We start from the raw sequence: 144,179 nt of genomic DNA, 5'->3' as shown, positions 1-144,179 counted from the left end.
GAATGTCCAGACAATTCAAACATCAATCAAGGTTTCTTTCATTTTTAAGATTATATTGATGTTGAAATGATGAGAACTAATGAATAATTATCATATAAAGTGAAATTTTTTGTAAAAATATGGACAGATTTTTGAATAGCTGAAAGTTCTATCAGTATGTTTATTGCCATCTCCAAAATACTGCTAGCTCATTCAAGTAGGACTATTGCTGTTTCACTATGGTGTTTTACCCAATGATTTTTTTAAGCTTTCTTAAGTTGGGAAGTGTAATATCTATATTTGTTTCACAGTTGAGTATGAATAAAACATCAGAAACTAAGTTATATGTTCAGGTAGTATAAATTTGGCTTGACCTCTTTGTAAATATCATCAAATATAGCAGAAAAACACATTTTCTTCATTTCCAAACTAGAGGGTACTTTCTTTTGGAAATAAATAAGTCAAGAAGCAAATTATATGCATTTTAAAATATGGATATAGGAAACTACAAAGAAGAGAGCATGTAGGTCAGGTTAATGATCCTTTGCTTATCACAACCTGACCAAAATTTATAAATGTTAAAATATTTTTACGTTATTTCCTGAAGTATTTCAATTATTCAAAAGCTTAGCACAGCAGTGCTATTTTATACACTGTTTTCTAAACACTCCACCCAATTTTCTTTTTGGTGTTAACACATCTAAGGAAATATGCAAACACTGGGTTTATAACTTCAGGGGCTTATAGGAAAAGAATTATGATGACTAAGTGCAGGGGAAAAAAGATTTTAGGGGTGAAAGATGGGATAAATTTTTTTTAAAGAGAAACAATAGGACTTCCCTGGCGGTCCAATTGTTAAGACTCTGCGCTCCCAATGCAGGCGGCAGGTGGTCTTCCACATTGGGGAAGAGCCCACATGCCTCATGGGCAAAAATAATAGCTACAAGCATCATGCTTTTTATCTTTCAATCCAACACATTTTGTCTTAGTAACATTTAGGACAAAATGAAATTAAAGACAAAATTCACCAGTAAATTAGGATTTTGAGCTTTCGTGTTCTGATTATTTCTAGTACCTGAAAAATACTTGAACCAATTCCATTCTTTCATCTTAAATTTGGATCTACTTCTGAAGACTCAACACTTTGAATTAATTTATCGGAAATTAAGAGGCATAGCAACAAACAGAGGAGACAATAACTGCATTCTGAGTCCTACTCTGACCTTTATCTTTCAAAACAGTAACTCTCCAAAATTTCAGAAAGGTTAACTAATCCCTTAAAAGGTCACCTGTCTTTAAACTAGCTACAGTATATAAATGCTTTTCTGCTATCCTGGAGCAATTCATCAATAACTCATTAAAATAGCACTGTTTCCTTCTTGAAGTTTTTACTTTTTTGCAAAGCTATTTCCTCTTGGTCAATATAACATTCAATGTATATCATAATTTATGAGAATATGATTATATAAAACTGTTACAGTGCTGTTCAATTAAGTAAAACTATTTATTGAGTACATAGTCTATGCCAGTTGTATATGCCAGATCTAGATCTATGCCAGGTCGACAGAGCTAGTTGCTAGGGAAAGAAGGAAAAATCATAGATCAAAAAAAATATGTGTTATGATGTGTGTTTATGTTTATTGAGTATGCTGTATATCAGCATGTGATATTTAAGTCCTTATGATGGCTCATAAACCCATTGGAAGATAATATACTTATGTTAATGCTGATAAAACTAATTCAAACATTTTCAAAACTATTTTTTCTAACTCATTTGGAAGCCTATGTTTAATGTTAAACATGCTGCTGTGTAATCGCTAAAGTCATGTCCAACTCTTTGCGACCCCATGGACTGTAACCCAGCAGGCTCCTCTGTCCATGAGATTCTTCAGGCAAGAATCCTGGAGTGGGTTTCCATTTTCTCCCCCAGGAAATCTTTCCCTATCCAGGGACCAAACATGCATCTCCTGCTTGGCAGGTGTATTCTTTACCACTGAGCCAAGTGGAAAGCACAATGTTAAACATAAATTGTGCACAATTTTTTCCTTGGAGTCTAGTTGGATATTTTAATATGATCAAAGGCATTAAAATTAGGTTAAATAAGTTACCTATGATAGATAAAAAGGGCTCCTATTTGCAGATAAAACTAATGATATATAAATTTGCTTCTATTTTCTGTAAATTGATGCAAAAGGTATGTTGCTGTTGTTATTCTGAAGGGAAAAAGAAATAACTTTGTAGAATCTTTGTTTATTGTTTAAAAATGAATTTCACTAAAGTCTACTAATATGTATTAGAGTTACCTATTACCCACTTATTAGTTGAGGCCCAAAATGCCATTCTACTGAAAAAGAACAATACGCTTAATGAAGAAGCATCTTTCTTCCAAAGAATTAGTAATCTGTCCACCCTTTGGATGAATAATTATAATAGTTGGTAAGAACAGTGTGAACAAAATTTACAAGCCCAAGTTGCTTAACCGTATTCTTGTTTTTGGCATTTATTAAATTCATGTTTCCAAACTGTGGATTTGACATACATTATCTCTTTTTTCCTCAGCATAAAAGGTTATAAAACAGAAAATGCACCAATAAATACTAGATGTATAAATACCATGTAGTGGAGCCAAGAAGTACTTTATGAAACTTATGTTTTGATTATGTTCATTTCTATGTCTCTACATATGTATTTAGGTACTAGACTGTGATGTAAATTATATTTCTAATAAAGCTGCTTTTGAAAGACACTAAATTAGAAAATTACCTGAAAATATCTGAAAGTAACAATAAGAAATAACATCGGTTTTCACAAATATTCTTTAATTTCATATCTCTTACTTTTGCTGAAAACTTTAGCGTTCACTAAATCAGATACATAAAAATTTATTGATTTGAAAAGAGAACTCATAGTTGTGACTGGAATTGTAAGAATAAGGAAAAAACAAATGAAAGTTATCTAGGCACTTACCTACAAAATGTAAAAGTTCATTCCTTCCAACACACAATTAGATACATGACTATGAAATAAACTTAAATATATATATATATATTCTGAGAATATCATTTACAATTATGTTAGCTATCTAACAAGATTTTTTAATGAAGTTTTACATATCGAATCTATGCTTTTAAAATAGTACATCCACTCAGACTTCCAATTCAATGGGGAAAATTGAGGCAATGGTTTTTTATGTTGATGTTTGCTATTACTGCCTTTTAACTATCTAAATGAAATCTTATAATGTTTACTCAGTTTCTTAATTTGAATTCTCATTCCTGCAGAGTATACCCTGCTTCTCTCTACTGGAAGTTAAATGGGTTCTACTCTTCTCATATCTTAGCACACAATTGTTAAAAAGTCAGAATCCATTTACTCCCTTAAAGTTGATTTTTCCCCCCAAATACATAGTCCATCAAAAAGTCACTTTTATCTGAATCCCTGTCTACATTTTACTTCATAGGAACCTAACCAAAAACAGTTAGAATCAGAATGATCCAGGAAACTTGGCCTCCAGTCAAGATGGAGTAACAGGCAATGGATTAACTCACCCAGTTGAAATGGCTAAAAACTTGACAAAATATGTGAGGCATGATTGTTCAAGACATTGGACAATGAATGACACTAATCCCTGAGAGTGGGAAACAAGATTAAACTCCACAATTGCCCTTGCAATTGCATTTTTAAGGCCATGGTAAGAGAGTATTCAGGTGAAATCTGATAGCTTCCGCAAGGGAAGGAGATGAAGTCGAGAATCCAGAAAGAACAAGGGAGCTGAAGTCCATTGAAGGAAGAATATCAGAGAAGAGATAATGAGGAGCCTTTAGATCTGCAGAGAGACGCTCTTGAGTCTACAGATGAATACTCTTTAGACATGCCTTTGAGGAAAATATCCAAGGTGGGATCAAAGATTAACGGAAACACTATCTGTGTATTGCATAGGGCTGATAATAATTCCTATTCTTACCAGCTCCTTGAAGAGCAACAGAAATAGAAATTACCAAAAATGAAAAACAAAGGAAATAAGAAAGAAATGAATGGATCATCAAAAAGCTGCCTAAATGCAATATAATTGCATTCTTCAATGGGGAGGAGAAAATATAATTGTATTCTCCAATGGGGAGGAGAAAAAGGTGGGAGAGCAAAATGTTTGAAGAACTAATGGCCAAGATTTTTCAAACTAAACTGAATCTATAAAGCCACATATCCAAAAAACCCAACACACTTTGAAATGAAACACAAAGAAACTTATGCCAGGGTACATCAATATCAAATGACTTAAAAATGGTTATAAAAAGCAAGTCTTCAAATCAATCAAATGGAAAAAAGCTTCATTTTTCCTAGAGAAAACTATAAGAATGATAGTATATTTTTTGTCAGATATAAGGGACATGCTAGAAGAGAGGGGAGTAGTAAGCTTTAAAAAAACAAAAAGGCAAAAAGTTCCAGACACAAAGAATATATCACAGAGACCATCATAACTTCTGGAAGTGTTAATGGAAGTTCTCTGGGTTGAAAATAAGTCGGACCACATGTTTCTCACATTTCTGCCCCTCTGATGGATGAGGCGTTGGCTCTGTCTGTCCATTGTTCTTCATCAGCTTTTCAAAGTATTATATAGTAAACAACCTTGGAAGGTAGAGTTGGTATTTTTGTCTTGAGTAAAGTCTTAGAAGATGGGATAATGTCTCCCTCGGGCAAATGACAGGTGGGTTTGCTGCTCAGTATAATTAAATCTGAGTACCTCAGGTGCAAAGAGAAGACATGCTTACTGCCCATTGTAAGTGATTCAGGTACCCTAAGCTCAGACTTCCTCTGATATCATGCAACTCACTTATTTGATGGCCCTGTTCATATTCAGTTCAGTTGCTCAGTCATGTCCAACTCTGCAACCCCATGGAGCACAGCACACCAGGCCTCCCTGTCTATCACCAACTCCAAGAGGTTACTCAAACTCATCTCCATTGAGTCAGTGATGCCATCCAACCATCTCATCCTCTGTTGCCCTCTTCTCCTCCTGTCTTCAATCTTTCCCAGCATCAGGGTCTTTTCAAATGAGTCAGCTCTTCGCATCAGGTGGCCATTGTATCGGAGTTTCAGCTTCAACATCAGTCCTTCCAATGAACACTCAGGACTGATCTCCTTTAGGATGGACTGGTTGGATCTCCTTGCAGTCCAAGAGACTCTTAAGAGTCTTCTCCAACGCCATAGTTCAAAAGCATCAATTCTTGAGCACTTATCTTTCTTTATACTCCAACTCTTGCATCCATACATGAGTACTGGAAAAACCATAGCCTTGACTAGACGGAGCTTTGTTGATACCCCTACAACCCTTTTTCTACACAGCCTCTTGAATACTATTCCACTATATAAAACCCTGGTCACTTTCTTCCCTCCTCTCCTACTTTCTCCCTTTTATACATTTTGCTTCATGCATACTGCTCTTCTTTCTCCTCTTTATGCTTCTATCTCCCTGGAATTTTCCACTCGATTGTTGTGTACTGAATGAATTGTTTCAGGTTTTAACTCCAATGACATTCTCATGAGAAGCTGTTCTTTTACACTCCAATCTAATGAAGTCACTTTGCCATGCCAGTCACTATTTAGAATGTCATTCTGGATTCTTTCTTTTTTTTTTTTTTTTTCCTCTTTTTTTTTTCTTTTTTTAATTTTATTTTATTTTTAAACATTACAATATCGTATTAGTTTTGCCAAACATCAAAATGAATCCGCCACAGGTATACTCGTGCTCCCCATCCTGAACCCTCCTCCCTCCTCCCTCCCCATACCCTGGATTATTTCTTGATAGCAATTTTGTCACAGGAATGACAACATTTGACTGTAGAAAACCAACAAAAACAATGAAAGATTAGAGGTTAAAGGTTAGACTTTAATATAAGGACTTTTAAAAACTTTCTCTACAAAAGAAGCTATACAGAGCAGAGCAGAGGACAGATCAATATGTTTCATTTACGTAACCTTCTCTAACCCTTAAACTCCATCACAGTCTATGAGTGTTTACCCTCACTCACTCGGAAGTGAAGGCAATTTAACTGGAAAAGAAATAAGCTTCAGGCATGCTTGAAGTTCTTACCTGCAATCCACATCACCATCACCTTTGATTCAATACTTTTACAGTACGACTTTGCCAGTTTTATCATTATTTATCTTTCTGGTGTTCCCTATATTTTGTACACCTGTCTCTTCTTCTGGGCTTCCCTGGTGGCTCAGATGGTAAAGAATCTGCCCGCGGTGCAGGAGACCTGGGTCTGATCCCTATCTCAGAAAGATCCCCTAGAAAAGGGAATGGCAACCCACTCCAGTATTCTTGCCTGAAGAATTCCATGGACAGAGGAACCTGGCAAGCTCTATATGGTCCATGAGGTCACACAAAGTTAGACACGACAGAGTGACTAACACACATACACACACACACACACACATCTTTTCTACTAGGATAAATTACATGTAGTAGCTAGGAAGAGGCAGGTACTATGTTTAATTAAACAAATCTATAAATAGTCCACATTTCTTTGTGAATTGAAGGATCTATCTCCCTCCTCTTTCTTGTAAGAAAGCACAGTCAATTGACTCACATGGATTGGTGTGTATTTGCTGTAACACTGTTCGTCATAGTACTTATACCACTTCAGTGTCATTATGGCCCTACATCCAACACAAACCCATCTCTGTCATTGTGTTGTTTTTCTGCTTCGAATTTCACTGCCAATATCACTTTCAGCTAGATCTGTTTCACCAACTTCTGATACACACACATAAGAAGTTTGTAATTTCTTGTGAGAATACAGCAATATCCTTGGTTCTTTTGGCCAAAAATCAGAGTTAGCTAATTACCAAGAACATATACATATAGACACATATATATATGTCCGTATATGTATACACACATATGTAATGTATTATTTACACACACATATACATGTGTATATATGCATATACACATGCATATATGTGCATACATATATATGCATATACATATAAATATAGTAAATATATTTTAAGGATTTAGGACTATAAGCAAAGACTTCTGTAGCTTAACACAGAAAGCACTAGCCATAAGAGCAAAAACTGCTAAATTTGAACTCAAAGAAACTAGAAAAGTTAATTGAGTTAAAGATTGGAAGAAAAAGTTTGTAAACCATGTATCTCACAAAACACTTATGTCTAGAACATACAAAGGGGTCTTGAAACTCAACAGAAAAAATATATTTTAAAAATCAGTTAGAAAACGGGCAGAAGACATGAGGAGAAATTTCACTGAAGAGGACATGGATGCCAAGTAAGTGCATGGAAAAATATTCAATATCATTAGGCATTAAGAAAATGGGAGTTAACCCCCACCCAAGGATGTATCTTGCCTGGAAAATCCCATGGACGGAGGAGCCTGGTAGGCTTCAGTCCATGGGGTCGCTAAGAGTCTGGCACGACTGAGAGACTTCACTTTCACTTTTCACTTTCATGCATTAGAGAAGGAAATGGCAACCCACTCCAGTGTTCTTGCCTGGAGAATCCCAGGGAAGGGGGAGCCTGGTGGGCTGCTGTCTATGGGGTCGCACAGAGTCGGACACGACTGAAGAGACTTAGCAGCAAGGATGTATCACTAGACATCTATCATAACAGCTAAAATTAAAACATTTGATAATAACAAATGCCAGCATGGATACAATGAAACTCTTGTCACATATTTTGGTGCCTAGAATATAAAATCATACAGACATTCTGAAAAAGAGTTTGGCAGTTTCTTAAAAAATTGAAAATGCAATTACCTTACAGCCAAAGAATTACACTCTTGGGGATTTTAGCTCAGAAAAAATAAAAATTTGGGTTCATATAAAAACCTGTGCACAAATGTTTATAGCAACTGTATTCATACTGCCAGAAAATAGAAACAACTCAGATGCTCTTCAATGAGTGAATGACTAAACAAACCATAGTACTCCCATACCATGGAATAGCACTCAGAAATAATCAAGAAATGAACTACTGATATATGTAACAGTATGGATGAATCTCCAGAGAATAATTCTGGGTGAAAAAAAAAATCCCCAAAGCTGCATGGGGATTTCCTGGTGGTTCAGACGGTAAAGAATCTAACTAAAATGTGGGAGACCCAGCTTCAAACTCTGGGTCAGCAAGATCCCCTGGAGAAGGGAACGGCAACCCACTCCAGTATTCATGCCTAGAGAATCCCATGGACAGAGGAGCCTGACTGACTACAGTCCATGGGGTCCCAAAGAGTCATACACAACTAAGTGATTAACACTTCTAACTTCCTCTAAGGCTACATACTATATGAAATGAATCTATTTGTAGAAAACTCTTGAAATGACAAAATTATAGAAATGGAGAACATTTCCTATACAATAAGTAAGAAAAGGTCAGTCAATCCTAAAAGGAGTTATAGACATGAAGAAAATTAAAATCAGATAGTTTGCAAATGAAAAGCCTTAAAAATCTCTACCTTCATGTAAGATAAAAATAAAGCATTTTGTTAGTATATGGCAATTATGAACAATTTGTGCCAGTCACAACAAATTGGATTGATAGTAGCAATAACCGAAGTATCAACAAATAAGTTTCCCCCCTTTGTATAAGATGTAAAAATGTTGATTACATAAAATGTTATATACAATAAAGGAAGTATATTTTTCCTTGCAGTATTAGTGAAGCACTATCTGAAAATTTAATTTCCCACTAAAGTAGTTTCTAAGTAAATAGAAGAGTCTCAAAATGAAATTATTTTAACATCATGTTATATTAGAAAACCTAAGATGTGTGTGTGTAAATTAGCTTCGTAAATTAGTCTGTTGATTCAGAAACTTAGATCATTGCCTAGTAAAAGCATAGACACTTTTGGAAGCCATCCTGGAATTTCCCTGGTTAAGACGGCACTCTCAATGTAAGGGGAACAGGATTGATCCCTAATCATCCCTAAAAAATCCTTAAGGGACTTTTTGTTAGAAGAGGACCCACTGTAGTTCCAAAGGCCACATTAGGAATATTAAGCCAAAGTAATAACTGGACAGAACTTGACTTCAGACAAAGATTTTTAAAAACATAACTAATGAAGAACAATTCAATGAGGGCTTCATAAACTATGTAGCACTCAGAATATTTAAAGCCATGATAACTGTCTTAAAAGCTATAAAGAGGAATTTTATGTACCAAAAGATTTTTATTAATGATTGCATGCTTAACAATTTTTTGAAAACAGATGTACTCTCTCCATTTTTATTTTAAGTCATTGAAACTAAGCTAAAATAAATGATCATCTTGATCAGTAATAGAATAAATGAATGTTTTAGAAAAATGTCAATTCTTGAATGAACTAGCTTTTGATTTAATTTACAAATTTTTGAGTCAATTTTATGTGAATAATATCCAAAATATAATAGCCTACTTGATGTATTGCTGACAACACATGATATTAATTGTAACTAAGTAAAACATTAATCAATGAGATTTTTTTCAGTACTATACAACAAATTATTAAAATATCATTAATATTGAGTAATATGTGACACTGGCCCTATAGCATAATATCATAGAAATACATGAAGACACCAGAAAGGGCCTAGAGGTCATCTCTAGGTAAAATATTATCTTACTAATGAGAAAACTGAGTTAGTCATAGATTAAATAATGTTTTCCAGGGTACAATTAACAATTTATTACAAATCAATGAGAAATTTAAATTTCTTCACACAATTTATGTATGTAAGATATACTCTGTACTAAAACACTTTTGGATTTTTTCTGAGTATCACATTTTAACAATGTTATCAAATTAGAGTTCCTCCAGAAAAGTGTGACCAGAATAGTTACAGATCTATGAAAAAAACAACATTTAAGAAGCAGTTTCAAAAACTAAGGATCTATTCACTGAAAGCTGCCACCATACCTCCAGTTTAAAAAAAAAAAAATCACTGTCTAAAATATTAGAATTTGAGACCTCAGAGATCTTTTCTTTCTTAAATCCAATACAATCTACACCCTGTGGAAACCAGCATTCTACAACCTGTAATGTTTCAGCTCCTGACCTAACTAACATTTTCACGGTTGTAGTGGTGTAACCTTGAAACTGACTAGCCATCCCTTTTGTTCTCTTCCGAGCACCTAATACCATGCTTGTACATGATAAAACCAACTCTCAAATATCATGATTCTATATGCCTGTGGTTCTGAAAATACAGTTCGTGAACTCTGGGGTTCCTGAGCCACTTCCATAGGGTCTACAATGTCAAAACTCTTTTATAATAATATGAGTTTAAAAATGCTTTTGACTCAGCTCCTACACTGCCACTAACATAGAAACAATTCACAAAGTTTTAGTGTAGTATCAAAGAAAAATATCCACAACATCTGAAAAGACTTTCAAAACACCCCTTTCCAGCTACACATCTGTGTGCCTTCTCCAGATAGTTACTTTATGTTCTTTAATCACAGAATTATAGAGCTAGAGATTGAATGTGGGAGCACTTATAAGAATCCATTTGGTAATATCTAGACATTAAAGCTTTACAAAGTTGTGAAATAAGATGACTCTTGTCAATATTCTTTTGTTTTGGAAATAAAGTTATTATTTATTAAAACATATCATTTATGGTAATATGTAATGATTTTTACTTTCATAGTAAATTATGACAGAAGTATTTAAAATTTTATCTTTTTCTCTCCCCTTTTTTTGGCCATGCCACATGTCTTATAGGATCTTAGTTCCCCGACCAAAGACAGAACCGAGCCCATGTCAGTGAAAGCATCAAATCTTAAAAACAACACTGCCAGGAACTCCCTTGCTTTTAATTAATACAGAAAATACCAAAGACAAAAGCTCAACAGTGTCCTTAGTCATTTTCAGGAGTATTTCAGAGTTGCTGACCAAATGCTTGAGAATCACTGCTATCTGCAAATAAACACACAGACAGTTCAGTTCAGTTCAGTTCAGTTGCTCAGTCATGTCTGACTCTTTGTGACCCCATGAACTGCAGCACTCCAGGCCTCCCTGTCTATTGCCAACTCCTGGAGTTTACTCAAACTCATGTCCATTGAGTCGGTGATACCGTCCAACCATCTCGTCCTCTGTCATCCCCGTCTCCTCCTGCCCTCAATCTTCCCCAGCATCAGAGTCTTTTCCAACGAATCAGTTCTTTGCATCAGGTGGCCAAATATTGGAGTTTCAGCTTTAGCATCAGTCCTTCCAATGAACACCCAGGACTGATTTCCTTTAGGATTGACTGGTTGGATCTCCTAGCAGCCCAAGGGACTCTCAAGAGTCCTCTCCAACACCACAGTTCGAAAGCACCAATTATTTCGTGCTCAGCTCTCTTTATAGTCCAACTCTCACATCCATGCATGACTACTGGAAAAACCATAGTTTTGACTAGATGGACCTTTGTTGGCAAAGTAATGTCTCTGCTTTTTAATATGCTTTCTAGCTTGCTCATAGCTTTTATTCCAAGGAGTAAGCGTCTTTTAATTTCATGACTGCAGTCACCATCTGCAGTGATTTTGGAGCCAAAAAAAACAAAGTCTGTCACTGTCACTATTTGCCATGAAGTAATGAGACCAGATGCCATAATCTTAGTTTTCTGAATGTTTAGTTTTAGGCCAACTTTTTCACTCTCCTCTTTCACTTTCATCAAGAAGCTCTTTAGTTCTTCACTTTCTGCCAAAAGGGTGGTATCATCTGCATATCTGAGCTTATTAATATTTATCCCCACAATCTTGATTCCATCTTGTGCTTCATCCAGCCCAGCATTTCGCATGATGTACTCTGCATATAAGTTAAATAAGCAGGGTGACAATATACAGACTCGATGTACTACTTTCCTTATTTGGAACCTGTCTGTTGTTCCATATCCAGTTCTAACTGTTGATTCCTGATCTGCATACAGATTTCTCAAGAGGCAGGTAATGTGGTCTGGTATTCATATCTCTTTCAGAATTTTCCAGAGTTTGTTGTGGTCCACACAATCAAAGGCTTTGACATAGTCAATAAAACAGAAATAGATGTTTTTTTGGAACTCTTCTTTCTTGATGATCCAATGGATGTTGACAATTTGATCTCTGATTCCACTGCTTTTTCTAAATCCAGCTTGAACATCTAGAAGTTCACAGTTCATGTATTGCTAAAGCCTGGCTTGGAGAATTTTGAGCATTACTTTTACTAGCATGTGAGATGAGTCCAATTGTCCAGCAATTTGAGCATTCTTTGGCATTGCCTTTCTTTGGGACTGGAATGAAAACTGACCTTTTCCAGTCCTGTCGCCACTGCTGAGTTTTCCAAGTTTGCTGGCTTATTGAGTGCAGCACTTTCACAGCATCATCTTTTAGGATTTGAAATAGCTCAACTGGAATTCCATCACCTCCACTAGCTTTGTTCGTAGTGATGCTTCCTAAGGCCCACTTGACTTTGCACTCCAGGATGCCTGGCTCTAGGTGAGTGATCACACCATCGTGGTAATCTGGCTCATGAAGATCTTTTTTTGTATAGTTCTTCTGTGTATTCTTGCCACCTCTTCTTAATATCTTCTGCTTCTGTTAGGTCCATACCATTTTTGTCCTTTATTGTGCCCATTTTGCATGAAATATTCCCTTGGTGTCTCTAATTTTCTTGAAGAGATCTCTAGTCATTCCCATTCTATTGTTTCCTCTATTTCTTTGCTTTTATCACTGAAGAAGGCTTTCTTATCTCTCCTTGCTATTCTTTGGAACTTTGCATTCAAATGGGTATATCTTTGCTTTTCTCCTTTGCCTTTCACTTCTCTTCTATTCACAGTTATTTGTAAGGCCTCATCAGGCAACCATTTTGCCTTTTTGCATTTCTTTTTCTTGGAGATGGTTTTGATCCCTGCCTCCTGTACAGTGTCATGAACCTCCATCCATAGTTTTTCAGATACTCTATCAGATCTAATCCCTTGAATCTATTTGTCACTTCCACTGTATAATCGTAAGAGATTTGATTTATGTCATACCAAAATGGCTAGTGGTTTTCCCTACTTTCTTCAATTTAAGACTGAATTTGGCAATAAGTATTTCATGGTCTGTGCCACAGTCAGCTCCCAGTCTTGTTTTTGATGACTGTATAGAACTTCTCCATCTTCGGCTGCAGAGAATATAGTGAAACTGATTTTTTCGTTGACCATCTGGTGATGTCCATGTGTAGAGTCTTCTCTTGTGTTGTTGGAAGAGGTGTTTGCTATGACCAGTGTGTTCTCTAGGCAAAACTCTATTAGCCTTTGCCCTGCTTCATTCTGTACTCCAAGGCCAAATGTGCCTGTTACTCCAGGTATTTCTTGACTTCCTACTGTTGCATACCAGTCCCCTATAATTAAAAGGACATCTTTTTTGGGTGTTAGTTCTATAAGTTCTTGTAGGTCTTCATAGAAGCAATCAACTTCACCTTCCTCAGCATTACTGGTCACAGCATAGACTTGGATTACTGTGATATTGAATGGTTTGCTTTGGAAACGAACAGAGATCATTCTGTCGTTTTTGAGATTGCATGCAAGTACTGCACTTCAGACTCTTTTGTTGACTATGATGGCTAATCCGTTTCTTCTAAGGAATTCTTGCTCACAGTAGTAGATATAATGGTCATCTGATTCACCCATTACAGTCCATTTTAGTTTGCTGATTCCTAAAATGTTGATGTTCCCTCCTGCCATCTCCTGTTTGACTACCTTCAATTTGCCTTGATTCATGGACCTAACATTCCAGGTTCCTATCCAATACTGCTCTTTACAGCATCAGACTTTACTTCCACAACTGGGTGTTGTTTTTGCTTTGGCTCCATCTCTTCATTCTTTCTGGAGTTATTTCTCCATTTATCTCCAGTAGCATACTGGGCACCTACTGACCTGGGGAGTTCATCTTTCAGTGTCCTATCATTTTGCCTTTTCATACTGTTTATTGACCACAGCCTTGTCTAACTCAATGAAACTGTGAGCCATGCCATGTACATCCACCCAAGATGGATGGCTCATGGTGGAGAGTTCTGACAAAACATAGTCCACTGGAGAAGGGAATTGCAAACCACTTCAGTATTCTTGCCTTGAGAACCCCATGAACACAGATACATATGATGTATCTAACCAAATGCAATTCTATATAGGCAACTAAGCTAATTTTATGGGCAGGCAAAATTGTTTTCAGCCTGAGCTGAATACTTTCAATAGGAGAGGCACTCCAGGTCTGGAAATCAAGAATATCAAAAGGGGGGCTTCTGTGGTGGTCCAATGGATAAGCTCTGTGGTCCCAAAGCAGAGGGCCTAAATTCAATCCTTGGTGGGGATCTAGGATCCCACACACCACAACTAAGCCAGTGCCCCACAATTAGTGGGCACCCATGGGTGCACTGGAGCCCACAGGCCACAATGAAGACCCAGTACAGTGAAAAAAAAAAAAAAGAATCTCAAAAGGAGATCAAATATTTTAGAGTATGAACATTAAAGTGTCTTCTCTAAGATTTAGGAGATCTTTTCCAAAATTTAAATTTCACAAGAATATTCTTCTGCACACTGAAAATATGAATGAAACAGAATTTCTGCTTGCATAGTGCTTATCCATACCACCGGTTGGATAGAGAGACCAAGCAGATAAATAAAATAAACAAGAATGAGTTCTGATTATGATGTATTATGATGTATTATGAAACAAAATTAAAGAAACGGTCCAGAAAGGAACTTGTGAATGTGTGTGTATGTGTGAGTGCATGCACGCTCAATCATATCTGACTCTTTTGAGACCCTATGGACTGTAGCTTGCCAGGCTCCTCTGTCCATGGAATTTTCCAGGAAAGAATATTGGAGTGGGTTGCCATTTCCTTCTCCAGGGGATCTTCACAACCCAGGGATGGAACTCACTTCTTTGGCTTGGCAGGCAGATTCTTGACCACTGAGCCAGCTGGGAAGTTCAACTCATGAAAAGTAAGTTAGGATTTTAGTGAATCAAAGAATGGCCTCCCAGAAGTGACTTTTTACCTAAGATTTGACTGACAAAAAGAAGCTAGTAAAGGAAAGACTCATGGAAACAGTGGAACAGGCAGCAAGGGCAAAGCTTAATATTCAAAGGTCACTGTTGTTCGTGCTCTGAGAATAAGAGGAGAGTGTTAGAAAATGCATTCAGAGGGAAAAGAGAGGTTATATTATGTAGACCCTTTTTACTATTTAACAAACTAATTTTAATTTGGATGCAAAGAGAAACCAATGGAAGTTGGGTGGGAAAAAAGAGGTTTGGAAGGTGGTAATATGTTCAACCCTTATGGCAGAAAGTGAAGAAGAACTAAAGAGCCTCTTAATGAAAGTGAAAGAGGAGAGTGAAAAAGTTAGCTTAAAGCTCAACATTCAGAAAACTAAGATCATGGCATCCGGTCCCATCACTTCATGGCATATAGATGGGGAAACAATGAAAACAGTGGCTGACTTTATTTTCTGGGCTCCAAAATCACTGCAGATGGTGACTGCAGTAATGAAATTAAAAGACGCTTACTCCTTTGGAAGAAAAGTTATGACCAACCTAGACAGCATATTAAAAAGCAGAGACATTACTTTGCCAACAAAGGTCCATCCAGTCAAGGCTATGGTTTTTCCAGTGGTCATGTATAGATGTGAGAGTTGGACTATAAAGAAAGCTAAGCACTCAAGAATTGATGCTTTTGAACTGTGGTGTTGGAGAAGACTCTTGAGAGTCCCTTGGACTACAAGGAGATCCAGCCAGTCCATCCTGAAGGAGATCAGTCCTGGGTGTTCATTGGAAGGACTGATGTTGAACCCAAAACTCCAATATTTTGACCACCTGATATGAAGAGCTGACTCATTGGAAAAGACCCCGATTGGGATTTTGGGAAAGATTGAGGGCAGGAGGAGAAGGGAACGACAGAGGATGAGATGGTTGGATGGCATCATCGATTCAATGGACATGGGTTTGGGTGGACTCCAGGAGTTGGTGATGGACAGGGAGGCCTGGCGTGATGCAGTTCATGGGGTCTCAAAGAGTCGGACACGACTGAGCAACTGAAATGAACTGAACTGAATATGTTCAAATTAAATTTCTAAGAACTTTCTAGTCTCTGTACAAGGGTGATACTTAGTGAACAAAAATGGAAGCATTAGTTAGTGGACTACTGTAGGAGTCTAGGCATGAATTAGAAGTTAACAGAAGAAAATACTTTGAATATAGAGTTGATACATTCACTGTTGCATTGGATTTAAGATGTGAAGAAAAATTAATAAAGAATGACTTACAGGTATTTAATATCTGCAAGGGAAACTATGTAGACAGTAGTTCCATTAACTGATATAAGAAAGACTTTGACAGCAATAGGAGTTTGGAAAATATTTTCAAGACCTTGGTTTTAGACATGTAAAGTTTTAGTTGCATATTGAACATCTGAGTGGGAATTCTGAGTATGAAGCTCGATAGACCATCTGTGCCTGCTCAGTCGTGTCTGACTCTTTGCAACCCCATGGACTGTAGCCCACCAGGTTCCTCTGGTCATGGGATTATCTGGCATGAATACTGGGCAGTTTGCCATTGCCTTCTCCAAGGGATCCTCCCGATCCAGAGATCAAACCCACATTTCCTGCGGCTCCAGTACAGGCAGGTGTATTCTTTGCCACTGAGACACCTGGCAAGCCCAGACACATCTGCAGCTGTAAGGAAACTTGGAGGGAGTATATTATCTCTCTTGTACATCTACAACCTAACAGTGCCTGACCCACTGTATACACTCAATGAATATTTGCTGAGTAAATAAATGAATGAAGAATCTACATCTCTTACTTTTTACTCTTCATGTAGTCTTCTAATTAGTTCATCATTTATTATCTTCCAAGTTATTCCACATGAGGAGAAATGATGTTATAAATAGGAAATCTGAGCACTTCACATACTGAAAAAAGAACTCCTTAAATAAATTCTTAAATTGAAATGTTTCATGTAAATTGAAATAGCATTCATTCTTATCTACAGTACAAAAATCTCTTGAATGACTAAGAAAATTTAAGTTCCCAATGCTACACCTGAAATGTCTTTGATAGCTATTTATCATGAGAGTCTCTGGCTGTGAAGAACATATGCATTCTTTTTTGTGTTCATGCATGCATTCATTGATTTCTAACTAATATTTATTTAGCCTTTACCTGCCACAAGCACTTTACTAGACATTCAAGGTGGGTGGCACTATTGGTAAAAAACTTGCCTGCCAATGTGGCAGTTTAGGGACACAGGTTCGATCCCTGGGTATGAAAGATCCTCTAGAGAAGGAAATGGCAACTCACTCTAGTATTCTTGCCTGGAGAATCCCATGGACTGAGTAGCTTGGCAAGTTACAGTCCGTAGGGTCACAAAGAGTTGGACACTACTGAAGCAACTTAGTAAGGCATGGCATCAGAGGATAATGCCTCACCTTGTTGTCCAGTGGTAGAGTCTAGTCATACTACAGGAATAACAACCAGAGCTTTACACTCAATAAAGTGGCAGTCATACAAAGTTTAGTGGAAACATGAAGTGGGATGGTCTAGAGACATCCTGGCTTGTTATATTTTACACAAAAATAATAACCAAAGACAGGATAGTCCAGGCAAGAGAAACAGTGTACTATCTAATTGGCATATTATAGAAAATACTGTGGCAATATTTAAAGATAAATTGAAAAGGTCAGTAGTAGGGACAAGAGAAGATCATAGGAGATTAGAGACAGAAATAAAAGAATAAGGGAGCCAGTTGAATAAGCTAAGTGAACTCCCTGAACTAAGACAGTGACTCTGGATAAAGTGGGGCTTCCAAGTTTCAGACTTCAACATTTGGAGACAGATAACACCATTCACTCACCTGGAAGTGCTGAGGGAAAGATGGAAGAAAGATTGGACCCTCCAAATGGGGATGTCTAGTAGGATGGAAGGATTTGCACAAAGGTTGAAATGCAACCCATAAAGTATAGTTATATTGATGGTAGTTTACGATATGACTATGACTATGAAAAGCCAGCCAGAGTAAAGAGAGACTAACACCAGAAGCAAAACCCCCAAAAAAGAAAGTACACAAACAGAGAAGAAGGAGTGATCACAGAGATAAATATGTGAAAGTAATGGGAGGCAGTGTCATGAAAGGAGAATATATACAAGAGAGGAGAGTATTTTGAGGAGGGGAGAATCAGTTATGCCAGATGACACAATTATAAATTTAAAAGCTAACATTTAAATTATGTCATGATATAATGTTTTGATATACTGAAGGAAAAGAATCCAACAGTTTTTCTGCCATCATGAGCAATGGTCAAGATTTTGCTAGGAGTGTGCGTACACTTTGGAGCAATGTAATTTAAGAGGCAGCTCTTTGGGGAACTTTTTAACGTTAGTTAGAATGATTGAAAACTTGACAGAGCAATAGAAGATTATGGAGAAAATAGAGATCTTCAGTCTGTAGAAAAGATAATTTAATGTACTTCCCCAAGCTGTCCTTACTTATGTGAAGGGCTCTTACACTGACCACCTCCTCTGGAACACACCAGGGGGTGTTAAGAAGGTAAGAATAGAATGATATTTCACTGGAACATGCTGTATTCTAATTTGGGAGGATAAAACAAGTCTGTGACTAACAAAAAGAAATACGTACTTTAATTTGTTTGAAAAGGGAAGGGGTAAGGAGACGTTATAAAGACATACATTATGGTACTGAAGGGAATGGCAATGTTTAATTGAGAAAAATAATGCCTTAATGAAGTACTTTGGAAGTTTTGTAGTCAGAAAAAATAAATATGCATGATTCTGTTTGCAGACTACCTGACTATAGCTTTTAACAGAGAATAAGCAGGCCTGGCTTCCAGTAATAAGAGAGTAATACTGTGTCACTTCTACATTTCCTCTGTACTTCAACTGTTGAAATAGTTTCATGTTTCTAGAATGAGTATGGTGAGCACAGTAAAATCTTGCTTTTTATCTTCAATTGATTCTGAATCTAGAACTATTATAAGCATTAGAATAATTATTTAATACTTACCAGGTACTGTGACATACACTCTGGAACCATATGAAGACTGAAACTATAATAGAGTAACAAAAGGCAGTACAGGCCTACTGAATTATTTTTTTGATCCAGGAAAATAATATAAATCTAAATTATCCTGAAAATTCCAAGTTTTATTATGCACATTTTGGTGATTCCATTAGAATGAAAATGCAAAAAGTTTGCTTTCTTGGCTATGTATAAAAACTATCTAGATCTTAAGTGGTAGAGTAGAATATTTTCAAAAGATATGATTGACCTTTCATAACTAATGGTTTGTGATTTATTATTTTACCTCCCTTTCATAAAAATGGACTCTAGGAGAATAAGATATTTAAAAAGAATCAAGGGTATTTTTCCTGGCCAAATTTATGATGGACTTAACTATGCTTCCAAGAAGGAAAAAGATATCTTCAAGGATGGTCATCTTGGGCATAAATTTAGTCATTATTGATTATATTGTCCTCTAGTTGAAGTATCTAATCTTTCAGCTGATGGCAAATGGAAGTAAAATGGTCTGATTATTTCACTTTGAATTTTAAAAGGCACACAGTCAAGTTTAAACTTAGCCAGCTAAAAATAAAATAATGGAAAAAGGTGTTGTCAGCTCACTCAACAAAAATAGAAATGTTTTCATTACTTCAAAAATAATGAAAATATATTTTAGTAAAGAAGAAATCAACACTCCATTTCCCAGCATTATTTTGGAAACAGATCATAGAATGATAATGTAAGAAGATCAGATGTGAGACACAAGAAACAAAAATTATACTTTCAAAATAATTCAGTATAAGGTACATGGGAGCCTTGAGAATAACTCCATGTTTTATAAAAATTTATTAATTACAGAAAATTTACCAGATATTTTCAATTAGCGCTGGATGGGAAAAAAATTAAACCAAAAATTGTGTGTGTGTGTGTGTGTGTGTGTGTGTGTGTGTGTATATATATATATAGACATATAGAGAGAGAGATATATATATATATATATATAAACGTATTTTGGTCCTAATGAAGTGAAACAGAAAATGGAAACTATTGAGTGGTTCCATAGATCTTGAAAAATAAATAAATCACAAAAACTTTCTGAATGTTATAACACATAGTATGTTACTGAATATAAATAAACTGCAGCATATTATCAACTTTTCCACAAATAGCTGTTTATTATGACTATAAGAAAAATTACTGCTAATATTTTCCTCATTGGACCTTGTACTTTGTATTTAAAAAGAACTGTAAAGAACAATTACAAAGAAAAATATGTCTTGCTTGATGTGGTGTGTAAAACTAGTTGCAATTTAGCATATTACTTTTGAAAATAATAGGGTCAATCATTTCTTTTCAGGTCATATGATTAAAAACTGCACACCACCTAAAATAGGGCTAATGCATCATACATTCAATGCAACATTTGGTTAAATAGACCATTTACTCAAAATTCAGTGCCCAATTTTAAAAATCAGAATCTATAATTTTTTAATCAAATATTATTGAACAAAGATATTTGTGAATCTCTCACAGTTGTGAAATATCAAATATGATCACAGCTCCACAGTTAAAATTAAACAGAATTTGTGAAATTCTTTTGATAGTTGAGACCAACATACTGATATATTTTTCATATGACTTCTTTTGCCAAACAAAACAAAATAACATATGTACGCAGAAATTATAACATTAGAACAATTGACAATGAAAGGTAGGCTTTTGTGTTTTCAAATATGATTAAGTTTAGAGAAATGTATGCTAGCGCAGGAACCAGAGATCAAATTGCCAACATCTGCTGGATCACAGAAAGCAGGAGACTTCCAGAAAAACACCTACTTCTGCTTTATTGACTACACCAATGCCTTTGACTGTGTAGATCACAAAAAAACTGGTAAATTCTTTAAGAAATGGGGATACCAGACCACCTGACCTGCCTCCTGAGAAACCTGTATGCAAGTCAGGAAGCAACAGTTAGAACTGGACATGGAGCAACGGACTGGTTCCAAATTGGGAAAGGAGTACGTCAACGCTGTACAGTGTCACCCTGCTTATTTAACTTATATGCAGAGTACATCGTGAGAAATGTCAGCCTGGGTGAAGCACAAGCTGGAATCAAGATTGCTGGTAGAAACATCAATAATCTCAGACATGCAGATGACATCACCCTTATGGCAGATAGTAAAGAACTAAAGAGCCTTTTGATGAAAGTGAAAGAGGAGAGTGAAAAACGTGGCTTAAAACTCAACATTCAAAAAACTAAGAACATGGCATCCAGTCCCATTACTTCATGGCAAATAGATGGGGAAAAAGTAGTAACAGTGGCAGACTTTACTCTTTTGGGCTCCAAAATCATTGTAGATGGTGACTGAAGACATGAAATTAAAAGACGCTTACTCCTTGGAAGAAAAGCTATGACCAACCTAGACAGCTTATTAAAAAGCAGAGACATTACTTTGCCAACAAAGGTCCATCTAGTCAAAACTATGGTTTTTCCAGTGGTCATGTATGGATGTGAGAGTTGGATTATAAAGAGAGCTGAGCACTGAAGAATAGATGCTTTTGAACTGTGGTATTGGAGAAGACTCTTGAGAGTCCCTTGGACTGCAAGGAGGTCAAACCAGTCAATCCTAAAGGAAATCAGTCCTGAATATTCATTGGATGGACTGATGCTGAAGCTGAAACTCTAATACTTTGGCCACCTGATGTGAAGAACTGACTCATTGGAAAAGACCCTGATGCTGGGAATGATTGAAGGTGGGAGATGAAGGGGACAACAGAGGATGAGATGGTTAGATGGCATTACCGACACAATGGGCATGAGTTTGAGCAGGTTCCTGGAGTTTGTGATGGACAGAGTGGCCTGGCATGCTGCAGTCCATGGGGTCGCAAGTCGGACATGACTGAGCAACTGAACTGAACTGAACTGATGCTAAAACAAAGACTACCCATTATAAGATTTTGACCAATTTACTTATGTTCCTGTGAATACAGTTTAAACTATTTATAAAAAAGTAAATCACAAAGTTCTTTGACATATTTATATAAAGTGTTACCCAAAATTCACTCATCAAAAAAAAAAAGGAAGCTTACTATTAGCCTAGAACTCTGCAAGGTACTTAGAACAAAGAAATGCATAAAAAGTAGATCTTCAACTTGACTAATTGAAGATCCAATGAAGGAAATAGATATTATCTAGACTTTGTATCTCTGAATCCATCACCTACCAAACCCCATCTTTCTCACTTCTATCAGGCCGCAGTAATCTTACTTTATTCCTCAGATACACAAAAGCTTTCCCCTGGAGTTTCTCTCCAACTGGGATGCTTGACATGACCAACTGTTTCTCAACCTTAAGGTCTACAGCATTCACTAATAGTTGCCTACTCAGTATGCTTCTTTCCTATCGTCTTGCTCAAAATTTTGTATAGAAGATCCTGCTGCTGCTGCTAAGTCGCTTCAGTCGTGTATGACTCAGTGCGGCCCCATAGACGGCAGCCCACCAGGCTCCCCCGTCCCTGGGATTCTCCAGGCAAGAACACTGGAGTGGGTTGCCATTTCCTTCTCCAATGCATGAAAGTGAAAAGTGAAAGTGAAGTCGCTCAGTCGTGTCTGACTCTTCGCGACCCCGTGGACTACAGCCCATCATGGGATTTTCCAGGCAAGAGTACTGGAGTGGGGTGCCATTGCCTGAGACCATACTTATTTCAAGCCAAATGTAACAATAAGTCTATCCCAATACTGAATAAGACAGCATTTTAAAAAATTAGATGGAGAAATTATAAAGACCTAAGAAAATCAGAAAAAAATTATTCTTCAGAATACAATTTAAAAAAACATGTAACCATCTGGTGAGAAAATATTTTAAATGCCATCAAAATATCAAGTTAAACAAAATCAAAGGGCATGCTGGATTTAGTTTTTATGATGTATGTACTTTTAGAGCAACAGAAAAATTTCTGTTAAGTATACATGTTTTTCTACTGATCTGAGTATACACACACAACTTACAGCTTTTGTCAAAAGAAGAGCAGCATCAAAAGAGGAAGAGTCTACATGAGTTGGACATCTAGTCACTCTGGTAAAAGTGATAGTAGAGTCAAGTGCAATTTAATTTAGGAAATCAGAAAATGTTCTGTTTCTGGCACACACAGGTACTGGAGTATATTATACCTACAACACAGAACTTCAATCAATAGCAGAACTGAATATGACTACCTAGCACAAAATAGAAGACAACTTATCAGTCATATAACTCCATCAGGAACAATCCCTCCATTCTTTACATTTTCAGTAATTAAAAAAAAATTAAAAATTACAACAAATAGTAAATGCTATTGAGTTGGGAGCCAACTGGGAGTGGCATGTATCAATTGTTTTAATATGAGAGAAAATTCCCCTCTACTTAATAAGAGGTATTTCTAATTTAGAGTAAATGTTTTATGCTATTTTGTACACAAATGATTCATCTCTATCACAGGTATTTTGCATTTTTTTTCTTGACTACTACCAGTTTGCACATCTGATGCATTTTATCCCTACAACAAAATTATCCAGCATTCTGAGAAAAGCCTTATTTGTGTGTGTCTAATGAGTAATTGTGTTCTTTCAGTTTCTTTAACTTTTGGCTATAATTTAAACTGCATATAGAAAAATGCATCTGTCATAATCACAGATTTACTCACAAATTCAGTTCAGTTCAGTCGCTCAGTCGTGTCTGACTCTTTGTGACCCCATGAACTGTAGCACATCAGGCTTCCCTGTCCATCACCAACTCCTGGAGTTCACTCAGTCTCATGTCCATTGAGTCAGTGATGCCATCCAGCCATCTCATCCTCTGTCATCCCCTTCTCCTCCTGCCCCCAATCCCTCCCAGCATCAGAGTCTTTTCCAATGAGTCAACTCTTCGCATGAGGTGGACAAAGTACTGGACTTTCAGATTTAGCATCGTTGCTTCCAAAGAAAACCCAGGGCTGATCTCCTTCAGAATGGACTGGTTGGATCTCCTTGCAGTCCAAGGGACTCTCAAGAGTCTTCTCCAACACCACAGTTCAAAAGCATCAATTCTTCAACACTCAGCTTTCTTCACAGTCCAACTCTCACATCCATACATGACCACAGGAAAAACCATAGTTTTGACTAGACGAACCTTTGTTGGCAAAGTAATGTCTCTGCTTTTTAATATGCTATGTAGGTTGGTCATAACTTTCCTTCCAAGGAGTAAGCGTCTTTTAACTTCATGGCTCACAAAAACACCTAAATAAACAGCTCACAGACTCAACAGACATGAGTTTGAGTAAACTCTGGGAGTTGGTGATAGACAGGGAGGCCTGGCATGCTGCAGTCGATGGGTCGCAAAGAGTCAGACACGACTGAGCGACTGAACTGAACTGAACTGAACTGAAATAACCAGCACCCAGATCAAGAAATGGAATTATCCTAGCACTCTAGAATTCCTCTTGATCCCCTTTCAGGTATTACAGAACAAATGATAACCATTAACCTGAACTATACACAATAGTTCAAATTTGCCTCTTTTCTTATGCTATTCAAAACAGAATTATACAATGTCTGATGACCAATTTACTTAGCACTTTTTCATAGGTTTACTGTTATTGGTCATTTGGATTTTTTTTCTTCTAACTGTCTGCTGAAACCTTCACCCACCAAATTTCTGTCTTTTTACTATTAGTTTTAAGGAGGTCTTTATTTATTTTGGATAAAAGTACTTTATTTGGATACATGTACTGTGAAATCATCTTCCTTCTGTAGGGTGCTTTGTAACCCTATGTTCAGTGTCTCATGAAGGCTGATATTACTATTTTTAATGCAGTTCAGTTCATTCAGTCATGTCCAACTTTTTGCAACCCCATGGACTGCAGCACACCAGGCCTCCCTGACCATCACCAACTCCCAGAACCTGCTCAAATTCATGTCCATTGAGTCAGTGATGCCATCCAACCATCTCATCCTCTCTTATCCCCTTCTCCTCCTGACTTCAATTTTTCCCAGCATCAGGGTCTTTTCCAATGAGTCAGTTCTTCACATCAGGTGGCCAAAGTATTGGAGTTTCAGCTTCAGCATCAGTCCATCCAATGAATATTCAGGACTGATTTCCTTTAGGATTCACTGGTTGGATCTCCTTGCAGTCCAAGAGACTCTCAAGCGTCTTCTTCAACACCACAGTTCAAAAGTATCAATTCTTCAGTGCTCAGCTTTGTTTATGGTCCAAATCTCACATCCATACATGACCACTGGAAAAACCATAGTTTTGACTAGATGGACCTTTGTTGGCAAATTAATGTCTCTGCTTTTTAATATGCTGTCTAGGTTGGTCATAACTTTTCTTCCAAGGAGTAAGTGTCTTTTAATGTCATGTCTGCGGTCACCATCTGCAGTGATTTTGGGGCCTCCAAAAATAAAGTCTGACACTGTTTCCCCATCTATTTCCCATGAAGTGATGGGACCGGATGCCATGATCTTCGTTTTCTGAATGTTGAGTTTTAAGCCAACTTTTCACTCTCCTCTTTCGCTTTCATCAAAAGGCTCTTTAGTTCTTCACTTTCTGCCATAAGGGTGATGTCATCTGCATGTCTGAGGTTATTGATATTTCTCCTGGCATTCTTGATTCCAGCTTGTGTTTCATCCAGCCTGGCATTTCTCATGATGTACTCTGCATATAATTTAAATAAGGAGGGTGACTCTGTACAGCCTTGACGTACTTCTTTCCCAATTTGGAACCAGTCCATTGTTTCATGTCCAGCTCTAACTGTTGCTTCCTGATCTGCATACAGATTTCTCAGGAGGCAGGTAACGTGGTCTGGTATTCCCACTTCTTGAAAAATTTCCCACAGTTTGTTGTGATCCACACAGTCAAAGGCTTTGGCATAGTCAGTAAGGCAGAAATAGACATTTTTCTGGAACTCTCTTGCTTTTTCGATGATCCAGCAGATGTTAGCAATTTGATCTCTGGTTCCTCTGCCTTTTCTAAATCCAGCTTGAACATCTGGAAGGTCAAATAATTTAATGCAGTACAAATTATTATTTCCATTTATCATTAGTATGTCTAAGAAATCCTATCTACTCCAAAGTCACAAAGACACTGCATGATATTTTCTTCTAAATTACGCATTCAGTCTATAATTGACTTGTGTAAGATGTGAAGCAAGAGTGTATCCAGCTGACTCTACTCATTTCGGTTTTTTCTTACACAATGTAAATGGACAGTTTTTACAGCTCAGTGTTATATAACTCATTATTTCTAAGTACCAAATCTTAAATCTTTGGATTTTTTTTTTTTTTTTTACTGTTTTAACAAGCAATATAATGTTACTATAAAAGAAGACCCTTGCCATCCTGAAACCTACTACAGAGAGTTAATTACAACTGAACACAGATCACAAACTAAATCTGCATCCTCATGGAAGTTATCCCAGAGAAGGATACTCACACAAAAAACACTGGGCTTTGAAGAAAAGGAGCAAACAAAGACACAGAGGCTGGAAGGCAAAGTAGAGAGATTTATAAAAGAGACATAGTTAGAGGAGGTTTTTCAAAAGAAAGCATGGACACTACATCCTATTAAACATTCTGCTCTGTTTTCTCCCACGAAAATCTTTAGTAAATTTCTAATGATGTCCACTAAAGAATATTAACTTGAGAATACATCATTATTAATCAATGTGGCAGCTCTGTTTCTCTCTCTGGTTCTTGTACATATTAGAAATGATGTCATCTATGTTGGCCTTGTAATATATATCCCATCATGTTACTTGCCAAGGACATGTAGTCTGATACAATGTTTGAAAATGTAAAGAAATTTAGTGAATGTGAAATGACAAACATAATATCAGAAGCAGATCTGCATGAGAGATTTTTAGCAGGCTCTCTTGTTGAACACATTATTAGGTCCTCAACTCATTAGATGACCCAAGATATTTTTAGAGTAAATAACAAAAGATATCAAGTTGTACTATTTCATGTGTACGAGTGAAATAACACTGATGATTTCAAATTATTTGTAATACACAAACATAAAGTCTCAAAAAAAAAAATCTGTCTCTGAAAAAGCCCAGTTAACTTTTAAAGGAATCAACAAATATGTCATTATTAGTGGTTTCTTTTAGATCTGAAGTATGTAGATCAATTACCACTGATGCTTAACTTTGGTGGGGGGAAAAAGTCAACATTTGTTACCTATATAAATTTCATCAGGCTACTCATAGTATGTTCCATTTTAGATTTGACTTCAAACTCAAAGGATGCTTTGTATACTGTGGAGCTCACTGCAAAACTCAAAGCAGAGAATTTGCTCAAGACACATATATTCCCAGTTTTTAGGAAATAATAGCACACAATCCCCCCTTATACACAGAAGTTCTTAGCAAGTTAGCATGTATCTCGTAAGCACAAAAGGGTGTGTTTGTTTTGTTTATGTAAAAGTGATTTGCTTACTAAAGTTTTTCATACACAAAGTTCCGATGGCTTCCTCATTGAGGCAGTTTCCTGATTATGGCAGTGTACTGTTGATGCATGTATTGAACATAGACAACAGTTCCCCTAGAAACTCATTCCTACTGTATAGCTTTGAAAAGGGTTATTTCAATCAGCAATCTCTCTTTCCTTAACCCTGCCCAGGATTGTGTGAGATATTTAATCTATATAATAAATTCCTTTCTGCTTAACATAGTTAGAGGGACTTTTTTCCTTCTCATGGTAATCTGACCAATAGTGTGTGTTGTAAGAATGAAACATAAACTGTTTAACTCAGTGATTGAGAGATAATCAATGTTCAACAAATGTTTGTATCACAATTATTGAGAATTCAAATACGTATTCAGGATGAGAACTAAATTATTGCCTACCGTATCAGTAAACAAAGGATGTCACAGCCATCAACTATCACATTACAGATGCTGAATGGCAACTCAGGAAGGAAACAAGGAATTCCCATCTTTCAGCAGGCTTCATCCTGAAGCCACTCCTTAAGGTGCAGCCTTGAGGAAACTCCAAATGAGAAAACACAGGATACTGGCCCCAGATAGCTGGGGTGCATATCAAAAGAATGATTTCAGTGAGCCCAGACTCCTCCAATTTCCCATACAAGGAAAAGTGCTAAATTGCTTTACTTGAGCTATCTGGTTTTCTTCTGTTTACAATAATCTTTTGATGTTCTGATGTTCCAACTACCTGGTTCTTTTGCAAAAATATCCTATACACCCTGCCCTCCTTCCTCTTTGGAGCAGTCTCTCAGAGCTGAGATGCCATCTCCAGAGCCTGAAGTCCTAAGAATGTCCAATGAATAAAACGTGTGTACGCTGTGTCTGACTCTTCGCGACCCCCATGGACTGTAGTCCATCAGGCTCCTCTGTCCCTGGGATTTCCAAGGTAAGAATACTGGAGTGAATTGCCATTTCCTCCTCCAGGGGCTCTGCCCAACCCAGGCATGGAACCTGCAATCCTGCATTGGCAGGCAGATTGTTTTACCAGGGAGCCACCTGGGAAGCATGAATAAAACATAATGCTCAACTTTCAGGCAGTGCTTTTTTTCCCCCCCCCAGTCAACAGATATAAAGCAATTGTAGATGAAACCTGGGTCTCCCACATTGCAGGCAGATTCTTTATCTTCTGAGCCACCACAGAAGCCAATAGAGGAAACACTTGTGACCAAAGTTAAATGGCAAGGAAATTCCTGAGAATTTGAGGAATTCCTGGCCAATTTTTGCAATTTCTCCTTATTATCTATTGCAATGTATTGTAATCTGGGGATGTTGACCTCATCCTTGCGGAAGATTCTGATGCTTTCCTCCTCAGTTACAGATCAGACACTCTTACCAGACTTCTCTGTGCGGTCTACCTTCCCTGCAGAGAACACGGTGGCAGCGCCTTCGCGGCCTGGCCGGGGCGGAACAGCTGCTGCGAGCAGGAGGTGGGGAGCGCCTCCTGCGGCTGCTTGAATCGGCCTGCCCCCGCCTATGTCTTCAGATTCCACTTCAGCCTCTCTCTTCATCGAGGAACTGGCATTGCTACTTGCACCTGTGGAAAGTGCCGCTTTCCCTAGAGAGAGCCAGTAGCCCTAGCCTATATCAGCAACATCGGTCCACAATCTGGTGGAGGATTGGGGAAACAGCAGCCCAGAGACAACCTGGAGCTCGTCTTCACGCAATTGGAGGAGGAACTTGGAATCCCAGGTTATCTGGGTTCAATGAAAATAATCTGTGAGCTCTGATGGACTATTCTTCAAGAACTGGCTATATACACAGTTCCTAAAAAGGAAAAAAAAAAAAAAAAAGAATCTGTTTGAAGAGGAGAAATTGCTCAGAAGGAGATTTAGAGAAAATCCAGACCAAGGCAGGGGAGAGTGAAAATGTTAGTGGCTCAGTCGTTTCTGATTGTTTGCGACCCTATGGACCGTAGCCTCTGTCCATGGAATTCTCCAGGCAAGAATACTGGAGTAGGTTTCCATTCCCTTCGCCAGGGGACCGTCCTGACCCAGGATTCGAACCCAGGTCTTGTGCCTTGCAGGCAGATTCTTTACTGGCTCAGCCTCCAGGGAAGCCGAAGCAGGTGAGATAACAGTGAAATTTCTAAAAAGAAGTCACCTGGAGATGGAGGTGAAGAACAATGTCGAATGAGAGATAAATTCTGAAATAGTTGTTACCACTTCCACAGAAATCCTGGTGTTGTGATCACCCCTACATGCACTGAAGTTACCAGAAGAGCCCATCACAGAGTGGGATGAATATTGGTGTGAGGTGGCGATTGCTCATGAAATTAATCAGTCAATCTAAGAAATAATTAGAAAATTTTATTCAAGGCAAATTTGAGGATTATAACCTGAGAAGAGCATATCAGAAAGTTCTGAGAACGGTTCTGCCAGTTAGAAATCAAGGCACAGTTATGTAAAAATTTTTGAGACAGTGGACTGAACATCAAATGATGTATTATTGACTGTTTATATAATTCAGCTCTAAGCAACATCCTGGTGGGTCATATGACCCCTTAAAAGATCAAGAAGTAATGTTATCTCTTAAGGAGTTGCCTTGTTGGTGCTAGGAGAATGTTGCCATTTATACCTGCTCATGGGGGAGGTTTGGTCAATACACAATGCAAATACACCATAGTGTGGGGAGAAGGGAAGCCAAAGGGCAGAGAAGAATTTTATGTTTATATTTTTCTTGTCTTGCCATAAAATATGAATTTTGTCTCACTTGCTAAATGACACTCTGAGGGTGCCTATGTCTGTCCTGAACTTTGGGAGGCCCAAGACCAAAAGATATAAGTACTGGTTAGCCCAGCAAGCTGCCAAAAGAATGGTTTCCACCAGCTCCTACAGGATCTGAATCTATTCTCCAAAAATAGCAAAGTAGATTCAGAAAAGCAATGGAGCTAAGATGGGCCAGCACCATGATATCACTCCCAGCTCTGACCGAATACAGAATTTTGGAGAGCATATGGAGATAGCAGACTAGACTGCATATACATGTTGAACTATCCATATCACCATCTTCTTCAACACTTGTCACATCTGGCCTTGTTGGGTCAGTCCTACTACAGAAATACCAGGCTGTAGATTTGATAAGCTAAATATTAATAGACCAGAAGAGTCTAGAGCCTATTTAGCCTCTGCCTCCATTGGAATTCATTGGAGTAAATGGTAGAGCTAGTTCATTCTAATCATCCAAACTGAACATTTGTATCTCAAGAAAAAATAGATTGTGTTCTTAATATATATATATATATATATATATATATGATCACTGGCTTTTGAACAGAGACTAGAACACATGATATACTTGATGATTGAATGGTGAACACAACTCCTCTTCAGATGTACTCCAAGCTTACTCATCTAAGTATTGATTCCAAGGCAAAGGATATTATTCTGCTCCATCTGATATAAGAAAGTGAAATATTTAGACCATATGAAAACAATTCAGTCTTAGTTTACATCACAGTATTTTTCAAAAGTATGGAAGAGTTGTATGTGTGTGTGTGTGTGTAATAGGAACATTAGAATGTGACGTTAACTTTCAGAACTGCCCTTTTAACCATTGCATCCAAAGTCTTAGCTCAGAACCTGGTATGGTGACTCACTTAAAAATCACCACTCTTGTCATCAACATCCTAGAAACAGTAAAAACTCTACTATAAAGTTTATTATTTTGCTGTTTTATTGTTCTCACTTTATAGTTTGTCCATATAACAAGGCTTGGAGAAGAGTACTACAAACCCAAATTTACCCATGGGGACTCAGAGGCTGAGACGTCATCCATGGTTACAAACTTTGAAAATGGCAAAACCAAACATTAAACACAGGTTTGTTTAAGAAAACTCAAGGAGTGAATAACAAAGCCCCTTTAGTGTAAAATATTGCTTTTACTATGGCATTCTAGAGGTGTTGCCACTATTTGCCTTTCCCAACTATCCTTTTAATAACTAAGCACAATGCGGATTTACTGATTCTTCTGCTTCTGCAACTAAAGCTTTTGTATCTGTTCAAGTATCTCCTCTGTTTTAAAGAAAAAAGACATCCCATAGGAATTTCCTACTTGAAGCCTATTTTCTCTCTGTGATTAAATTACATAATCATATTTAGAAAACAAAATAACATTGCTTATATGCAGAGTACACCATGAGAAATGCTGGGCTGGAAGAAGCACAGGCTGGAATCAAGATTGCCGGGAGAAATATCAATAACCTCAGATATGCAGATGACATCACCCTTATGGCAGAAAGTGAAGAGGAACTAAAAAGCCTCTTGATGAAAGTGAAAGTGGAGAGTGAAAAAGTTGGCTTAAAGCTCAACATTCAGAAAACGAAGATCATGGCATCCGGTCCCATCACTTTATGGGAAATAGATGGGGAAACAGTGGAAACAGTGTCAGACTTTATTTTTTCGGGCTCCAAAATCACTGCAGATGGTGATTGCAGCCATGAAATCAAAAGACACTTACTCCTTGGAAGGAAAGTTATGACCAACCTAGACAGCATATTAAAAAGTGGAGACATTACTTTGCCAACAAAGGCCTGTCTAGTCAAGGCTATGGTTTTTCCAGTGGTCATGTATGGATATGAGAGTTGGACTGTGAAGAAGGCTGAGCACTGAAGAATTGATGCTTTTGAACTGTGGTGTTGGAGAAGACTCTTGAGAGTCCCTTGGACTGCAAGGAGATCCAACCAGTTCATTCTGAAGGAGATCAGCCCTGGGTGTTCTTTGGAAGGAATGATGCTAAAGCTGAAACTCCAAAACTTTGACCACCTCATGCAAAGAGTTGACTCATTGGAAAAGACTCTGATGCTGGGAGGGATTGGGGGCAGGAGGAGAAGGGGACGACAGAGGATGAGATGGCTGGATGGCATCACTGACTCGATGGACGTGAGTCTGAGTGAACTCCGGGAGCTGGTGATGGACAGGGAGGCCTGGTGTCCTGGGATTCATGGGGTTGCAAAGAGTCGAACATGACTGAGTGACTGAACTGAACTGAACTGAAGAAATAGAGGAATATCAGAGAAAACAAGATGCATCTAAACTGAAAAATGCAGACTCCACAGAAAAACAAAAAACCCAACCACAAATATTTTGTATATTTTTATGTTAAATATACCATGAAAAATAAAAAATAGTGAACATTTTTTGATAGCTGTTTTCAAACATGTGCAATTTTCTCTATAAGATATGTAAATTATTTGAAGAATTTACATTTCATTAAAAGCAGTTAAGTCACACTATGAAGACTTAACTTGAAAAGTTTTCCAGATATCCCTTCTGTTCCCAAATCAATTGGTCTCTGCATTCCATGAAAAAAAAGTACAATACTTCTCTGATTAATGGAGAACATCAATCTGAATTGAGTAGTTTCATTAATAAAGCCTTTCAATCTATATTTATCTATACTAAGTATACTAAGTTATTAAACTAAGTACACTAAATGCTGGGCATGTTGCAAAACATTTGAGATGAAAAAACAGTGAATTCTTCATAGCTAATAATATTGATAACACAACCATCAAACTAAATCCTAAAAATAGAAAAATACTTCCCAAGTAATTTAGATGAACTTGAGGGAGAAACCCAACATACCTTCTATTTAAATATTCTGAAAAGTTTAGGCTTTGACTTGATGGCAGTATGTAGATAAGACTGTAACTGACATATTTAACAACAAATGACTATTTATAAAATAATTTAAAATTCCTCTATGGTTGTTATATTAAGTTGTTCATTTTTCAACATATTGCTTTAATATGTAGGCATTATTGAATCAACAAAATAAAGTGAGGTGGTCTCCACCACCACATTTATAAAGAACATACAGATTATTACTGACAAATTACAGTATAATAAAGATAATCAACTCATGCTTGATATAGTTTCATTTGTCTTCTCTGATCTCTACTTGAACTAATCTCTATGAAAAAAAGTCTCCAATAAACTTTACATAGACTTCACTCAGTAAGCTCTTACCTCACGAGCATATCTTAGACAATGCTTGTATATAGTCCTACTCATTCCTAAGCGGTTTTGTTTAAGATTATCAGATATCTCCAGATTATAGACACCATAAAGGCAAAAATCATGCTGGGATTCACTTTGATGTCACTTCCAGAAGAAGTAGAGGGGAATCAAGTAAAAGAAGTGTAGACACCTATCTATAGAAGGCAAAGATGTCAGAGAAATTAACACTTGCATCATAAAGGAGTAAAGGATGAAGAGGTGTTCGCCAAACAAAAATGTGACTGGGCATGTTCCACAGAAAACGAACATCAAGTGTAAGGGGCGAAGTGGTTGAGGGAGGGTTTTCCATGGGAAATATAGGGTTCCTAGACTGAAAAATACAAGGCAAAAATATAAAAAGGAAGGTTAAATTCATTGGACAGAGTATGCACTGATGTTTATATTTTACCCAGTAAAACACTGATATTCAGGGCTCCCCTGATGGTGCACAGTAGATAAGAATCTGCATGCCAATGTAGGGGACATGGGTTCCATTCCTCGTCCAGGAAGATTCCACATGCAGTGCAGCAACTGAGCCCACACCCTAGAGACCACAAGTCACAACGATGAGCCCACGTGCAGCAACTACTGAAGCCCACATGCCTAGAGCCCATGATCTGCAACAAGAGAAGCCACCGCAATGAGAAGGCTGTGCACCACAACTAGAGAGTCAGCCCCTGCTCGCTGCAACTAGAGGAAACCCAGAAGCAGTGAAAAACCAGCACAGTCACAAATAAACAAATAAAAAAACTTTTAAAAGCAATGGTGTTTAAATAGTCTTTCACAGTAAAAGTATTTAAAATATAGTTTAGTACCTTAGATATAAAACAGATACATGGGGAATACCAGTAGTTGAAATGGTGACCTAAATATCCAAAGATTTTGTTGTCTATCCTCCTATCACAGTAGCCTCTCTTAACACAAGCAGCTCTATCCTCTAAGTTTAAGGAAATGATATTATGTTGAGATAGTGGCTTCACGTTCTTGCAAATGGCCTTCAGTAAGAGGAGGAGAGGAGATAACTCTATCAAAACAAGACCTAATTAGCCCCTCAGTCAGTATCTCCCATCAGGAAGCTTCCATAAGCCTCTTAACCTTCTCCAACAGAGGGCAGTCAGAATGAAAACCACAATCACAGAAAACTAACCAATCTGATCACATGGACCACAGCTTTGTCTGACTCAATGAAACCATGAGCCATGCCCATGTAGGGCCACCCAAGATAGATGGGTCATGGTGGAGAGTTCTGACAAAATGCGGTCCACTGGAGAAAGGAATTGGAGAAGGCAATGGCACCCCACTCCAGTACTCTTGCCTGGAAAATCCCATGGATGGAGGAGCCTGGTAGGTTGCTGTCCATGGGGTCGCTAAGAGTCGGACACGACTGAAGCGACTTACCAGCAGGAGAAAGGAATGGCAGTCAACTTCAGTATTCTTGCCTTGAGAAACCCATGAAAGTATGAAAAGGCAAAAAGATAGGACATTGAAAGATGAAGTCCCCAGGTAAATAGGTGCCCAATATGCTACTTTAAATCAGTGGAGAAATAACTCCAGAAATAATGAAGAGACAGAGCCAAAGCAAAAACACCTAGTTGTGGATGTGACTGGTGATAGAAGCAAAGTCTGAGCTGTAAAGAGCAATATTGCATAGGAATGTTAGGTCTATGAATCAAGGCAAACCGGAAGTGATCAAACAGGAGATGGCAAGAAGGAACGTCAACATTTTAGGAATCAGCGAACTAAAATGGACTTGAATGGGTGAATTTAACTCAGATAACCATTATATCTACTACTATGGGCAAGAATCCCTTAGAAGAAAGAGATTAGCCATCATAGTCAACAAAAGAGTCTGAAGTGCAGTACTTGGATGAAATCTCAAAAATGACAGAATGATTTCTGTTCGTTTCCAAGGCAAACCATTCAATACCACAGTAATCCAAGTCTATGCCCTGACCAATAAGAAGATCAACAAGATATTCTAGAACTAACACCCAAAAAAGATGTCCTTTTCATTATAGGGAACTAGGAAGTCAAGAAATACCTGGAGTAACAGGCAAATTTGGACTTGGAGTACAGAACAAAGCAGTGCAAAAGCTAATACAGTTTCACCAAGAGAACACATTGTTAATAGCAAACACTCTCTTGAAACAACACAAGAGAAGACTCTACACATGGACATCACAAGATGGTCAACACTGATGTCAGATTCATTATATTCTTTTCAGCCAAAGGTGGAGAAGTTCTATACAGTCAGCAAAAACAAGACCAGGAGTTGACTGTGGCTCAGATCATGAACTCTTTATTGCCAAATTCAGACTTAAATTGAAGAAAGTAGGGAAAACCACTTGATCATTCAGGTATGACCTAAATCAAATTCCTTATAATTATACAGTGGAAGTGACAAATAGATTCAAGGAATTAGATCTGATAAACAGAGTACCTGAAGAACTATGGATGGAAGTTCTTTACATTATACAGGAAGCAGTGATCAAGACTAACCCCAAGGAAAATAAATGCCAAAAGCAAATTGGTTGTCTGAGTCCTTACAAATAACTGTGAATAGAAGAGAAGCTAAAGGCAAAGGAGAAAAGGAAAGATATACCCATTTGAATGCAGAGTTCCAAAGAATAGCACAGAGAGATAAGAAAGCCTTCCTCAGTGATCCATGCAAACAAAGAGAGGAAAACAATAGAATGGGAAAGTCTAGAGATTTCTTCAAGAAAATTAGAGATATCAAGGGTACATTTCATGCAAAGATGGGCACAATAAAGGACAGAAATATTATGGACCTAACAAATGCAGAAAATGTTAAGAAGAGGTAGCAAGAGTACACAGAAAAACTATACAAAAAAGATTTTCATGACCCAGATAATCAGGATGTTGTGATCACTCATCTAGAGCCAGACATCCTGGAATACGAAGTCAAGTGGGTCTTAGGAAGCATCACTACAAACAAAGCTAGTGGAGGAGATGGAATCCCATTTGAGCTATTTCAAATCCTTAAAGATGATGCTATGAAAGTGCTGCACTCAATATGCCAGCAAATTTGGAAAACTCAACAGTGGGCACAGGACTGGAAAAGGTCAGTTTGCATTCTAGTCCCAACAGAGGCAATGCCAAAGAATGCTTAAACTACTGCACAATTGCACTCATCTCACAAACTAGCAAAGTAATGCTCAAAACTCTCCAAGCCAGGCATCAGCAGTACGTGAACTGTGAAATTCCATATGTTCAAGCAGGATTTAGAAAAGGCAGATGAACCAGAGATCAAATGCCAATATCCACTGGATCATTGAAAAAGAGAGAGTTCCAGAAAAACATATATTTTTGCTTTGTTGACTATGCCAAAGCCTTTGACTGTGTGGATCACAACAAACTGTGGAAAATTCTTAAACAGATAGGAACACCAGACCACCTTACCTGCCTGCTGAGAAATCTGTATGCAGGTCAAGAAGCAACAGCTAGAACTGGACTGGTTTCAGATAGGGAAAGGAGTATGTCAAGTCTGTATATTGTCACCCTGCTTATTTAACTTATATGCAGAGTACATCATGAGAAATGCTGGACTGGATTAAGCACAAGCTGTACTCTAGATTTCTGGTAGAAATATCAATAACCTCAAATAGGCAGATGACACCACCCTTACAACAGAAAATGAAGAAGAACTAAAGAGCATCTTGATAAAAATGAAAGAGGAGAGTGAAAATGTTGGCTTAAACTCAACAGTCAGAAAACTAAGATAATGGCATCTGGGCCATCACTTCATGGCAAATAGATGTGGACACAGTGGAAACAGAGACAGAGTTTATTTTGGGGGGCTCCAAGATCACTGCAGATGGTGATGGCAGACATGAAATTAAAAGACACTGGTTCCTTGGAAGAAAAGTTTTGACCAACCTAGACAGCATATTAAAAAGCAGAGACATTACTTTGCCAACAAAGGTTCATCTAGTCAAAGCTTTGGTTTTTCCAGTAGTCATGGATGGATGTGAGAGCTGGACTTAAAGAAAGTTGAGCACTGAAGAATTGATGCTTTTGAACTGTTGGAGAAGACTCTTGAGAGTCCCTTGGACTGCAAGGAGGTCAAACCAGTCAATCCTAAAGGAAATCAGTCCTGAATATTCATTGGAAGGACTGATGGTGAAGCTGAAACTCCAATACTTTGGCCCCCTGATGCGAAGACCTGACTCATTTGAAAAGACCTTGATGCTGGGAATGATTGAAGGTGGGAGAAGGGGACAACAGAGGATGTGATGGTTGGATGGCATCACTGACTCAATGGACATAAGTTTTAGTAAGCTCAGGGAGTTGATGATAGACAGGGAAGTGCCGGAGTCCAGCCCCGGCTGATCCAGGGAATTCGAAGGGGAGATGGCTTCGGCGACTATTTAAATATTCGTCAAAGATATAAAGAGTAATAGAATGAGGATAGCTCAGCAGGAAAATTCAGTGGAGAAAAGAGGCTGAGTAGCTTAGTTTACGCGGGAGACCAATAAAACTTCAAGACAAGAAGTTTGCACCACTTACGTAGGCCGCAGGCGTCCTTCCGCTCTTCCAAAGGAGAGGAGACACTGAGGCCTCCCCAGTCGGATCTTAGAAGCCCAGGCAAAATTAGTAAGCTTGGTGGGTTCTGCGCTACAGATGGAGACTCAGCCAGAGTTTGAGAGGGAAAAAGACATGGGGAGACCAGTATTTCGAGGAACTGATCCCCATTCTTTATTTTCCAGAGTCTGTTTTTATACACTGAGATGTTATACAAAAGTCACGTGGGGACAGCAGTCCTGACTTTTATTAAAGTCACGTGCTTCACACAAATGTATACAGAGGTCTTAGGGGTGTTACATCATCTTCTGGCCAGGGGGGCCTGCTGACAATTTATGACCCTCTCCTTGTGACAGTGGTCAGTCAACCAGAACACTTTTTTCTCCAAGGGTGATTATTCTTAAAACAGACGCCACCCAAATAAAGTTACATTCCTATAGGGTGAGGGTGTAGTGGGTTTTAGTTAAGGAAAGGATTTACTTAGCCTAAGGTCTAATGTGATTTATATCAAAGGTTAATACTTATTTCTTCTATATATTCATTAATGTGTGTAAGGGCAGGGGATGTGGAGTCTTAGCAACAAACATTGGCTCAACAAATCAAAAACCCTTCACCAATACAATTTCTAATCAGCCCATTATACTTATACTAATAGTTTTCTAACTTTTCTAAGGAACCTGTTTTTAGAAGGTTTAAAGCATCTCGTGCCTCTCACGGTTGGGAGGCTGTGAGCAATCACACATGGCCAGACAAGCCTGTCAGGCAGGCTAGAGAACCTTCAGAGGAGTTTGTAGGTTGAAACACTCCTGTCACGCCCAGGAATTATTATTAACTGGAGCTCTAAGTTAACTCCTTCTCCAAAAGAGGTGGTGGGGGACAGCCCCCCGTAAAGTCAGAGGTGTAGGGGAGAGCACAAAGTAGTAAAGTAGGCAGGCTCTAGTTATGGGGGTAGATGTTCAAGAATTTCCAGGGGGACTCCTGAGGCTTGATCCCGCCTTTGCATATGTCGAGCCTCCTTCCTCATGACCTTTGTCATGGGCGGAGTGCCTCACACCGGCCCCCAACAGGGAAGCCTGGCGTGCTGTGGTCCATGGGGTCAAAAAGAGTCAAACGTGACTGAGTGCCTGAACTGAACTGAAGAGGAGGCCTTGGCTTGTATGAGTTAGAAGTGAAGTCTGAAAGATTCTTAAACAGTGAGCCCGAGGAGTTAGAAGCCAAGGGTACTCAGACATTAAATTATGAGTCGTGTTGGTTTTAAAAAATACCTTAATCACTTCTGTGGCAGAAGTAAGTTAGTAGCACCCAGGAAAAGTTCTGTAGGGTCCAAGGAGAGACATTAGTTTTCAGATATATTGAACTTGAGGGTTTGAGGTAAAGGTACACCTGGTACTTCAGCTGGGGTATATTGAAACAAAGTGAGTGTATTGATACACATGGAAATGAATCTAGATATGGAAGGATATAGTTTTAAGTTAGGAAAGTTTGAATACCCTATATGGAGGGTAGAAAACATTGGAGAGGAAGTTAAAGAGAGGATTGATGGAGAATGACTTCAAAGAAAGCAGACAGGAAGGAAGAAATGACCTTAAACACACTGGTGTTTGCATCAGCCTTGGAATTAGATAATTTGTTTTCTTATCTGAATCTTTGAACCCATGTATAGCTCTTTCAGTTACCTGAGCCAAAGTGGTCCTTTTCTGTTAAGGCAACATGGGTTGACACTCTGTGGCTTGTAATCCCAGCAGTCATGATGAATACAAATGGTGAAATAAATTTTCCTTTTAAGATGTAAGGATGAGGACTGATAGTGTTGAGATTATGAGACTCTTAGAAGAAGTTGCAAGGTTTTTTTTATGATGCCTAAACTATTTCTCTGAACTCAGAAGTAAGATCGTCCACTGAAAGGTGTGAGTGAGGCGGGCTTGGATTTCAGGTTTGAGAAAAGTAGTTATAACATTCGAAAAGGAAAGGAACTGAAAATAGACCACAATGAGGTTGCAGAGCAATATTTACACTATGTGTTAAATGATTTGATAAAATTTAACAAACTATGTAAGATAAACCAAATTTAGTGAAAAATATTTCTCAGAACAAATTTCTTAAATCTAGTTTTATGTTTGTTTTCATATTTCTTGTTTTTTGAATTGGGAATGTGTGCATTCTTCCTCTGCATGAACTATTCAAACTTGAAAAAAAATAGTTACATGATGTGCTATCACTGATAATTGTTCACATCAAATATTAATCAGGTAAATCATGTTAGAAAAGCTCCTTATTAGAAAGGGGAAAAATGATTCCTTCAAATGCTTATGTTAATTCCCCCCTCTCCCTCAAGGTGTGTTTTCAATCCTTTTTAAATTAAGAATAAATAATGAATACAATTTATCAGTGTCTTAAAGAGATCCTTATTGGCCTTGATTACATGCACATCGATTACTAATAATCTGTTTTTAAACAAAGAGCATTGTTTTTTCACATGGTTTCTGAAGGATGATAGATATACTTTTAGATCATTTGATGAAGCATCTATAAATTATATATGTGTGTAAAGATACATAAATATAACACAGGAGTCTCTATATTTATGTTTGTGTATGTATTTATACACACATACACGTAAAATATTTAGAGAAGGAAATGGCAACCCACTCCAGTGTTCTTGCCTGGAGAATCCCAGGGACAGTGGAGCCTGGTGGGCTGCCGTCTACGGGGTCACAGAGTCAGACATAATTGAAGCAACTTAGCAGCAGAAGCAGCAACACCTAAAATATGGAATATGGGTGTATATATTCTACACATAACTTTGTAAAAACGTTTTTTTTTTAAATTTTCTGATTTTAGAAATTATGAGAGTTCAAACATATCAGTAAGTGAAAATAAAAATAAATCCCATGCCTGTATTTGTTGTATTTCTATGTTAAAGAAATTACACCACTAAGCAATTTTCTAAAAATCATATCAATAAAAGTTTTTTATCTACATATGCAGAAAGGGAAATAAAAATCATTTAATTTTGCTTTCATTGGTACTATTCAAAATATTTTAAAAACTTTGCTGTTCAACAGTCCCCAACTTCCAAATAATTCCTTTACTTAAGATGAACTTTTAAAACATGGCACTTCTTTTATAGACATAATCTTATAGATGCATTGCCAGGTTCCCTGTACACCATATAAAAACAATGCATTCAAGTGGTTGAAATTGTGTATGTTAATAATACAAAATAATTTTATGAAAGTCAACATTGTTGCAAACCAAACACTCAGCTAAAGCTCTTCTATATGAATACTTAGGGTGTGCGTGCGTGCTAAGTCACTTCAGTTAACTTCAGTTCAGTCGCTCAGTTGTGTCCGACTCTTTGCGACCCCATGAATCGCAGCACGCCAGGCCTCCCTGTCCATCACCAACTCCCATGGACAATTCTTTGTGACCCTATGGACTGCAGCCCACCAGTCTCCACTGTCCATGGGATTCTCCAGGCAAGAATACTGGAGTGGGGTGCCATGCCCTCCTCAAGGGGATCGTCCTGACAAACGGATTGAACCCATGTCTCCTACATTTCCTACCTTGGCAGGTGGGTTCTTTACCACTAGTGCCACCTGGAAAACCCATTTAAGGTCTCTATCCAGAGATCGAAGCCAGGTCTCCCACACTGCAGGCAGATTCCTTATGGTCTGAGCCAGCAGGGAAGCCTATTTAAGGTCTAGTTAGATAAAATTCAAATATAACATTCACCTATTGACATCAGATCAGATCAGATCAGATCAGTCGCTCAGTCGTGTCCGACTCTGCGACCCCATGAATCGCAGCACGCCAGGCCTCCCTGTCCATCACCAACTCCCGGAGTTCACTGAGACTCACGTCCATCGAGTCAGTGATGCCATCCAGCCATCTCATCCTCTGTCGTCCCCTTCTCCTCCTGCCCCCAATCCCTCCCAGCATCAGAGTCTTACTCCTATCAAATCTGTACTATTGAGGAGGAAATAGGTAGTCAGTTGAAGATAAGCACTATTTTCCTGAAAAAGTAAAACTTGTGAAAAACAGATTCTAAAGTGTTTCACCATTGTCATAATTATAGTCATTTTGGATTCTCTTTTACTCTTAAATATTCTTAAACTGATAAACCGTTTCTATTATCTTCACGTAGACTTAACAATCCATCTCCTTCTTTTCAATATTCTTCTCCAATAAGACTTTCAGTAGAAATTCAAACACCACTGACATTATTAAGTCCATGATAAGTGGTCTGATTCATTTTGACTTCTAGAAGAAAAATCATTGCTACAAGTATGATAATCAGAACCAACGGATATGTTTTTCAAATATTGTTTAAAAATGCTATTTACAGAGGGACTTATTTAATCCTCCAACAGTCAGTGTTTGTCCATTACAATGAGTCATTTGGCCAAAATTAGAATCCACATACATGGATTTCAAAGTCCATGTCACCATTTTAATTACCGCCAGATTACTACTAGTGTGTCAGACATGAAATTCTTTTAAGGTAGTGCCCAAAGTTTTGCTTTTTTAAGGTAAAAATTCAATAGGACAGTCTCTATATTCTTCATAAAACAAAATTAAATCTTAGACCTCTGTCTGTAAGATTTAGGAAAAAGAGGTATATAGAATATGTAGCACAAAGTGCCTTGTAATGTTTCTTCTCACTTCTATAATATAAACACATATAGTGTACTACAATAAAAAAGTAATATGGATGTTACACTTATTATACATATGTTCAATAATATAAATTTCATAAGAATCAAAACATAGAATGTGTTAAAAGTTAAATCAAAAAGTTAAATCAACAGCTGCAAATTACAAAGAAAAAAAAAAAAAACATTGCCTAAGTGATTTTGCAAAAGCCACACAGATTTAAAGTATTATAAAATGGATTTTAACCCAGACCATCTAATTTTATAACCTGTTTGACATGTGTATAAAATGCACTGCCTGTGGATAGTTCATTTCTGCAACTAGGTTGCTACAAGACTTTAATTCACACTCCGCAGGGCTTGCTTTTCCTCTTCCACAAAATATGTGAAATGATAAATTAACATTTCCTGACGTTTGTACCTCAAAACTCTCCTTTTGATATGCTCATTTTGTAGGAAAAAAAACTATTTTTGTGGTCAATTGTAAGGAATATTAGGCTGAACATCCATTTGTTGAAAATGAACATTCTTATACTCCTTTTTCTCCCACCTTCAATCTAGGTAAGGGTTCATTGAATGTTGATTTAGGAATTTTAGACAAGGAGATCTCTAAATCCTATTTTACTCTGGTATACTCCATCATATGCTAGTCTATAATATTTTATTTTCAATATTGTGACCATCCAATCCCAATCTCATTTTACACAGGAGCGTGCATGCACACACACACACACACACACACACTCAGTGTAGTGTGAGACATACTATTATAGCTTGAAAATGTGATAAAAAGTAATACAACCTACCATTTATATCTTAAAGTCTTTTTATCATTTCTGATACTTGGAGCATAAGCTTTGTTTAAATCACAAGGCTTTGAGGTTTAAATGTGAGAGGAATTTATGTATCTAAAAATAGTTTCTCTTTAAAACTCAGTATATGATAAATCTATTTTGTACATTTCTAATGAAATATTATTTGCTTAATTGCTTCATTTTATTTTATCTTATTCCATACTATTTAAGGTAGCTAACAGCAGGGTTCCTTAAGGCAGAAGTTAGCTCCCAGCTCCAACACTCACTACCCTTATAATTAATAGACAAGTATATAAGCTTCTCAGAGTTTCATCATCTGTAAATGGGTTAAAACGATCATCTTTTTCACATAACTGTTGTAATAACAGGCACAATTCTTGTCACATGGAACACCAGTAAACATTAGCTTTCACCGCAACTTAGTTTTGATTTTAAGGCAAGTCCTCTATGCTTATCTTGGTTTGTGCTACAGTTTGGATTTGTATAAAAATTTGTGATAGAGATGCATTTTTATCATCTTTGTCAGGAAAAGTTTTCCTGTAACACCTGCCAGTGTAATGTAGAAGTTGCTATTCCCTATCACTAATAACTAGAAACATTTTAGTAGACTGTTCAGAATGTAGTTGGGGGGAGGCTGTTGTGTGTTTTTATTTCTACCCAAAACTTCCACTGAACAGAGAAATGCATGTGAATTTATTGGATGAGTATGTTCCCCCTTCCCAGAACATAGAAGATTCTTCCTACAAAATGGAGATTGTTTTGTCTAACATCATTTCCAACTAAATTCAATTCATGACCCTAATTTAGATATGAGAACTGATTTCAGTCTCCAAATTAACTGCAAAACTTTACCAAGATCACATCATTTTAAGCGGTAGAACTAGAATAAAACACCAGCTTTAAATAATTTCAGAGACAGCATACTGTCCTTTACACACTGTCTGTATATAATATTATCTACAGTATTGAAGTTAATGGAGAGTGATACTAACCTAATGTCTACATTGAGTTATATGTTTAAAGCCTTTAATTGTTTTCAAATTCATGCTGATTATTTCAGAAAAGAGGCATTTTAGATTATTTTAATTGCAGTGTCAGAGCTAATTAACAATTACGTTTTTCTCAACAACTACTTTGCAAATTAGTAACTGGTTTGCTTTGCAAAGTGCCAAACACAGTAAAATTTCCTGGACTAGGTTGAATACACAAGTATTACATGCATAACCTACTCAGTTCTGATGGAATCAGTATAATTTCAAAGCGTCTGAAAGTGGAAGTGTTAGTCGCTCATTTGTATCTGACTCTTTGCGACCTTATGGACTGTAGCCCACCAGGCTCCTCTATCTGTCCACGGAATTCTCCAAGCAAGAATACTGGAGTGGGTAGCCACTCTTTTCTCCAGGGGATCTTCCCGACCCAGGAGTCAGACCTGGCTCTCCTGCATTGAAGGAAGATTATTTATCGTCTGAACTATATATTTCGTGAAACAATGTTTTAACCCCTCTTGTTATAATTTCAATTGTACATAATATCTGTACATTCTAGAAACACCAGAATTTTAGAGCATTTTTATATTCAATTTTAAGACATATTCGTTTCTACTTTACAAACTGAGATGAGGTGGATATTCCATTCTTTTGTTTGCATTATAATTTCAGGAGAAGATATGCCCTTTAAGTAGGGAAAAAAATCTTTATTCATAGTTGATACAAAAGAAAATTCTAAGAGGTACTTTCACTTAACTTGTAGCAGTCAGGATATTAAATGTTCACAGGACATACTCTTTCAGTATAAACTCAGGTTTTTTTAAGAATCTGTTTTTAATAAACATGGTGTTGGTTTCAAGGTTTTAAACATACAAAAATTCACTGTGTTTCTTTTATCTTCCTGCTGGTGATAAGAAAGAATGCGGGTGCTTTAAATCCTCTGGATGCATCTGTCACTAGCACAATAAACTCTCCTCCTGTGCAGAGGAGGCCCTTGTCTGTCACTGGGATCTCTTCGAAGGTGAAGATTGCCATGTGGGTTTTCTATCGACTTCCTAAAATGTAACCTCCTCATCTAGGCTGCCATCTCTAGCGTGACAGATTGGGTAGATGATTCTATCATCGGATCACACTGTGTTTTACCATTTGGGGCCAGGTGTCATCTTCGGAGAAAAGAGCTAAAGCTTTTGTCACAGAGTATTTCTCTTGTTTCACTTAACATCTACTCACCTCTTGGTACTGAAAGAATAAAAAATACAAACCGATAAGCCTATCCCCAGGCGGAGTTTTCATCCTACCCAAGGAAGTCGTGGCAGTTATAAAGATCCTTCAATAATCTGTCAAAAACTGACATCACTGTGTAAAGAGCTGTTCATTTCTATATCTCATTTTGGACTGATGTACGTGTACTTTTATATCCTTCAGTTCGATATAACATTTGGCCTTTCATGTTCTCAGTTTCAGCTACAGGGAATTCAAAGCTATTTCAAAGCATAATTATACCAATCTGCATATAAAAGGCTATATGTCCTACAGAGGGTTGGATGGAAATGCAAACTCTTTCAAAGAAGAAAATTAGAAGTAATTCCCACAACCAAAATTCACTAACGTTAATACATTTTTTATCTGATAAGAAGTTTGTTTTTTTTCCTAAGCCTCTAGAAGATGAATACAGAAACTGATGGGGACTTTTTTGTGACGTAGGGAGGAGAAGAGGGATGGATACCTGAAAACTGAGGAGGAAACCAATGAGGTGGTATGAATGTATTATACAAATTACTTATTGAAAATGGCCACATCACAACAGAAAAATCAATACTTAGCACTGTGTAGCAGGCATTAGCATTCTCACTTAAATATTGTATTAGTTATCTATTGCTGCGTAAAAATATACCCCCAAGCATATTATTATCTCATAATCGTGTGTGTGTGTGTGTGTGTGTGTGTCTGTGTGTACCATGTATTCAGTTGTGTCCAGGGTCTTAGCCTGCAATTTTTGGGGTTTAAAAATTCTTGGTGCAGCTAAGTTGGATGCGCCTAACTATGGTTTCTCTTGAGATCCACAGTCAAGCTCTTGGCAGGAGCCATGGTGTCCTTTGAAGATGAACTCACCCGAGGGAGAGGGTTCACTGCCAGGCTCACTCACATGGTGGTTGTTAGGCCTCAATCTCTTGCCATCTGGGTCTCACAGAGCTGCCTCTATGACATCTCCACAAGCAATCCAACAGAGAGTGAGAGAGGATACAGGAAGGTCCGCAAGATGGAAACCATCACCTCTTATAACTAATGTCAGAAGTGACATCCCCTCACTCTACCGCATTCTATGTCTTCTATCTCCTGCACTGGCAGGTGAGTTCTTTACCACTAGCGCCACCTGGGAAGCCCTCTTCGAAGTGGATTGCTCCCTCCCATCTACCTTCAGGGAAGGGATAATCACACACTCGTGAACCTCTAAACACAAGTCTGTGATTACAGGGTGGTAGAAATCATTATGGGCCATCCTAGAGGATGCCTTCCCCACTTAGATATACTCATATTAAGTCACTTTTGGTATCTTTTTTTTAATATCACCAAAGAATTTCCAAAATACAAGTCCTGAAAATGTGGTTTTAAACTTTAATTGCTATTACACAAATTTTGCAAGTTTATTTTGTTTTGAATATTTGCTCTCCAATTATAATCCCGCTAGTTACAGGAAGTTTCACAACTTGGAAATGGTGAGTACAGTTCCTTAAATCTTTAAAATAACTGTCCTTTTTTACTATGAAAAAGTTGAGATAAAAAATAAATCCCTCACAAACATAATTGTGTAAATACTGGAGCTAACAAAATACTTAGCACTAAAGTTATGTAGCATATGTTTATCCTAGTCCCAAACAGTAAAATGTGTCTGTATGTGCCAGCTCTTAATTACCAGCTCATTAACACTCAGGTGTCAATTGCTGGTGGCAAAGGCAATACCCAAATGGCCTAGTTTCTGTCATGCACAGTGTAATTAAATTGACCTCAAGTACTGAAGCTTGCAAGTTGCCTGATACTATTTGGACACTAATTTCAGATGCTATTCAAACTAGAGTAATATGCTGAGTAAACCAAAGTAATGAGAGAAAAGCTCTATTGGGCTTTAAATTGAATTTTTGTGTGTAATTATAGCCTTAAAGACAATTGTATAAATAATCACCATTCTAATCTATATCAAATATAACAAATGCATATCACATTTGGTATTATCATTATTGAACTAAAATTCCATTCAATCTCAAGATAAGGATAAAATGGTTTTTAATCAAAGTGAAAAGTAATTTATTATAATAGCCGCTTTGGGGGGAAATTGGATCATATATTATATTTTGTGATCTCATTTATTGATTTGTAATGAAAGAAATAAATTATTTATATTTTGTTTTTAGATTATCAATTTCCAAATGTGACCAAATGTCAAATATATCAGTGCCCTCCATATAGACTTAGTAACAACAAAAAATATACCATCAAGAATCCCACAAACTCTCACTAATCTAGTGAATCTTCATGACATTCTCTGTCATACTCATAAGATTTCACTCATGAACCCAAAGTTCATTTCAAGGTTCCATTTAAAGAGAGAGAAACAATGAATTCATGCACTAACCTTCACTCTTCCTAAAACTCCACTAAAATAAAAAAATTAGAGGTAAAACCTAAAAGAACAAATAAAAGACAAATAAGGAAGAAAAACAACAGTGTCAACATTTTGTGTGTGTGTTAGTCGCTTAGTCATGTCCGATTCTTTGCAACCCCATGGACTGTAGCCCACCAGGCTCCTCTTTCCATGGAATTCTCCAGGGAAGCATACTGGAGTGAGTTACCATTCCCTTCTCCAGGGGATCTTCCTGACCCAGGGATGGAACCCAGGTATCCTGCATTGCAGACAGATTCCTTACCATCTGAGCTATAGGGAAATCCCAACAACATTTTGGAAGTTTAGAAGTAGATCAATAAACTATAATTGACTCAGTGGTTTTGAAAATATTTAATCTTTAACTGGAACTTTAGAGTGTGAAGAAGAAATCTGATTTATCCCATAGAAAATTCCAAAGGCTCAGGAATTGATAGAACAAATTAGTTCTGAAGTGGGAGTGAATATACAAATAAAAAGAAGGATCAAAAGTGTCATTAAGAAGCATTAGACTTCCAAGTTGCCCTCATCAACACCACACACGCAGGTGATCAGTTATCCCCTCTGGTTAGAAGATAGGAGATATATTCTTTAAGGAGGTAAAAATAGAGATTCTTACGTTGGAAGGCAGAAGGACCAGTTTAATGTGGGATCACCAAGAGAGCACATTGCCTGCATGAAAGAGTTCAAAATAGCTTTAAAAAGAAATAGTCAGAAAACAAAAAGATCTCTTAGATTTAAAATAATAATGAAGTAACTAAATAACAAGCTCAATAGAAACTTGGATGACAAATGTGAGAAAAATCTCCTAGAAAGTAGATTTTTAAAATATAGCAAATAGGGAAGAAAAAGTGAAGAAAATGTACAGGTCAGTGAAAGAGTTTCAACTTACAAATAAGGAATCAAAAAAAGATGAAGAAAATAGGGTAAAAAAATGATGAAACAAATAATGCAGAAAAATTCCCCTAAAACTGAAAGACTTGCATTTAAAGACTGAAAGAGTTACTAAGTACCCACTGAAAGAGTTACTAAGTACCTGCAATGTGGTTGGAAATGATTATACATCAAATCACATGAATTCATGAAAAGTGTATTTATGAAAATATTCTGCTTTGACAGACAATATGGAAAACTTTTCAAGGAATCTAAGCGTCACGTCTGACAAATTTGGCTTGAATCAAGCCTGACCAAAAGCTAAATTCTTTGAGGGTTCTTGAAGATTTTGGTCTTCTCCATCCCTCTGGCACTACGCTGGGACTCCTTCCCTCACCAACAGGATGAACAGGAGGCAGCTATGACAACCTTTGACAGAATGGTCCAACCATGACCAAGGACACACACTCAACTTGAACTAACTGCTGTTAGGTAGATGAGTGGTTTAATGGCACAGGGCAGTCTACCTGGGACCCAACAGCCAAATGCTGGCAGAGTGGACTTGTGTTTTGGCCTGTTGGGTGTCGTGTTGCCTTTTTCTTGTGTTACCCTCTCTTCCCACATTAAAATGATCTTATCCTCAAGAGCAGAATTGTTAATTGTAGCTTGGCATGGGGCTCTTTCAGATTCAGTCTGTTTTTGGCTCTCACATAGCTAAAAAGGCAATACAGCACCTTAACTGGTCAGGTGGTGCCTGAGTCCCCCTTACCAAGGATAAGCTAGAGCTTGCTGGTCGCTGCATCTAACTTAGTAACCATCACTAGCTGCTTGGGACAGCCACTATGGATATTATTTGTGATTGTACACCCTCAGGACAGACCTAGGTATGATTCATTGTGAATTTTGTGGAAAGGAAGGAGATCACCATCTATGGAGACTTAAGCTTGGCACTCAGATCATCTGCCAAGAATCATTGAGGTAAGGTAACCTGTGCTACTGTTTCCCTGATTGCTGTCCCATGTATTCTCCTGAGCCCAAAGTGTACATATCTGTGGTAACTCACAGCCCAGGGACTGATGAAAAAACAATAATAATAATGAGATTAAGTGGAAGACGCATTGGGTACCAGCTCTTCCCAAGAAAATGGAGGCAATGACACAACTGTTTACTGATAAACAGCCCCTAGGCAATGTGCCCGGGCTTTTCTTAGTGCTGCTCCTTACCAGTAGGCCAAAGGGGTGATATGATCACAGGGCTTGTTTGCCTAATCAACACTGTAGACAAAATGGCCTTACTGGAAGCGGTCCCTGACCCCGGGGACATTGCTTGATGCTCTCTGGAGGAGGAGATAGATACCTACAGGGGGGCAGATTGCAAGCTCTTTCCCCTCAACAGCCCAGAAGGTCTGCCCCAAGGGTGATCAGATAGAGGAAAACATTGAAAGTCATGACTATTTAACATGTCTATAAATCGAAAATACATTGTAAAAAATTATACAGAGGGAAAAGGAAAAACAAAACAGAAGGAAGCGCATAGGAATATAGCAAAGGCAGATTTTAAATAATTGACCTCTGGATTTTGGGCCTAGAACTCTTCTACTATGCCACTCTGTTTTCTCTTTCTCCATTGCAACAAAGATCCTGATTCTCGGGATGATAGGGGAAGAACATCCATGGCACCTCTGTGGCAAAGCTAAGAGGATCCTTGCATTCTGTAATGCCTTGGGGGAGGCTACAGTACTGATGATAGTAATTTGAGGCTTTCTGGAGTAAAAGAAAAAAACATAAATAAGAGCAGGATAGAAAGAACTCTCCACCTCCACCACCAACAAAATGAATCCAGTGGCAAAGAAAAATCAAACAGGAAAGGAAGCAAGGAAAAAAGAAGTAAGGAAGAAAAGAAGGAATAGGTAAGGGAAGAAACAAAAAAAAATTAAACAAATGTACACAATTTGGCCTTGGAAATTAAAATTTTATGAAAAGAATATATACAACAAAAAGATGAGGATTCCACTGATTGGCTTTGTGTGTCTATAATGTAAGTTCTGAATTAACTAACATCTGTTGAAATGTACCAAATGGCAAAACTTTATGACTTTAATTAAAACTGGGACTTAAATGGCAGTTATCCTGGAAATCCCACCAAATTTAAATATAATAGCATTTATAATTTTAGAGGAATGACTGCATAGAAAATAGAGGACAAATTGGTGAACTCCACTTTAATCATCCAACCATTAACTTTCCTAAATTTCCCATGGTTGTAGCACTTGCTGCCCTAATTTTAGCACAGTCCTAAAGTGGGCATGGATGGTATGACACAATGAGTAGTATACTGTAATTAAAATAAGTCTTTGGCATTAAAATTGGCCTAAAAACTGAAACCCCATGGACCCCATTCCCAAGTTGAATTTGGGCCTGTTCTTAAACCTGGCAAGAATTAATAGCATCCCATTGTGTACACCTACCACATCTTTATCCATTCATCTGCGGAATCTAGAAAAATGGTACAAATGAATCTATTGGCAGGGCAGGGATAGAGATGAAGCTATAGAGAATGGACAAGTGGAGGGAAAGGGAGGAGGGATGAATTGGAAGACTGAAACTGATATATACATATATATTCTACCACGTGTAAAAATAGATAGCCAGTGACAACCTGCTGTGCTCTGCAGGGAGCTCAGCTCAGTGCTCTGTGATGACCTAGGTGGATGGGACAGGGGAGTGGGTGGGAGGGAATTCCAAGAAGGAAGGGATATATGTGTACATACGGCTGATTTGCTTGATTGTGCTGTGGAAACTGACACAACATTGTAAAGCAACTGTACTCAATTTAAAATAAATAGCACCTCATGGCAGATTTGGAGAAGGAAATGGCAACCCGCTCCAGTAGTCTTGCCTGGAGAATCCCATGAACAAAAGAGTCTGGTGGGCTACAGTCCATGGGGTCGCAAAGAGTCGGACACAACTGAGTGACTAACACACGCACATGGTAGATTACAACAACCTTAATGCTGTGGTTCAATCCAATAAGACCCCCATGCTCAAAAGCTAATATGTGTGTGTGTGCGCTTAGGCACTCAGTTGTTTTCAACTCTCTGTGAACCCATGGACTGTAGCCTGCCATACTCCTCTGTTACTGGGATTCTCTAGGCAAAAATACTGGAGTGGGTTGCCATTCCCGTCTCCATGGAAACTTCCCGACCCAGGGATGGAACACGGGTCCCCTGCACTGCAGCTGGATCCTTTACCGTCTGAGCCACAGGGAAGTTCTCAGTACTTAGTTTTTTAAATTATTGATTTAATCCAATTGACAATCCGTACCTATTTAACTGCTACAGATTTTGCTATTCAGTTCAGTTCAGTTGTTCAATGGTGTCTGACTCTTTGCAACCCCATGGACAAAAATTAGGGATTTGGCTATTATGTTTTATTTAATGGCTATTTCAACAAACTCTAAGCCACATGCTGCCTTCACCTCCAAAGTAATATACCTTTATCAGGCTACCCATGGGACCCCAGCAGTCTTGCTATCACACACAGTCTTTGCTTCTGCATGCAGTCTTCTCCAGGAGCACAGGTATTGTATTACACTGTTGACATCTGAGGAGATTCATTTCACACATATGTTTAGGACATACAAATTCTGACAAAGGAGCTCACAAAAAGGGAATGTGCCATTGCTGGCTCCAGAGTGGTAGGCCCTGGAACTTCTGTTAAATTCCTGAAAATTCTTTGGCAAACTGAGGGCTGCCCCATCCCGACTGAAAAAAAAAAAAAAACAAACAAACAGAAATTGATCCTTCTCAGTACCTACAATGTTTATACAACCCAACATCTTTCAGGTCTTCAGGAGTTTGGGAGGCCATGTATTACTTATCTACAATTTTACTTAAGCCCATTTATGCAGTTGCTTACTAATCAGCCCAACTTAAATCAGATCAGATCAGTCGCTCAGTCATGTCTGACTCTTTGCGACCCCATGAATCGCAGCATGCCAGGCATCCCTGTCCATCAAGAACCTTAAAACAAAACGTCTAGAATCTGTTCAGATTGAAATCTGCAGGTACTCCCTTAAGTGTCCTCAGAGATTCCTTCACTATAGAGACTTTAGCAACCTCTGCTCACGACTCCTGGAGTCTCTGGGCCATGTACAGAGGCCACAAGTTGCCTATGATCTTCTCATACAGGAAACTGCCCCCTTGGCCTTGTGCTATTTGCCTTTGGAGTGATGACTGTTGGCCACATGCTAAGCTGTCCAGAAAACAGTCTCTCACAGACCCTGGACATCTATGCCCCTACTCCAAGCTGGCCCTTGTTCCTCACATTATGGAAGCAGCCAGCTCTGTACCAGCTCTGCACAGTGATCATGGCTCCTTTCTACAGCCTGGAACCAAACTTGGACCCTCTAACATATCACCCTGCAGGAGGAAGGGCTTCACTTCTCCTCAATCCCTTGTCAGATGTCACAGTGCTAGAGGAGGTCAGCGTACTCCCGGCCCCCTTGGCAACCCAGAGAGTCTCTTGGGAGCAACTGAGTGAACATTAATGGGACTTTATACAGTTTATGTACCATATTGTCACCATTATATGTGCTGGAGCTCAGTGGAATGTTGCTGCTTCCCATTCCTAATCCATTATGTTCTTAATAAGATGGGGACCTGAGGGTCAGCACAGTTGACTACACACCAGAAGTCACCTTAGGACCAGAGACCCGGGCCAGTAAATACCCATTTACTGTACATTTTAAAAATAAACTAATATGTGCCACAGGTTTCCCTGGTAGCTCAGATAGTAAATGATCTGCCTGCAATGCAGGAGACCAGGGTTTGATCCCTGGGTCGGGAAGTTCCCCTGGAGGAGTGCAAGGCAACCCACTCCAGTATTCTTGCCTGGAGAATCCCCATGGACAGAGGAGCCTGGAGGATTACAGTCCATAGGGTTGCACTGAGTCAGACGTGACTGAAGCAAATTAGCACACACACACATATGTGCTACATGAGAGTTGTTTCTTTTGGGACTTCGTAGGTGGTACACTGGATAGGAATCCACCTGCCAATGCAGGGAACACCCGTTTGATCCCTGGTCTGGGAAGGTCCCACATAACCACGGAACAACTAAGTCTGTGTGCCACAACTCTCGAGCCCGTCCTCTACTCTGCGTGCAGCAACAAAGATCTAGCACAACCAAAAATAAATTAATTAAAAAAAAAAAAAAGAGGTAAAGGACTCTGAAAATCTCTTGCCTCACAGAGACCTAAACTTCAAATAAAGGTAAAGATGTCACTATCTGCACTAAGCCCCCAATTCAAGGCCTCACCAGAACACTCTTTATTACCTTCAGAATTCCAATGATCATAGATAGTGGTCAAGGCATTCTTTTCACTTCTCAAAATAGATGATGTTGAGTTTTTGAAGAAGTCATTCAATGCACTTCCATGTCCCCTCTAAACCCCAGGCAGCCAGTTAAACTGAGAGATAAAATACCCGACCCCCGCACTACTTTCCCCCTCTCCCCCCCACCCCCCCCACCAAAGAGAGCACAAGGACCTCCTGCTATTGCCACAGGCATGGATCACGCTGAAGCCGTGTCCACTGGGGACAAGCACTCTCCATACAATGTCACAGAAGTTCCTCAGTTTCCCTTATTGTTCATAAAAGGAAGACCTCTAAAATTCATGTTTTTGAAAATCACCTCACTATGTGGTTTTCTTCCTCCTCAAGTGGCTACTTCACATCCTAAAGAGGCACTTTTACTCCCTGGAAGTCTCAGCTAATCACCAATATAAAAATTGATGGCAAAGCATCAAGTAGTTAATTATAGTATAAGAACTAAAATTAAGGCCCAGTGTTATGTGCTGCTTTGACAGCTGGCATAACCAGGAGTGCCATTAATGGCAGAAACTCACCTTCCTCATTTTCCACTCAAAGACAAGATCCCTTAGGCAAAGTGTTCTCCTTATCAGTAAGTTTCATTTCCTTGCCAGCCTCAGAGAATTCAAACAAGCCAATCACATTCTCCCATAGGAACAAAGGAGAAACCATTCCTTTTAATATAAAAAAAAAGTCAATTTCTCATAGCTTCTGGTGTTCCTTCTATCCCTGAGTGTAAAAACACTGAGGTCCTGTGTTTTGTGTGGTGTCCTTCTCTCCCAAACTGTGAGAATATATAAGTAATAGATTGTTGTCAATTTCCTCTGTCTGTCCAGCTTCAGGTGTCATGTGTTCTTCATTCTATAACCCTAGGGTGGAAGTCTCTCCCTCGTCAATAAGGTGGATTGTTGTTGTTCAGTTGCTAAGTCATGCCTATTTGTGACCCCGTAGACTACAACATGGTCCATGCTGCAGTCCCTGCAGTTAGGGAAGGATGACGTCCTTCACCATCTCCAGGAACTTGCTCAAACTCCTGTCCAGACAGTTGGTGATGCCATCCAACCATCTCATCCTCTGTTGACCCCTTCCCCACCTGCCTCAGTCTTTCCCAGCATGAGGATTCCTTTCCAGTGAGTCAGCTCTTTGCATCAGGTGGCCAAAGGATTGGTGCTTCAGCTTCAGCATCAGTCCTTCCAAGGAATATTCAGGGTTGATTTCCTTAATAGGGTGGATAGCTGATGATTAAACTACCCTTTTTCTACCTTATTTATATTTCAGTATTTAACTAAATTAGTTGAAGTAAGTTGAGCTCCCCTGGGTGAACTTGTTAGGTGGGATGATGATGATTTTACAAAACCAGGTTATTCAGACCTATTCTTGGTAAAGCAGCAGTTTGTTGAATATGATTTCTCTGGGAGATGTTTTCATATTTGTGTGACTCTAGTTTTGCTTATTCACTGCCAACTAGCATGCTAAGGCGAATAGAAATGCATATATTAAAGCAACATTCTAAATATAAATCCTAAAAGGACAGTCAGAACTGTCTTTAGTTTCTTAGTTCCAATTTCATGGTGTCTTATACATGAGAATCATACTTACAGATGAGCATGTGGCAGGGAAAGCACTGAAATTTTAAAATATAAAATGAAGTTCTAGATGCTTTAACTTATTTGTGTATTTTTAAGTATAGTTGTTCCTAGGATTTCAACTTAAAATAAGACACAGGGACTAGAAGCATATGTTAGCCCAGGCTGAGGACTCTGAGTCAAGAGAAAGGGTCCAGGTGAGAAGAGTTAGGATAGTGGTTATGTTCTCTCATCAATTGGTCTGCATTTGTCTCATCTTCATAGGTAGGATGTGTACATGCGTGCTCAGTTACTCAGTTGTGTCCAGCTCTTTGCTACCCCATGGACTCTAGCCCACCAATTTCCTCTGTCCATGGGATTTTCCAGGCAAGAATATTGGAGTGGTTTGCCATTCCCTTCTCCAGGGGATCTTACCAACCCAGGGATTGAACCAGCTTCTGCAGCTTCTGCATTGGTAGGCAGATTCTTTACCACTGAGCCACCTGGGAAGCCCGACTTTTTCAAAAATAGTGCTAAAAACATTATTTGAATGCAGGTGCAAAGGTAGGTTACAAAATAAGTTTTTTACATTTACTGTTTCCTTTATTTATTTTTATTTGCATTTCTTTCTCTTCATTGGGTAATGGCTTGTGTGTATGTCACACACAAAAAAAGGAAGAGCCAGAGGATTTGATTTAATCTGTATCCTTTTTAAATTGATCAAGTGCATTTTTGGCAATACACTAGCCAAAGTTCCATGTGAAAAGAAGAGTAGACTTTAAAAATATTTATAATTTACATATTACATATTTATAGAATGATTTCCAAATAAACATAATTACTGAAAACATTAACTGAGGAAATATCATTTAAAAAGTAATAATAATCATCAATTTTCACACAAAGAATAAAGTAGAATACAGTAGAGTGACTTTTATTTGACATAAGGGTAAAAGTCTAAAATTCTCTGGGAATTTTAATACATAAGACTGATTGGGTCCCATTTGGATAACAAGCTTAATAAAGCTTGAATGATAAAATTATCAGATTCTTCTACAAATAAGCTTATCTTCCCTGCAAACATTTTTCTTTCTTTGGTGTCAATTAATACCTCTACCCATCACACACACACACACACACACACACGCGCGCGCATATCAATTTTGAGAGAAATAATTGCCAGAAAACTTTGAAAATGGCCATTCAACCCATTGTTAATTAGGAAACACTCAGTGACAAAAGTCTCACACTTTCAGAATAAAATTCAAAATTTCAGGTTTATGCAATTCACCCTGTCAACAGTTGTATTCTTCCCTTTTGTCATGATTAAGAGGAGTCATTCGCGCTGATTAGGGGATGGGAGAGAATGGGAATTGTGCTCCAGACTACCTGAGGGCAGTGTTAATTAAATGTACCTTAGTCCTAAATGGATTCCTTGAGGAGTCGCCCAATGATTATCAACTGCTCTCAGAAGAGCATAAGTTAAGAGGAAATAAGACAAAAGTATCTTAATCTACACAATATTCTCAATAGAAATTTTTACATGGACTAATAAATTTTCTTTAAACTATAAATGCTCCCTTAGAAACATTAACTTAGTCAAAGATGAATAAGAATTGCCTTATTTTAGCTGATAAATTTGAATCCTATTTTTCACAAGAACATAAACCTTCCAACTGATTAAAGAGAGAAAAATGTTTAAACTTTTTGCAGAGCCGAAGGACAACTCTGGAGAACACAGTCTGCCTAGCTAAGAAAGGACAACTTCAAGAAGTCTACAATTAGAACGATTACAAAGAAATCCAATTTCCACTGAGCAGATAGTGAATACTGCCCACATTCACTTTTATAACATAAGTCAGATACAAAAAATGTGATTCTGTCAGGCAGTTAATTCCAACTCATTTATTTGTATGGAAATATAAAGATATTCAGAAAGCACATTGGGGTCAGGTTAAAAAATCAAGTATATATGGCCTAGTGCTGAGGCAGGAGATAAGGTGACTCCCCAGCCCCCAGAGAAAAGTAATTGGAGATTCATTTCCTGTAGATCAAAACTGCTGCTGCTGCTGTAAGTCGCTTCAGTTGTGTCCGACTCTGTGCGACCCCATAGAGGGCAGCCCACCAGGCTCCCCCGTCCCTGGGATTCATCAGGCAAGAACACTGGAGTGGGTTGCCACTTCCTTCTCCAATGCACGAAAGTGAAAAGTGAAAGAGAAGTCGCTCAGTCACTTCTGACTCTTAGTGACCCCATGGACTGCAGCCCACTAGGCTCCTCTGTCCATGGGATTTTCCAGGCAAGAGTACTGGAGTGGGGTGCCATTGGTCCTGCTTAGACCATACATTTCTCATTCTTGAAGTCAGGAGACCTCCCTGACCACACATCCACAGAAAGGTTTCTTTGAGGCCAAAGGGGAGTGATGCCAAGGGATGATCTACCCACAGGCCTTTTCAGTAAAATCCATCTTGGCTAAGACATATGCACATCTCTTGGGACTATCCTAAGATATACCAAATATGGTCTATGAACAAGGCGAATCAAAATGATTAACCAAAGGAAACCTGGAAGAAATGCCCCACAGAAATAATTCAAACTGTCAGGAGGGTATGGCTCAGGGATTCTCCCTCTGAGTCTCCCCCATGTCTATCCACATTTACTGTACTCTTTTCCTCTTAATAAATACTTTACTTTCTTCACTACTTTTTGTCTTTATGGAAATTCTTTTCTTCAAAGCCCAAGAGCCAGGGCCTTTACCACTGACCGCTGGTCTAGTGGCTAAACGTTGGTGCTTTTACCACTGCGACCCAATCTCAATCTCCAGCTGGGAACCCGGGCCCTGCTCTAAGCCACTGCAAGCTGCGGCCACCCAAGATCAGGGCAATCATACTTATACACTTTTCATTAGTATGGACAGACAGCAACTTGAGATTGTCAAAAAGGGGTCGAGAGAGACGACTCAAAGTCAGTGGCTGTGATTTTTGATTTCCTGGACACCATATCACCAAGAAATAAAGAGGCACCTATGGACTGAGCTGATGAGTGGGTACCAAACTTAGGTATATTTTCATCTTGAAGTTTTAAAATTAGTATTGCTTAAATAAAACTCTGAAGCAGTCTGGAATTTCAAGAAAGGAATTATTTCCATTCTCAGACTGTATTCCATACTTTAGGTAACCAAGAATAAAGTAATAGAAAAAATATTAATGATAAAATATGCCACTTATTGTGTGTTAGCATACATCAATTCACCCAATTCTCTTCTACAGCTTAGTTAGTGTACTTCCCCATATTTTAAAAGGTAAAAATTCAGATGTGAAGTAACTTTTCAAAAAGATCTTGCTTGTCTTTTCACAGCCATTAAATAAGTTTAAATTTGAAATATAGATCATATGGTGCAGTGCTTTTCTAACATTTAGGGCAATGTTCACAGTAAGAAATACATTTCACAGTGTGACCTAGTTCACACATGTATCTGAAAAAAATATTTCACAAAGAACTATTGGCTTTTATCACAAATGATGTTTTGATATTTTTCTATGCTACATTTTTCATTTTTGTCCTTTATTATGGTTGGAGAAGACTCTTGAGAGTCCCTTGGACTGCAAGGAGATCCAACCAGTCCATTCTGAAGGAGATCAGCCCTGGGATTTCTTTGGAAGGAATGATGCTAAAGCTGAAACTCCAGTACTTTGTCCACCTCATGCGAAGAGTTGACTCATTGGAAAAGACTCTGATGCTGGGAGGGATTGGGGGCAAGAGGAGAAGGGGACGACAGAGGATGAGATGGCTGGATGGCATCACTGACTCGATGGACGTGAGTCTGAGTGAACTCCAGGAATTGGTGATGCACAGGGAGGCCTGGCATGCTGTGATTCATGGGGTCTCAAAGAGTCGGACACGACTGAGCAACTGATCTGATCTGATGTCATCTTTGCATGAAATGTTCCTTTGGTATCTCTAATTCTTTTGAAGAGATCTCTAGTATACCAAGAGATACCAAGGGAACATTTCGTGCAAAGATGGGCACAGTGAAGGACGGAAATGTCATGGACCTAGCAGAAGCAGAAGATATTAAGACAAGGTGGCAAGAATACACGGAAGAACTATACAAAAAAGATCTTCATAACCTAGATAACCATGACAGTGTGATCAGTCCCCTAGAGCCAGGCATCCTGGAGTGCAAAGTCAAGTGGGCCTTAGGAAGCATCACAACCAATAAAGCTAGGGGAGGTGATAGAATGTCAGTTGAGCTATTTCAAATCCTAAAACGTGATGCTATGAAAGTGCTGCACTCAATATGCAAGCAAATTTGGAAAACTCAGCAGCGGCCCCAGGACTGGAAAAGGTCAGTTTTCATTCCAATCCCAAAGAAAGGCAATGCCAAGGAATGTTCAAACTACTGCATAATTTCACTCATCTCACATGCTAGCAACATAATGCTCAAAATTCTCCAAGTAAGGCTTCAATAGTATGTGAACTGAGAACTTCCAGATGTTGAAGTTGGATTTAGAAAAGGCTGAGAAACCAGAGATCAAATTGTCAACATCCATTGGATCATAGAAAAAGCAAGAGATTCCAGAAAGACATCTTCTGCTTTACTGACTACACGAAAGCCTTTGACTGTGTAGATCACAACAAACTATGGAAAATTCTTCAAGAGATAGGAATACCAAATCACTTTACTGTAAGGTGAATGCAAAAGAAAAAGCGAGTGAGCCAAGCAATCAGGTAAGAAAAGGGAAATTTATTAGAGGGAAAAGAGAGGGTGATTGGCTCTTAAGGAGAAGTAGCATCCTCCCTTTCTGATGGAGTCCTTCTTATACCCACCAATGAAAAATTCTCTGAAGGGATGTTCTCCACATAGCTGGAGATCTGGAATCTGGTGGCCTCACAGCTTTGAGAAGTTTTTGATAATCAGATTGAGTTCGAAGTAGCTTGTGGATAGTTTGGTTGGTGAAGGCTTGTAAGCGATCCTGAAGAAATTTTGAAAAAAGACACATTAAACATGAGCAGAAAGTTAGAATTAGGGTAAATAAAAGGAGAGGAACTAGAAAAGGTAGGACCCAGGACATCCAATTCCAATTGTTTACCCAGTTTTCCCATGTACTGCTGATGTGTTGGCGTATTCTCGAGGCCGTTTGTCAGATTTCTTGCTGCTTCCTTCACAATGCCTGATTTATTGGTGTAGAACCAACAGGCTTCCTCCAAAAATAGGCATAGGCCTCCTTTTTCTGCTGTGAGGTCTAATCCTCTTCTGTTTTGGAGGACCATGGTTGCCAGGGAATCTAGCTGGTTTTGGATAGTGATAAGGCTGTTAGCTATTTCTTCTAGGCTGTCAGTGAGGTCTTCAGAAAGGCTTTGATAGTAATTTAAAGAGGTTGTGAGTCCTGCGGTCCCTGTCCCAATCCTAGCAGACATTCCTAAACTAATTAATAGAGGATAGAATTGAATTGCCTGTCTGGGTCTGTTATGAGTTAGTGGGATAGGAAGGGTCTGATTGTTAGGAGCGATAGAAATTTCTGGGGCTAGATATACCAGGGTGCATGTTCCTCTCCAGTTAGTGGGAAGACATAAATAAGTAGTGGTTCCACATAAGAAAAATATTCCATGAGTAAGAAGACAACACCTGAAATTGATAGCAAATAGGTGTCTTTCCGGGAACTTGTTAGTAGTCTCTGAAACTGACAGTGAACTCTCTAGTGTAGCTTCTACAAGAGGAGTATTTACACCATATGCAGAAGGGAGTCTCCCCAAGAAAGTAAGAGAATGTCCTGCAGTTCCTGAGACATAATAGATCAGCCTGAAGGGAAGGAGAGATGTGAAGTGTGATTCCAGAGGTGTGGCGGTATAGTTCCTAGTTGGGGGTAAGAATTGCACATAGAGTTTTGTCTGGAAAAACAGAAAGGAACCTATTGTAGACACACGTCAGAAGTGGTGGGTGTTAAGGAGCAGTAACCAGGCTAGATCAGAGGGTGGGCTTGGGATAGTAATAGAGGCTTTGAATTTTGAGAGAAGGTCTCTCCCAAGAATAGGAGTGGGGCATTTTGGAGAGTATAAGAAAAGAATGGGAAAAGGGGGTATTTTAAAGTGTGCAAGATAGAGGCTCAGTTATTCATGGCATAGATATTAAACCCCCAAATAGAGACTTGAGAGACCTTAGTTTTTTCAGAGTAGGCAAGCATAGCAAAGTAAGTGGCCCCCATGTCAATGAGAAAGGAGACTGGCTTACCTGCCACTCTAAGAGTTACCCTGGGCTCCTTAGAGGTGATGAGAGTTGGGGCCTCGGGCCCTGGGCACCTTCAATCTTCAGTGGCAAGCCCAAGGAGGCTAGGCAGAGCTGGGCAGAGCTGCTCAAGACCAGGAGGGGATGTCTGGATCCCTGGAGGGGAATTTGGGTAGTGGACCCTCCAATGTCCCTTTATGCCACAGCTGGGACATGGACCTGGAGGGGGCCTTGGCTTTAGGCATAAGCGGGCCCAGTGGCCTTCTTTTCTGCATTTGAAGCAGGGCCCAGGGGCCTCCTTTCTTTGTTGGTTGATGGAGGCTTGGAGCCATTTAGGGCAGTGGCTAAAAGGTGGTATTTGGCCTGATCTCACTGGGCCTTCTCTAGATTTGCCTGTTCTTCCTGGTTATTGAAAATCTTAAAGGCTAAATTTAAAAGGTCTCATTGAGGGGTTTGAGGCCTTCTGCCTTTTTTAGTTTCTTTTGGATATCTGGGGATGACTGGGAGATAAAACGGGTGTTAAGGACAATGGTGCCCTCTGCTGAAGTGAGGTCTAATTTTGTATATTTTTGTAGCGCTTCGATTAACCTGGCTAGAAATTGTGCCACATTTTCATATAGTCTTTGAGTTATTTCTCTGAGCTTATCAAAGTTGATGTTTTATGGGCTTTATGCCCTGCCTTTTGAAGGCCCACAATTAGGCAAGCAATCATATGCTCATCCAGGTCTCCCTGCCTGATAATCCCAGTTGGTATCATCTCAGGGGACAGCCATTGCCCCTACAGGCTTAGTGTGTATCTCATCAGCATGCGCCTGAGAGGCTTGCCATACTCATTCCTTCTCTTCTGGGAGAAGAGTGGAGGAAAGTATGATGTAAATATCATGTTGGGTTAAGTCATAAGACTGGATAAGATACTTGAATTCTTTTAGATAATTATCTGGGTCTGAGAAGAAGGAGCCAAGATGCTTTTCAATCTGAGATAGGTTGATGAGGGAGAATGGGACATGAACCCAAACAATGCCTTTTGCTCCAGCTACTTCCTGTAAAGGGAGAACTGGGGCAGGGAAGGAGCGGAATCCTGCGGTGAAGTTTCCTGATTTAAAGTAGTTTAGACCAGTATGGGGAGGAGATCTAGGGAGGTCAGGGTAAAGCCTTGGGACCCTCAGGGTAGAGGGTGGGGCTGAGGTCTCTGCTTATCTCAGGCACAGGCTGGGGAGGGGTATTGGGAGCTGCAGCTTTGGAGGAGGCCTGCTGAGAAGGAGGGAGGGAGGAGGGGACTTAAGGTGGGGGTTGTGGAACTGGAGGATTCCAGAAAGGTGGAATCCAAAAGGTGGATCTGGAGCTGCTGCAAGGGGATTGGGAGCTATAGGGTGTGGGCTGTGGTCCAAAGGGTGGAAGGAAGAAGAAAATTCTAAACAGTGATCGGGAGACATTTTATTAGGAGGATGTGGCTCAGAGTGGGCCAAGAGTATTTGACAAGCAGAACAGGATTCACAGAGAGAGCAGAGAGCGACGAAAACCTGAACATAAGGGATTTCTAAGCACTTTCCCTTGCAGCAGTGGCTGAAGTTATCAAGGTTCCATAGAGTATTATAATCAAGAGTTCTGTTTTCTGGCCATTGGGACCTGTTATCAAGTCTCTATTTAGGCCAGAATAGTAAATAAGTCTTTTTGGTCTTATCTCCTCTTGGAAGCCCAAGGTTTTTAGGTTTTGGAGAAAGCATCTTAGAGGATTAGATTTTGAGGGCTGGGATTGAGAATTTCCCATTGTGGCCAAATAGGAAGGTTAGACAAGGGTGAGAGAAAGTGAGGAGAAAAGTCCTAGAAAAAAGGCGTCCCCATTCTCAGGACGTTTTCAGAGAGTAATAATACTCTGCTTTGAAATGGGTGCCCCCTATTCCAAAGTCAGATGGGGCACAAGGCAGAGGGCCTGAGGGCCATGGGGATCCTCCCGCCTAGCGCTAGGACTTGGAAAAGAGGTGACAGAGAGAGGATCCGAGGGAATGGGATTTCACTCACTCTTGCAACTGATGGATGAAATGTGGGCCGGTGAGTGGATGTCAGTCACAAGGCAAGTGGAGAGTCACGTCCCAGATCTCACTCAGTTTCTCAGCAAGGTCTGAGCTAGGGGACCACTGGAGCTGGGCTTGTGAGAGGAGCCCACACAGTTGCGGTGGATCTTCCCTCCCAGGTTTCAGCACAAGAATGTAAGGCTGCTGCTGCTAAGTCGCTTCAGTCATGTCCGACTCTGTGCGACCCTATAGACGGCAGCCTACCAGGCTCCCCCGTCCCTGGGATTCTCCAGGCAAGAACACTGGAGTGGGTTGCCATTTCCTTCTCCAATGCATGAAAGTGGAAAGTGAAAGTAGGAAGTCACTGGGTCGTGTCCGACTCTCAGTGACCCCTTGGACTGCAGCCCACCAGGCTCCTCCGTCCATGGGATTTTCCAGGCAAGAGTACTGGAGTGGGTTGCCATTGCCTTCTCCGAGAATGTAAGGCAAGTGCAGAGAAAAAGAAAGCAAGCCGGGCAGTCAGGCAAGAAAAGGGAAATTTATTAGAGGGAAAAGAGAGGGTGACTAGCTCTTAAGGAGAACAGGCATCCTCCCTTTCTGATGGAGTCCTTCTTATATCCCATCAATGAAAAATTCTCTGAAGGGATGGTCACATAGCCAGAGGTCTGGAATCTAGTGGTCTCACAGCTTTGAGAAGATAGGCTCCAGTGAGATAACAGCATGCCATTTGGACAATTTGGTCAGTCTCACAGATCACTGTGATTTTAATCTTTGTTTGCAAGGTCAATGTAAGGAGCCATCTTATCAATGAGACCCCATGTGGGCCCTATCACTTACCTGCCTCTTGAGAATTCGGTATCCAGGTCAAGAAGCAACAGTTAGAACCAGATATGGAACAATGGACTGGTTCCAAATAGGGAAAGGAGTATGTCAAGGCTGTATATTGTCACCCTACTGATTTAACTTATATACAAAGTACATCATGTGAAATGCCGGGCTGGATGAAGCACAAGCTGGAATCAAGATTGCTGGGAGAAATATTAGTAACCTCATATATGCAGATGACACCACCCTTATGACAGAAAGTGAAGAAGAACTAAAGAGCCTCTTGATGAAAGTGAAAGAGGAGAGTGAAAAAGCTAGCTTAAAATTCAGCATTCAAAAAACTAAGACCATAGTATCCGGTCCCATCACTTTATAGCAAATAGATGGGGATAACAATGGAAACAGTGGCAGATTTTATTGTTGGGGGCTCCAAGATCACTGCAGATGATGACTGTAGCCATGAAATTAAAAGATGCTTGCTCCTTGGAAGAAAAGCTATGACCAACATAAACAGCATATTAAAAAGCATAGACATTACTTTGCCAACAAAGGTCCACCTAGTCAAAGCTATGGTTTTTCCAGTAGTCATGTGTGGATGTGAGAGCTGGACTATAAAGAAAGCTGAGCGCCGAAGAATTGATGCTTTTGAATTGTTGGAGAAGACTCTTGAGAGTCCCTCGGACTGCAGGGAGATCAAACCAGTCAATCCTAAAGGAAGTCAGTCCTGAATATTAATTGGAAGGACTAATGGTAAAGCTGAAGCTCCAATACTTTGGCCACCTAATGTGTGGCCAACTGACTCATTGGGAAAGACCCTGATGCTGGGTTAGGGTTAGGTGAGAGGTGAGAGGAGAAGGCGCCAACAGAGGATGAGATGGTTGTTTGGCATCACTGACTCAATGGACATTAGTTTGAATAAACTCCGGGAGTTGGTGATGGACAGGGAGGCCTGGTGTGCTACAGTCCATGGGGTCGCAGAGTCAGACACTACTGAGCGACTGAACTGAACTGACGTTTTTCGTGTCCTAAGTACTTATTTTTGATCTTATGCTACCGCCTTAATATATTGAATTGCTCTCACAACTCAATGTTGGCTTTGACCACAAATGTGATCACTGACTTATTTGATCATTTTATTATTTAATAGTCTCCTCTTATATCTTTGGTTCCCAAAGCAAATTATTAATAGAATTTTCTTGAAGGCAGATATTACCATGTTACATCCCCTCATTGTCAAACCTTAATATATGTTGAGAATCTAATAAAATTTAACTTTACCTCTGAAAATTCATAATCTGGATTAAATAGACGAGTACATGATATGATTCACAGAGCAGATAATAGTAAGGGGTAGGAGATCCAGGTGCACAGGGGAACCAAAGCTACTTGTAGTTATAGCTGTTAACATTTAACTGAGAACCATCATTCCTGCATCTTTTATTAGTTCTTTTCCATTATCAGGTTGGCTTTACTACATGTTCATATACTTGGTCTTCTCTTTTTGTTTCATAACATGAACCTCTGTCCAGATGTGTGTAGTTTGAACTCAAGAAAATAACTTATGCAAACCACACATGGGATTAAGAAGCACACATTTTTTCTATTACTTCTTAGCTATTAAAAAACATAAATTTCTATAAGATTCATTCAGATTATTTTACATTATAAAAAATTCTATACCTTAATTCATGTTTTCAGCTTGGGCAATGATACCCAAATGATTTTTTTTTAATGTTTCCATTGACTTTAAATATGAAACAGTTTGCTTCTAAAATTTCAGATAAAATTTTTTTCTTTTATTGCTTGAAGGCACTCATATCCTAAATATAATGTTGTTTTAATCCTTGTGGACTTTTGTATTACTACAACTTAAAAAAATTAAAAAGAAAATATAACAGGTGGAAAAATACATGTATAAAATATTCATTGAGGCTATCATGAGACTCATATGGAACTAAATGCCTACTTTCAAAACTATAAATATAGTGAAATCCTTTAAACCTAGCATATGTTGCTTCAAATAAGACTTGGTTTTGAACAGATGTCCCCTTAGACCTGTTATATTAAGACTAAAATTACTAAATCAACATTAGTTGTTTTTAAACTTAGGGCCACATTTTGCCACTGATTTTTATTGAAAGCTCCCACAGGCGTAAGTGGAAGACCCATGCATGGAAAAATGGCATAATATGTATCCTAGTTTTATTTATTTCATATGTATACAGCAGTATAAAATAATATATTACATTTACACTCATTTTACTTATGTATTATTATAGCATTCACAGTAACAAACACTATAGTTAAGATTTAAACTCATCTTTTGTTATAATACCCTGTTTTCACTCACAGATAACTGTCTCAAAAATGTGTTTAGAGCTGAAATTCCCTGCTTACTTTCAGCTTAAGCATGTATGAATGTATTGGAAGTCTGAGTTCTGTCACTCAGAAATTTTTGAGTCTCATGTGAAAATTTAATTTTTTTTGCATTATTAATGCATTATTCTCATGCAACTCAAAAACATCTCGAGTGTAAAACTTCAAACTAAGCATGTGACAAGTTTTCAAGAAATAAAAGCCATTTTTCTAATTTTACAAATACTTAAAAATAGCAGTGGTTAGAAATACATGCATGCACACTAAAGGTATTAGAATTTTAGTCATATTATTGCCTGCAATACTCTGGCGGCACCCAGCAACCCACAGACTTCCCTGGTAGCTCAGTGGTAAAGAACCCGCCTGAAAATGCAGGAGACTTAGGTTCAGTCCCTGGGTCAGGAAGATCCCCTGGAGAAGGAAACGGCAACCCACCCCAGTATTCTTGCCTGGGAAATCCCACGGACAGAGGAGCCTAGCAGGCTACAGTCCCTGGGGTCGCAAAGAGTTGGATACAACTTAGTGACTAAACAACAAACAACAACCACCACCCATTCTCATAGAACGCTGTAATCTAAAACCTATGCCAAGTTTTAGAAGAAAATAAAAATACCTAATAGTAGTTTCACAAATTACTGTCTTAGGGTTTTGTTGTTTTGTTTGAGGGATATTCCTTGAAATGCTAACAATATATAAAGTAATTTTACTACTCCATGGCATAAAAAATATGGAATTTTGTAATTTTCTGTTTTTCCTTGTTAAAAAGGAACATAAAAAGGATGTTAAGTGCAAAGCCTTTACCACTACAAAATTTGAGTTGAAAAAGATAACCTAAGAAATTGCAATATGAAAAATATAAGATTTTCAGAAAAATTATTAAGTATATCAATGTTTTCAGTATTTTTGAATTCCTTGGATATTAAACACACACAGAAATGTAAAGGGGAGGAAAAAAACCACATGCAATGACAAATAACAGTACTAGTATCAGTGACATGAATTATTTTATCTTGCTGAACACTTGCAACATTTTGACTGAATAATTATATTAAAGATGAACTTTACTCCAGTAAATAACTTTTGGAAGTTAAATGGTACAATTAATGCACAGCTATTGAAGTTTATGTCAAAAACTGTAAGGATTTTCTTTCTTCCTCTTACTGGAGATGCAGGAGGGTTTCTACATTACAAAAGATCTGACAGCAAATTATAACACTATTAAGAAAAAATAATTAAAATATTTAAACCTTCTACTGTAGCACTTAATTTGCAATGTTTGATAAAGGCATTGCATTTAATATCTTCATAAAATAAATATTCATATCTCCTTAGTATTTACTAAGATAGATGATACGCTTGTAATGATACAGACGTCTTATATCTGTAAAGTAATTCTGATGCAATATTTAAATATCTTATTTAAAATGATTTCACAAAATTATGTTCACAAGTTAAAAATTAGAATTTTATATATGGATGAAATATTTCTAAAAATTGTCATTTGACATACCTTTGAAACATCAAGACACTGTTTCCACAGGAAAATATCGACTTTTTACTACTCTAAAACTAACCATGTTAACAAGGAGTAAATGTCATGATTATTCTTTTCTGAAATAATTCATTGATGGAATATTGTCTAATAGTTTGGCTATTGTTTTGCATTGATATGTATAAAATTATGGAAGATTGGATATAAGGATGGCTAGATTAAATAGAAAACTTATTCTAAATTTTCTTTTCATACAAACCTAGTAAATGTTCATTTGGAAAACTTCATTATTGGTTGGTTGAATCTTTCCATCTTAAAATCCCCCTCACTGGTAGCTAACATTTTGGCCAATTTAATAAAGTCATAAGCTTACTGTGTTGTAACTTCTGATTTATTCTGGTTGCAATGAACAGATTAATAACTAATCACTTAATATTTCATGTTTAAATCATTCTAGTTGTATCACAGATTAGGCAAAAAATTTGTTGTTTTAGAAGATCATAAAATTTAAGAACTAAAATGCAAATTAGTATGTGTTTACTACAATATATTAAAAAAACAGACAAACATATGATATGAGAAGTTGATTCAAGGGGGATTATATTCAATGATATGAAAGACTAAATGATTAAATACAGTTTTGGTCAGACGAATTAGTGTAACTCTTAGAGTATAACATATTTTCAATGCATGTAATAAGTCTGATGGATGTGGGCTTCCCCCCATATTTGTAAAATTGTGAGTGAAATGTTTTAATTAAAGCAGAGTGATTCAACAAGAAAATAATTTTCTTGTTTAAAACGCAATTACAATGAACAGACTTTTTGTCCAGTTAAATTATTTAAAAACATATAGTTTCCTACTAAAATAGTCTATCACCCAAAATATTAACGTAGTAATGCAAAAGTTTTGAGAAAATTTCACTGCTGCCTCTAGTGAATGTGTGTGCTTTTTGTGTCATATGTGATGGATTAGCTTCAAATATTTTTAAAAGGTCCCCCAAAGCCTGGAACATTACACAGATTATTTTGTTACGTAAATTGATTGGGATTGTGAATACTAATATCTATTTTGATAAGACAAATAAGTGATACCAAGATATCACTCAAATATGCACAGCAATGACCTAGGAATATATATGCATATTTATATGCATTTTATTGTTAAATCTAGGAAAATATCCCCATTCAAATGACATAAAATTAAGTGGAAGACATTTGTTATGTGTCAAGTTTTGTCTGTTCTTTAATAACAGTCTGGCTCAAACTATCATTGAACATGTGATCAGTTAAAATTAAGGAAAATATTTCAGAATCAGTCTGCAATTTGGGTTGGGAAAGTATTTAGATATAATGTTGAAGGAGTTTTTTAGAGAGGAACTGTGAAAAAGCTGGTTTTTGCTTAGAAGGTTATCACATCTTCTGATTTTCCCTTTCTTATTCATACTTTAACAAGCAATAAACAGCAGTATAATAAAAGGAATATATGTAAAAGAGGAAAATGCAGATTACTAAATTTAATAATCAACTTGTTGACATAAACATAAAAGGAAAACTTCACTTTTCAAGGCTGACTCATGAAGAATTTTCTCTTTAATAAAATAATGACTACATTTAAACTATAATTCTCCCACATAAGATAATGCTGAAACAGTAATGTACCATGTTTCTATCCCAAATTTATCTGTTTTAAATTTAGAGATCCTTTATATCTTATAGTTATTCTTTACCAGTTTAGATATTTATGTATCTCTATATATTCATATAGAGTTATAGATTTTATATGTGTAGCGTGTATTAGAAGTCATGAAGCTATGCAAAACTATGTAAAATAAAATTCTATGTGAGTTGTATGATTGAAGACTTCATTTAAAATAGTAATTTTCAGCTACATATTTTACACCACAAAATGTACAGACACCAGTGCTTTTTTTTTTTTGCTAACAACAAATACAGGTAAATGTATAGATTCTTTATAAAAGCTTTAAATGATTCTAAATTCAAAGCCATAGAAGTAGAATTGAAATTATCTAGATTGTTAGATATTTTGAGAGTACATGTTCAGTGCTCTTTTGATAACATCCACAGCTATATCTTTGGCATTGAAAATTCAGTACGAGTTCTTGACAAAATTTTGTAGCTTGGAGCTTCATTTTTTTTTAAACAAGGAAAAACAGGGTTGAAAAAGATACGAAAACTGGGAGGAAACTATTAATGATTTTCTTTTCCTTCGTATGTTTATCTTTGGGACCCTGAATTACCTTTTATTATATGATGCGGATTGTATGAATCCATTTAAAAACCAACTGAGTTGTACCACATTTTAGGAAAATTATATAATATAATATATATATTTTATATTTATTTAGAAGCTTTGAAATAGTACAGTAAACACTTTGCAACACGGTGTATAAACTACAGAATGTCTTTGATATTTTGTGGGTCTTCAGAATACAACATTTTTTATAACCCACAAGTGAAAAGAACATAATCACAATCTCTCTTGTAAAGTTGGAATAGTTTGGGGAACACTTGATCACACAAAAATAATATAAAACAGTCAAGTTTAAAACAGTGATATTGCATTTATAATGCACAAATTTCCTTTATCTTTATGACTGGCTTCTCGTGGTGAATATAAACATCTAAAGGGCTCAGTGACATTTGGAGAGAGAAAGATATATAGTGCTGTAAACAGGCACACACTGATCGGAGAGGCAAAATCAGTTGCCTAAAGTTTCTACAGTTCTGCACATTTCAACTCATTTCTCAGGCCTGCTGAGAGCAATTAGGTCCTATAATTGGCCATGATACTCTGCCGGCAATCTAATACTCAGTTACACACAACTAACTGGATGGCCAAGATAAATGAAGTTGAAAAGTTGATGCTTTTGTTGGTCGACTTTGTGCAAATCATGCTGCTTCAGGTAAGTCCTGTAGAATTGACTAGCATATCCTTTTCCGTGCTGTGAAAAAGAAAAGAAAAATACTCTAAGAAAAACAGCCTGACTTTTGATGGTTAGAATTGTACATTATTGTAAAAGAAGCAAATACAGTAAGAAATAAGTTGTATCCCCGTAAAAGACCCCTGTGATGGCAAAATATTTCCGTGTCCCTTTGGCTTCTAATAGTCATAGTCATTCTGCTGTTTGACTTTCTGAAAATGACAATTTTGACATTTATACAAATCGGTTTTGCAAGTGAAATGTGAGCTTTAAATACCAATCTCCAATTATGTTATTAACTTTTTAAGGTTATGTACAAAACAATCCCCACTTCACTGTCTATACACAGAATAGAGGAAAAATTTGTAGTCCTTACATTTGCAGAATAAGTCTTCAGTATATCTATGAATACTAGATATATATTTAATTTAATAAGCTCTATATTTCATACTCTTAATCTACATATAATAAGAGAAAACTATATCAGGAAGTGTTTATGTAGTTAAAAATTAAAGGATGATTCACATTTTTAAGTTTTGTTTTATTTAATTTTTTAGAATCATATGAAGATCAAATCTTTTTATGGCCTATAATTTTTTAAGGTAAATGTTATCTCCTCAAAGGAATCAGTTTTCTCCTAAAGTGGGAAGAGGCGGAGGGGAGTAAAAGATATTATTGAATGTGCTATTGAGTTTTGAAGCATAATATCCAGATTCAATCATGTAGATTTATGATCTTGTTTTTATTTATTTATAAAAAATAAAGGCTATTTCTTCCCAGTTATTCATTATCTTTGTAATATTTGACCTCGAGCACAATGAGAAGAGAAACTGTCTTTTAGCTCAGTATCTGGCACATAAGATATATAATAAAAATGTGCTAAAAATCAAGATAGTTCAATCGTAATTAAAAAATACATATGTCTATCTCATTAGAAATTAAGAGCTATGCTAAATAGCATAACTGAACTGTTTCAATCCGGTGAATAGTTATATTTTTACTGTTTCTTACGAGGGTAAGAACATGCTGATGAGTTCAATTTCTCTTGTACAGTATTTCTACTCATTTCAAGTAGATTGTCAAATTATATGTTATTCTTAATTTATTTTTGCTGACTATCTTACTTATTTCTCCTCAGAAACTCAGTTCCTGACCAGATCATCAAGCATTTCATTTGTTCACCTATTAGAAAAGACATCAAATAAAATTATAAAAATCAGGTACTACCACTGACAGAAATGAAAGTAAAAACAAGCATATACTTATTCTGTGTACTAACTGGTATTGAAAATAATCAAAATGTATTTTATAATATATAACATTATGAATTATAAAATGAGTTAGCTGTAACAGGAGTCCACATGGTAGCTATTATAACTTACCTGGTCATAATGCTACACATAGTACTCTAGAGCAAATAGAAACTTTGCTTTTTTCAAAAAATCAAATCCTACTTTTCCATATGCCTTTGCGTTCAAATTCTCTGCTTCATGATAAACTTGATAAATATGAATGAATGCTTTATTTTGTATATATCAATCAAGATTTAAAATTCTCCAGGAAATTAAAATATTTAGCCATCATAGAAACTTGGGCTTATAAAATGAATTAGAACATATAGTTCCTGTGATCAAATAACTTATTGTCTAAACTGAACAACTGTGTGGCTGAAAGAGAACACTATTAATAACTACAGAAGACATACTCTTGCACTTTTCCGAGAACCCAGAATATACCATCATCTTACAAATGATATAATTTTTGTTTTCAAAATAAGTTGGAGATATTACTTACAGGTTGAAGTTTTTTTTTAAACAGTATAAATCAGAAACTATTGATTTATAAGAACCATCATTCTACAAAGTTCAAAACCAGAAGAAAGTCAGGAATAACCTATTTCAACCTATGCTGCTGCCAAATCACTTCAGTCATGTCCAACTCTGTGCGACCCCATAGATGGCAGCCCACCAGGCTCCCCTGTCCCTGGGATTCTCCAGGCAAGAACACTGGAGTGGGTTGCCATTTCCTTCTCCAATTTCAACCTATAAGCCAACACTATGTGAAAAAAATGAATTATACTGAAAATCTGCATTTTAGTATAAATACAGAAATTAGTGAACCTAACACAGGTTTAAATCAGTAAAGTATTTCTAATTAGGTTAAAAGATCACTTATGAAAAAAGCTATTAGCATAGATATTATATGTTTATTTGATTTAGAGTACCAAAAGAAATAGTATTATGAAAATAGTTCACAGTTATAATTAATATCTGAAATATAAACAAAAGCTTAAAAGGTTTACCTTATTGTTGCTTAGGGTTACATGTGTGCTGCTTTTATTTAAAGTGCACCTATTCCACTAGTACTCTGAAGAATATAAACCACCTTTCATTAAATCTACCTTTTCCCACCTATGTGTTAATTCAGGAATGCAAATGTGAATAAGACAAGTGTAAGGACTGAGGTGGATGGTCAGAAGAAATTAGAATGGAGAGGGAAGATTTCTTTTACTTCAAAAGTTAATTTCCTAAATGTTAAGGATTGCTAGACAAGCTAGAGAAAATAAAAAGTTTTATTTACTAAAGTTACAGTTATATACATCTTGTTTCAAAACTTTTAAGAAGTTTGAATACTGAACAATGATTATTCTTTAGGTGTTGTATGGATTAAGGTTGAACAAGCAGCACACAATAAAAAAAAAAAATCAATCTTTTTACGTTTTAGGCTCTGTACCAAGGACAGTTGTTCCACAGTATTAACTATTATGTCAATGCATCTGTTACTTTTCAGGCTAGAGACTATGGGTCAAATACATTGAATCTCTATGCTTTCTGATGTATTCTATATATATTTTGGAATTATCAAAGCATAGTTGAAGAATTTCTGCTTTTTCTTTTCATTTCACAAATGTATTTTTCCTTAGCTGTTCATTAGCATATGTGGGGATTTAATTACTTGATATGAATGAAATATTTTACTTTCAGTCAAATCAAAAGTAATAGGAAAAGGATGATTGCCATTCCTTTTCACCTTGATTCATTCACTGCATTTATTCTTCCTAATGAGTCATAAGAATGTTACATTTAAGACAGCTATTTTACAGTCTTAACTACATATGAAAAATTATTATTAATGTAGAAGAGATTCAAATACCCATCTTCTCATAATTTAGCATATATGTATGTGTATATTTACCATATATATATGTATATTTTCAGCATATATGTACAATTTCAATGAAAGTTCCATGATGCAAATTTTTTCTTATATTGGAGAATCATGTTGTTGCCTTTAGTAATTTGTAAAGTATGATATTAAACTGTTGGACAGTTAAAAATTCTAATGACTTAAGAAGAATGACTGTAAATATGTATATTTCAAAAATAATTGAAAAAATCACTAGTGGTATTCTGTTTACTCAGCATAATATCGTTTAATAATAGTCTGGTGAAAAATAATTTTTTATGATATACTAAAATGATAATTTAATCATTTGGATAGTCACATTCCTCTGCTTTCATAACAAGAAGCATAATACCCTTTATACTTTATGACAGTGTAGATCACAGAAGCTAAAGCAATAAATAAAGCTTCCGAAGTGATCTAATCTATTTCTGCCACTGAAAGAAAGAACAGCCTTCAAATATCCCACATGATTGAGACTCTCCACTACAGTGAAAAACCTCTAGAAGCTGAGATCAGTAAGCGACTTGGGAGGTCATTCAAATGTTTCATGAGTCTCACGGTCAGGACACTTCTTTATGTATAAAGTCAACCTAGCACACAAGAGTTTAAGCCCGTTCCCCCTTGTAGGAGTCTGAAACACCTGCTCTCTGTTCCCTGTGTGAACGCCTATGATAAACTTAAAGAGCATTTAAAAGCAAGCCCCCATTAGAGATCTTTCCAGCTGAATAATCAGTTCTTTTAACTTTCCTCTGTCTCATTCTCAAACCATTTTTGAAGATTCTCTTCAAAAATGTCTCTAAAGAATTTTTTTTTCTCTTTAACCCTGAAGTTTTGAAATGAGCATAGTTGCATTAACTATTAAAAGTTGCTGTTTTGTTTTTTTTATCTTCCCACTTCCCCATATTTGCTTTTCTTTTTCAATATAGTTGCATATTGTTCATATTATGTTTCCCCCTCTCAAAAATTACAAAAATATTTAAAATTAGATATGTATATAATTAAAACCATTACATGCTATGCTTTATTATGAATTATAAAGACCAAAAGCCTTCTGTTAGTATAATATAGATTGTCTTTCTAACTACATTAGCTCAGAGCAATGTAATCTTGAGTTCTTATATTTATTGCATATTCTTCACACCACCCTCATGTTAAATTTATTTTTTTTTCCTTTCATCAAACAATATACCTTTTTATTCTACTTTGACAGAGTTAAGAGATTATAGAATATATCTAGAAAGAGTTAATTTGGAGAAGGAGATTTCCACCTGTAAACTTGATTAATCTTTTAGAAAGGAAACTGAAATAAATGACTCAAAAAAGCCTTCAGAACATTCATATAAGAAATATGTCATACAACCAAGTGTTTTATTTTTAGTTTAATCTATATAGGCATGCAATGCTTACAATATGCTTTGTAGTTATTAAATATCTATTAAATTAAAAGATAAACCCAAGGGTATTTTAAGAGAGAAGAAATCGGCAAGTGTAGTTTTGTGGATTACAAATGTACATCAATAAATGAGTAAAATGAACCATTTCTAAAATAAGAGATAAACATTGACACTTTAGGTCTAGCAACTCTGACACCCCTAAATAGTCACCATCTTACCTAAGAATCTAGCTACCAATACATTTATTTTTTAGTTATGATGTAAACTGTATATCAATTTTGGACATCATTTGCTTATTAAGAATGGTTTGTGCAAAGATGAAATTAATTTCATAAGCTGGAAGTTACCCTTGAGGTGAAGCAGAGTTCATGCACTATGCAAAGTCCTGAATTTATTACCTGTGAAAATTTCAGAATTTAGTATTGCTTGGAACTTATTTTTAAAGCCTGTTTTGTTGTTAGATTTAATAGCCTTGAAAATACGGGCTTCTATTTGTCACAAGCACAGTCCAAAAGTATGACAGAATATCATTACCTTCACATAGCTTTGAGGAAGAGAGTCTCCAGAAACACCATGAAATTCTTCTCAATAGAGGATCCATAGGCTTCTAGAAGGAGAAGGTAATGGCACCCCACTCCAGTACTGTTGCCTGGAAAATCCCATGGATGGAGGAGCCTGGTGGGCTACAGTCCATGGGGTCGCTAAGAGTCGGACACGACTGAGCGACTTCACTTTCACTTTTCACTTTCATGCATTGGAGAAGGAAATGGCAACCCACTCCAGTGTTCTTGCCTGGAGAATCCCAGGGATGGGGGAGCCCGGTGGGCTGCCGTCTATGGGGTCGCACAGAGTCAGATATGATTGAAGCGACTTAGCAGCAGCAGCAGGCTTCTAGAAGTTTCTACATACTTGTGTGTATTTGTGTGTATGTGATATATATGTGATGTGTATGTGTATATATACTTTAAAACTATATTCTTATTAAAGGCGATGCAGATGCTGTTGCTAAGTCGTATCCTACTCTTTGAGACCGCATGGGCTGTAGCCTGCCAGACGGCTCTGTCCACGGTATTTCCCAGGCAAGAATATAGGAGTGAGTTGCCATTTCCTTCTCCAAGGGATCTTCCCGACCCAGAGATCAAACCTGAGTCTTCTGTTTGGCAGGTGGATTTTTCTACCACTGAATCACCTGGGAAGCCTACTAAGGCAATAAGATATTTCATCAAGAAATATCTCTTCTATGGGTTACTGCAACTTAGTCAACTATCATTAATACTTTTAACAGGGTAGGGGTAATTATAGTAACTCAATTTTGTTTTGTTTAAAAATCTTTGTCTCTAATTATATTAAATAAGAATGCTTTTAAATCTACAAGAAACAATATTGATAGTAATTAACTCCTTTAATTAGACAATATACTTTATCATTATTTGAATTGATTTAAGCAAGATATTTAAAAACACATGGTAGTCATCTAGACACAAAAATTATCAATATTTTAAATATCATTTTTAAACACTAAAGAATTAAACTTTGACATTAAAATATATGCTTAAAATTTTTATCATAATGATGTACTTGCATAAAATATTATAGATTCAATGGATGTGTTACAAACTTATCTAGAAATGTCAGAAATTTTGCCTTGTAAGCTTAACAAATATTCCCTGAGGAGGAAAAAGTAATAGGACATGACCCTACCCAGAAATCTTTGGCCATCATCTCTTTGACAAACAAAACCCCCTTGCCTCAATGGTATCTCACAATCAAGTCTGAAGACAGAATTATTTTTTAAATCTCTGAAGCTATATAGGCACATATTTAGGAAATGAAACTCTAATGTTTCCATGTTCATAATGTCATTGAAAAAATTTCTGGAAAACTTTACCACAATGTACTAAGATATAGAAACTATGATTTGTTCTACGACTATTTGAAAATTATATTCTTTACATGGCAATAAAGAAATATCTGTGAAATTTTTTGTGAAGGCAATCCACTCAATTATCTTTTTAAAAATGACAAAGGATCTTTCATTTAACTTAGACAAATACCATTATCCTGTGAATCTAATTTCTAGCAAGATATCCATATGCTTCTTTAAAGAATAAATGGTTCAGGTTTTTTTTTTTTTTCTTTGAAAATTATGGAGTTGATAATATTTACTGACATTTTAAGTAGTTCACTTTAAAACAACATTATAGGGAGATAAAATTAGTTACTTCCCTGTGAGGCTGAAATAACATTAATTTTCCAAGCAAAACTTTGGAAAATTCATGCATAGCATTAGTCACTCCTCTAAGAATAGGGATGTTATACCTGTATAGGCTTATTTACAACAACCAGCATCACTGTACCACAATATTAAACCAACCATTAGTGACACGCACAACTTCATCTTTTATGTGAAAACCAAGCAAAAATTCCAGCAATGAAAGATGGGAAAAATTTAAGAATAAATGCATAAGATCTTCATTTTAGAAATATATAGCCATGTATCTAATTTATTAACCACTAATAGCCTACTTAAACAAGGATAAGATTTCTAAATAATTTAACATTTTAGATAGCTAAGCTATGAAAATAAGTGGAAAATCTTTGGGCTGGTAAATAAAATATTATACTAATAGCATGATTTTTACAGGGTTATTATCAAAAAGATAGAGACAGCACACATGACTTAGAAACTGTGTGTAAAAGTATGACTATTTATTTAATATACTTGAATTCCCCTAACATCATTCAGTTGCTTCTATGTAAAAACAAACAACAAATTAATAACAGGAATTACATGGTCAGAAGAGGATTGAAATGCTAACACACTGGAAAGCTAACCAGTAGTGTTCTGTATCTAGGGAAAAAAAAAACAACAAAACACTAAACAGGTTAGGAATCTAAGAATATAGACATCAGCATCAATAACTTCTTGAGTGGGGTTGCCAAATAAATACAGACGGTCTAGTTATATTTAAATTTCAGAAAAAAAACAATGAATAATTGTTTATATACCCCATGCAATATTTGGGTATCATGTATTTTTACTTGCTAAATCTGGCAACCCTAGTCTCAAAACATCAGTTACAAGATCCCACATATGATACTAGTTATCACTTAGGAAAATGGTATGCTGTGTTTCCTAGAAAAATATTACACTATAGTCTCTAATTATTCCATAGCACTCTGTCATATAATAAATTTTGTACATATTTCCATCTAAAATGATTTTAAAGTTAAAATGGCAGAATTCAAAAGGAGATTAAAAATAAAATATAAAAACAAGTTATCTATGATCATACATGAATACAATCTTGTCATTTAAATTTTTTTGTTTTATAATTAAATTTTAACTCTGATTTTGAGTCAGATACTTGTTCTGTGAGGTAGCTATAGCATATTTGATTAAATGTTCTTTCTTCTTTCCATAAGAAGTATAATTTTTAATTATTTATTCTAAAAAATTAAACCTAAATATACATTCTCATTTCAGTTCTATTCTGGAAACTCATTAACCTCCCTCCCTCTTGGCCTTTCAAATTAATCTAGAATAGGATAATTAGAGATTTGAAAACTGATAAGCAGTGAATCAAACTCAGCTTTAAAACATCACAAAAATGCTAAATTGCTAAAATAAGATTATTGTCATGCTTGTTAAACATTAAAAATCATTTTAGTTATATTCTAATTAAATGACAAGGTTTAAATCCTTAAACAGTTATATTACATTCCGTAACTGTAAACTTTGTGTTTGATTAAGGTTTATCCTAATTACTGCAAATATTTAACCACCCAATAAAAGTAAAAAATAAAAGGAAAAGTCAGGTATTACATTTACTATCTATGGAAAGTATCACAGTAAATCTAGGAACAAGTTCAAATTTTAAATAACTAACCTTTGTTAAGGCAGTAAGAGATTCTGGTTAAATAGTATTAATAATGTATATTTATATATAACATATCTATATCATTAATAAAATATGACTAGAGTATGAATGTACCTACATGTCTGATACTAAAGTTCTCATAGAGCAAAATAAAAATTTTGCATCTTTGTTTAAAAAAAAGCATCTGAGATATTCTTTAGTTGCCACAATGCCATAAATAAAAAATTTGAAAATAACTTACGTGATAATGATGAAAAGCAAAAATACCAAAGATTTAAAAATTCACACAAAACCCCCAAAAACCTACAGGAAAGCCAGAAAAATTTTCTCTAGCCATAGTTGTCCTGAATTATCAACAATTTCTTGCTCATACTTGTTTCTCTGTAGTGGATTGTGTTTTATGTTCATGTATAAGATTACCTTAATTTTACTTAATGTTTATATATATGTTTGTGAATTATATGTGACAATTAAAAAGATATAGACTAGTGACATTAGCAGTTGGTGATACTGAACTATGAGGATTAAGAGGTTATTAATCCAATCAGAAAAGAATAAATATGTAAGGCCAGAATAAAAGAACATGAAAATCATGGAAGGTTGAAAGATGATGAAATCCAGGACAGTGTATGTTAGGAACGGAAATGGTTATGTTGGGGGGAGTTGTTTGTTTTCCCACCCAGAGATTACTGTAATTATATTAATTTATGTTAACTGGGGAGATATCTAAATAACTAAGGAGAAAAAATGCACTTGCTTTTTTAGTTTCAGGATGTTTCATCTATTGATTCATTGATGTAGTCTAATAAGCCTTTCTCGGTATTTACTTCACTCCAGACAAAGTTCTGGGTTTTGAGACCTTAATGCTTTTGAACTGTGGTGTTGGAGAAGACTCTTGAGAGTCCCTTGGACTGCAAGGAGATCCAACCAGTCCATTCTGAAGGCGATCAGCCCTGGGATTTCTTTGGAAGGACTGATGTTGAAGCTGAAACTCCAATACTTTGGCCACCTGATGCGAAGAGTTGACTCACTGGGAAAGACTCTGATGCTGGGAGGGATTGGGGGCAGGAGGAGAAGGGGACGACAGAGGATGAGATGGGTAGGTGGCATCACTGACTCGATGGACGTGAGTCTGAGTGAACTCCGGGAGTTGGTGATGGACAGGGAGGCCTGGCGTGCTGCGATTCATGGGGTCGCAAAGAGTTGGACACGACTGAGTGACTGAACTCAACTGAATTGAACTGAACTGAAAATAGGTACACATGGATTCTTATCTAAGAGATCTACCCTTTTAATAGCTTAACTAGTTTTACAGGATATTTTAAAAACAGCAATTACATATAAAACCTATAAGAAATTACAAGGAGAACATACATGTACATCGTTGTCTGAGAAGGCGTCCCATTTAAGTAAAAGGAGCTGAATCTTGATTGATGAGTAGATGTCCAAGCAGACACGGTGGGGAGTGGATTTGTAGATGAGAGAGCATTCCAGAAGGAGAAAGGAATGCCAAAGTACAAGGGCCTGGGAAAAGTGGTGTATAAAGGAGCCAGCAATCATTGAATGGCAGGAAAGAAAACATGCAGGCAGGGTTTAAACAAAAAAGCCCTTAAAGCTAATAAAAATGTGAATTGCTGCAGCCAAAACAGAAAGCCTCTCAACATTCTTAAAGTGGGGAATATTACAGTCAAATGTTTATGGATGTAAATGTATTCTCTAATTATTTGACAATGGAAGTCAAACAGAAAAGTAGAGGGGTTTTCATTAATTTTGATGAATTAGAAAGAAATGCCTGGGTTCAGGGAATGCAAAGGAAAGCATATTTGTCTTCTCACAGAGAAAAAGCAAGGATCCAGAGTTTATACTTCACACATCTGGAAATAGTTTGCATTCCATCACCCTAAATCTTCCAAGAGTGACAAAATGTTTTGCAGCCAAAATGACTGCCTGGATGTTTCGTGGCTGATAACTCAATTCTAAGCATAATTGTGACAGAAAAAAAGCAGTTTTGTGAGCTGCTAAAAGAAGTCATTCCATCCCAACAACCTCAAGCCTCTGGTTCCATCAACAGCAATAAAAACCAGGAACCTCCAGAAAAGCATCGGACATTTTTTTTCTCATAAATTTTGACAAAGACAAATTAGGCTTATAAGGATCACTGACTGATATGAATCATATATAAGATTTATATATGATTTATGTAAAGATTTTGGTGAATATTTTTTAAAATAAAATACTGCTTCAGGGTTTCTTTTTTCACAGAGAGACATTCACAAGTAAAGTAAATCACTCCCTAGAAGCATCTGGTCTGCAACTCACAGAAATCGTGATGACACAGGGACAGTTTTAATCATGGCGTTTAAAATAACATATTTAAAGTGATTAAAGTTCTCATTGTTGCCGCTGTTGTTTACTGGTGAAGTTGTGTCCAACTCTTTGGGACTCTATGGACTGTAGTCCACTAGACTCCTCTGTCCATGGGATTTCCCAGGTAAGAATGCTGGAGCGGGTTGCCATTTCCTTCTCCAGGGGATATTCCGGACACAGGGATCAAACCCAGGTCTCCTGCATTGGTAGGCATTCTTTATCACTGAGCCATCTTAAAGGACACATACATTAGATCAAATATTTCCTATGCAAAAACAAGTTCTATTATATCTCAACCTACTAGTATTTTCAGTTATCATCTTTCACAGTGTCTACTTTTCATGTCTAAGTATCTTAATTTAAAAAAGAAAGCACATTTGTTTTTCACACCATCTCACAACTGTGAGATTGCAGATGCAATCTTTTTCCAATCATCCAGCCTCAAGACTTGAGAGCTACCCTTTAGCTTAGTCGCTCAGTCATGTCAGACTCTTTGTGACTCCATGGACTGTAGCCCACCAGGCTCCTTTGTCCATGGGGATTCTCCAGGCAAGGATACTGGAGTGGCTTGCCACCCTCTCCTCCAGGGGATCTTCCCAACTCAGGGATAGAAGCCCAGGTCTCCCACATTGCAGTCAGATTCTTTATCTTCTTTACTGTCTGAGCCACTAGGGAAGCCCTGAGAACTATCCCCGATAACTATTAATACTTCCTTTACCTTTTATTGTTACATTTAGAATTCTAATGCTAAACTTTTTTTTCCCCAAAATTTCTCTAATCCTTTCATTTTCATTCTCCATTGGGCCCATATTACCACAAAGTTTGAAACTGCAGTAACTCTCTGTTAGTACAACACCAAAAATTAAACCTCATGCAACAAATCCATGCTGACTTCATTCTAGTGTCCAATTTCTTAAGCCAGGTATTTAACAGTGAATTGGTTAGAGATGTTTACACTAGAATCAGATGCCAACATACACCATGGGCTGGCTCCCCACTATCTCTTGTTTCTCAATGTTATAATCTATAAAATGGGGACAGTAAAAATATCTATTTTAGTTGGCCATTGTAGGATTTAAATGCATTAATGTCTGAAAAGTTCTTAGAATAATGCCAGGAACATATTAAGTTCTTAATAATTGTTAGCTACTATTACTATCAGTATTATCATTAAATCATGTCTGAATCTATCCAAAACATGACTTTCAAACTAACTTCCAATATTCATCCTGGATTTCATTTAAAGATTTAGAAACCTAGAATATTCAGTTCATAATTTTTTGCTCTCTAATCCCATACTTTTCTTCATGAAAGTCTGTACTTTTTGTCTATCAGTTAAAAATCACATAGTGCTCCAATATTGGCCCCAAAAGAGAATTCTATAAATTCTTCTTAGATTACACTCTAAGATAGCAGTCCCCAACATTTTTGGCATCAAGCATTGGTTTTGTGGAAGACAAACTTTCCATGGACTAGGGTAGAGGAGGATGTTTTACATTTATTGTGCACTTTATTTCTATTATTATTACATCTCCACCTCAAATCACCAGCCATTAAATCCTGGAGGTTGGGGACCCCTGCTCTTAGGGATCTTTCCCAAAGATAACCAAAGCCATTTTATTCTAGCAAAGTAAGCTTAGAACATAGAATCATTGAGAACCATTGCATTTTGAGAGACAATGCTTAATACAGTTGAGAGTTTAATATCAATCACGAATATATTAGGTGAAAAAAAGCTAAATCTATTTTAAGATATCATTTCTTTCATAGCTGGGAAACAGCACTATAAATGCAGGAAAATTTCACTATTTTATAAAAAATAAGAAAATTTTATTTTCATAGGAGCCAAACATAAAAAGAAATAAGCACATATGATGCATGCAACTGGGCATCTAACAACTTAGTTGTTAGGCCTCTTGCTTTCCAGGAAAATAATCATATCTATGAGCCTCCCTGGTGGTTCAGATGATAAAGAATCTTCCTGCAATGCAGGAGACCCAGGTTCAAATCCTGAGTCAGGCAGATCCCTTAGAAAAGGGAATAGCTACCCACTCCAGTATCCTTGCCTGGAGAGAGGAGCCCGGTGGGCTACAGAACATGGGGTCATAAAGAGTCAAACACCAATGAGCAACTAATACTTTCACTTTCATGCAGAACTGAAGTGGAAGGCAGAAGACAAAAAACATAGAGAATCATAAAATCATGAGAATTATACTGCAGAGAGTCCAGTGAGTAAGCCATAAACAAAAAGTAAAATTTGAGCAGCTTTTTCAAGCATTAGTCAAAAGCGCTTATGACATCATTTTCTAGTTCTTTCTGACTTTGAAAGACAAAAGTATAAAAATATAAATATAAGGCTGACTGAGAGAATCAGGTTTACCAGATAACAGGATTTTAAAGAAGAAAAAGGAGGCAGGAAAAACTTAGAGCTTCTGTGTGTAAAGACTGATTTATGGCAGACATAGATACCTAGTATATCTTATAGAAAGACCCAATTTTCCGCACTAATAGACTCTACACTTACTTTGTGTGATAATTTTAGGGCATTTGTGTCTCTCACCCAGGGCTCTCAGAACTCTTTGGAATAACAATATCTTGCCCAAGGCCAGAATTTACTCTAAAGGGTTAGTACAATTGTCAAAATTTAGATAAAGTCAAATTGGATATGGCCATCTGTTTGTATCATTTTTAAATTTTTTTGACTTGAAAAAATATGTTCTTTATTTTTCTACAATCATCAAATATATTCTGCTGCTTTCTGTATGAAATACAAATCTGTTGTTCCAAAAAAGAGTATTCTTTGTCAGATTATTTTTACTGCTTATTGTACATAATCAATATCTTCACTCACTGGAAATGCAGAAGTAAAATAATGAGAATATGAAATGTTAAAAGTTATAACCATGCTTTGTGACTAACATCATTATGAAACAAATAAACTTTAGTATTTGCTGTGCATTATGCTTTTGGTTCTCTTCTATGCGTTTCATTGGTTTTACAGATGAAAAAGAAAAATAGTCATACTGTACTTTTAAAGCATATGTATTATGTGAAAGAATATATACTGCAGATGTAAAATAGTGATATATCATGAAAAGAACATTTGGAGTCTGATTTTTCTCTGGGAGTAAAAGAAAGCATAATTAGTTCTATTTAAACCCAGAATTTAAATTTTCTCCATACTCAGGCTGATGTCATTGTTCCAATTTTAACTGAATATATGGTTGCCTTGAACACTTAATGAGTGCTTCCTTTGGGCCAGGCACTCACTGCTTTAAGTATGTTAAATAATTTAATCTCCACAATGAGCTTTTGAGGATCTATGTCACAGATGAGGAAAATGAGTTCCAGGAAGGTTAAAGAAATTACAGAGGTCACACAGCTAGTAACAGGTTGGGTCAGTATGTGAACCTTGGCAGACTGGCTCTCTAACTGGAGCTATTAAGTACACCTCACTTCTTTAATATGAGGATCAGAATAAAGATCCACTCTTGTAATTTTGTAGAAAGCTAAGGGTCCAAAGGAAATACCTGCGTACTTTGAGAACAAAATCAGAAAATGATGTCTTGTGAAATTAAACTTTCCAAACTATCATAAAGTCAAAATGAATAAAATTAGTGATGCTTAGAAAAACCTGTCCTGAAAAGAATAAGACTATAGTATTTTTTAAGTACTTACTAAGGACACCACAGACCTTCCTGGAGGCTTGGGGGTAAATAATCCACCTGCCAATGCAGAAGACACAGGTTCTATCCCTGGGTCGGGAAGATCCCCTGGAGAAAGAAATGGTAACCCACTCCAGCATCCTTGCCTGGGAAATCCCATGGACAGAGGAGTTTGGTGGGCTAGAGTCCGTGGGGTCACAAAAGAGTTGGCTACAACTTAGGAACTAAACAACAACAACAATGACACCACAGTTCAACCAGGTGAACAGCTTCATAAAGAAAGAAGAAAACTTTTCATTGGCATTATAGTATGCCTGAGATTGGTTCATTCATTTTTTCAAAATTATTTCAAAGAAGGCTTGTATGAGGTATTATGAGGTATGGAGTGGAGGGATATCAATAACTAAAAATGCTTTTGCATGGTTCTAACACGGCCCAGAGTAGATGTCACTGAGATAACCAAAACTCAGTTATTTGATCTGTGCATGAAGCATAGTGTCCTTACAGAGTGAGGATGCCCGAAGTTGTGATCACCAGTAATAAAGCTGATCGGATGCCCTTTATACATTTTCAACCAGAGTTCTTATAGTATTTTCCCCTGGATATCTTCCAGGAGTACTTCAGTTGATTCAGTTATTACATTTGTATTTTAATTTTTGATATCGATCCTATTTTCACATCACTTTGATAAGTTCACGAGCCAAAATCATTTTCATATTTGGCCAGTCTTCAGAACATTCATATAATCTAGATCTAGGGCAAACAAAACTGAAGACCACCATGCCCACAATATAGCAGGTCTTCAATAATAAGTTTTCTTGAATGTGGGTCACACTGTTTGGGAAGACCTGTTTAAAACAGCTGGTTAAAAACCTTTTTACAGTTTTAAATGGCCGTGGCATTAAAGAACAGTATTACAAACAATAGGACCTATGGATGTCTACCCCTCAGAATTAGAAAGTAGTGGAAATATGAAAAACTTTAAAAGGTTTTTTAAAAGACATAGATTTAAAATTAATTTCAAAGCAATAGAATATGCCCTTTGTGAACTACATTAAATGTTTTTGTTTAAAGTGAAGGCAATATTCCCTCATACTAGATACCTTAGCACACTTTTTATGAGCATTTGAAATCACAATTTCTATGAAGAATTCCTACAAACATTCCTACAAAATCCCTCCAAACTCAAAATAATTTAAGTTCCCCAGGATGGTGTTTCTAGATTTTGGGCTCAGTTTTAAGCATGAAATGAAAATGAAATTATTCAACGTCAAGTATTTTCCTAAAATCAATTCTAAAGTAAACCTGCACTTAAAAATGTATACTTTTCTCAGTAACATTTAAATAGTCAATATTTTGTTATAACTGAGAAATAGTTATCTTCCCATCATTTCATAATATAATTTTTAAATGTAGATTTCTCAAATCTTCAGCTTAATTCAAGTTCAAAGGAGTTAAAATTCATTCCATTTTACCGAAAAAAGTTATTGCTACATTGTCTAATACTAAACCCCCTTTACCTATATAAAACTGAGTGGATTTATATAATCATAAAATACTTTAAAATAATTATAAAATTATGTACTATAACCTGAAATTCATAGAGCTTATTTTATCACCCTTGACTGATGAGAATAACTATCACCTTATTTCATCTTCTCATGCCTATATTAAATAGGCATTCAGTAGTAGCTGCTATTATTAAATCTAGCATTAATGTTTAGCTAACACAATTCCCCTTTATTTTTCCTTTCTTAAGTGTGTAATGAATTTATGCCTCCACATTACCATGCTAATGCTACATCTTAATTTACTCTCCAAAGTAATCAACCCAAGATATAATGATCTTATATAGCCTGTTTGCTATATCTTCCAAAATAATTAAGAAAGCATATATCACTACTAGGTTTAAGGAGAGTAGGTAACTTGATCTTGAATCACTAATGCTGGATGTTTCATTTTATTTGTGAGGCACGTCATAGTAACTAACACCAAGGGTTTTCCTTAAAATTGCTCAATAGAGGAAAATATAATACCTAAAGTAGAAAATTCTTATTATAAGAGAAACAAGCCAACTCAATGAAGAAAAGATCAATATTTGATGAACTAAGAGATTTAAAATATTTAAAATATCTTCATATAGATATTTGAAATCTATAGCTATGGGTTCTTTTTAAAAATTATTATTGTATAATAAGAAGTCTTAAATCTTTAAGTCATAATACATACATTTAATAGACAAACGCAATGGTATTTATTGCACATACATAAAATATACTAGACATTTTCATACTCAGATTTTGCATTATTTTCCCAAGTTTCCTTCTAAAACTATGATTTCTTAATTTCTGTTCCTAGACATTTAATCATTCATTGCAATTCCAGGTGTGAGAGGGCAAAAAAAGGATTTAAGAAACCAAATATTTCCTTTCCAAAATTCCAAAGTAGAAGAGATAAGAAGTCATCTATGTAGAAACAGGAAGGGAAGGAAATATATAAAAGCACAAGGCTTTCTCAACTGCCTTTCTTTTCTCCCCTAGTAAAATTGAGCCTCATGCCTTCACTCCTTTCAACCAGGCCCAGTGTTAGAAACGCGTTCTTCGGGAATACATCACAGGACTAGAAAGTGCTATTCCACCAAATCACAGTTGGCATATGCATACGTTTGTAGTTTGTAAAGCTTTCTAGGTAATGTGTTTTCATATCTCTCAGGAGCAAATACCAATGTCAGCGTCAGGATATTTACCATAGCATGTCATTTAAATCTCTCAGGATCAATATAGATCCTTTTTTTTTCCTTTTCTGCTCTCAATAAAGACAGATTAACTGATCGCTATCTTATCTGTGTCATATTTGTTTAAACACTTAACATTTGCTTTGTTACCGATCCCCTTTTCTTCTCAATTTGCAGTCCTTCAAACCTTTTAGACTCTCTTCAGATACGCTATTTTCCAAAATGTTAATCTCTTTACTTTATTAAGTATCTCCTTTAAGCATCTTGATCTCCAATTTGCCACGATCTTCTAATCGAGACTCAAAGAAATGTGAAACAGAGACATTTCAATTTTTCTACTCTGTTGTCATAATCTGGTATTCAAGTCAACATATTTAAATATTTGTTTCTGTAAAACACTGCAAAATTAACAGAAGATTATGTTTCAATAAGAAGATATAATGAGATATATCAAGCACTTTAAAAATATTAGATGTGGTAAGAACTCCGAAGATAGTAAGAGAAATCATATTCAAAGAGAAAATATCCTAAGTAAATTGTCTTTTTAGCTTACACACTGATATATTTTAGCTATATTTGCTTTCCCTATGTTATCAGAGAGAATAACCAGCTATTATATTCTAGTTAACTCAAGTATACTGCACTATTTATGCCGTGTCTGTCCAATATACATATCATATATTAATCAAAGTTTTAAAGTAAAGATGGGTTTCCATCAACAAACTTGATTTTAATCATGAATAAAATTAATTATAAATGCAAATAAGAGTTATGAGAAAATTATGGAAGTTTGAACAATGACCAGTGAAAAATAGCAAGAAAATTTTTAAGGAGAGAGAGTATTCCTGTGGTTATGCTAAACTTTAATAAACCTGCTGAAATAGTTATGGGTTAAACAGTAGGGTTTCTGGATTTGCTTTACAAAATCTGAATGAAGAGGAAGTATATTAGCTTTTGGATGAAACAAATTTGGCCGAGAACTGGTAATTGTTTAAGCTGGAGAATGTGGAGAGTTTAGTAAACTATTCTCTTTTTTGAATAAGCTTGAAATTATCCGTCATTTTAAATGTTTAAAAACATAACTTAGTAGAATGTATGGGTTCTACATAATATTGTTCTCTGTTACCACTGTTCTTATCAAAAAGACTGAGATAAATCAAGAACCAATATATACTCCCCCAGGACAGATCTAGATTCATGACCTCCAATGCAACCGTCTGATGAACAATTCTATGGTAAATAAAACTTAAAGCCACATTACTAGTCACTAGCAGGGGGATTAGTTCTGGCATCAGATTTATTAAAGATGAAAAGTACAATAATTCTATAGGTCAATCTCCAGGTTTTCTAGATATTTCTAAAAATAAACTGATAGCAACTGTCAAACTATCACATTAACTTTCTTATCTGAGGACCTACCACCATTTCAATTAAACCTACGTGGGAAATATTTTATCTTAAATACACCATCAAGTGTACATCATCAAGACATCTTGCTACGTATACTTTATCTACTGTTGCCATTTTTGACTCAAAAACTTCCTACCATACGTTGCCCTTTGAGACAAAGCCCAGCAGTGTTTAGTTAGGTATGAGAGAAGCGTCCTACCCTATTTCTTTACCCAGGATGATTAACAATATAACCCAGGAAATATACCTTTGATATTGAGTTTATTTTATGTATTACTTCTAGGCTTAAGTTTTCCTTATCTTTCAAAACACTTATTTTGGAAATTTCTGAAAAAAACATTTACAAATATGCTTTTTATGGAATAATACAGTAATTATCCAAATTTCAGCTGAAACATAGTTACTGGCATATATATAAATCTTGGAATATTTGATGACAAACTAATGTCAATTTTCTACTTTGTGTAAAATATACAGGTAAACATCCAACACAAGTGGTATTAGAATCTGGTGTGGGATTCTAGTCGACATCAACATTAAAGAAGAAAAAAAGCCCTACTGATTACAACATTTTTACAAGCAGTAAAAATAATGTCTTCCTTATAATATAGACATCTATTTTCTCTACAGAGTCATGGTTAATTTCGCTACATGATGTAATATGAACTGGTCCTCAAAAGTACAACTAGTAGTTTAAAAAAATAAAGGAACAACCAAACTTGTTCCTCTGATTGTCTCACTCATCTTTTCCTCCAAAATCACTACACTATCATGTTAAACAGCTTCTGATAATGAAGTAGCAATTAGTTAAATAAGTTTACTCTTATTTTAAGCATAATCCTTGTTTATTCTTTCTCTGGAAATAGATACAATTAAAAATTAAACTTATATTAAAAATATAATGCTTCTCTATGGGATACATAAATGCATAACTGTATCCATACAACAGAATTGTGAAAATAGGACACAGAAAATTTATTTATAATCACTTGTTGAACTCAATGACTTAAAAGCTATGCTTGATGATTTAGATAGCACTTTAAAGTACAGGTTATACAACTTTTATTCAAATAAAGTTCACATATAATCTTTTAATCCTTAGTTAAAAATAATCTATCTCTAGGAGAAAGAAGTACCTAGAAGTTAAGTGCCTAGATATAATGTATAAACATAAAGTTGTATATTGTATCAAAGAAATAAGACTGGATTTTTTTCCTGTAAATTTTATACCTTACAACTTGTTTTTATTCATGTCATTTTGTACGTGATTACATTTTTGGGTTAAATCTTTCAAATCTTCTATACTGTCCCCACCTAAACTGATGTAGGTTATTAGAAATCATTAATGCAGTAATTAGGGAGTCTTATTGGACTTTAATATAAAACTTCCAAGATTATTATTATTAATGTTATTTGAGAAGCATTAAGTGGATCCACGTTATGCTGAGTTTAGTCTTGACTCAGTAGTATTATCTAATCTTGAACAATGAACGCTATGGTCCAAAACACTTTCTAAACTGTCTAAATGATGCTATCTAATTTCTATTAAAAGGATATCAGAAGACGCAGACTCACTCAAAAAAAGTCTGGCACATTGAGTATTGAACAATGTTTAATGATATTTATAAGCAATTGAAGTTGTAAATTCCAGACTTATATACAATATCTTTATAAATTAATGCATTTAAATTTTGACCCATGATCTTCAGAATGATGAGGCAGGAAAAATTCCCAAGTAGATATTCCTTTTGATTGATAATTCTATTTATATTTTAATTGATAATCTTCCTTTGTTAGGCTCACGTGATGGACAAATGCTTATATGGATTTACTTCCAATGTACAAAATAAGAAAAAGGATGAAAATGATCTGTAATATAAAATGAGGTATATAAATAATATTAATATGCTAAATGTTAATTCAATAAAATGCAAAGTGTGCACAAAAAGAACGGTTTTATGTAAATAAAGAATCACTTACTAAGCAGTGTAAACATTGAATAAATATATAAATTAGTTTTATTAATTTTCTCTTCTGTATGTCCTTCAATATTTTATTTAACCATGTATCAATGAACTGAAAAATGTAATTAATAACACACAAATAAATACCTCCTACCTGGGAACTAAGTAAGAAGAATAAGTGACTGTAACAGAGCAAAGAATGGAAGATATACTAGCTTTAAAAAATGTGAAAGATGAGAGCTTATGTATGAAAGTTGCTAGTAAGTAAAACATGTAAAGTATTGTTTTACAGATCTGGCAAGAAAGGGGAGCAATTAAAATTCTAAGAGAGTTAAGAAATAAAAACAAATATATTTCTTCCTTAGGATATGAATTCAATTCTTTGAATAAATCAAAAGAAATTTAAAATCTTAAGGTATTAAAAAAAACATCATATTTCACAAAACAGCTTGGTTAGGTGTATTTCAGTATTTTGAATGAGTTCAAACTCTGTCTTCCCTCATAAAAGCTTATACACACTATTTAGAGATAAATTTAAGCAATTTAAAACATGTTTTATTAATTGAAAAAAGAGAGTTTGCCTGTTGTTCAGTCGCTAAATCGTATCCAAATCTTTTGTGACCCCATGAACTGTGACCCACCAAGCTTCTCTGTCCATGGGATTTCCCAGGCAAGAATACTGGAGTGGGTTACCATTTCCTTCTCCAGGGGATCTTCCCAACCCAGGGTCTAACCCCCATCTTGTGCATTGGCAGGCAGATTCTTTACCGCCGAGCTACCAGATAATTTGCCTAGAGATATCAAAACTATGTGTAGTTATTGTTTAGTTGTTCAGTCGTGTCTGATTCTTTTGTAACCTCACGGACTGTAGCCTGCCAGGCTCCTCTGTCCATGGGATTTTCTAGGCAAGATTACTGGAATGGGTTGCCATTTCCTTTTCCAAGAGATATCAAAACTATGTGTAGATGTGTGTGTAAATTAAAATACGATGACAGCATTAAAGAAAATTTGGTTACTTTAATAACACTTATTCATCCATTAATTCATTTCCCATCACATAATTACTTTGCACTTATAATATGCATAGTTGCATAATGAGTCTAAATATGCCAAGAGAGTATCGGTTACTAACTAGTTTCACCCAAAGGCACAAATTTTTAAATGACATGTTGTAAGAGAAGCACTGCTGTCTAAATAAGTAAAATGCAAATTGTCCACAGAAACTGTCAGATATATAGATTTAAAATGAACTGCTCTGTTTCATATCTGCACCTCAGAAGATTTTTATATCTTTCACTTTAAATCATATTAGTTACAGAAGATCATTACTCAACAACTAAAGGAGAAGAAACAATATAATCTTATAACATCTCACTTATCTAGAGTATAAGAAGGTTCCAGTCAGCTGATGCATCAGTTAACTGGAATAATGATATGAATTGTGAATAGATTACCATTTTTCAAAACAGTGCAATATTGTAAAATTCAGTGAACATTGAATTCTAACAGTAGATATATAGAGAATATGAACTAGATCAGGTTTCTTCTGATCTTGAGTTGTCATATGTTTCCTGCTCACAGAGTTGAGGTGAGTAAACTTTTTTGACTATGAGAGATTAATTTATAATTACAAAATAAAAGAATTTAATGGAAAAATAGAAAGACTGGTGTGATTCAAAGACCAGAGGTTTGTCACAAAGAGATAAACCAAAAAAAGTAATAAATTAGTTAGGCTTACAAATCTAGATGTATTTTTATGAAGATTAGTGAGAGAACAAAAATCTCAGAAATAGGATATTTTTTTTAAAGCAGTACAACTTGAAGAAAAAGTGAACAGAAACAAACATATCCATTTTAAAAAAAGGAAAAAAAAATATTGAAAAAGATGTCCATTCATTTAGTAATGTAAGGACCTAAAAAACAAAAATGTTAAAAAGGCCACATATAAAAATACCTTTTGTGGAATTTAATATTTGGTAAAGTGATGCTATGTTTATGACATTAGAGGAATATACAAATCCCAAAGAGAACACTATACAAGGATATAAGGGTAATCTGTACTGCTAAGAAAAGTCATTTTATTTTGAATTCTATATATGCTCCTACACAATCTTGACTTTACCACTCAGAGGGCAGGTTGAAATAATGAAAGGATTGGAAAAGGTGTGACTCAACAAAATATACTCTACAATTTTAAAAAGTTCTAGGTAGAAATAATATAGATACCAAAAAGAATTTTTCCTAAAATGATGGTCACGAATGAAAAGTCTAGGTTAAAGTGGCAGCAATATTTTAAATGCAGTGTTTCCAAATTCTGACATCTTTTCTTAACACTATGTTATGTATGATTTGGGTTGAAATTTCAAAAGGGCTCCAAAGTAGGCAAAAACAGGTCAGGAGACAGCTAGAGTGATTTTTTGACACATCTGGACCACTCTAAATGTTATTTGATATGAAAACAGAATCAATTGCAACACTTTTTTTTTAACACTTTTCAATAGATGGTTTCCTACAGTCCTAGGATTATAGAAAATTTCATGGATTTAGGATTTTCAAAAAATCATATCAATGTAGGCTTTTCCACTCTATTCGATATAATTTATTTTGTATGATTCCTTAAACAAATAAAAGAAATATTTCACAAATACAGTTTAGATGAAACTTCATTAGTCATTTATAAGTGTCTTCAATTCTTAGGGAACGATTATGTTTTTGGCAAGAAATCAACAGGTTTCCAAAACACAAATCCTTATATCTTTAGTACTGTATTGTTTAGGCTGATTTAAACTGAAAGATATACTTGCTTCCAGACAAAAAAAAATCTGGAGATAATGTTCAAAATGTGAAGCCAAAATCATGAGCAAGAAAGATTACAAAAATAATATTAAATGAAAGTGAAGTCGCTCAGTCGTGTCCGACTCTTTGCAACTTCTCTTTGTAGCCTGCCAGGCTCCTCTGACTCATTTGAAAAGACCCTGATGCTGGGAAAGATTGAAGGTGGGAGGAGAAGCGGACAACAGAGGATCAGATGGTTGGATGGCATCACCGACTCAAAGAACATGAGTTTGAGTAAACTCCAGGAGTTAGTGATAGGCAAGGAAGCCTGGCGTGTTGCAGTCCATGGGGTTCCAAAGAGTCCAACAGGACTAAGCGACTGAACTGAACTGAACTGAGGCTCCTCTGTCCACGGGGATTCTCCAGTCAAAAATACTGAAGTGGGTTGCCATTTCTTTCTCCAGGGGATTTTCCCAACCCAGGGATCAAACCTGGGTCTCATGCACTGCAGGCAGACTCTACCGTCTGAGCTGCCAGGGAAGTCCCCAATATTAAATATATTATTTTAAATATTGGGATTTTCTAAATTACATTAATGATATAACTTTTACCAGTTATATTCTTGAACTTAAATTACTTTTATGTTCCTTATTTGCTTGGACTATCTAGATTGCTTTATATTTAACTTACCGTGTCACTTGAAACACGTTAGTTTTAAATCACATGTTTACAGTTTTAAAGAAAGTATTGAATTCCATATGAAAGAATATAAGGAATTTTAAACTCCAGAGAATATTTTTATTTCATTTTAGCAAGTGTTGAAACAATTATTAACTTTTATTAAAAGTTAGTTATGTTTTATTATTCTAGTAAAAATTAAAGGTAAAGCTAAGCTAAAATTTACTAGCATTTTAAAATAAAATCTAAACACTGCATGACCATACTCTACATGTTTACATTTATTGTCTCAATCTTTCAGTGTATTCCTTTGATCCTTAATAGAGTATTAGAAATCTACAACATAACACATATAAGAGAAGACATGGCTGTAAAGCGCTCATGACTAATGATGTTAAATATTAACAGATAAGTTAAAAATTACTCCTGATTAAAAAGTTCCATTTCATTAAGTGCATTATATATATATACTCTTCATGGATCTTTTCTTATACATAGAAAAATGAAGAAATAAAATTGAACACAGGTTTTTTAGAAACACAAAGTATGTTTTTAAAACATGTATATACACACTTCTGGGTAAAAGTTGTTTTCCTCCAATTTTTAATTTTAACTCTACATTCAGAGGTGTAGAAATGGAAAGTTCTTGGGTGCAATGACCTCATTTGTATTATTAAGCGTATCACCATTTCCCTGGGATCATTTCTAAATGATAGTACTAGCTTCATAAGGCTTTTTTTTAGGGCTTCACAAAAGTAACTAAATATACAGCTACTTTTTTAACATCAAAATGTACATTATGTTCATTTAAAAACTAAATGTATGTTTAGCAAAAGTAAAACTGCTTTCTCAAGAATTATTTAAACACTCTTGATTTTTAAAAAGGTATTTAGTGCTGATTTTTAGTTTCTTTAGTAACATAAGGGACGTGCTTTTCAATTTAGATGATGAGAATATTTTCATTTCTGATGATACATGATACACATATTAACAGCTACCACTATGTGAATTTGGGGGCAAAATAGTCAGGAATGGATGGTTCTGATTTAGTTTGTATAGTTAAATTAAGCATAAATTGACTATGCTTATTAAGTCAGAGGCACAAGGTAATTTAAAGATAACTGTGTGTCTAAGATGACATTAATCACTGGAAGTTAAAAAATGTTCAGATATGACTAAAGTTATATGAAGAACTGAGGAGAGTATAAATAAAAACAGCAAAATAGCTAATTTTCTGCTTCTTTTTCATCCTGGTTACACTTTACCCCAAACCCTAAATTGTGAGCAATGTGAGCTGAGCTGACTAAAACAGAAGACATAAATTGCTACTCAAAATTAATTGATTATAATACACATCTGGATAATATGCAAAAAAATCTTAATTTTCTTAGTAAAATAATACATGCATTCTTTGATTTCTAGCAGTACATATAACTGATAACATATTTCATAATCCCTGAAATCAAGGATCTAAGTGAAAATACTAGACTCCTAAAGTAGAGACACTGGCATTATAATATATGCAGCATTAAAATTTTTATCAAATAAAAAATGTTACCATGACTTTTTAAAATTAAAAAGAAAAACTAGTCAGTAGAGAAAGATTTTTATAGATGTTCAAAATTTCAGTTCTATAATGTAAATGAAACTTCATCAAGGTTGGTATTCACTAAGAGTTAAAGAGGGTGAACTGATTTCTCACTATATTTAATGTAGAATTACCATGTAATATATGCTAACAGAAAATATTGTGTATTTATTTAGAAATACACATTTGAATTAGTCTGAATCACATACACTTTGAATTTTTGCCTTGACATTACTGATAATATACTTCTGTAGTGTATATTCTTACTTTAAGTGAAACACTAGTGAGAATATGTTGTTTTAAATTTGGAAACCTTTGGTAAGTAAAATTTTAAATCCAGAATTTAGTTTGAGGGGCAAAGAGTGAATTATAGTCCTTATTTATTAAAATTTGATTTTAAGCTGCTTTAAATCATAGTGTATGCGGATGTGTAAGTTAAACATTAGGACTTTAGCATCCAAATTACATCTATAAGATATTTTGTTAGATAGTTCAACAAAATAAGTATTTGTGCCCTCATATTTCATAGCTTTATAAAATGAAGCAAAACAAATATCAATAATTTATATTTATTTGGTTCTGAAATGCTAATATACTGTGTTATTCCTAAGTAATTTGAAAAACTGAATGCAATCCTTCTAAATACACAATTTGATCACTGTTGCTATCAGAATGGACGTATTCAATGGCAGATTCACATTTTTAATAGTAAGATAATAACTAACTCTTATTATCAATATCCAGAGTTGTAGTCAGATCCTTATCCTCCATATATTTAATCCATGACTTTCATATTTACATAAAAGGGCTAAATTCTTCTAGTTTTTTCTTCCATTTAAGTATTTTTTTCATCCCATTTCATAAGTCATAAAAGAAATAATATATCTGCAGTGGCTCATTTTTGTTTCTAATTTATAGTTCCATTATTTTTATTTTTTGCACTGGAAGATCAAAGTAAGAAAATGACACATACATTGGATTTGCTGTACAAGATAAAAATCATCTTTTGATTAAGTTTTTATAATTTCCATTCTTATCAAATATTAGTTGATGTTGTTTGATCAAAATATTGAATCATCAGTGGTATTTAACCATTAACTAAAAAGTAAAGATTCCTTTATAGCAGTGAGTAAATGGAATAATTTCCTTAGCAAGACCCTCAAATAAAATATACTAAATAATCCTAAAGCATTTGTTTTTCAGCTGATTGTATAAAATAATCCACTTAGAGACTAGGGTCCCCACATCGAAAGAGCTGAGTACAATGATCAAAGTCTCAATATTAGAAGAAGAACCTGTTGTTGTAAATAAATGAATAATATTGCTGTAGTGATATGCTTTCATCATGTAGTTCCTCTGATTCTGATAAGTGACTTGAATCCATGCCAACATATTACTAAACTACGCAAAATTATCAAACTGATGGCTGCAATGTATTCTGAACTTAGCCTAACATGTTTAATGTCTTTATGGGAAAAGGATGACTAAGCAATAATGCTGGTATCGATAAGAAAACAAAATTTCTCTGTGAATTGAGTCAAGAGATGTTTTTTCCGCCTTACATAAGCCCTTCAAAACACATGGAAATCAAGTAAACAGGTGAGCAATATTCAAAGGAAATATGAAGATCATTCAAAAAATGTTTTCAACAACATCAGAAGTTATGTTTGATTTAATATACCAACCCAGGAACCTGTCTTCCTGTTAAGTATATTCTTTTCTGTATTGTATAGTGCTGCCTGCATCCCAGAGTCACTTTTATCTTTGTTTTTGAAAACAACGTGAATTCTATTTTTACTAAGAAGAAGGGCATGTTGAACTTTATTTCCTGAAAGGGAAGACTTTGATACAGCCTTTTATGTAATACTTACTCAAATATGGTGGTTTGTAAGGCGCTCGTGTATTAGACAGCAGTCCATCCAGCTCCTTCCTCTCCAGGGTGCTGTGAAGGGCCTTCTCTTTGCCGAAGGTGGAGAAGGACCTCTCCGCCCCGGGCTGGGCTTCTGGAGTTTCAAACACTTCAGTGTCTGGAACAGAGTCCATGCCAGGAACATGCAGATTGCTACGATAATCAGCAGCCTGGCGTCCATCAGAAGGGACAAAGGAGGGCATCCAGCACCGATCTGAGTGGCCAAGTGCTTTACATTCCTCGGTGCAGTTGGAGAAGAGATCCATACCTGTGAGCAGAAAACAGAGAAGCTACGGATGGAGGCTTCATCAACATGACCAGCTGCTTGTGTCTGTGCTCAGTCGCTCAGTCATGTCCGACTCGTTGTGACCCTATGAATTGTAGCCCACCAGGCTCCTCTGTCCGTGAGATTCTCCAGGCAAGAATACTGGAGTGGGCTGCCATACCCTCCTCCAGGGAATCGTCCTGGCTTAGAAGTGAAAAATTACAGGCAATGTAAAGAGTAATAGGTAAAGGTATCTTAACAGATTTTTCTTATGTTAAGAAAAATCTGACAGGCTCCTGACAGGAGCCCCAAATCGCTTTATATTATTTTGTTAAGGGTAGGACTCTTGGCAAACAGGGTTCTGAGATAGATGCTGAACTTGTCAGGATGTTGAGGGAAAATATTAACTCTAAATTATTTAAATACTTAGAAAATAGTGAGAATCAATATTAAGAAAAAGAAAATCTGTGAAATTTGTAACAGAAAAAATAAAACCCAAGTGGAAAGCCTTCATTACCTGTAATTTCTAATGATGATAAGTCATATTTTTTTCCTTAGAGACAAAAATGGAAGAAATATGGGAAGCGTGAGTGATGATATTTAGATAATAAGATCTAGACATGAAATAAAAAGTGAAATTCAACAGACACATGGCATACATATGGATACACCAATAAATAATAAGAATAAAACAAGAGTGGCCAAGAGCATGCTTTTTTAGGATCTTAGAAAATGACTTTCTACAAGTTATTTTTCAGTGACACTCTTGTAGTCCATATTACTACAAACTGCTTATCATTTACCACTTAGACAAGCCCAGAACAAATGGCTGTAATTAGTGAAACCAAGGTAACCAAGTGCAAGGTGAGTCAGCTGCAGACGCTATTGGCGAATACCTTATTACTTGTTCTATATTGGAAAACACTTGTCCCAGACAACACAGAAATGTTTGCTTACTGATCCTAGAACACCAAGATTTCAAATGACACCTTCAAGTTTCATTGTCTCCTGTATACTGACAAGAATATTAAACATGATATTTATGACCCAAGAAAGCTCACTCAGTCTCTTAAGCAAAATATCATTTTGGGGCACTACAGAATACTATCTGTTATTGAATTTGATAACTAGCATTATGTAAAAAAGTAAGCACACAAACAAAAATCACATTTTAATGTGTTTCTAGACAGAGCAATGCATTTATTAAATATGTTTAAAAATAGGATCAATTAGAAATAACCAAAGAGTGATTATTCTGTACATCAGAAACTCTCAAATGCATGAAATGCCTGGTGTGAAAAAACCAAGGATTATTTTTTTAATCAAGAGAGTGTAATGAAAACACTTGTTTGTTTCTTCTATAAATATTAGGAGTGACTTGAGCTCTTGAGCAAGTTTTAGTTTGTAAAATCCTGACACACAATAATTTACTTTTTATATGCATATTTTAACAGCTCTTTATATAATACAAAGAAATAAATTTGTCATAATTACTAAGCCCCCAGATTATCCTCAAGTATTTTGGAGTTTAAAACAGTTAATTATGTAAATTGCTTAAACAAATAACACCAAACTTCTTATCATATATTAATCTCACGTTATAATGACTTTTTAAATTTTAAATTAAACTGTGTATAATGCTGGGGCTTTCCAGGTGGCTTATTGGTAAAGAATCTGCCTGCCAAGCAGGAGATGCAAGAGAGGGGAGTTTGATCCTTGCACTGAGATCTACTGGAGAAGGAAATGGCAACTCACTCCAGCTTTCTTGCCTGGGAAATCCCATGGGCAGAGGAGCCTGGCAGCCTACAGTGCATGGGGTCACACTGAGTCTGACAGGATTTAGTGACTCAACAGCAGCAGCAAGCATGTGTGACTAAATCTGACTTAGATTATAATAATCTATTGATAATTGTCATGCATAAACCCAGAACTAAATTACTGATCAGTGCATTATTGAGGAACATAAACGTGAGCTGAAGCTGGGATAAGGAATCAGACTAAGATCAGCAAGTGAAACAGGTCAACTATTTTCTAGACACCAGGGAAGTTATCTTATTCCTATAAGGAGATAGGGTATTAGGAAAAAAAAAAAAAAAGAGGAAGGGAAGAAGAATATCCCTGATGCACACTGACACAGCAGGTAACTAGAAGCTATAGAACCAGAGAGATCTGTATGTTGATGTGCTGTACTCTAAACACTCCCTATTTATAGTGTGATAAGGAATAAAAGGTCTTTTTGATAGATGGAGGTACCATTAAAATTCAATTATGGGCAATTATTTTAAAAATAAATTTATATCATATTAAATTTGAAGTTGATGGAAAAATTCAAATATTAAGATAGAATTATATTACCAGATCCTGATAAAGATGGGTACTAATGTAAAATTTGGAATTAATACAATTTTTCATCACATAACTGATAAAACCCTTTCAAATACACCTCATGAGACCATTAATAGTATTTCACATCTTTTTGAGCACTGTATCCAAGGATTCTTATAATTCTGAATATGATAATCACACAGAAAAGTTTTAATGATCTAGTCTCTGCATTATCTTTAAGATATTTGAAGGTACTTTTATGAGATGTTAGAAGGTACTTTTATTAGAACTTGTTTTCATGGCTAGTTGATATTCAATTGTGCTAAATTTCTTCTCTTGAAGTATATGGTTTTCTGCCTCTTTGACTTATTAGACACTAGTTAAAATTCCCTTAGATGATGAAATAAAGTTCTCCGACTTGAAAACCTGCACAAAAAAATTATCATGTGCATAACAAGAAAAGTGAGAAATATGATAAAGTTTTCTGTTGGATAAATAGTGTTACCTGCCTGGAAGGGGAACAACACTTGTATATAATGTTCCTCATAAATTTATGAGCTACTCCTTTTAAAGTGGGATCCCCATAGTGATAACACAGCTTTATGTAACTACAAGGACAGGGAAGATGGCACACCTTGTGCATGAGTATGTTTCACACGTTTTACCAACAAAACAAGTGTACTAATTTCTCATAAGGAAAATATCAGACGTAGAAACAATTTTTTTTAATCGCATAAAAAGTATATCAATAAATTTCAAATAAGTTTTAGAAATGTTCATTTACAAAAAATTTTTTTTTCCGTTTCATATGTATAGTTTGAGAACCAAATAACTTGTGCCCATTACCTGGCCTCACCTTAGGGAGCCACTGAAAGATGAAAATGGCTTTATCTTTTTTCATATATCACTAGTCCCCATTAAGTATATTATTTTAATGACCAGACAAGCAGAGGCATGTTTAAGTTTTGTGGTGGTCAGTGACTGCACAAAGGACTGGAATGCCAAGTATTTCAGTACATGGGACATTTAAAAATGCGTGTCTTTCACACTGCTTTTGGAAATTTTTAACATCTCAGGTTGAAGGCCCAAGAGAAAATAACTTCAACATCATGTCATTTCTTTTCTCATTCAAATGCCCTTATTTTAGAACCTGTGAGACTTGTATAGCAGAAAAGTACAGGCCACACCTGAGTTATGAAGTTTTGGTCATTCTTAAGAAACATTTCAACATACAGATTTTATTTGCAATTTCTTGTAATTTATTTTTTTCCACTTCTTGGAAATGGTCTGTTCTACATGGCACGACAGCTGAAGTGATAGACTGCCTGTTATATAGAGATATATTTAGACAAATTTTAAAATACATCTTTTTACACTAGCAAGTAACTTGATCCCTTATAGTCAGAGGCTGTGATATTACCACTGAGAACAAACTGTGATTTCAAAAATGTAATTATAGTCAATTTGTTCTGTTTTCTGATGAATTCAATACAACAAAATTACATGGACCTTTCTCATGTAACAAGCCTTCAAAAAATGTATTTTTCCCCAAATATGATAAATTAGTTAAAAAAATCAACACACATATTTTTGAGGAAATTGTAAGTCTTCTTTTAATTATTTAATACTGGAGAAATTAGAGATATTAACAATAATCACCAAAATTTCTGTAGTTTTTGGTTTGGTTTGGGAGCAGAGATTTTACAACATAATTCATCTATGAAAAAATCAAAACATGCAGATCAAAATTTTCTCACTACTAACATATTTCAATATGTTTATATTTTTCTCCATTTTATCTTAATATTTGTTTTATATCTTTTTCAATTGTAAATGTCTTGGCATTACCTAGTTGTAGCTCATATTTTCAGCAGAAACCTTAGCAAAAAGCTTTTGCTTATTCAGACTATGGTATAAATTCACCTTATTTATAAAGCCAGAAGCTAATTGCCAATATCTAAATTCTTATTGGAGTTAAGAAAGGGAAATTTTTAACTTTATGATAGGCCGAAAATTCTTATTGATATTGCAGTAGTAGTACAATGGCTTAATTTATTTCATGATATATGTTTTTCTACTAGTATGAAAACACTGACAATATAAATCACTTTTTAAATTTAGTCAAGTTTTGACCATGTGTCATGTACAAGTCTCCTAATAATTAGTTAAGAAATAAACACATTTAGAAGCTAACCTGTCTTTTAAATAAACGAAAAATTTAGAAGAAGAGAAATTTGAAAAATTTCAGGTAAACTATAACAAGTAACATTAACTTATGAGGGTTTTCTTCTTCAATATACATTTTAAGAAGGTCAATTACTAAAAATAAATTCAAATTTAATCTTAGTGTGCACATTGTGTACTTAATAAATGGGGTGGGGTGGAAACAACTACTTACAGCTAAATAGATCTCCTTAGATCTACCTCGGATAATACTAAAATGTTTAAGACTATACAGCTAAAAATGTTGTATCAGTATTTAAATCAGACAAAAACATCTATCTTTTAATCTAATGGTATTATAAAATTGAACATATACTAGTTTTAAGTTCACTTTGGCTTTTTTTTTTGCTATTTAAGCTGTGATTAATCAGTTTCTCCCCTTGTGATGGTTTATGCAAGCATTTACCACATCTCCTTGGACTTCTGCCATACCTAACCAATACATCAATAGTGTACTGAAAAAAACGGAAAGCACCTTGACAAGGCTATAGAAAGAAAGTACCACAGACCCGTGGTCAAGTTGAAGAATTCCACACATGGAGCCAGGTGCAGTGGAAAACTGAAAAAGCTTATGTGAATCTCTGTGCAGCTGCCTCCGTGTTTAAAGCCCTTCTGTGAACAAGATTGGTGACTGCAAATGGCTTAGAGAGGAGAAAAGCAAGTGGGGAGGAGGGAGAAAGAACAAAAAAGAAAACTGTTCATAGAAGAATAAATGGACGGCATATCCAAATAAATAAATACAAATTAATTTTAACACGGAAAATGAAAATGGAAATAAATAAAGACTTAGGAAGCTTAAACAGGTGAAGAACTAAGCTAAACAGTGTATACTATGTAACATGAAATGAGGTATAAACTAGAGAATTCAGAATTCATATCTTTTCAGTGTTGTTTTCCCATGATAGTCTAACTTTCCCCTTTAAAACCTAAAGCTGAGTGGGATTTGCTTATTAGCTCAAAAGTTTTTCATATCCTAACACTGGAAACAGATTCGCTATAAAGAATATTCTCTAAATATTGCCAAATTGGAAGATCATCCTGGTTGGAAGATAATCCTTTATTTCCTGGTTGTATAAGGAAATAAAGCAGATGTACCTGTTTACCTGAGATAGGCTTAACTTTTAGGAAATTAGCTCTAGCTACTTGGTGTGAAGTTTATAGTACACAACAAAGAATGGACTGGAAAAAAGTCATTAAGTAAAGGCATCTTAATTCTCTGCATTTAGGGTTTTATACTTTAAAAGGTAAACAATGTAAAATCATTTTAACAATAAAACTAGATATATTAAATCTGACTGCAATTCAGCACACAAATGTGTAATTATTTCTTAATACAAGTGTGTTAATACAATTCAAAAACAGCTATCATTACGCACAGTAGGTTGTGGCAACCCTATAAATGCTAATGAAATAGATCCACAGATTGTTAATTCTGTCACACTTTTACATGTTAAAAATCTAAAGACAGAAAAAAAGAATTTGCCATTTTAATAAGAAAAATGAAAACTACCCTGCTTTTAAACATGTTTTCCAAACACGATTTAGCATTTAACATTTTCAAATGTTTTGACATCTCAAATAATTTGTAAGTAATGTTACCAAAATGGCAACATTGAGTGCTTGCGAAATAAAAGAGCCGCTGGGAAGGCACATTGATAAGAACATATTCCCATCCATCTTCCAAATTTAGCACTTTTTGCAGATGTTTATTCCTTTCTCTTTCTTCAGTTAAGTTATTATGGCTCATTATGTCTGAGGAACTAAACTAATTGAAATGTTCATTGAGACTGGAGTGTTACAGAAAAAAAAAAAAAGTAAGGGGGAGTGGGAAAGGAATAAAATACACCCACAAGGAAACATGCAGCGGGGGATTTTCTTTTTTTTAATGTTAAACATTTTGTTTCAAAAGCTTTAAAAGGCTGACTATGAAATCAGAAACTGAAAAAAGAATAGGAATGAGCAATTCCAAACATACACCTTTTAAAAGATAACAATAAATCATATGTCATATATAGGCCAAAAATGAAAGGGACTTTGTACTCAAATATAAACTTCTGGCAAGATCTGGTTTGTTGTCGGGTTCCCAGACACTAAATAGATGCTCTGTTCACTTAGCGTGAAGGCCCGCAAGGGGCAGGGACCTCCGGGGATTCTTGGCAGTTCTCAAGTCTCATTAGGTCTGCATATTAATGACTTGCAGCAATATAAAGAGACCCTTGAGCAGTCTTTTCGCCCCCTCCTCTTGCCTGCGTTTCCCAAGGCCAAGGCAGCCTCAGACACACCACACATGAGCCAAGTGAGAGGCCTGCAGCCACCACTGCTGCCAGGCGACGGTGGGGCGGGTACTGCCCTTTGACACACTGCCTCAACACCTTTCAGAGGTCCATGGAGTGTGTTAAGGAATGGGTGCTCTCGAGGATCAACGTTACCTTGAAAATGAGAACCCTATCTCCCTATGGCTTAATCATTAACCAAAATAAACCTTAAAAGCTCAAGTGAATGAAGTTGAACCTCCAAACAGTCCAATGATGGGCGTTTTTTAGAAGTGACACAAGCTAGCCTGCCTTTGCATTGCTTTATGTGTCAGATAAACACAAAACTCAGTTGAAAGAGAAAAAGTTTAAAAAAAAATTCAAAAAGCATCCTTCATAACTGAAATGCAAATAAAGTAGAAAAAAAATCCAAACCTTGTGAAACTGTTTTCATTAAGGTACATATTTTATTTCTTTTCAGTGTCTTCTTTAATTATTAGTAACTAGAGTTATCAGGATTCTATAAAACTTAAAGGGGACATGTATACAGGAGAAAAGTAATGTAAAATAAAGTAAAACAAAGTAAAAAATATGTATCACATTGTAACTCCCATCAGGGAATACCTTCAAGCTTACAAGCAAATACACCCAGAAGTCAACTTTTGAACATGGATCCTGTTGAAAATATGAGGAATGCTTCAGAAAATGCACATTATCAAATGTTTACTAATGTCCTGAAGCCTAAGAACCCAGATTTGGAAATCCGGCTTTCAATCTACTCATGACTTTTAATCACCATTCCTTCTCTCATTCAATATTCAGTGGAATGTAAAATGCATTGCTCTGGAAATGAGAAAATTTGGATTTTGGTTTCCAGTCATCCACTTATCTTCTTGTGACCTTGTGCAGGTCAACCAATTTCATTCATCTTCTGTTATTTCATCCATAAGCAAGTCTAATAATAGCTTAATTGACTGAAGACTGGGGACTGGACCAGGTGAGAAATCTATGTCCTTTGTATGCAATATAATTCCCGGAAAGAACATGACATAAAAAAGAAAAGTTTCATGATCTCACGTATTCCACAATGAATTTCTAACTTTCATTCTCTAAAGGAACATTAGACTGTACTACATATCCCTTTGAGTATACAATTGTCAACATAGGATGACACCAGTTTTCTGTAGGTTTACTAACACTAAAAACTACCTATAACATCATCCTCTCAGGATTTATTTTTTAAAAAACCACTATAAAAGTCAGCATCGCCCTTTAATCACACTTACCAGCTGACTGGCCGCGGTTGGTGGCGTCATGATCACTATCTCCCTGTTCACTGTCTCCATGACCACTGTCCTTAGAGCTTACTATGTCGGCTTCCTGGAATGCAGAACTAGAAGTACAAAAATGTGAATATTAGAATAAAAAAGATTGAAGAAACACAGAAAACATTCTTCTGCCACCACATGGTCACCTATGGTGCTGCAGATGCTTATAGCTCTTGATTTCTGCTTAAAGCTAGTTTTTAAAACCTTAAGCCTAACTCTCCAACACTGAGCATCAGCAGTCAGTTTGAGCCCTTAAGACATGTAAAGTTCAATCATTATTCTATGATTGGAGCTAAGCATATGCTTATATCATTTTCATAGGACAGATATATATGTATATGTCTGGAATAGTTAGAAAGATTATCAGAAGCAGCGTAGGAGTGTAAACTGACAAAATATTCAAATATACTTAGTGGTTGTATATAAAAGAAACACACCAATATTTTTTAATTTATTGTCTAGAAAACCTAATACAATCAATATTTATGTCCTGTCCTAATTGGAAATATTTTATCATTTTCTATTTTGCTATTGAATAATATGCCTAATTCCTACTTTTAGTAGGTCGTAATTTGTCTATACACCAAGCTAGGAAAAAAAAGGAGTCCATACCTGTTAACTCGGCGAGGTCTGTCAACTAGATAGCTGAGCTCTGCTCGCTGGTGTTTAGTCTAGAAAAAAAATAAATAAATCAAGAGCATTCGAACGCTATGGGTTTAACTAACAGTCTGATTTTGAGGCTAGGAACTATTTCTAGCTTAAGGAATTGTGTACATTTTTAAGGAATTTCTAAGCTGTTCTAAGACCTCAGACTAGTTTTTATAAAGACTAGTGCTAGTAAAGACAAGAAGATATGCAGATTTTGCATATCTAGATTTACAGTAAAGGTTAAAAAAAATACACAAAAGGCCAATTTTAAGTGTGTGTGTGTGTGTGTGTGTGTTTTAAGGAGAGAATGCAAATAACCTCATAGCTGGCCCTCATAAACTACTGTCTCCAATAGTCAACCTAGATATACGCTGCAGTCTTTCTTTCAGTGGCCTAAAAAAGTGTTTAGGTGCATACTGGTTGACACAAGAAAAACAGCACGCTCAATAAGCAAAAAGGTTGGATATTTTATGGAATTATTTTGTTGTTTATTTTCAAAATGTGCTTAAGATACAAATGAGCTGTACAAATATTCATGAAAGTCAATGAATAATATCTAAGACTCAAAATAAATAAAATAACCTGCCAAAAAAAGGAGTTCATAATACCCGCTTCCCTCCTGGCCCCAATTCTTCCCCCTCCAAACACACTCTGCATTCTCCTCCCCGCCTCCACCACCCCACACACACCTATTCCGGTCCAAACTTTCTTTTACAGAAATCAACTCTGTTCTCCCTCTCCCTCCCTCCTTTCAACTTTGCCACTTCTCCATCTTAAAAAAGGAAATCGGAATTGACAAGCCAAATTCTTTGATAAAGAAAGCCAACAGCAGTGATTCATCAAAAACGATGGCAAGGTGATTATTAGCTAAAAGGAATATGTAAGACAAGAACTGTTGAAGCCTTTCCGTGAGTTTACGCTTACAGGGGTTTGTGCCAAAGCAACTTCATTCAAATTCACACTGTGTGGGCGTTGGGCTTCAAGAACGTCTGTAAATGCTGTCCAGAGTAGAACTGAAGGCTTTTTTTTTGCAACCCGAGTTCAGAGAACAAGGATCTGATAACTCATTCACTAAAACATGCATTCGAGTTTAGACAACTGTGCAAAGTTAAACAATCTATAGCTTACTTTTACACGCGACTGAAGGCATCGATAAACAAAGCCAAACAATTAACTTTATTATGCTTGGGACAAATGCAAAGAGAAAAAAAGACCTTTGCCAGTGCCAGAAGGTCCCTCCCTGCATTTCCCTCTCCCCTCGGGCACTTTCTCCTTTACCCCCAGCTTTCTAAGAAGGGAAAGGACTGGGGTGGGGTAGGGTGGGGTGAGGGGGCTAGGATTTTAAAGGAAAGATGCCAGAGGGAAGAAGGAGGGTCCAAGGTGGCAAAGCACCAAAGGAGGGGAATGAAAATAAATGTGGAAGGGTGGAGCGCAGAAAATTAGGGACGACACGAAGTTTAAGTTACACAGGAAGGGGTGGGAGAGGCGGCTTTCCATTCCTGCCCCACAAAGATACAAATAAGCTAATATCCTAAAAATAAATACACAGTGCACCAGAGATACAAGGGCCGGGCTAGAGGAGGCTTTCGGATGGAGGAGATGAGAGATGGTGGTCCTTTCGCTTCAGCCTTACCTCGTTGGACAAAATGCTTCCGTTGGAGATGATGTCGGGCTGCTGGTCTGTGTAACCGGTGACGATGGCCCCGCAGGGGTTGTGCTCAGTGTCCGTACTCCGCGATGGGCTGCAGGGCTTAAGGAACATCAGGTCGGTTTTGGCGGACTCGGGGGTCAGGCAGACCTGGTAGCAGTAATTCTGGTTGTGGTGATGGGAGCCAAAGCCCCCGGACTCCTCCACCGGCACCTGGGCCGGGTTACTGGGTACGTTGGAGCTTTGAACCAGCATGATGTCCGACTTGCTGAGTTTCTTCTTGCGCGCCCGGGCTTGGCGGCCACAGCAGGTCGACCCCCCGCTGCCACAGCAGCAGCAGAGGCAGCAGTCGCTGGCCAGACACGTGTAAATATTCAGCTTTTTCTCTTTCTGGCAACGCACGGCAAGCACGATCATGGCCAGAAGGAAGATGAAGGATACCGAGCCCAGCGCGATGATGAGGATAAGGGTGAGGTCCAGCGACGTCTCCCCGCCGCCGGAGCGGCTGGGGCGCTGGTGCTCTCCTGACCCCCCGCCCCCGCCCCCGCCCCCGCCCTGGGGCTCGACAGCGCCATCCACCAGCTGCACCACCAAGGTGGCGGTGGAGGACAGGGGAGGTTGCCCGTGGTCGCGCACCTCGATCACCAGTTCGTAAGGCCGCTGGGGGTCGCGCTTGGCTGGCACCCGGCGCGCTGTACGGAGCTCCCCGGTGCGCCAATCCATGCGGAAGAGGTTCATTTCGTTACCCCTCACAATGCTGTAGGTGAGCCGGGCGTTCTCGCCGTCATCTGCGTCCACCGCGGCCACGCGGGTCAGCAGGTAACCGGGCTCAGCCGAGCGGGGCAGCACCTCGCGCGCCGGAGTCCCGTTGCGCCCCGGAAGGGGGGCTACGATAGCAGGAGCGTTGTCGTTCTGATCCACGATGAGGATGTTGACCGTGGCGTTGCCAGCCAGTGCCTGGGGGCTACCGGCGTCCCGCGCTTCCACTTGGAAGCTGAAGTCCTTGAGCTGTTCATAGTCGAAGGAGCGCAGGGCATACAGGTAGCCGTTCTCGGAGTTGATGGACACGTAAGTGAAGACGCTCATGCCCTGGATCTGGCACTCCAGGATAGAGTAGGCTAGCTGGGCGTTGGCGCCCTCATCACGGTCTGTGGCGCTCACCGCGTAGATGTAGGCGCCTGGCACGTTGTTTTCGGTCACATACACGTCGTAGACCGGCTGGCTGAAGCGCGGTGCGTTGTCGTTCACATCTGACACTTGCACCTGGATGGACTTACTGGTGGAGAGTGCAGGCTCGCCCCGGTCGCGAGCCACCACGGTCAGGGTGTAGGAGTCCCCCGCCTCTCGGTCCAGAGGGGCCTCGGTCACGATGGTATAGTAGTTCTTGAAGGAAGACTTGAGGCGGAACGGCACATCCCCCAGCAGCTCGCACTGCACCTGCCCATTCTCCTCTGAGTCGCGGTCGGTTACACTGAACAAGGCCACCACCGTGCCGGGCGCCGCGCCCTCGCTCACCGCCTCCTTCACGGTGCTGAAGCTGATCTCCGGCGCGTTGTCGTTAGCATCCAGCACCCTCACTATCACCTTGCAGTGCGCAGGCACGGCGTTGGGGCCCAGGTCCTTGGCTTGAACGTACACTTGGTACACCGGGCTCTCTTCGTAGTCCAGCTCGCCGCTCACCTCCAACCGCCCGGTGCGAGGGGAGAGTCCGAAGAGCTCGCGTGCCCGGGGCGAAATGTGGCTGCTGAAGGAGTACACGACCTCTCCATTCTGGCCCTCATCTGGGTCTGTGGCGTTAAGCTGGATCACGAGCGTACCAGGCGGCGAGTTCTCTGGTAGGGACACAGTGTAGACGGGTTGGTCGAAGGCGGGCACATTGTCGTTTGAGTCCAGCACTCGGATGGTGAGTAGGGCCGTGCCGGTGCGCTGCTGCTGGGGGAGCAGGCCCCCTCCCCCGCCGCCGCCTCCTCCTCCTTCTCCGCCTCCCCCTCCTCCCCCGTCCACCGCGGTCAGCACGTAGCGGTGCACCGCTTGCTGCTCTCGGTCCAGAGGCTTCTCCAGCACCAGCTCGGCGAATCGGTTGCCATCCCCCTGGGTCTGCACGTCCAGGGAGAAGTAGCTGTTGGGGGTGATCTCGTAGTCGCGCAAGGAGTTGGTACCCACATCTGGGTCGAATGCGCTCTCCAAGGGGAAGCGGGTGCCCGGCGTGGCGCTCTCAGAGATCTCTACGGTCAGGTCCGGCTCCGGGAAGGAGGGGGGATTGTCGTTGATGTCCAGCACCTCGATCTCCACCCGGAACAGCTCCAAGGGGTTCTCCAGGAAGACCTCCAGGTGCAGGACGCAGGAGGGGCTCTGCTTGCAGATTTGCTCGCGGTCAATCTTCTCATTCACGTACAACACCCCGGTCTCCAGGTTGAGGTCCAAGTAAGGGGTCCGAGAGTTGGGAGCCGTTTGAAAGCCGCGAGCCGAAAGTTTTGTAATGTCCAAGCCCAGATCTTCAGCGATATTCCCCACGAAAGTGCCATGTTCCTGCTCCTCCTGCACCGTGTAGTGAAGCTGGGAAAAGACTCCTTCCACCATCCAGAGCAAGGCAAAGAATAATAGCACAATCATCTCCAAAGGGAAAGGAAGCAGCTTCCCGCAGCCAGTCAGCCACCCAATCACCTCCCCCACCACCACGGGAAAAAAAAAAAAAAAATCTCAAATAAAAAATACAAATAAAAGTGCGCTATGTGGGGGGGCTCCTGTGGCTTTCTGTCCTTACAAATCTTATTTCTTTTGCTTCATTTTAGGGTTTCTCCCAATTCAACCTCATTTTTTAATCTTAGATCAGGAAGGGTGACAGGCGTCCCCTTTCCTCATCTGTAATCTTCCCACTGACCAATTAATAAAATAATAATACAATAGTCAGCGTCCTTTATTCCGACAGTCTTGGCGCAACGCGGCGCTGGCAAATCCCAAGGAGGAAATTTCGGTATTTCAAGACTGTCCTCGGTTTGTCTTCTCGCTGATGGGAGGAGAAGAAGGAGGAGGAAAAGGAGAAGGAGGAGGAGGAAGATGAAGAGGAAGAGGAGAAGGAAGAGGAGATGCTGTTGGCACCGCTGAACATGCCTCTTACTGTCAACGGCTGGCAAATGCAAAACGGCTTAAAAACAGCGAGGGAATTTTGTGCCGGAAAAGCATAGAATGGCTCTGCAGCATAAAACTTTCATTCTCTTCATTTCTCCGGATGGATGTTCTTGGCATTTTTTCCTCTTTCGCTCTATTTGTCTGTTTTGGCTGTCATAGTCTTGCCTCTCTCTGTCCTCATCTCCACCGTCGTTTGCCTCTCAGTAACTGTGAGGAGCAGTTTCTTTTTTGCTGTTTCTTCCCAAGCCTCTTCTTTCCTCTAACCTGTCTCTCTGCTTTTCAGTTCTTCCCTCCTCCTCCTGCCTCAGCCCTAAGCCTGCGATCTCGGCTGGCAGTTTCTGAGCTCCGAGCGCTCCGCTTCTCTGTTTTTGCGCAGCGCCCTCATTCTGCCAACCAATCGCCAAGGAGCACCACCCACCGAGTCAGAGCTAATTGGACAAACTGGCCGTCAAGAAGGCGCGTCACGCAGTAACCGGGCCGGGCGCGATGCAACCCGCGTCTGAGCTGCCGGGGTGAGTGTGAGTGTGAGAGCGAGAACAGCCCGGCAGGTCCCGAGGTGCTAGCTGGGGACTCTGCCGCGGAAAGTTCCCAGTCCCCAGCCGCAGGTAACAGAGAGGGAATAGAGAGGTTTCCCTGTTTGCATCAGCAAATGCGAAAACATAATAGCAGCAGCGGTATCCTCTCCCAGGAGCGGGGTTTCCAATGACGCTAACATTCTTTTTCCTTTAAGGTGTTTTCCTTGCTGCTGATCGTGAAAATAAGTCACCGAGAAAAACAGGAAAAAGTTGCAGAGGGGCCACTAATTGGCTGGGGTTACCAATTTAAGGGACCCTGGCGGAGATTAGCAGGACATTTTAAAACAGATATGGCGTAGGCTGTGTCAAACTAAGTGTTGAAGGTCTGAAGGGGTTGTGGGGAAAAGGGGTTAGACAGCTGGAGTGTGGAGGGGAGGTGGGTCCCAAACAGCCAGGGATGCAAGCCCAGGGATGAACGCTGGCGGCTCCTATAGACGTGCAGACGCTTTATACTCGCCTCTTCCCTTCCTAAACGTACATCCACAGTATCTTACCAAAAAATTAATTCGCTTAGGGACCTGGTTTGAGCTGTGAGCCCTTTGATCAACGACTGAGGAGTTTCATTTGAGCTCTGCTTTCCAGCCCGCCAGCCTAGCGCTGACTCTCTGGCCTCGGGCACGGAGCTCTGCCGTTCGCTGCAAGGCGCCTCGAATATCCCTGCGCCTCCCCCTGCCAAGTGCGACGCAGCGGCGGCGCGCACAGGCTTTTTTCTGCTTTTTCTGACAATTGGCGATCTCCCCCTCCTCCCTACACTAGACCCGAGCACCGATTCTTGCCCAGCCTGGAGCAAGACCGCAGGATGAGGGCAGAGGGACGGCTGTGAACGCGTGTGGGGGCGGGGTTGAGGGTAGGTGCGTGGGCTGGGGCCGTGCACACGCGGGGCCCCAGTGTGTGTGAGGCTGCGAGTATCTGCGAACGCGCTTGCACATCCATCCACGGCGCTCGCATCCATCCTGCCTGGTTCCGCTCACCGCTCTGTATAAGCCCCAACGGAGCATCCCTCCAACACCTCCGGGGCCCCGAAGGATGCGCTTGAGGAGCTCCGAGTGCTCACTCTCGGCGAAGCGCCGGGGCAAAGCGGCGCGTAAACGCACCCAGTTCTTGTGAAGTTAAAATACAGCGCGAACTCTTCAATGCTAGAGTAGATTCAATGTTAATTCTCCAAAAAAGATTTTTAAAAGCGTAATTGTGTATTAATTAATGGGCTGTAGGGGGTTGTTTATTCAACCAATGCAGCCCTTGTTCAGTTGCCTTCTTATGCTACAAGATAGAAAGATCCCTTGGGGCTTCCTGGTAATGAATGACCTGGGAGTAACACCGCCACAACCTGCGGGGAAAAGGAGAGTCATTTACCCGATCCTGAGGTATGTTGTCATTCCCTCCTGGCAGGGAATTAAGAAGGGCGAGTGGCCATGGCCGGAAATATAGACTGAGGCTTGCCTCTGCGAGTCCCGTGAGTGCCTGTCTTGCGGCTCTAGGCCCCCCGCCCCCATTGGCTCTTTCATGGAGATAGGTCCAGCCTTTGAGCGGTTGGAAGGAAAGGATGCCAGCAAAAATGGCTAATCCTTTTCCAGCTGCAGTAAACTGACGATTGGCCAAAGCCAAGAGAAAACCGCCGCAGTTAAAATGATTTTAGCGTCACGTCTGCAGCTGAGAATGGAGCGTCAGTTTTTAAAAGGACCTGTGGATCAATGAAAAGGAGATTATAGTGTATCTGAATATTAATAATGGCATTGCATCTGTACTTTCTCCCCCTCCCCTTCCTGATTTTTCCTTAGATCTGCAGGATTGAAATGAAATGTTTTGAGGTCTTCAAGCTGACTCATCAGAATAATCCTGGAACATTTTTAAAATGACGGTAATTTTCTAATATTTCATTTGTACGTACGGAAACACTTGTGTGTGCGCGCGTGTTTGCGTGTGAGAAGCATGCGGCTGAATGACAATGCAGATCCAGAAACTGTTTGCGGGAGGGGGATTGTGTTCTCAAAACGTAGATGAAGTTTGAGCAGACTTTGGACGTTCGCTTAGAGCCAGAGAGCTTCCAGAGGTGGAGATGAGAACGTGGAGAGATGGCCAGATTTGCCTGTAAATAATCACTACAGCCACTGTAATACTTGAGCTGCATTTTTTTTTTTTTTTTGATAGCAGTTGTGTTTGAAAGGGAAACTCTCTCCACAAACGTGGGTTACAGGCGTCTCCTAGCGGCGAAAGCGGCACAGGACAAGCCAGAGAATTTTGCTTTGGGGCTCTGGTTCGGCTGGGCCGGCCTGTTGGGGGCTCTGCAGGATTTCTTGGGTCGCAGAGGCTAGGATCCGCGCCGGCAAAGCCGGCCGAGGTCCTCTAGAGGTCTCGCCTCTGTGACTTCTAGTCTCCGAGACGCCCTGGAATCGGCGGGGTGACGACGGGGTCTTCCTCTTGTGAGAACAAGCACGAGCCCTCGGTCCCTTCTACGTCGCTCCAGCCAAGGGTAATTGCAAGAGCATGTTGCCCCCGGCCACGATTCAGACATCTGCCTCGTTACCCTGGAACCATTGAACAGCCCCACCCCATCACCCAAGGAACAAAACAACACTTTAAATCTATCTTTAAAAACTGCCTTCTTAAAACCCGTGTACTTTCTTCCTTGCTGTGTCAATGGAGCAGATTTCCCCCTTTGCTTTTTCACTCGGCGGACCCCAGAATTTAGTGAGGCCGTGATTACATAAATAACAGCCCGGGTGGTGGGACTGACAATCTGTTTGAAGTACAGAATATCTTATATGCAGCGTCCTTCACCCCCTCCCCCCTCATAACTGAAACCGGCGGGGAGAAGCAATCTTTAACATAACCCTCCTCCCTCCCCACGTCCCCTGCAGGAGCGCCAACTCTCCGGGCCAACGCAAACTGTATCCTAAAACAGATAGGGGAAAGCAGCTATTACTATTATTTGGAGGGTTGGTTATCAAAATCAGTCTTAATAGAAGTCCTTGTTGGTGTGTGAATGATAAACCATCCTCGTTAATTTCATTGTCCTCTAAGGGCAGCAGGCGAGGGTGGGCGCTAAGAATCTCACAGTCACGTTTTCTGTACACAGTAGTTACAAACTTTGAAACTAACTAACGGGGCTGCTTTCCTCCCTGCCCTTTTCAGGGAAAGGCGGAAGGGAAACAAGTTTGTTAACTATCATTTGGATGAATGAGTGTTTGCAGTGATTTAACTTGACTTGAAAGCAATTTGTTTCTAAATCCTCTTATTATTGCAGTGTGCCCAGAGCTTTGAGAGAATTTTTTTTTAAAGAAATAGAAGAAATAAAATTTAAATTGTCAATAAGGAGTCTTTCAAATGCCAAACCCCTGCCAGGGTTGAGCTGGGTGGTTCACTGCACTTATTACTCCCAGCAAGCACAGTGCAGAGAGCAAACGCAAAGGACCTGGACTGTATGGAGCTCTTATGGGTAACCATGAAATCGGTTTATTTGTAGCAGTGTAACCTAACTTCAGAGGTGTGAAGGCAAGGCTTTGGAACCAATGCCATACTGTTTGTTTTGGTTCATTCCAGGAGAGTCGGTGTTGATGAGAGTTGGCTGGAAAAGATTTATAGCATATACATGCTATATGTTATAAGCATTCAGGTAACTCTTTAGTTACTGTGTTCTAATGCTTTGAACCCAATGGAGACCAAACCAACCTGTTTGGGGGGCTGAGAATACTAGCTATTAAGTGTTACTTGATATTCAATGTAGAAACGTTTTCTCCATTTTGTTTAACCTTGTTAATATTGATGTGGCTTCACATTTCAGTGTCTTTTCAGTTATCAGACAGGGCCAGCATTTTGTTAAACTCTAAACAGTGAATTAAAAGCACTGATGAGCTGAAGCAGCCCTTTAATGCAAAATGACAAATTGCACTTAAGCAATACATGAACAAGAAAATGATTTATGGATTTTTTACAATAGTCTGAGCAAATGAAAGCAACATGAATTATATATCCTAATGCTCAAAATATCGTTTTCTAATAATACTGTTTCAGTTCAGATGCTATACTCTTATCCTTTCTCTAAGAGGTATTGATCAGTAAGAAGTCCAGGAGTATTTTAAAATCAGGCAATAGTGTTTGATACTGTTTCCAAATATATTTCCTGAGTATGGGGTGGGTGATCAACATTGAGTACACGCACATACTTGTCAGCTCCTTCACATACTGTGTCTTTTAGTGAAAAATAGGTAATCCTTTGGAAACTTATGCTTTGCTCCACACCTTCTTTCAGAATGTAAATAAAGAGATCTGATATGGAATGACAATCTTTATTACATCATGACCTCTTTTTCTGAAAATCAAAATGCATTACCTCATCTTATCCTTCTATAAAAAATTGCCTTAGATATTGAAAAATCTGATTTCTTCAAAATGTCTCATCTCTTTATATTGGTTTATCCTGTTGTTTATTTTTAAATTTTTCTTAGTGTCCTTAAGACACACCTGAGTTAGTATAAGTGTCATGTGCCTTAGTTTGGGGGGCATTAAGTAGACAAGATAGATTTATTGTTGTCTTAAATTACAGAAAAATACTCAATCAGATAGAATTTGGTGGGATGCCTATATGAAAAAGAAAATTAGTTACTTCTGTGTTATGATGAGTGACTACTCCTAGCATTTTTTTAACCATTTGTGGCTCATATAAGTATTTTGGGGTATGTGTAGAAGTTTAAGTGAAGACATTATCTTTGCTGTATTACATAGTCAATCATAGGAAATGAGTTTCCTCTAGAGTCACATTATTAAGCTTTATCTTAATTATCCAGGTTTATTTATTTTTTTAAAAGGAAAAGAAAAAACTTGAATCCCAGCCTCTGCTTTTGACAGCATTAATAATTACTCTTACTGAAGATTACTGAAATCAATGATGTGATTAGGTTTGTAAATAAAACTATAAGACATCACATTTTAAAAAACCAGCTAACAGGGATGATATGTGGGTTTTACTTACTGATGGGGCCCAGAGGTAGAAATGAAGCTTTGAACATTAAGGATGATATAGAACAATTTCAAAAATTTAATTGCAAGCCCTGATTAAGTTTATATGAGTAGGAGAAAAGATGTCTAGAATTCTGTTTTCTTCCCCAGTGAGTTTGCTTCTTTCTTGACACTGATACAGTCAGCAAAATACTAGTGTTTGCCTGGCAAGTATAAATTGTTTTCATCAAGGGGAAGCCCCTTGATTTTTATGAATACAGAATGAGATTACTCAAATTGTGATTAGGGTTACAAGTCATAGCATTCTTTTCTAAAGGATTTGAAAATGTTACTGGAGACAGCACCACAGAGACACTATCACATGTAGAGTGAGAATTACATTGGTAATTAGAATTATAATAGTAAACAGACCAAATAGTAGAACAGATATTTCAGTTTAAGAAAAATATCTTTCTCAGTTTGACTGGTTACTATAATTCGTTCTATAAGAAACCTGATTTCCATGATGTCTTATTTAAATAGGCTTGTCTATGCAATACTGTAAAATGCTTTATTTGATTGCAATTTCTTGTTTTTTTTTTTTTTTTTTTTAGGTCAAAGTGGTTTTTAAACAGCCAGTATATGTCAAGCATTCTTAGATAAGTTGTAGTATTTTCACCCATGTCTACAAGTAATATCATCCCAACATTATAGATAAATGATACTCAGGATGTTCAGCATTTAAGTAACTCAGCAAATTAGTACAAAATTTAAATCCAGGCCTTCTGATGCTCTCAGGTTGAGGCTCCACTATGATGTTCCTCTGGTCTATCTGATTGGATTTACTTTGGAGGTAAAACAAAAAATGAATTAATTTACAGATTAAAGATGGAGTTCAATCTTTAAAGTTCACCTTTAATCCAGATTTTGTAAAATAGAAGTACTGATTTTAGACCAGTCAAAATGGCTAGTACTTCACTGAGTTGAGCCAAGGAGGAGTTCATAAACATATTTGAGGAGGCTTTTATTTTTTATTTTTTGAGATTTATTAGGAGACCAAAACTTGAATACATTTTCTTACAAGTGAGGTTATGAAGCATCCATCTCTTTCTCACATTTGAAGTGTGTGGCATGGGAATCATGGTTTTTAGTGACTGAAAATAGAAACTGATAATACAACCATGACCAAAAGGAAGGCACTTCTAGTTCATCCATTCCTGAAACATATACTAAGTTGATCAATGGTCCCAGAAGGCTTGTTCACTTAGTTTATTAGAGATTGTTAAAAGCTAGGAAGAACTAAGACATGTACCCATTTTACACAGTGCAAATATTCTTTTTTTTTGTATGTATTTCTGAGTTGATCTTTAAAAGGGAAAGAGTGTTTTGTTAAGCAAAATTTCAACCATCATTTTCATACTAATTTCTTCAATGTTACTCCAAAAAGATTGTTTAAATTTGAAATTTCTGAAAATCAAACAATGGAATTTATTTGATAATCTGTGCCTGCAGGAAATGAAAGGAAATGACTTAAAAACAATTTTAAATATAGGAAGAAATCACCAAGGGAAGAAGATGATGGAATCTTATTTACTTACTGTAAGTATAAAATATGTATTACTATTTTGGTAATAAGTACTGATAGAAGAAAAATATTGTATTTCTTTTAGAAGTGTGCCCAATAACTCAGAGTATGTGTAATGTAGGCCCTCTAAGGAAGGTTCTATATGTTACTTATTTCTGAAGGCACCTAACTGTGGTGGGTGATGATACAGTAAATTATGAAGAATTAAACCAAATTGGGCTTAAATCCCTGCTTCTGCAAATATCTGAACTTGGTCAAATTACTTAACTCCTTTGAAACATTATCAAAGTGTGTTAAACATCTTAAACATCTGTTAAAATATGACAAAAATTGACCTTATTGAGTCATTGTGAGGCTTAAATTGAAATGATATATGTAAAACTCTTAGCCCATAGTAAAGCTTTTAATAAATGTTAAATAATATTATAGCAAGATGTTTTGAATGAGATAGTCCTTAAATATTTATTGAGAATAATTAATATTGATTTTCTTGGTGTTTTTTTTTCTTCATGAAATCCATACTAAAGTATTTACTTTGAGGACAATTTTGCATTGTCCTTGTTTTGCAGGATATTATAATTTTAAAGAGAACACAAATCATAAGTGAAGAAGATCAAACTAGCTAAATGTTAATTAAACATCAAAATATAAAAGTCAATGAGCTTCTCTTCATAATCATGTTGTTTTATTTTAACACTTTAATTTTCTTCTAGATAAGTTTAAATTTTCGATATGTTTTAGTTTATATGATAAAACGTGTAGATTCAGAAAATCATTTAAATGAAAACATGGTGTTTCATTATAAAATACTGTTGTTTTAATTCTATAATTATCAACATTTTAGGATTGTGTGAAAGTGTTTGTTGCTCAGTCGTGTCTGACTCTTTGTGACCCCAGGCTCCTCTGTCCATGGGATTTTCCAGGCAAGAATATTGGAGTGGGTTGCTATACCCTTCTGCAGGGAATCAACCAGACTGAGGGATCCAACCCATGTCTCCTGCATTGTGGGCAGATTCTTTACTGTCTGAGCCACCAGAAAGTTCACATTTTAGGATTAAAAAACTCTTATTTGATATAGTCACTATTTTCCCTCTAATTCCTTAATACAGTATATACTACTATAGTCATGTGAGCGACTGAACTGAACTGATTTTATGTCAATGGGTACAAAAATTCTCCAGATTAAAAACAAATTGCTAAAAATCACTTAAGATAGAATGAATTTATTAGAATGACCAATTTTGAGCCTCAAGCCTTTCTCTTTATCATTCTCCTCTTTTGCTATATCTGTGTCTAACATTGCTGTTATTAGTATTCTCCTTAGTAACTCATTATACTTTTAGAAAACAAAAACGCATTGGTGCTGGTGTGATAGGAGCAGAGCCATACAAATACTTAAAGAATAGAAAATAAATGTAAATCATGGATATATTTCTCCAGGATTCATCATCAATTTTATAAAGAATGCATATAAAATGTTTAGATACATTCATTAAATGGCATAAAAATACATTTAAACATCTAATGACTATGAATGCTGAGTGCATGGAAAATATAGAAAAGACTAGAATAAAAACAATTAAGCAAAGATTTCTAGAAAAGGGCAGTTTGTGTTATGATTTTAAAGGCAACAGTACTATACAGATAAGCAGAAAAAACATTTCTAAAGCAGGTGAGAAGGACTTGCACAGTAAAGAAGTGAAAATAGTGATAGCAAAAAGCTTTTCTATGGAGATCATAAAAACAGCAAATTGAGCTTTTCAATTACAGGCCAACATCCTGACTTTGGACCCAGTTACTTACATCTATGATGCCAGTTCAGTTCAGTCGCTCAGTCATGTCTGACTCTTTGCGACCCCATGAATCTCAAGGCAGCTTCAATTTTGCTTCATTGGATTTATTCCTCTTTATCCCCACCCACAAGAATTTGGCCAAATTTAAGGTCAGCAGGGTTGGGTGAGAGCCTCATTTAGCTTTCACACCTGAGTAATGCTTTTGGTATGGATTAGGCTAATAGCCAGTGCTCAGCCTTAGAATTATAATAAAACCTAATATTATTGCTTATTCATTAGCATATATATTTGAGAATCCTGGCTGCTGCTTGTAATTTAATAGTGACGTGATGATGGCTGCTTTTCTCAAAATACTGTAAAAACCTTGTCTGGTTAGACTACTTAACCAAGTATCTAATTTAACAAAAACGTATTTTTATTCTGCTAAGCGAATAAGGGAGAAATGCGTTGCATAAGCCCAAGGAACCTAACAAACATTCGGCTGAATGGTCCCACTTTTGATAGTGTTGTTGGCTGCATTACCAATGCTTAATAAAGATGTGCTGACTAAATGAATGAATGCTTGACCTTTTAACTTTCCACTTTATTCATCTTTAAAATATATCTAAGATGTTATACTCAATTCCACAGGCTATATTCTTAATCATCTGTATTTGAGAAAGGTCTTTGAAGTGGGTTATTTCAGAAGAAACCCAAATTAAAATGGAAAATTCACTGTACAAGTGTGTTCAAAACACTTGATCTCTCATTTACAGCTCATGAAATGCATTCCTTCTCTCTCAGAACTGCTACTACTCAAAAGTGACATTATCAACTTATAATGTTCTTTGTTTTCTAGTTTTCATCTTATTTTGTATATACTATGTTGACTGTATAACTATGACTAGAATAAGTACAATGGCTAGTATTCTGAATTGTTTTATTGTTTTTATAAGGTCAGAATGGCAAGCTAAGAAGCAGTCCCCCAGGATTAGAATGTTAAGATGTTAAAAGTAAATATGACTGAGATAGGAGGACATTTGCTGCCATAGGTAGAATCAGGAGATATTATAATTTATAAATGTTTCGGGGTTAAGTTTAAAAGAAAGGTTGATTGACTTGCTAGATTCAAAGCAATGAATATCCTGAATTTTAAGTCAGAGGGGACACTGTCTTGCTTTTAGCTTCTGTTCTTCAAGTCTCCTGAAATGAAGAGATGTCAGTTCCAAAAAGAACTGTTGATTACCATAGTATGTGTATTTTTTCCTTTTCTTATTCCCCAGTTTCCTTTTTCATAACTGACAGACCTGTATTGTTTGTGGCTTAGATATGATGGACTTTAGAAACAATTCTGTAATTAGGTCATAATTATTTTATACATGAAGGATTAAGAATAATCTGAGAGGTTTTTCACAGGCTAATAAAACCAGGATTAGCTGACCAGAATGAAAGGGTTTAAGTGTAAATATAAAGTACACACACATAAGAAAGAAAAAGGGCAGAGTAGATACAACTGTATTTTTCCATGTAAGAAAATATAAAAATGTATCAGTGAAACAGGATGGATCAGAGTTGGAGGATACTATATGTTTGCTTGATTTACAATGGAAAAGTTCCATGTCTGTGATGAACGGAAAGATTGACTTTTTCATCTTACGCAATATACAAAAATGAACTCCGGGTGGATTTGAGCATTAATTCAAATATAAAACCACGGAATAACTAGATCTACAGTAGTATCTATCAGCCTGAATAATGAAGTAAACTGAGTCAAGCTTGAAGTACCAGAAATTGAGTTCATTCCAGAACAGCAGAAGAATTACAATTGGGAAATGCCAGCTGCACCAACCCAGGCTCAAGTCTGTAGAGGGTCCGCAGCGGGAGCCCAGCCGCAGTTCAAGCGGTAAGTTCTTTGGCTTGAGCAGGATTGATGGCAGCTGTTCATTGGTCAGTTTCTGTCTTATGTAAATCACGCATTTACAGGAAATCAGTGTCGCAGTACCCAAGTTTGGTTTTCCTGAGGGAAGTTAGTGAGGTTATCCTTTTCATACCGCTTTTTCATTTAGAATTGAAAACCACCCTTCACATATAGAGGATTTACATCCCTCCAGTTACGTTTCTTGTAAGTGTTTAATGTCCTGTTGTCCAAATTTATTCCAGAAAGCAGAAGAGAAAACAAAACAAAACAAAAGAAAACCTCAATATCTAAGGGACAGCAGAAACAGGAAGCGCTTCTAGAGCAGAGCTGTCATCCTTTCCTGGAAGCTGCTGCTCAGTAGCCTGTCTCCAGCGAAACTGCTAATGGTGACAACACAGGCAGATTCTGGAAGGGGAACTCAAGGATTCACAGGTCAGACATGTCTGTTAACAGCATGGTGAGTCCCTTTTGACGTTGGAAAGAGAAGGAATTAGGACTGTTAAATTTTATATATATTCTTCACTAGCTGGATTAAAAAAAATCCCAGGTTTTGATACTGAGGTTCTAGAAACTCTAGGAAGAGGCTTCTTCCAGTTGTGTGCTCAATCGTGTTTGACTCTGCGACAACATGGACTGTAGCCCACCAGGCTCCTCTGTCCATGGGATTCTCCAGACAGGAATACTTAAGTGGGTTGCCATTTCCTTCTCCAGGGGATCTTCCCAATCCAGAAATCCAGGGATCTAACTGGTGTCTCCTGTGTCTTCTGCATTGGCAGGCAGATACTTACCACTAGGCCACCTGGGAAGCCCTCTTTCAGTTGGAGAATCCTTAAATAATGACCTGTTTTTCAGATTCCTAATGGAGAGTCCTTTTGGAATGCTGGGAATGCTTCTAACATGCATAGATCCTTTTGACAATTTCTTCTGATAGAAGAAACTAAGTTACTGGTTGTTGTATGGTTATTTCTTACTGAATTCACATTCGTATTTTTCTAAAAGTTTCTGTTTCTTCATTTATTTGTATTTTAGTGTATTATTCCTTGTCAGATTAACTATATTTCTTCTGTCAATAGAACTGAAATAATTTAAGACTGTGTTTATCTTGGAAAGGCAGGAATGAGTAGATATCATCCTAGAACATATGATTTATATGATTTACTTATTTTAAAGATCTATTGTTCTTTACCATGATTCTTTTTAATAACACTTATGAAATAAGCTCTATTGAGATGGGAAATTTTAATTACAATTTAAAAATAAAGCCCCCTCTAAAAACCTGCTCTTCTTCCTCCTTAAGTGAGTAGTTTGGATTTAGCTGGCATTCTCATAACTATGCAATGTTTTTGTGTTTAAAATAAGGATATACATGCATGGGAACATAATATCTGATTCATAGATGGAAATTGTAATAGGAATTCCTCTTTTTATTTCTATGCTCTTAAATTTTACCCACATATGAAGATGAGTTTTAGATGTAAAGACAGAAATGTTATTATTGTTAGAGTTTTATTTCAACTGTAATAATTAAGAATAAAATGGATAGAGAAAAAAGGCTATGGCATTTAAGGACATTATTTTAATATGGTGCTGTCTTAAATTGCTGATGGTCACAGAGTCACTGCAGAATTTTTCTTGTGTTCAAGAGCATTTGTGCATTTCCTTCTTTTATTTGAGAGAAATGTGTTATAGTTTGGTGAATTATAGGTGGCAGTATACACAGCTAAATTCCATGTTTTATTGCAGGTATATAGAAGATATTTCAGTTGGTTATCAAATTTATTTTTTAGCTTTTTGTCTCTTTAGCCCCATTTTAAACCCCTCCTTCCTTTTTTTTGTCACTATAAGAGCATGAAATAAACTCCATTAGATTAAAAAAAAGTGTTTTAAGTATCAGGTTTATTCTGAAACATTTTTAAGAAGTTTATTTTTAATGTTATCAAATAAAGATATACTAGAAAGAGTATAATATTCACCTAGCAGTTGATTTAATATTAAAATCAGAATTTTAATGCTGAAAGGATTTTTCAGAATTATATATCAAACCAAAGACAGAGAAATTTTTATTGTCTCTTTACATTTTCTGTAATAAAAGTTATAGGCAAATACGATTTGATTGCTAAGTTGTAAAAATGCAATACTTTCTTGATTTACTGTCCTGAGGTGGGATAGCTATCTTTGAGCATGTTAAGTACACAATTGCTATTCTTTATGCCTGCTATCCACTCTAAATGCATTATATTCATGAGAACAATAATACAATTATGAATGATGTAGCAAAACAGAATAAGCTTAAATTGATGATCTATAGCCATACTGTGGCACCTCATGGAGAATAAGAAAGTTAGCTGTCCATTGAAACCATTTCTTCCAGAGATTTTGACAAAGTGCATCTAGGGTTTCCTGAAAGTTACCCACAGACAGATGGGGTAGGAGTGGCAGGGGGAGGGCAGGAATAGAGGAAGTGAGAGCCTAAGAGGTAAGCAGGTCTGACCTGGTGTCTTGCAGTTTTCCTGTTGTTTTAATTTACTTACTGAACTTTGTGAAATACCACACCCCTTTCCCTTTTAAACTAAAATCTTTTTATCTAATTCAAATTGTTCATGTATAGAGAAGAACACTGAGAGCTGAGTAGATGGGATACTTACCCAGGATCAAGACAGTAATTAGCAGTGTAGGATTGACATTACACACTACTGCATGGAGAAGTAAGCAATCCTAACTTTGGATTTATATTTTCTCCAGTATTTCCTATTTGTTTGTTGGCTTTGTCCTCTCTGCCAACATAATTTGTTTATCTTAATGCACTCAATTACTCTGCAATTATTGGCCCATATGTAGCTTATACTTTTCAAGAAGATGTGCTTGCTTGCAAATGCTCACTTTACTGCTGGCCAGTTGTTTTAGGATCATTTGGTTCTCTCAAGCTGATGTATAAGCATGATGAATTACAAAATGAAATAAGCAGACAAAGACATTCAGAAACTGTTTCTTCAAATTTTTTTTCCCTGCCCTTTTCCAAGGTCAGTAAGATAAATCCTCTAAACTTGAGTATTTTCAAAGTACTTTCCAATGAAATTTATTGTTTTTTGATGAGGTGTAAGTTCTCCAGCATTCTGAAGTCTGAGTGCTCTTAGGCATTTGGAGTTTGAAATAGAAACAAACCTCTAGAAACCCAAGGAGACATTAGCTAAATGTATTAAGTTCATTTTTAAAATAAAATGAAGGCATGAACATCTGCTAAAATAGGAGGTGAACCCATAGCCTCCTTTTTGGGTTGGAGAAATGAAATGGGCCCCAGGTTTTATCTTCGCTGTTTTTGAATAAGTTACTTTCCTGGATAGCTTCTGAGTGAAATAGCAAGTTAAGTATGAGTATCTTTTCACTTGAAACATATGCTTAGTGCTAACCTAGTCCCACTGGATATGTCTCCCTAAGAAAGTTTTGGTTGAGATCTCAATCCTTCCCACTATTGATGCTTAGGTTTAATAAAAAATAAATAAATATCTTTAAGATGCAGATATTACAATATAATTACAGCTGACTTATTTTGCTTATTTAGCTAGAGCCTAAGAGAAAACAAAAAGATCATTTCTTTAGGTTGTTTCTTTATATAGTGCTTACATAGAGCTGTATTATAATCTAGATTTTAGATCTTTTACTTTTATGAACTCAAATTTATCAGCTATAGGGTCCTTCCAAAGTTAATAACATGTAATGTGCCATATGATTTGAATTTGAAATGAAAAATGGCAAGACATTTTGGTTGGTTGATTAATTCATTTATTCATTCAGGAAATACATATGGAGCACCTACCGTGTACTCGGGGCTTCTCTGGTGGCTCAGTGGTGAAGAATCGCCAGCCAGTGCAGGAGATGTGTTTTTGATCCACTCCAGTATTCTTGGCTTGAAATCCCCACGGACAGGGGAGCCTGGCAGCTACAGTCCATGGGGTCGCAAAGAGTCGAACACTACTTGGCAACTCACCACCACCATGATATACTAGGGTGTTTGGAATACATTATGAATAAAATAGACAGGTGTTCTCAACTGCTTTTGTGTGTGTGTGTGTGTGTGTGTGTGTGTGTAATAAATAAACCAGTATGTTGGAAAGTGAAAAGTACCATGGAGAATAGGAAAAGAAGAACAAGTTAAGAATATCTCTTAATTTAAAATTAAGGAGAGCAATTTTTCCTTCTCAAATTTGTGAGGGTAATAGAACTCAGACATGAAATAGATTGAGTTCTTAGTAACTGGCTATGGTTGTTTTGCCATGACAAGAGAAAACAAACACAACTTGAGATGTTCTTTTTTAAGGTTTCCTTTAGGAGTTGCTTTAAAGTAGATTTCTCATTATCCACTAAATTGAATGTTTTCCCACTAGGCAATTTGCCCCTAACACTAAATTAGGGGGAGAACCACTAAAACAACTCTGTCATTTAATGACAAGGAGGTTTTAAAAATAAAGGGATGTCTACATGGGATGTAGAGTAGGTTTCAATTTTTTGATAGTTGCTTTTTTTTTTGCCCCCACCAGAAACAAAAGGTAGTATTTAAAGATGTGTTGGTGGAGGGGAAAACTGGGTTTAGGATATTAAGTCCCCAGCAGGAGACTTTAGAAGAATTTCTTGGTTGCCTCAACAAAACCTTTATCTTCCATGGGGAATAGTTAAACAATAATAACAAAGGAAATTAAAAGCAAAGCAATGTCTAGTGACTGTCATTTGAGCAAGTACATTTCCTAGAAAAACTGATGATGAATAACTTTGTCAAACGTGAGTGCTTTAAGTGCCTACCTCCATTGACCTTTACAAAAATATGACTTGCCTTCAAGTTGTAATGAAAAATGCATCAACAAGCTAAATGTCAATATGATAGACTCTTCTAGAATGTGCTGTCTGCCAATAGTATAGGGTGTGTTGCCTATAAGTTTTCCTAAGGTTTCTCTCAATTCATTCAGGTATGTAACTGGACTAGCAGTGGTCGTAGAACAAATTATGTCCTCTGTCCATACAAAATCTGTAAGTATAAAATGCTCACTCTTGTAGTTCTCTGGATGGTTTTTTCTTGCTAAAATTTCATTGTTTGATTTTATCAGTATGCCTGTCTCCCATGCTTGCTTATTTATTTGCTTACTAACTACATACATTCATTTACTCACATATTAAAAAAATATTAATATGAAATGAACTTTATGTTTGGGACATTGTGCTAAATACTTATAAAGTCCTGGATAAAAATGTTTTCGTATGAAAAGTGGAACTGTGATATGGTTAGTCTCAATACCTAGTTTGAGAATGACTAGTCCTTTCTGGATTACAGCTGTATATAGGAAAGGGGAAATGGATGATTGTGAAGACAGATGTACAAGTCTCACTAGGTTTCGAAGCAGAGACACAAACTGGATTAATTCAGTGAGGTGCTACATATGTGATAGTCATAATGATGACAGAGAAAATGTTACATGTTGTTGCCTATATTCCTCTTAATAAGACAGAGACATTTTAATACATTTCGGAATTATTTCAGCACAGTAGTCCTTTATGTGGAGTTAATAACAAATTGCATTATTAATAACAATTGTTCACATTGATATATTTAAGTAGTTTGTGAAATTTTTAAGGTTCTTTTGTAAATAAAATTACTTTGTAGGGATGATTTTATTTTTAAACATGGATGCATCAGTTATACCATTATATATTTTATTCACTCTATTTTTTTAGTTGTACTATTTCTGTCTTACGGGTTTGCTGCAACAACCTGTTTTCTTTCTGTAACACATGTATACCTGTGGCGGATTCATTTCGATATTTGGCAAAACTAATACAATTTTGTAAAGTTTAAAAATAAAATAAAATAAAAAAAAAAGAATTTCTTACACTTTATAGATTTGCAATGCAATTAATGAATGCATTTCTAATCTTTCTAAACATTCAAATATTGATGTGTAAATCACTCTTCCACCTACACACAATGAGTTCTATTTTATTACGGCATATGTAGAATTATCTTATACGTACTTACCTGTGGATGTCTAGTTTCTAACTTAATTTCATCCCATAGAGTTAAAACTGTGTTTTAGTTTTTTTTTCAGTATTGTATTTTAGCTTCTGTAGAATGGATGTGAAATTTCATATAATACCTTTCTGGGAGAGATGAAAGTAATTAAGAAGCACAAAGGTACCTATTTAATTAGCGTAGTTGTATCCTCAGAAGAATCTTTAGTTGTGAAAAGTCTAAGGGAGCTTGCCCTTAGTTAATTGAATCAGAGCATTTTCCACTTTTTTCATGTCTCTCCACTTTATTTGATTTCGTTGTGTTCTCCACAATGACTCACTAAAAAAAATTCCAGAGTATATTTTTTCTCCTAAGTAATATTTTGTTGAAGCCTGTAAATCTGTGGTCAAATCTAGGATCAATATCAATCCTGTTTTGTTACCAGGAAGGCACTGAATGTATTTTTATGATAAGAAGGTATTCAAATATGAAAATATATCTCGTTGATCTTTAAGAGTAAGGAATTTAATATGCTGACATCTACTGAACAGTTCAAATGCAGTTTGAGAGCTGCTTAATCTTCTTTTCATGTGGATATTGCTAAACCACAGGTATAAGAGCTTGTCTCACATATAGATCCTTCCTTCCCTAGATAATTGTAGTATTTACTAAGATGAACTTTATCTGTTTCAGCTTAATATTTCTTTGAAAGGGCAGTCCTAATTTAGAAGCAAGTGAATAAAAGGCATCATGCTTTTAATTACTTTTAGAAAAGTTAATTCTTTCCCCTTTGAATACTCCAAATTAGATTAAACTTTTTTGGGAGAGACAAAACAGAGGGGAGTTGCCAGTGGAGAAGTGTGTGGAAACCAAATGTAAAGTTACCAGTCCTTTTACTAAATAAAGGAAACCGAGAAAAATAGCAGCTGCCATTTCAGCTCAGTAACTCCAGTACCTCCTAGTGAAATCATTTCGAGACTGCTGAGTGGAAATAGTTTAAAGGTCTATTGTAAAAGAAATAAGAATTTTATTCATTAATTAGATGCGTCAGAGACTGCTTTGATTTTTTGCAAAACTGAATGACCTTTTATTCCCTGGTTATAGTTACATCCTTAAACTCTTTTGATTTCCTGTGCCCCATTCCATTTCTCTTTAAGATTTCACCTTTGCAAATGCATTATACTAGGCCAGTTGCGAAAAGGTTTTCATTTCCCTTTCACTCTAGTAAAAAAGCAGAGTAACTGTTTTTAAAATTAACACATGACAGGAGGGATATAAATTGCAGATTTGAAATCTCTTGATAATGCATAAGGAACATTTTGTTAATGTTTTTTGCGCTTCTTACCTCAGCGGAGATAGATACTGAAGATATTTTTTGGTCTTATAGTGAATTTTTTTTGTTTTTGTCATAAAATATTGGACTTTTATGGAGATTATTTTCAGTTTTGCTCCTTTACAGTTGAGATTGGTTCAAAGGCAGAATTTATGCCAGCATTTGGAATTTTGCTGTTTAGCATGTATTATGTAGTAATTCACATTTGATTAATTTAGAATTTCTGAAAATGTGAATCTAACATTGAACTATTTTGGCACAGTGGAAAAAAGCATGCCAAACAAATAAATAGCATAAAAAATGAGAGAGGAAAAGTATAAATAGTTCAAGATCAAGCAGTTTTCAAAGTTTTAATAGTTGAAAATGTTCAAAGCATTATTTTTCAATCACTTTGATATGACAGTTTCAACTCACTTATTAATTATAGCATTTATCTTCCTAAGAAATAGTTGTCTTTTAGATAACATATTTAAAGTTATTATAGTTTCTTAAAAATAACTATTTTTGAATTTTTTCAGTTATAATGAATTAGCGTGTGTGTGTGTGTGTATGTGTTAGTGACTCAGCTGTGTCCAGCTCTCTGCGACCCCATGGACTTTAGCCCGCCAGGCTCCTCTTTCTATGGAATTCTCCAGGCAAAAATGCTGGACTGGGTTGCCATTCCCTTCCCAACCCAAGGATCAAACTTGGGTCACCTGCATGGCAGGCTTATTCTTCACTGTCTGAGCCACCTATACATCTTAACCAAATAGTACACTGTGCAAAAATTTGAGTTCTTCTGCTCCTATTCTCCTCACTCAAGATACCCAATCATCAGGGGCAAGTATTTGAACTTTAGAGGATTTTTCTTTTGGTATTTGTACATATATATCTAAATGGCTTGTTTCTATTTCTGTTTATGGATTTCTCAGTTTTACATTCTATGTATCCATTAATGTCCCAGAGTAGAAGCTTTTTTTTTTTAGCAGTCTGTTCATTCATATGAAAACACATTTTCTCTACCTCCATTGTTTCATTAGAGGTTTATCATAACTTTTGGTTAAAACGTTATTCAGTCATTACATTAATATGTGTTTGTAAGTATTTCTATCTGAGCTAAATACTGTATATTATGAATATAATTGCTTTCTTATATGATACTTTATCTGGAGTTAATCACTTGCTTTATTATGTGTTTAGTTTGTATATCCTTATCACTCCAAATTCTCAGAAGTGCCAAAAATTCTTTCAGTACAAATACATCATGTAAATCAGGTAATCTAGTTTCTTTCTTGCTTTCTTCTTTTTTACTTCCAACTTTAGCATCTTATTCCATTCTGCAGTGACTATCAATGGAGAGCTTTCTTTCATCATCATCGCATCATCCCCCAATTCCCTTTGCTTTTCTCTTTATTGATTTTCTTGACTCTTTTTCATTTCGAGAATTATTTATGTGTGGTGCTCATCCAGTCAGTTTAAATGCAGAATTAAAATGTTGATTTAATGCTCAAAATAAAAGGGTTGATTGGATGCTGTGTGCGCAAGGTCAGCATGAGAATGCAGCACATCCCTAATGTTAGGGAGAGTCATTTAATTGGGGATTCTTAAATATCAGTGTCTAGAGATCATTTATTTTGGGCTAATTTTCATAGAGCAGAATCCTCTAATCTCTTTCAGTCAAATGGGCCAGGGGAATTTCTCTTTTGACTATGCACACTTTGAATAAATGGGCAGGTCTTTGCATGGTTAATTGAGAAAGGAAATACAAGCAAGAAGTTTGGAGAAAACACATGTTCAAATGTATTAACCTTGAGGTTCTTTTGAAATACTAAATAGCAACCTATATATAGGACTGGAGCTTCTCAGAGAGATCTGGTTTGAGTTCAGTTCAGTCACTCAGTCGTGTCTGACTCTTTGCGACCCCGTGGACTGCAGCACACCAGGCCTCCCTGTCCATCACCAACTCCCGGAGTTTACTCAAACTCATGCCTATTGAGTCGATGATGCCATCCAACCATCTCATCCTCTGTTGTCCCCTTCTCCTCCCACCCTCAATCTTTCCCAGCATCAGGGTCTTTTCAAATGAGTCAGCTCTTTGCATCAGGTGGCCAGAGTATTGGAGTTTCAGCTTCAACATCAGACCTTCCAATGAATATTAAGGACTGATTTCCTTTAGGATGGACTGGTTGGATCTTCTTGCAGTCCAAGGGACCCTCAAGAGTCTTCTCCAACTGCACAGTTCAAAAGCATCAATTCTTCGGTGCTCAGTTTTCTTTATAGTCCAGTTCTCACATCCATACATGACTACTGGAAAAACCAAAGCTTTGACTAGACAGACCTTTGTTGGCAAAGTAATGTCTCTGCTTTTTAATATGCTGTCTAGGTTGGTCATAACTTTTCTTCCAAGGAGTAGGTGTCTTTTAATTTCATGTCTGCGGTCACCATCTGCAGTGATTTTGGAGCCCCCCAAAATAAAGTCTGCCACTGTTTTCACTGTCTTTCCCATCTATTTGCCGTGAAGTGATGGGACCAGATGTCCTGATCTTAGTTTTCTGAATGTTGAGCTTTAAGCTAACTTTTTCACTCTCCTCTTTCACTTTCTGGTTTAAATATATAGAATTGATTGGATTCACCCAACTGCACAGAACAGTAATATTCTCTTACCACACGTGCTTAAATAAATTTATTTCAATCTTGTGGAAGAGCATGGTGGAAGGCAACATTGCCTGAAATGAGTTCTAAAATGTCATTGAGGCTCCTTCTGCATCTCTATTCTGCCATCCCAGGGTGTGCATTCCTCAACAGGGTCCAAAATTTCTGATGTAGACACTTAATCACAGTGGTGTCTCTGGTAGTAAAACAAAGGAAGAGAGGAGGATAGCATACCTCCTCCCTTAGAAAAAGACCTCGTCAACTTCCAACCCATTACTTTTTCATCTCTTTTACCACAATTTGATCATATTTGTGGTCCTTTATTCTGTGTGGTATCATGGCAGGTAAAAATAACTTACTATATTTAAATAAAAGTGAGGGAATGGAGGATGGAGTATGCATCTAACAGTCCTAAATTAAGTCACTTGCGTATAGATTGCATTTGCAAATATGGATATGTGTGAATCACAGTATGTATATTAAAAACCTTATTTTTAAGTCAGATTTTTGTGGATTGAGCAATGAATGGCAGATGAGGCTCTAAAAAGAGAGACCAATCCTTCAAGAAGCTTGCCTGAAAGGTGAGAGTGGTAGGGACTGTACTCCAGAGGTTTAGGTTTTGTGGGAGAGGACACTAAAGTGAATTCAGAAAGAGGTGAGTAAAAAAAAAAGAAGGACATGGTAAGACTGATGACCAATTAATATTTATTAAGTGATGCTGTTGATACTGAACTGAATGCTTTTATATGCACTATTTGCTATAGGTGTTATTACCATCTTAATTTTTTAAGTGAATAAACTTAGGCCTGGAAGATTAAATAACTTAAACTGAGACACAGAGTTGCTAAATTCCAAAGCTGAGAATTTTACTCTAAGCCTCTATGTCAACTTATAACCCCAACCCACCTTACTATCTTCTTATTTATGAAGCATCTCAACTTTGAACTGCCATCCAACTTACTACTTTCTCTTTAAAAAAACAGAAGTTAAGGAGCTCAGTGAAGGTTAATAGATGGTTTTAGTCAGAAAGGACAGTATATTTGTAAGGTTTCAGTGGAGAAAAACTTTTTAAACACTGCTTAAAAGGGGAGGGCTTTACATTTCAATATATTTAGCTTTATTTTGTATACGATCATTTAAAATTTTAAATAAAAGTTCACTTATAATGACTATGGTAATGTTTTGTGTGTGCTCAGTCATGTCCAACTCTGACCCCATGGACTGTAGCCCACCAGGCTCCTCTGTCTATGGGGATTCTCCAGGCAGGGATAATGGAGTGGGTTGCCATGCCCTCCTCCAGGGGATCTTCCCAACCCAGGGATCGAACCCAGGTCTCCCTCATTGTAGGCAGATTCTTTACTGTCTGAACCACCAGGGAAACCCTATGGTAATGTTTTATTGCAGTTAATTTTGTCTGTATGAAGAAGGTGCCCTAGATGTCTGTGTAGTTGGTGACTATATTGTCAGATGGTTTTATTCTTTAGAGCCATGTTATTACACTAGATGTTCAAATAAGTGTACAGAATAGAAAAAGAAAAAAAAAAGGATGGTTTCTTCTTAGGGAAGGACCAACAGTTTGTTTCTCCCTAAAATCTTCATTTAAGTGAATTTTTCATGGTATAAAGTTTAGCTTAAAAGCCTGATTCTTTGAATGTATTGAGATTATTTTTGTTTCTCTGGTATCATTTCTCACTGACTAATAGTGAAAGACGGATGTATATTTTGTTCTTGTTGTTTAGTCACCAAATCGTGTCCGACACTTTTGTGACCTTATGGACTATAGCCTGCCAGACTCCTCTGTCCATGGGATTCTCCAGAATACTGGAGAATATTCACTCCAAGAATACTGGAGTGGGTTGCCATTTCCTTCTCCAGGGAATCTTCCTGGGTCTTCTGCATTGGCAGGCAGTTTCTTTACCACTGAGCCACCAGGGAAACCTGATGTATACCAGCAGAATAAGTCCAAATATAAATAAATAACAGAGACCAGAGGTGTAAACTAGACTAGAGAAGCACCTTTACTTCATGGAATTAAGCCTCTGCTGGGACCAACTGCTTGGTGTTCCTGAAATGAGTCCAAGGCAAGTTAATTTAATTTAAATTTATAGCATCATAACAGTTATCTAACACATTCATCTCATACGACGGTCTTACCTCAAGAAAAGTTCATTATTTGTAGCTCATTGTGAGGAGAGAGTATAAGTGTGTGTAATTATCTGGGCCCTTCATATGCAGCAGTGTATCAAGGTTTTTAAATTACTTAATTTTCCCTTTACTGCAACATTTTCCAGTTGATAATGTTATTCTCATTCTATACATGGGAAAACTAGAAGTAAAAGGTACTATAAATTGTCCAAGGTTTGTAAATGCTTGATTCAGAATTGTAACCAAGGCCAATTCCACAGCCTCAGATCTACAGGACTCACTCTATAATACTGTCTACAGAATGCCTGCATTCATTTGCAAGGGCTGCTGTAACAAATGACCACAAATTTAGTAGCTTAAAATAACAAAAATTTGTTTTCTCAACAGTTGTGAAGGCTGTAAGTCCAAAGTCAAGGTGTTGACTCCTTCTGAAGGCTCCAGGGAAGAATCCTTCTGACCTTTTCTAGCTTCTAGTGGCTCACAGTTTTCCTTGGCTTTTGCCAACAGAACTGGAGTTGGCAACTCCACTTTGCATGGCCTTCTTCACTGTGTTTGTGTCTCTTTTCCTTTTTTTTTTGTTTCTTATAAAGACATTTCTCATTGGTCTTAGGACCCATCCTCATCCAGGGCGATTTTCTTTCAAGATCCTTATCTTAGTTACATTTACAAATTCCCATCTTCCAAATAAGACCACATTATGGGGTTCTGGGTGGACATGTTTTGGAGGAACCACTGTTTAACCAATGACAGTGATCAAGGCTGAATTTTTAAGAACATTTTAAAATTGTAAAATATAACAAAAGTATGGAGAAATACGTGATACATGATATACACTATAATTAATAATAATAAAGTGATAAGCTGAGTAGCCACCCCTGGTATGGAGACATAGAACATTTTAAGCACTCTGAAAATGCGCTGTTTCCTTTAGTAATCATCTCCCTATCCCTAAGATTATCTGAACTTTATGAGAATCACTTCCTCACTTTCCTTTAAAATTTTACTCATGTAGTAAAATAACACAGTTTTATATATTTGTGAATTGTATGTAAATGAAACAATTATATATCTTATTTTGTGTTATGCTTCCTTTAATTAACATCATACCTGTAAGAATCATACACATTAGCAGGCAGAGTGACTCAGTGCAGAGTGGTAAAGAATCTGCCTGTCAATGCAAGAGACATGGGTTTGATCCCTGGGTCAGGAAGATCTCTTGGAGAGGAAACTGGCAGCCCACTGCAGTCTTGCCTCGGAAATGGCATGGACAGAGGAGTGGGCTACTGTCCATGGGGTCTAAAAGAGTTGAATATGGCTTAGTGACTAAACAACAGCAACAAGAATCATATATATCACTGACTGGTTATCATTAATTTTCTTTACAACGTAAGCTATTCATTTTACTTTTGTTGCATATGTGTGTTATATATATGTATTTGACTATCATAAATAGTGTTAGTAATTTTTATATATTCTAGTATAGCTGCAGGTTTATATGAGATATATGCTTATTAGATGGTGACAGTTTTTCAAAGCCATTGTAGCAATATAGCTCTCATCAGCAGTTCATGTTGAGTTCACATTGCTTTCACATATTTAATAGCTCATAGTGCTGGATAAAATTTTAGTTATCTGATAATTCCATAGGTGTGCATGTATATTCCATGATAGTATTCACTTAAATACCCTGAATTACCAAAAATATTGAAAATAGTTTCATAGTTTTATTGCACTTATAATTCTTTTAAAACAGTCTCAGATTTCAAATTTTCATACTCAACCCAAGCCAATGAGGAAAGCTTCACCTCTCAGCTTATGGGATGGGAAAGGGTAGTGTTAAAAAAGTGAGAATATAGATCTTTTGACTAAAGATATATTTTTATCATAAAAAGATGAAATACAGTAATGAACTGATAAATTCTGAAGAAAATACAAGATCTGTACTAATAGAGTACCTTCAGATAAATATGCTCACAGTTGTGAGATTTTCTAATTTCCATTTCCCTTCTAGCTAAGGCTATGAACAATTTATGCCTTAATTAATTCTTAAGAACTCTAATATCCATATAAAACAGAATTTTAATGAAAATTTAGTTACTCAAAATAAGATTGAATCTGTCAGACCTGTATTAACCTAGTAAGTGGTAAACTCTCTTCTGCACATTGTCCTACCTATGGTCATATTTTAGTATTATATCTCATTTTGAAGATTTTTAGTAGCTTCCAGATTTACAATCCTAGTGTACATATGCTTCTTTAAAATAATTTTTGTGCTTTATAATTATAATCACATCTCTTTCAGAAGAAGAAAAATAGAAAAGGTGGCCATTATGTATCAGTTTCTCGGATGAATTATATTCTATCATGCTGCTATTGTCTCAATATATGTCTTACTAGTGGATATAGATTGAAATCTGGGTAAATCTATATTATCATTCTACTGGGTGTTGGGGGGTTTCTCTTAAAATCATGCTTTTCAATTTGCTTTGAGTCTCTTTGGCTCCATCTCCTGCTGTTGTAATCATTAGAAGTCCATAGAGAGTGAAATTTCTCAAAATATAGATAGTTTTATTCAGAACATGAGCCCTGCAGGCATTTCTTTTCATTTTTACTTCACTTGGGATATACAGACGCACCTTTGACTTTCATATGCTTATTACAGAGCCTGAACGCAGGGTATGTTTCCTTCTGCTTTGAGATACAGATGGCAAAAATCCTCAGTCTGCCAAGAAACTTTATTTGCTTCTAAATTCTGACTGGCCCATTATATGAGTTTGTTATATGAAGATTTTAATAGTGCACATAAGGGTCAAGCATTCTTTGTTGCTGAAATATTAAATCATTCTTTGGTTTTCTTACATCTGACAGTTGTTTTCTACTTCATCTTTAAAAGCGGAAGTTCATGAGCTTTTCATCCGGTGGAGTCGTTGTGTTTTATTCATGTTCAGATTCATTGAAACCTGCCAACCATATAAAAATAGTTGCCAATATGGGAGAAATTTTTCTTGTGTTGTGATAGAAAGGGTTTCACTGTTGAGATGTGAGCCTAAAATAAATATATATTCCTCCATTAAAAAGACAAAGAACAAAAAACATGGCTGCTTGTCCCATGTGGCTTTTTATAAGAAAGAGGAACAAAATGGATTATTTGATGACATCTTAGATCTTAAATTATTTTTCGAACTACATGTACTTACAAAACTTGAATATGTTTGTGTGTGCATGTATATATGTATATGCACATACATGCAAACACACATACATATACATTCAATGTTCAGTTCAGTTCAGTTCAGTCGCTCAATCCTGTCCGACTCTTTGCGACTCCATGAATTGTGGCTCGCCAGGCCTCCCTGTCCATCACAAACTCCCGGAGTTCACACAAACACATGTTCATCGAGTCGGTGATGCCATCCAGCCATCTCATCCTCTGTCGTCCCCTTCTCCTCCTGCCCCCAATCCCTCCTGGCATCAGGGTCTTTTCCAATGAGTCAACTCTTCTCATGAGGTGGCCAAAGTATTAGAGTTTCAGTAGAAATAGTTTTAACTTAATGTAAGTGTTAACTTAATGTCAATGTTAAATTGAATACAAACTTTTTTGGACTTGTTTTCTGTTTTTGACAAACTAGGAAAGCAAGCAAATATTTTTCTTTTTTAAATTTACAAGTGTTTTCTGGGCCATAATTGAGATGTAGGTATCTGGATTTAAAACATATTCAAAATGACATGACTTTTTTTTTCCCTGAGTAAATGTCACTTAGCACAAGTATGGTTTTTCTCCACTACCTGGATTCTTTTGTTGGTTATATTGTTATCCATCTAATTACCTATAGCAGCAAACATGAGGAGGTCATAGTTAAAAACACTGAAGTCCTATTGATTCTGCCTGTTTGATGTTTCCCAGTCATCTCTTTTCCTTCTGTTCAACTGATCTCAGTTCCTATCATTCAGATTTTTTTTAAGTTTCTATGTGGCCATTTTTCTTTCCAGTTTCTCTCTACTCCAATTCATTCTAAATGTTACTTTCACTATCATTTTTCAAAAATATAGTTCTTTTCCCATTATTTTTTCTTCTAGAAGACCTTGTATAGATTCCTGTTGTCTTAAATTTCAAATCCCTAAGAAACTTCATAAGTCAATACAGTAGCCACTAGTTCCATGTGACTATTTATATTTAAGTTTAAAATTAATTTAAAAAGTAATAAAAAAAATTGAGTTCCTCAATCACAGCCTCATTTTAAGCACTCAGATGACATACTATGAATTGATAGTGATTACTGAATAGGACATTACATCACCAATCTAGAGTATTTCCATCATCATGTTCTGTTAGATCTGCTTTTGAATGTTATACCAACCCTTCTATAGCCATGTTGCAAGTTACTTTTCCAGCATCGTTTTCTTCTACTCAGTGTCAGCACACCTCTGTGATCCAGTTATGTCCATGAACCTATGGTTGAAAGCACCAATCATTCAGTCAGCAAACTCTGAGCACCTTTGCACTATTCTATTTGAAGTGCCGTGAATTAAACCAAGACAAAACAAAACTGCTTTCATGGAGTTAACATTGGGGACAAGATTATAAACATCCAAAATATTAAAAATGTAAAATACTTTGTGGCCAGGGATGTTAGAAAGAAAAATAAAAAATTGTACTGTGCAGAGAACAGTAGGTGACTGGTTACATGGGATGTTCAGGGAACAAAAAAAGGCCTTTATGATGAGGGGATATTTTAACAGAGCCCTGAATAAAGTGAGGAGATGAACTATATAGCTCCCTGGAGAAGTATAAGCCTTTCATCCTATGCCTTCAAGCTTTTGCCCCTCTTACATTTGTGGGAATATCACTTATAAAGGTCACAGCGTCATTAAGTGGTATCTCTTATCTTATACAAAAGATTTTTGGTCTCAAGCCAGAATGTAATCAGCATCACAGACTGTTAAAGCATGAGGCAACCATAGAAATCATCTAATCTAGTTCCTAATTTTAAAAAGGAGGTGGCTGAGATTCAGACAGGTTTAATTGATTTGTTTCAAGTGACAAAGTGAAATAATGGTAAAATGGCAATTAGAACCTTGGTTTCTTGGCTCCTATCATTGTCTTGTTTAGATGAGAGTTTCTGAGTAATGAAATCCAAATAAGGAGGACCTCTGAAACCTTTGAGGAGCTTTCCAGGTGGCACAGTGATAAAGAATCTGCCTGCCAATGTAGGAGATTAGATACCTAGAGAAGGATATAGCAGCCCACTCCAGTATTCTTGCTTGGAAAGTTCCATGGACAGAGGAGCCTGGTGGGCTACAGTCCATGGAGTTGCAAAGAGTAGGACATGATTGAATGACTACACATGCGTGCAACTAGAACATTTTTAAGAATTTATATGCATATGTGTATATGTACATACATATTTGCAGCCAAAGATGGAGAAGCTCTATACAGTCAGCAAAAACAAGACCAGGAGCTGACTGTGGCTCAGACCATGAGCTCCTTATTGCCAAATTCAGACTTAAATTGAAGAAAGTAGGGAAAACCACTAGACCATTCAGGTATGACCTAAATCAAATCCCTTATGATTATCCAGTGGAAGTGAGAAATAGATTTAAGGGCCTAGATCTGATAGGCAGAGTGCCTGATGAACTATGGAATGAGGTTTGTGACATTGTACAGGAGACAGGGATCAAGACCATCCCCATGGAAAAGAAATGCGAAAAAGCAAAATGGCTGTCTGGGGAGGCCTTCCAAATAGCTGTGAAAAGAAGAGAAGCGAAAAGCAAAGGAGAAAAGGAAAGATATAAACATCTGAAAGCAGAGTTCCAAAGAATAGCAAGAAGAGATAAGAAAGCCTTCTTCAGTGATCAATGCAAATAAATAGAGGAAAACAACAGAATGGGAAAGACTAGGGATCTCTTCAAGAAAATCAGAGATACCAAAGGAACATTTCATGCAAAGATGAGCTCGATAAAGATGTATGGACCTAACAGAAGCAGAAGATATTAAGAAGAGAGGGCAAGAATACACAGAAGAACTGTACAAAAAAGATCTTCACGACCCAGATAATCACGATGGTGTGATCACTGACCTAGAACCAGACATGCTGGAATGTGAAGTCAAGTGGGCCTTAGAAAGCATCACTACGAACAAAGCTAGTGGAGGTGATGGAATTCCAGTTGAGCTATTCCAAATCCTGAAAGATGATGCTGTGAAAGTGCTGCACTCAATATGCCAGCAAATTTGGAAAACTCAGCAGTGGCCACAGGACTGGAAAAGGTCTGTTTTCATTCCAATCCCAAAAAAAGGCAATGCCAAAGAATGCTCAAACTACTGCACAATTGCACTCGTCTCACACGTTAGGAAAGTAATGCTCAAAATTCTCCAAGCCAGGCTTCAGCAATATGTGAACCGTGAACTTCCTGATGTTTAAGCTGGTTTTAGAAAAGGCAGAGGAACCAGAGATCAAATTGCCAACATCCGCTGGATCATGGAAAAAGCAAGAGAGTTCCAGAAAAACATCTATTTCTGCTTTATTGACTATGCCAAAGCCTTTGACTGTGTGGATCACAATCAACTGTGGAAAATTCTGAAAGAGATGGGGATACCAGACCACCTGATCTGCCTCTTGAGAAATTTGTATGCAGGTCAGGAAGCCACAGTTAGAACTGGACATGGAACAACAGACTGGTTCCAAATAGGAAAAGGAGTTCATCAAGGCTGTATATTGTCACCCTGCTTATTTAACTTATATGTAGAGTACATCATGAGAAACACTGGGCTGGAAGAAACACAAGCTGGAATCAAGATTGCCGGGAGAAATATCAATAACCTCAGATATGCAGATGACACCACCCTTATGGCAGAAAGTGAAGAGGAACTCAAAAGCCTCTTGATGAAAGTGAAAGTGGAGAGTGAAAAAGTTGGCTTAAAGCTCAACATTCAGAAAACGAAGATCATGGCATCCGGTCCCATCACTTCATGGGAAATAGATGGGGAAACAGTGGAAACAGTGTCAGACTTTATTTTTTTGGGCTCCATAATCACTACAGATGGTGACTGCAGCCATGAAATTAAAAGACGCTTACTCCTTGGAAGGAAAGTTATGACCAACCTAGATAGCATATTCAAAAGCAGAGACATTACTTTGCCAACAAAGGTTCGTCTAGTCAAGGCTATGGTTTTTCCTGTGGTCATGTATGGATGTGAGAGTTGGTCTGTGAAGAAGGCTGAGCACTGAAGAATTGATGATTTTGAACTGTGGTGTTGGAGAAGACTCTTGAGAGTCCCTTGGACTGCACGGAGATCCAACCAGTCCATTCTGAAGGAGATCAGCCCTGGGTGTTCTTTGGAAGGAATGATGCTAAAGCTGTAACTCCAGTACTTTGACCACCTCATGCAAAGAGTTGACTCATTGGAAAAGACTCTGATGCTGGGAGGGATTGGGGCAGGAGGAGAAGGGGACGACAGAGGATGAGATGGCTGGATGGCATCCCTGACTTGATGGACGTGAGTCTGAGTAAACTCCGGGAGTTTGTGATGGACAGGGAGGCCTGGCGTGCTGCGATTCATGGGGTCGCAAAGAGTGGGACATGACTGAGTGACTGATCTGATCTGATACACACACACACACACACACACACACATATACATACACACTTTAGTTTGACTTTCTTCAGAAGTGTGTTGATAATGATGTTCCAAATGCACCTTTTCTCTTTACACTGCAGAGTCTACCTGATCATTCAGTAACATATTTGCAACAATTTTCACCTATAAATATATTTTGAGCCCCAATACTGTAAAACATTTTTAGCATTATGAACATGATACTTACATATATTTTTATGTGCATCTACAGAGTGTGTATATATGCACATCTCTTTGTAATTAATTCCTTATGCTGCTTTTGTGTTCAGAGTGTAGTCACAGAATGCTCAGATTTCCTTGTGTATAGTCCTAAATAGCATAAAGTGGTGGATTTTAGCTGAAATATAGCTTTATTCTCCCAATGAAATCCTGAGGAATTTCTCTAAGAATTTTCATAGAAGGTGGCATAATAATACAGTTTTTAGAACATCTTTAAAGAACTAGAAGTCTTTAAACTCAT

At 37.0% G+C, this 144,179-nt stretch overlaps 1 protein-coding gene across 2 annotated transcripts; it reads right to left on the bottom strand.

Annotated features, from left to right (window-relative positions):
- Positions 1 to 67,160: 67,160 nt before the first annotated feature.
- PCDH10 (protocadherin 10) lies at positions 67,161 to 113,521 on the bottom strand. 2 transcript variants are annotated; one of them, XM_070386535.1, is made up of 5 exons: positions 110,051 to 113,521; positions 108,382 to 108,440; positions 107,728 to 107,834; positions 99,339 to 99,644; positions 67,161 to 71,846 (listed from the first exon to the last, which is right to left on the bottom strand). In XM_070386535.1, exons 1-5 carry the CDS (start codon positions 112,676 to 112,678, stop codon positions 71,827 to 71,829), a joined length of 3,120 nt encoding a protein of 1,039 aa, XP_070242636.1. In that variant the 5' UTR covers positions 112,679 to 113,521; the 3' UTR covers positions 67,161 to 71,826. The 2 variants fall into 2 exon arrangements, with proteins under 2 accessions (XP_070242636.1, XP_070242635.1); XM_070386534.1 differs by lacking the exon at positions 67,161 to 71,846 and adding an exon at positions 90,656 to 92,331.
- Positions 113,522 to 144,179: the final 30,658 nt, after the last annotated feature.

Source organism: Bos mutus, chromosome 17 (assembly GCF_027580195.1).
Source record: "Bos mutus isolate GX-2022 chromosome 17, NWIPB_WYAK_1.1, whole genome shotgun sequence".
NCBI classification, from domain to species: Eukaryota; Metazoa; Chordata; class Mammalia; order Artiodactyla; family Bovidae; genus Bos; species Bos mutus.
This window is presented reverse-complemented; position numbering and strand designations above follow the sequence as displayed.

Bases quoted from the DNA above. Each gene is read 5' to 3' on its own strand.
- PCDH10 (XM_070386534.1), bottom strand. From the start codon at position 112,678: ATGATTGTGCTATTATTCTTTGCCTTGCTCTGGATGGTGGAAGGAGTC. The intron at 99,645-107,727 runs GTAAGTGTGATT...TTCTGCTCACAG, and splicing joins CAACCGCGGCCAGTCAGCTG to GTATGGATCTCTTCTCCAAC. The intron at 92,332-99,338 runs GTAAGTATTACA...TTTATATTACAG, and splicing joins TTACAAACCACCATATTTGA to ATCATTTTCATCCTTTTTCT.